The sequence below is a fragment of the Myripristis murdjan genome, chromosome 20 (assembly GCF_902150065.1).
Source record: "Myripristis murdjan chromosome 20, fMyrMur1.1, whole genome shotgun sequence".
NCBI classification, from domain to species: Eukaryota; Metazoa; Chordata; class Actinopteri; order Holocentriformes; family Holocentridae; genus Myripristis; species Myripristis murdjan.
The window spans coordinates 17,702,996-17,812,995 of NC_043999.1; the positions used below are offsets into that span (position 1 = coordinate 17,702,996).

The window sequence follows — 110,000 nt, forward strand, 5'->3', positions numbered from 1 at the left end:
TCAGCCTATTATGACCTGGAGATGGCTCTTCAGTGTTTTTAAAGACGAATGCAAATTAAAAAGCATTAGGCTACATTCATTTGCGGTCTTTGGCATATAGGCCACTTTTGGTCTGAGGGCCACTTAAGTCTGCCTTATTTCTTCAAATGACCTTGAAATCAAAGAAAGAGCAAGTTTTAATGATTTAGAGGGCTCTTAAAGACTCGAAAGGAAAAGCAACACAGGCCCTCATTAAAATTTGCATTTAAACATTAAAAAAGCTTTTTGTTACAAATGTATCTGCCAGGATGCAGACTTGCCAAGCGGATACACACAGAGGACCCCAAGATTGTACAGCATCCAAGCGAATTTGATGTCAATGCAGCTCCTCATCCCGTCGTCAATGATTGTATAAATTACAAGGCATGCTTATTTGGATGCGCCATAATTTCCTTTGTGCAGACTCAGGCCTGTGCTGATAAACGACAAGCTGTGGACCGTTGCGATTTGGTGCAGGGCCTGTGAATGACCTGGGGAATGCATTGTGTCACTTTGTATTTAGCTTCTATTTCCTCACCGCCTGTTCTTCTGCTCCACATGGTATGATTCCAGTGTGTGTATGCGTGCGCGCACGTGGATATGTGTAAGTCTGGGTGTGTTTGTAGGTGTGTGTGTCTGTGTATGTATTTGAACAAAGAGTGAGACATATCCCATCACCCCCTAAAATTCCTTCATTCCCTCCTCCAGTGCTCCCTTATTTCCCCAACGACTCTGCACGCCTTGTAAAAACCTTAGCCTGGCTGCTCGCTGCTCTTTAAAATGTAAAGCAATATTACAAAGCCTGACATGTTGATCTCCGTTACTATGGTATTGTTTCAGGGGTCCAGTGAACGAGAAGAAAGCTGTCATTGTCCAAAGCTGAGTGAAGCTGTGCCAAAATGTTCATTTGACAAGCTGCTTTCACACACGGAAAAACTCTTGAAGGAACTGATGAGAGAATCCGAATGCTATTCTAATTTTAATGCTATTCTAATGTTTGTTACAGGTGTTAATGTATTACAAATGCCAAAAAAAGCCAAATGCTGCACAGTTTTTGGCATGTGGATCCAGCCCCTCCATGCGCAAATTCACCTCTCGTGTGTTTAGTTATTTACAGCCCTGACAACAAAAAGCCTTGAACTGTTCAGCAAACTACACAGCACCCTTTGTGTCACAGGAAAAACAGGAAATCAGGCTTTTGTCCGCTCGAGATGGCATCAAAAAACACCTTGTTTCATCTGTCTTAAGCAATCCCATCCTGATGCCTTCACACGTCCCCATGTGGGGCTGTGCCGTTCCTCAGAACAGATTGGGAAACAGCGCAAACGATCTGCCGGGGAAGTCCCAGCGGGCTGCCAAAACATGCTCGTTTGCCGACGTACCTCTGTTGCACAGAGCCCATGTTTGATTTCTCTCAGGTCTCCCCTCCTTTTCTTTCTCTCTTGCTCTCACCTCACTTCTATCACTTGCTCATTTCAGTCTCTACATCACCTACTTTCTTTCTCTCTCTCTCTGTCTGACACTCAGTCTCTGTCGGCCTGTTGGTTTGTCTGTCTGTATTCCTCTTCCTTCTCTCGGCCTCCCTCTCTCTCCCTCTCTCTCTCTCTCACACACACAAACACACACACCTCCTCTTTCATTTTAAAATACGTGTTAGTTGGCAGTGTGTCTTGTAGAAATGCCAGGAGTGATTGTATCCTTCACCCACAATGCAATAATAAGAGAGATGTACTTTTACCCCCTCCATTTTCTACACCTTCCTTCCTTCCTTCTTTCCTTCCTTGCTTCCTTCCTTCCATCCTCCCTCTTATCCTTCAGAAATAAGTATTGAAGCAGTGAGCACTAAAAGCGGGAAGGCCAAAGGAAAGATAGGCAGAAAAGAAGACAAGATTGGCTTTTTCATATTCTAGTTTGTTTGCGGCCTTGGTTGACATCTGGGTAAATTCAGACAGAACACTGTTAATGTTTGTTTTCTGTCTAAAAGGATACACCACAGCAAGAATGGTGTCTTTTGTTGCCTATTGGAATGGCCTCTTCCACAGTCTGCCAACTATACAAACAATGTTTATCTCCTCATTCTCTCAGATGTGCATTGAATTTGCTCTGGGGAGGTTAAAAAAAAAAAGACAAACTTTTACAGGATCAGTTGTTGGGTGCGTTGTATAGTCATATTACACCTGTTAGCAGAAAAACAACAGGTTCTGTTTTAGTGCATACCCCTAAATACAGCCAGCAATAAATAATAAGATTTCATGTTGAGTATTTGTGCACGAGGGACGTCGGTTTCCTGATTTCTCAGGTGTAAGGCTTTGGTGGATGAATCACAGGTGTAGAAGATATTGTGTGGTGGATGGAGCCCAGGTGCCGGAGTTATTTCCGGTCTATGCAGTTAATCACCAACCTGACGCTGAAATATGGCTTGCATTTTACCGGTTTTAAAATAGAGTTCCCTTGACTGCATATACTTAGGTAGGGAAATAATAATAAGGGCAAGATAAAGTCAAGAGACTGTAAGAATGTTTTATATGAATGTGGGCTGCAAAATGTGCTCTGTTTTTATCAGTGAATGTAGGCTGAAAGTGGAATACTGTCTGTAAGATAATAGAAACTAAAAAGGATCTGATGCTTTATGCCTGATAACAATAATTTGACAGTTTCGATCCCTATGCAGTAATCAGTGCTTTGATGTAAGGAGCTGATTAATAACTAAGTCTACCAATCACTGTTAAAGGATTTTATGTGGAATTGCAGCCTTCAGTTAGTGAGGAGATAACATCAGATGGGAGAAATAAAGGCCATACCAAAGCAGAGTCCTACTTTTCCCATAATATGGGATAACTTTTTTGGTGATGGAGGCCAAAAAAATTATTTAGCTACTATAAGGGGGTAGAAAAATGTGTGTATATGAACATGCACAGTAATGTACAGTATGAAACCAAAAGCATACATGAAATCATAGATTTTGTAATAATTATAAAGCAACAAACGGAATACCAGATACACAGAGAGAAGTATATATACATACATAAATACCTATATATATATATATATATATATATATATATATATATGTGTGTGTGTGTGTGTGTGTGTGTGTGTGTGTGTGTGTTAATGCATACCACCTACACCTTCCCTCCTCTCCCTACTTTCATTCAATTCTTTTATGGTCCCGCAAAAGCCAGAATGTGTCCATGGTTTACATCAGAAACAGACTGTCTAAATATCTGATTATAAGCTGTTTATCCTCGTTAAATGATGACAACATAGTAACGCCAATACGCAAGCGGCCTCAGATGTGATGTTGGTCAATATCTATTGACAGACGAATCATTGTTGTTGTTGTTCTTTCGTTTCGTCATTGGCCGGGTCCAATGCATGAGGGGCTAAACTGGGAGTGAATGTGATTGGATTTTCAGTCTCCGTCATTAAATTCCCATGCGGGGAATACTAATTCCAGTATTTAGTGCGGTGATGCCGGGGCTTGCTTTCATCTTAAACTGATTCCAGTCTAATTAGATTGGGCATGTGGGGGGTGGTGGATGTATCCGTCTGGACTAATCCCTGCCTCTCTGTCCCAAACATTGTATTATCCAGAGAAAATCCATTGGCTGCAGGCTATTCAAAGCCAGATCTGCCTCCACTGCAGCCTCTGTACTGTTTCAACTGGAAAGCTGTGGCTAGGAGGGTGCACTGTGCAGTGAGGGTGGAACCTAATGGTCATGAGTGATGTATGGGTTGCAGAAAATGCCATTTAGAATTTACAGTAAACCTTTTACGGTGTTTTCAGGGCAAGAGCGGCCTCCACCGCTGTCTCTTTAGCGGCGCTGTGTCTGAACTACTTTGAACTACTCTTCCTCAGACTGCACGGTGCAGTCGCTGGGTGGCCTCCCACATGAGGTCACATGGGAATGGCTCTTTTTGTGAGGCCTTGTGTTTACAGATGAGTCAGAACCACAACATTCACATGTGTACGCCCTAACACATGTGCACAAATACACAACACACAGATCACACTGATGCCCAGCTGGTGAATTGCAGGCAGACCGTAGATTAAGGGAGTCCTTCTCGGTGCTGAGAAGGCCAGAAAAATGAAATGCCTTCAGCCATTGTTCTCCACAAAGGTCAAACGCAATTCAATCCCGTAATATGGTGGGGGGGAACCCTACCTCAACAACCGCCTGCGCTTTAGGGGAGAACAACAGGAAAGGACCATTCAGCAGAATAGTTGCACCCTGCGAGCCGAGCACATTTGTCAAGGGTGAGGGGTGAAGTCAGAAGGGGGAGGAAAAAGCCTTTTTTGAGGCTTTTTACATGTCGCGCCAGTTCCATGTGTGTTGAGCAAAACAATAAAGGCTGCAGCCAATTCTGCTAGAGTGAAAAGATCCTCATCTTCCCCTTTCTTTTTGCCGCCCTTGTGAAATTTCATTAGGTGGGTTTAACGACTTGTGAATGTCGGCTTTCTCCGTGACCCTGACACTGGTGGCGGACACATCTCACTGGCAGGGTATGATGTATTGTGTGGCGGTGTTTCCTGATGTGCAATTTTTAATTTGACAGCCCTGAGTGACCCCAGATCTAAAGGTTACCCCTCTGTGTCACACAGGAAACCATTTTGCCTTCAGTGGAAATGTAATGTAGTTGAAGGCAGTGCTTACAAAAGATAATTTTCTGGTAAGTGTGGCTGGTTTTGCTCTTAGTGTATGCAAAGCAGGAGTTGCATGTAGATTTATATTTCTTTGGTGAAAAAAAAAATTATGATTGCAGCACACTGGTTTGACCAATCACAATGAAAAAGCTCTCTCATTTCTGATTGCTGTATCTATCTTATTAACTATTCAATTGCATCACTAGGTGAGTTGACAGATTTGCATATGTTACATCCCACCACTTTGTCTTTTCATCTTCTCTTTTCCTGAAAAGAATTCCTCTGAATGCATTTCTGTAATCACAGTCTACAATGGAGGGACAGATGTGTGAAAAAGAATGAAGGAGAAATGTTGTGGGATTCAACCTAATCTCACAAATATAGTACTGACCCCTGATACTTACCTCTGCCATGAGTTTCAACTGTTTTATGTTGTAGCTCTACCTTTGAATGTCCCTCAATTTTGATTTCTTGTGTGTGGACACTTCCCCTCTAATGGGGACCCCACCCCCACCCCACCCCAACACACACACACACACACACACACACACACACACACACACACACACACACACACACACACACACACACACACACACACACACACAACACCTGATCAGATCCAGATTAGCAGACACTTCCAAACATAATCCCCTGCATCTGCTTAAAGTCAGATTACCACAAATAGCATAAAAACAAGGGAAATAACCATTATATGATTTTTAGTCCCTTAATGCCTAGTAAGCACTGGAAGGATGCAGGTAACAAATATACATTTAATTATTTTTGTATTTATTTTGATACACGCTGCACAGATGAATCTAAAGGTAAATGGAAAAAGTCAACCTTTTATTCAAAGTCAGAAGTGGAAGCTTCCAAATAAAAATCTAGTGCAGTGTATTGTTAATTTTAGTGATAGAGATCAAATAGGAGTAGTCACTGACAGCACGCACTCTGTAAAACATACGTATGTATTGTCTGAATTTCCGTGATTGTTGTTAAGATATTTAAATAAGATAAGATATTTAAATGTCTAACCAAACAGAAAGAGCCTATAGGTGAATGCTCTGCCACTGAGAAGTCTTGAGACTTTATGTGTTGAGTATAGCATTAAAAATGCCTGATGATCATGTGTGATTTTACTGATGGGTGCTGATCAGGAACTGAATGCAAACAGAGTGATGGTTGTATGTGAGACAACATAATGAAACCTCATACCCACGCTCAATATGAAGTGCAACAATGAAGGGAAATAAAGGATATTTGATGAAAGCAAACTGGTTTGCAGATACAGTTTTTAATGTATCACAACAATGAGCAACAAACATACTTGATGAACTATTTCCAGAAGTTGTTCAAATACCATCTACAATAAACGTCATTTCAACTATGACAACAGGTCTGTGACAAAATAAAAAAAAGGTTTCAAAACCATGTTATTACCGTGATACGGTACAGTTGAGACCTCAAACAGTACAGTAACAAAAACTAATGCGACTACTCTCTATATATAAAACATCAATAACATTTTTGGTTTAGTTTATTTAAAGTTTTAGCCATAGGGGCTTCTTCTTATTAAAACCTCAGGGTGCATTTCCTATGTAACCCAGATGTTGAAGAGTACATATTGTGTAGGATATGATTGCGCCGTGAAAATCCCTTTGACATCCAGAAGAACAATTCCAATTTCAACCTTTTGAAGGCTGTCCCCATAAACATGACACAATCCATCCATTTTTTTTAAAAAGTTCTTTTTTTTTTTCTTTTTGGCTGCTGTGCAGTTGCAATATCTATGTACAGTTATATTGTTGGACCATCCTTTTTGTTGGTTTGTTAGCTTTTACCAGTCCTTGGTGTGGGAAGCGTCCTGTCTGATGCTAGCATCTTAGCACGTGATGCTAGCTGACAGTTCAGTCTTTCAATGCTGAGCCACAGAGTGGGGAAAGGCAAAAAGCCAGAGTTGTGAAAGCCTTTGGAATCAGGACAGTCGCTCATGTTTGTACAATGGCAGAATTGCACCTTGGGAGGCCAGGATGTCTCTTATGAAACACAATCGAAAAGTGTCTTCAGGATAAAAGTAAATGTTAAAATACTAAAAATCCAAATAAGGACATTTAAAAAGCTCACGCAGAGAATTAAAAACTGACATTTTGCTTTAAAACTTTGAACAGAAAAGAAAAAAGAAAACAACTGTACAATAATAAAACATAAGAGGAAATGTTACTTGATTTCATCGTTTGAAACAATAACTAAGCATGATTTGATTTAACCTGTCAAACAGTTGCATTACATGCTACTTGCTCATCTCAGAATAGGAAATACCAAAAGCAATACATTTTTGCATTTCTTCATATTAATAAATTTGTACCATGCACAGCCAACTACGAATATGTACAACAGCTTAGCTTTCTTTGTTCACAAGCCTTTTTCTTTCATACAAATAGCCTTCTGTTACTTTGGAATGAATCACATTGGTTTCAATTACCAAACTAGAAAGTGATTCGTAAAAAATTGAACACCCTTTGACAGCTTTCACATTCTTAGTTCCACAGCAAAATAACAAAATAAAATAACATAAAATAAAAATAGCAAAGCAAAGCAATTCATGGATCAGTATTTTGTCTGGTAGAAAGTTGAGAGAATTTATGGCAAGCAAAATAACATTACACAGTAGCAGCAAAACGTTGTAAGGTAATACTTTGCAATGTTGAAATCACTAAATGTGGAAAAATTAAAATGTTTACTTTTAATGATAGATCAACAGAAGTGCCCAGAGAGTTGATGGGAGGACGTCAACCTATGCACTAAATGGCAGTGTATAGGTGTAACACTGTTATCAGTCCTACAAGCACATGAAAATGTTTCAATATACAAAACAAATGCTGTTGTCCCCCTTTTAAAGCAGCATATTTGCAAACCTATAGCAAATATTCATACCTTTTTTTTTTTTTTTTTTTTAACATTGTGACCAACTTGTACCTTAACAGTTTCAAGTATACAGTACTACTTTCATGGATGCACCAATTGTTAAATAGGTCTCTAGATTGTTAGGCATCAATCCTGTAACAAATATGGACCAATATGCTGCTGCAATAGACACAAATAATAATTAAAACATAACACATACATACATACATACATACATAAACAGAAAAATTCTATTAAATTAACAAATGGCCTACTCAAATAATAATAAAAAGACAAATAAAAACAAAATAAGTGCACTATAGTCCAGACACAAGCAGGTACCGTAACAGTACAGCAATTCACAAATGAAAAATGTTATATTCACATAATCCTCAAGAGTCTATCAAAACTAGAGTTATTACCTCTTCAGAAAAGGGTGTGAGCAGAGGTAAAAGTGAGAAGGTAAGAGTTGGCACAGATTAGTATATTCTACAAGAAAAAAGGGGTGGGAAATAGATACAGCTTGTTGTAATACAAACTGGCAAACACAGGGGCATCATACACATTTATTTCACCATTCTAAATTCCCTCAGTGGCAAAACCATACTGTCTTTGTAGGGCAAAACTAAAAGGATATGCACATCGTCCATTGTAACAGTAATATTGTCTCTTGGTACTCTATACACATCAAGGAAATGCGTCCGATAAAGCTTGACATGTTTTGGTTATAAGCCAAGTGTACCCAGGCTTGTTGCTGCTTTAACAAATGAGAAATGTTATGTTCTGACCTGAGAATTTAAAGCTACTGAATTACACCTATCTAAACTAAGAGAGATTCTCTTTGAGGGTTCTGGATCGTCATCCCATACAGTACATGCTAGCATTTGGAAAACAATCCAGCTGAGGTGCAATTTGCTATCGTGAGAGTTTTTGGCTTGAAACAAGCCCCCCCAAGGGAGCCTGTGGGATTTTTTTCCTACTCCATGTTTTTGTATACAATATAAGCTCAGTCAAGCATCTGCAACAGTTCTGTCCATAACAAAAATCAATCAATATCTTGCCAGCATATCAATATGGGAAAAACAATCCTGAGTCAATCATTTGGTACTGTAATTTTTTGGGTTAAGAGAAACTTTGGAACTGCAGTTTAAAAAGTCTTATTTTTTCTTTAAGCAAGGGATCCTTTTTTCACTCCTACACACTGAACATATCCATTCTGATACTACTGAAGCTCGCGTCTAGGCCAGAGGCCGGCTTAGCCTTGACTTCCAACGCGTTATCTAAGTCATCCAGCTTCTGGCTTAGCTCATTGTCAGACTCATCTGAACAACTCTCGGTGGGTAGTGAGGTTGGAACCCCTGAGGTGCTGCAGGAAGTTGAGGTAACCGTTGAAGGTGAGGAGAGGGGGGGAGGAGGAGAGGCAGACGGGGAGGAGGAGGAAGCAGCTTTCCGGGCTGTGGTGGCCTGGAACAGGACATTTGGCCAGGACTTCATGGACAAGCGAGAGAGATGAGGAAAGGTGTTATTAGAAGAAGCTGCAGACTGCGAGGTAGATGTGGTGTTAGGAGTAGGGGAGCAGACAGAGTGAGGTAATAATCTAGTATGCTCTTTGGCATTTCTCATTGCTTGTTTGATTGTTTTCTCTTTGTGCAAGCTCGACTGAAGGTGTTGGCCAAGTGCTTCATTCCCGTTAACAACCACATTGCAGGCGACACAAGTGTATTTGCTCACTGCCTTTCGAAGCACTGTCTCTTGCGGGTCAGTAAAAGCATGTCCGAAGTAACAGAAGGACTTCTGGTGACGCACCACTGAATCTTCGTCAGCAAAAATCATCTGGCACTTCCTGCATATAAACTCATGCTTAACGGACGGTACAATAAAAGCATCTGGAAAATCCATGGTACTTTTGGTATCTGTTTTCGGTTCTTCTTTTGTGCTTTCTGTTGAAGAGCCTTTGTTGGTGTCATCCTTAGCTTCGATAGCTTCTTTTGGTTTGAAGGAGTTGTTGTTGGTGGTGCTCTGCACGCTCTGGGGTGTCTTCACAGGGGTTGGTTTCTGCTGCTGCTGTTGTTGTTTCTGTTGTTGCTCAAGCTGTTTCTGCTGCTGCTGTTGTTGCTTCTGCAGTGAATCCTGGAGGGACTGCTGGTACTGCTGATACTGCTGCAGGAGAGCAGAGGGGGAAAGACCAGCGGCCATGGCAGCCTGTGGGACTGCTGCTGGACCATAAGGAAACAGGTTCTCCATTCCACACAGAGGTGGGAAGTAGCCCCCTGTTTGGACCCCTCTCGGCAGTTGGGGAGAGAAGCAGTTGGGAAACCCAGGAAGGAAATAGGGCAGGAACTGGCCCCCCAAGAAGGAGCTGGGGTCACTGGCAGCGAGAGCATTCTGAAGTGCCTGCAGCTGGGTGGCATCCAGTGGAGTATCACTTCCTGGTTTCCCTGGAGCTGAACATGGTTTCTCCCTCTTCTTGGCCATGCTGGGGGTCTCAGCGCGTGAGCTGCTCTCATTTTCTCGTTCTTTGACCTTCATCTGAGTTGGCTTGTCCCCTGGTTTCTTGCTGCTGTCTCTCTCTGAATCTTTACCTTGCTGCTCTGTATGATTAACTGCTGCCAAAGGTACGGAGGGAACAGGAGGAGGAGGAGGAGGAGGTGGAGGAGGAGGAGGAGGAGGAGTCTGCAGAAGAGTCTTGGTTGGGGTAGTGCTGAGAGACATGGCAGGAGAGGGGGTGGCTGGTGTAGGGAACCCAAGCATGCCAGCACCGGGAGACGCTAAAGCTGAAATACAGTGGTATATAAATATGGAAATATTCAATATTTAAATATTCAACTCCAAATCACTATGGAAATTTGGAAATGACAAGATGAAGATGTTTCATTTGTCACTGGGTGACTTTATCTGTGTTGTTTAGGTTTTGTTATGGATCAAAACTGTTACATGCGCTTTATGATAATTTCATTATGCCAATATGAGAATATTAATATACCAAACCTACAATTAGGGGGAGAACAAACAACACAAACAAAACCAATGATATAGATACATATGTTTTTGAAAAAAATCTCTGAATTATAAATTAGCAGTCCAACTTTGATGAATTGAGATTATGCATGCACTTAAACTGTCAGCAAACAATCCCACCATTTTTTACTTTAATTATTTTTAAAAAATAGGACTTTTCTCACAAACACCATTGTGATATAGAATAAACAGTAGTAGAGCAGAATAAAATAGTCTTTGTTGTGTGCATCTTAAAGCTCAGTTCATAAAGCTACTACTCTATTTTTTTTCACTGTTCGTCATACTAACTCACCAGGTGTGTTGGGTGGAAAAACAGGAAGTGATGATGGCCCGTTAACCCCAGGAAGCAGGACTGGCGGAAGGCCAGATATCCCTGGGTAGCCTGAGGGCAGGCTGAGGCCATGAAGTGCATTATTGTTGTCCACTGCAGTCTGTTGCTGCTGGCCAGTCAGGCTGAGTCCTTCACCAGCTTTCTTCATGCGGTCGAGCTCTTGCTGTGCCATCAACTGACGGACAGTGGTTGGTGCTAGGTAGTCCTTTTCTCTGTCCACCTGGTTTCCCAGGGTTTCTTGCACTTTGGTGATGTGCTGTTTGGAGAAGATGTGGTCTCGGACGGACATTCGGGCAGTGTACTTTACACCACACAAAGTACACTCAGGCCTAGGTCCCTCCGGTGAGCCTTGACTAATCATAAATGGCTTTCCAATGTTTATTTTGAATTTCTTTTCTTTAGCACGGGCATTCTGGAACCACACCTGGACCACACGTTTGGGGAGTCCAATTTCATTGCCCAGCATCTCACACTCTTGCATTGTTGGGGTGCGGTAGTCACTGAAACAGGCTTTGAGAACTTTGAGTTGCAGGTTACTCATCTGGGTCCTGAAACGTTTGTGGCCTGGCCTATCCCCAGAACTGCTGCCTTTCCCCGACTTGTTGAAGGGGTTTCCCCCTCCAAAGGGACTGGGGGAACTAGGATCAGCGAGGCTTGATGATTCACTCCTGTCATTGTTATCATCTAGTTCATCATCTCTGGAGCTGAAGTAGGAGTCACAGTCCCTTCCAGAGAAACTGAGGGCAGGGCTTACCATGCTGAACTGGAACCTGTCATCGCCCCCATCAGAATTTGGTGCTGGAGTACTCTTGCTTTCACTCAACTTGTCTCCTCCATTAGCGGTGAGGCTCTCAACCTCATTGTTGTTTCCCTCATCTCCAGTTGTAGCATCACTTATGGCCGTATTGATCGATGATGTCTCATCGAAGTCCATCTTGCTGAGATCATAAGAGGAGGCCTCTGCAGAATTCATATTAGGCCCCTCTGTTTCATCACAGTTTTCTGCTTTTAAGGATGAAGGGCTCAAGAAGTTTTTTAGCGGGGCCTCAGATGGTTTGACTGGAGTTGAGGATGCAGTAGGCACCTCATACTCATTCGGCTCAGTCTTAGTAGGCAGCTGAGGGTACTCAAAGAAACTGTATTTATTTGGGCTTTCACCTCTTTCATTGTCTTGATTCATCATTGGGCTTGGCGGCAAGCTGAAGCCTGCTTGTTTAGCCTCATGCCAGTGTCTAGACCGAATGTGGCTATCGAGAGCTGATTTCGCCTTGAATAGTGCTCTGCAAAAGGGACATTTCTTGTGGGACTGGGATGGTCCTATAGCTCTGAACTGCCCCTTTCTTTCTCTTGCACGCGTGTTCTGGAACCACACTTGTACAACTCGCTTTTTCAGGCCAACCTCTCGTGCAATATGGTCCAGCATTTTTCGTGTTGGGTTAGAGTCAAGTAGGTATTTGTCATAGAGGATCTCCAGTTGTTCTGGTGTGATGGTGGTTCTTAAGCGTTTATCTCTGTGTTGCTCTTCACCACTGTTTCCACCATCTTTATCATTTGCACTTTCCTCCTTGTCATCTAGTTTTCTCTTCATTGCCCCAGAGCCTGGGGCAGAGGCAAGACCAGAGCTGCTCTGAGAGGGCATTTGAGAGAGGCCTCCAGATAGCAGCTGGCTAGCCATGAGGGGGTTGTTGGGGTCAAATATCATATAGGGCATATCGAGGGGCCTTTCCAGGAACTGTGAGTGAAGGAACTGGTTTTGGGCAGCCAGGAAATGCATGTGCTGGTGCTCCTGCCACAACTCCACAGTGGGGAAGGCAATCTTACACTGGTCACACTGGTACTGAAGCATCTGGTGGGGAAGGCTGTTTGTGAGTGAGGAAAGAGCCAGTGAAAGGGGGCTTGAGGGCACTGCAGCTGATTGTGGCTGAGAATGGGGTCTTGACATCTGGGGCTGGGGAGCTTTCTGAGGTGGTGGCTGTGGTGTAGAAGCCTTAGATGGTCTGGGGTCTGGCAGTGACTTGATCACTGGTGAGGGGGCAGTCTCAGGCTGCTTCGGTTTTGTATCAGGGGGTATCTCGGGCTTAGGGGACGTTTTCCCCATGCTGGGACGAGGAGAGGGCATCAGAGGGGAGCTTGAGCCAGAGTTGTTGGCAGTTCCTTGCAGTTGTTTAGGTACCTCTGAGATTGCTTGGGTAGTCTTAATTGGACCATGCTCTATAGACTCTATATACTCCTCAGAGTTGTCCTCATTCCCTTCCTCATCCTCATCCTTGTAACACTGCTTCTTCTGGTGAGTGATAAGGTCGAAGATACGTGGGAACACAATGTTGCACTTTTTACACTGGTACTGCATGTTGCTGGTTCTGATGTAACGCTCGTTGGTCAGCTCTTTTTTCTCATTGTCTTTAGAGTCTGCCTGGTTCTCATAGCTCTTGCGAGCTTTCTGTCGGGCATTTTGGAACCACACCACAATAACCCGAGTTGGGAGGTTGAGCACAGTGGAGAGCTGCTCAATCTCATCATCCTTTGGGTAGGCATTGGTGTCGAAGAAATCTTGAAGAACCCTCAGCTGGTAATCAGTGAATCGGGTCCTGGATGACCTCTTGTTCGTGGCTGAATCACTTCTGTAGTATTCCAATGTGTTAATCTGGGGCTCCACTCGAATGTCATCCAATGTAGTGATGGGAGGAATATTGAAATTGTAGGGGGAGTCTTTGCTTCGCTGCCTCTCTTTAAAGAGGGTGTTACGGAACCAGTGCTTGATAACTTTCTGGGGTAGACCAGACTTCTCTGACATCTCTTGAATTTGTTCTTCATTTGGAGAGTTGTTGATGTCGAAGTGGGCCCGCAGGATCTTCAGTTGGTCATCAGTGATACGGGTGCGTGGTCGCTTGAACTGAGACTGGCGAAGGAAATTTGGATCAAGCCCCAGTTGCTGTTGGCAGAGTTGTGTGAGGTCTGTGGACAAAGAGTCCATTGTGGGCAGCTGGAGGGCCAGCTGAGGGGGCAGGCCTGGATGCTGGACAGACTGCATCATTAGAGGTGGGAAGAGGGGCAGATCCAGGGGTACAGGGAGTTGCACTTGTGGAGGTGCAGGAGGGCCTGAAGGGGGTGGGGGAGGGGGCGGTGGCTGAGGTGGTGGTGCCTGGTGTGGAGGCTGGTGGGGGGCTTGGTGGGAAACAGGAACAGGTGAAGGGGCTGGAGTTTGAGGCTTTGTCATGGATGTAGAAGGAGGCTGAGGAGCTGTGACTGGGGCAGGGGCAGGAGGTGGAGGAGGTGGAGGTGGTGGCGGTGGAGGTGGTGGGGGTGTCTCAGGTGAGGCAGGATTTATAGGATAGAGTTTGTCATAGGCCTCTCTGTACTGCTGGGCAAACTTTTCAAGCTCAACATAAGGGAAGAACTGGCTGTGCACATGCTCCTGGTGGCTTTTGAGAATAAGCATATTGGAGAAGAGCTTTCCGCACATCCCACATTCAAGCTTATCAGTGTTCATCTCTACTTGTTCAATCCCATCTTTGTTCTTCTTTTGGTTTTTTTGTCTGTTTTCATTGTACTGGATGACTAGCTCAAATCCAAAGTTCTCTAGTAGAGCTTTGGCTGCATTGCCCCTGGCTCCTGACACAATACGTGGAGGAGGGATCAGTGGCTCTGGGAACTTTGACTTTTTAGGATCTTTGTTGTCTTTTCCTCCATCACTTAATCCATCGCCACCATTCTCCATCTTTGTTCTGTTTTCTTGTTTCTCCAGGTGGTCCTCTGCCTCTCTGGACATGTGGATCTCTGAGACAGACACAGTGCTAGACTCTATTTTGGGTTTGTGGCTCTGCAGTTGCTGGTTTTTCTGTTGCTGAAGCTGTGACTGTGTCTGAGAGGCTTGCTGCTGTTGTTGCTGTTGCTGCTGTTGCTGTTGCTGCTGAGCCTGTTGCTGGGCCTGAGCCTGCTGCAGTTGGTGCTGCTGTTGCATCTGCTGCTTCAGATCCTCCAGAAATGAGCCAGTAAGACCAGGCATCCCAAAAGCTGCTGCTGAGTGTAGGGCCAGTTCTGGGCTAAGGTTGAACTCTGCTCCAGGGATGTAGAAAGGAAAGAGGAACTGGGGCTGTTGGAATTGCAGCAATGCCTCTGGGGTCATGGGAAAATGGGGGAAGAAAGCTGGGTTGAGAAACTGAGGCTGAAAGAAGGCAGCCTGCTGTTGGAGCTCATGCTGAAGCTGTAACTGCAGCTGGGCTGGGGACTGTGCTGGCTGGTGGCTGCTTGTCTGTGCTGAAACATGGTCAGTAGTCGTGCTTTGTTTAGTGTTGTTGCTGCTATTAGCTTCTTTGGCTTCCACAGTGTTTTCTTTGTTAGCAGAGGGTGTTCCACTTCTAGCAGTGTCTGAGTTGTTGCTGTTTCCTTGTGTGCATGGGGCTGGGCTTTTTGCTGGCACTGGACCACTGGTCCCGGTGATGCTGCTACTGCTGCTCATTTCAGTTTTTGCTGTTCTGGCTTTGGTCTGGTGGAGCACGGACCTCATGTGAATCTCAAGTGTTGAGCTTTGGCTGTAGGCAACGTTGCAAATATTGCATTTGAATGGTTTGTTGTCAATGCTGTTGCCTGTCTCTTGGGGAACTGGGCTTGAGGCCTCTTGGAGGACCTTCTTCAACTTGTGCAGGTGGGACACTGAGTTATAGTGGACTAGTAGGATGTTCTTTTGTGTGAAGGACTCCTTGCATACTGTGCATTTGTAAGGCCGGGAGGGATCCAAAAATTTCTCCATGGTGAAATTGGGCCCTTTTCTGAAGGGTAGGGTTCGTTTTGGTTCTGCTCCCATGTCATCCAGCAGAGAGCTACTGTCACTTCCTGTAGGGCTGGGCTTCTCCTCCTGGTCCAGCTCATCATCTTTGTCCAAGTCATGTTCGAAGGCTTGAGCTTCCTCCAAAGCCCTAACCTCACTCTCAGTGATATCACCATTCAGTGGCAGACTGCCTATCAGTTGCTGCACTTCCGCCTCACTAAGTTCAGGGTGTCCATTTTCCAAGTGTTTCCTAAGGGCCAGGAATGTCCTGAAGCTGCGCTGGCAAAGGCTGCACATAGTGGCTGCTCTGATGGCATGATACTGGGAATGTATCTGAAGCTTCTGCATGGTCTTGAAGGCCAGGCTGCAGTGATTGCAGCGGTATTTGTAGACATGCCGATCAGAGACTGAGAGCTGCTGTTGTTGCTGCTGGAGCCTTTGGAGCTCACTTAGATGGTCCTGTAGGGCATCAGGGGACTTGCTATCATGTCCAAGCCCACTGGCCCTCTTCCAGTCTGGGGCCTCTGAGGCCTCCTTAGGGGGCTTGAGCTCCTCACCCTGGAGGTCCATCTCATTCTTGTCTTGAATGTTGAGATCATCCTTGGATATGGTTCCTGATAGAAGATAATATAAATAAACATCTTTCTGTTATGCCAGCATAATTCATAAGTATAAGTATAGGTATAGAGGAAAAAACATTTGTGTCCTTGAAATCAAATTCTCTTTGTGTTTAATGTAATTTTGAACATAATTCACATGCTTGATGGAATGGAATGGACTATATTTTTTATAGAACTTTTCTAGTCTACTGAAGACTTTAAGTGTTTTACAGTGTATACTTCACATTCACCCATTCATACATTATTGGCAGAGGCTGCCACACAAGGTGCCAAACTCCCCATCAGGAGCAGTTAGGGGTTCAGTGTCTTGTCAGTGACAATTCAACATGCTCTTTAGAGGAGCCGGGGATCAAACCAAGAACATTTAGTCAAACACTGTACCTCCTGAGCCATGCTGCCTGCTATCAAGTCTAGTAGGGTAATTAACTTCTGTAGCTTATAAAAATCACTCTGAAGGTACTTTTAGTATAAAGCATCACAATTCTGGAGCACTTTAAACTGGTAGAGTAAAAGGAGTTTTTAAGATGATCTAATAGATGGGGCTTTCTAATTATGAGAGTGCTGTTTACCATTGGTTCAAACATACACTGCAAAAATGGCTTCTAAAAATAAAAAGAGCTTTTTTTTTTTTTTTTTTACTGAAAAGGAGGTCCACAACAAATGTATTGTTTAAGCTAAAATCTTCATTACAAAATGAAGGGTTTCAAATGTTTGTTATTATATAACTAAAAAAAAAAATGCTGCTGGTAACACATTAGGTAATATATGAAACTATAAGTTGACTTCTAACTTCAGTACTAACCTAATTATGGAATATCATGATATCATGGGCTTTTACTTTTTTTTGGAACAAAACATCAAATTTTACTAATTTGTTTTGACTTAAAATTAATTGTAAAGGTCATGTTTCAATATCAGTAACAACTGCTGATCATGTAAACTTTAGAATCAACATCTGCAGTGAGGAATACAAAAACAGAATACAAATAAGTAAGTGTGTTTCTATGGAAATTACATCAAAGTTTGTCATGTAACCTTTTAGCTGGACAATAGAGAAATTGGAAGAATTGTAAATGATGCAATTATTGTGCTTACCTTGAGATTTTCCAGACCCATCAGCAAGAGAGGAAGAGGAATCCATTAAAGATAGGGCTTTGTCTTGTCCAGGTGTGGGATGCATTACATCATTTTGCGTCACTGTGTCAGGTCCGACAACCTATCAAGGACAATAAAAATTCTTAATTATCATATCTTTTTAAAATTTATAACATGATGTTGGAGGACACCACCCCTAATGTTTAAAACATATTGAGGAAGTGTATGTTTCAACTCGCCTTTCGCCTATAAAAGCAAGCTCATTTTGAAGAGCGGAATTTGCTTCTCTCAGAGGACGACAACTGTCAAGTTTATGACGGTATCTCGAGGGAGCGGGATAAATGCATGGGAAATGTTTTATGGCACTGCTCAGTGTCAGCCCTTGCCCTAAGCTAGACAGGAGACCAGCAGGAGGACTGGACAGTCTTGACAAAATGACTTCCATTTTTCATTTCAACATTCACTTCTCCAAATGACTAATAAAAAAGAGAAAAGAAAAGGAATATTTTCTATAGTGCCTGAAAAAATGTACCTAAAGTAGCACAAACTATCTGTAAGTAAGTAACGCAGATTTAGAGAAGATAGTGATACTGTAAGATGGAAAAATAACCCATCATTGCCGCTCAACTTTTCTTTTCTAAAAAAAAATACTATTACAAATATTCCTTTAAAATAATTAAAATGCATGGATATTTGTGCACCCAAACACACACATTAATTTCTATCAGACACTTGCACTTACAGTCAGAATTAGTTTTTCAACGCAGTCGGGAGCCACACTGTGTAGGTGGGTGAGATGCAGTTGCAGGTGAATCTTGTTGCTCAGAACATCCTGACACAGTGGGCAACGGATTACAGGCTGCATGGAATGCTGGGACATCACATGGAGCTGCATACGGTTGGCATCTTTACTACTGTAGTTGCAGTACGGACACTGCTGGACCTGAAAAGTCAAGATCATGTGATAAATGGTTGAGAGAAAAGAACCAAGAGGGTGAATACATTTTTCATGCAAGGTTGTCCTATACTGTGGATATCACTCTTTCACTACTGAGCCATTAGCGTAGCTGGTGTGCACCATCCGTTTGATTTCAGAACAATGTCATAAAACACTTTAGTGCAAACAAACAAGGCATGGATTTTTGGTACATGAGAAGCATATGCCTCTTATAGTTAGGGATAAAAAGTAACAACCTATCTGCAATAAGGAACAGAGTTTTTCCAGTGCTTTTTCCATAGCACACACTCTCTGCTGCCCACTAACCTCATCCCTCCTCAATCACCTCCCTCCCCACCTTTACACACAAAATGTAGATCAACCCTGTTTCATGTAATTCACTTAAGTCCCTCAACTCATGCAATTTTATTAGCAGAAAACATGATTGGCCGGAATTTCTAATCAGGAGATTACAGATGACAAAGGTGTGTACTCTCCCAGGCTACGCCTTGCCCTCATTACAGGGAGTACTCTGAACATAGCCGCCTCCCCACCACCTGTCTTAATAGAATCCATTTCTGAAATGACTAAGTCCTCCCTCCTTGCAGGGCCCAGAACCAGACGAGCTAATACTTCATAATCTAATTTAAAAACACATATAATTTAAAGAGATGCAAAAAGGGGGGCAGAGACAGGGAGGGAGGCCTAAGGCTAGTGCAGGTATTCCACTTAAGAACACAAAGACTAGCCTGCCGTGCCTGATGCTAAAGAGCTCTGTCAGGGAGGGAAAGGAGGGCTACTTTAACCCTTTGGTAGAAAGCTGGCGCCAGCAAATGCTAAATGCTTAGCTTAGCATTTCTGCTTCTTGTTGTTGATAAACCCCTTCCCATTAGCTCATCCCACGGTGCTAGTGAGGGTTAGGTTTCATTAGTGCTGATGAATGAAAAAAACTGTGTTGTTAACCATTAGTGTTGTGTACCTTGACTTAAGAATCTAAAAACTTAATTCCGGTATATGTGCGGAATTTGTATTTTCACATATCCATCCTTGATGTGTGCCCCCACAGCACCCTACAGATGCATGCCTCTATTTTGAAAGGTCTGAATAGATAGAAAGTTCCAACATCACCCACAATGCAGCAAGCACAGAGATTCATAATGCAGTGCCTTGTGCTAACACATTTTGGCAGCGATGGTGGGAAGCATGGATGGAAAACCAGTCAACCTCATGTTTTGAACTAACAGCTCGCCTTTTAAAGCAGCAAACTTCTAATTATTGATCAGTTGCTATATCTGTAGCGCAACTGGCAGCTCTCCTTGTGCGAGCATGAGCCTTTACCTGCTCGTTGGTGGAGGTCTTCCCCTCAGCTGATTTGGGCCGCTTGGGCGGGCTGTCAATCTGTCGATCTGACAGGAGGGAGCGCTTGACCATAGCATTATGTCCTGTCACCTCTTTCTCTTTGGCCATCGCATTCAGTCCTTGAAGATAGGGGGAGAGAGAGAGAGACAGAGAGAGAGAGAGAGAGAGAGAGAGAGAGAGAGAGAGAGGGAGGGAGGGAGGGAGAAAGAGAGGATAAAGCGATTTTAATCTGTTGCTCTAGGAAATCATCATTCAGATTTACATTTAGTTTGCATGTGTGTATTTTTTTTAATCTAAAATAGATACCTATATTGGTAATGTATCTCATTCTAAGTCCTCCTATTAACCATCAGAAAACATTGACCGGTAGCTCAACATTAAATAAATCATCAGACCTGATAGATGTAATTTTAGGCTCCACTGACAAAATAGCAGCACCTTTACATCCAGCCAATATCTTATATGAAATGGTGAATTTCTGACCATTATTTTGTTTCTGAAATTTGAAAGCACAAGAGCAGAGCTCTGACCCATTGTTACAACATCCCATAATTCATACATATTGCATGAGGAACAAGAATATTCATGTTAAAATATAAAAATGACATTAATGCATTGATTGAACCTTGCAACATTTCCATACTGTGTTAGATGAAAAGAGTGGCTCATCTCTCCCAGACTCATCTTATACATACAAAAGACTCTGTAACCTGTAAACAAATCTAGCAAATTAATATTCAGTGAGATTTAGGTGATGATTTGAGAAATTATTCGACACCAAGACAACATAGGCATGGATACAAGCATGGTCTGTGTTATTCACATTCATATACACTGAGTTGTTTCTGCCCTGAGGACATGTGAAATGGAGAAAACTCAGGCAGTCTCATTATCACAGCAAGACATACATTAAATGTTATGGTAATATTATACACTTCATTAGTTCATATACATTTCCCCAGCCGCCTAAACAACTTCTCTGTCTGTACAGGATGCTAAATTTCCGTGGCTTGGTCACGGCTGGTGGTACAGTAGCAGCGCCATTTGTGTATGTGTGTGTGTCCATTTGTGTGTGTGTGTGCATGAGTGTGTGTGACGTTAACAGCAGGGCTCAATGCGGAGAGATCAGCCTCTGGTTGTATTTAGTAAATGCTGCAGCCGCTGATAAATCTTTCATTAGCCTCATCCTAAGATACAGGCCGTGCAGGCCCGGCTATGCTCTGCCACTGCAATTTACCCACTCGGCACAACACAAAGACACAGCAACAGCAGCTCTCCCTCCCTCCCTTTCTCTCTCTCTCTCTCTCTCTCTCTCTGTCTCTCTCTTTCTCTCCCTCTCTCCCTCAGCCATCGCCCCCGTCTTGCTCCCCCTCCCTCATCTGGTCACTCAAGGCAATATGTGAGCCTCACTCTTGCGAATCAACGCTTCACGCTAGATGCACAAATGGAAAAAAAGGGAAATCAAAGCACTGATACATAGAGAGGGGGGTGAAAAAAAAAAACATTTTGTATTTCATATTATTCTGTGGCTCGTGTTTGTACTGGGCGCATATCAATTCCTCCGGCCCGTTCATGCATTTTAATTCTGTTGCATTAAGTAGGCGTTCCACTTATTTTATTTGTAATCCCCTATATCTGCAGCCTGAAATATTGGCCTGTCAAGGAAAGTGACAGAGAGAGGGAGGGAAGAAAGGAAGAAAGAAAGAGAGGGGAGAAAAAAACACAAGGGCACAATGTGAATTTCCAAGAACATCCGAGAATTGCTCTGCAGCTCAGAATAGCGAGGTAATCTCGTCTCCCACTGCCTGTGATGGCCCCTGCAGGGCTTGTGTGTGTGCATGTGCAAGTGTGTGTGTGCATGCGTGCGTGTGCACGTGTGTGTGTGTGTGTGTGTGTGTGTTTGTGTGCGTGTGCTGTGTGTGCTATGTATTTCATGATAGGCCTCTGACACACCATTGGTAGATTGGCCCGGCCTGGAAGTGCCCATCATATCACCTGACCTTTCCAAAGCCTCCGCCCCGCCTCCCGTATTTATTATAACCATTTCTAATTTCAACTTTCAATTTTTGCCTCCGTCTTCCAGTCAATTTGCAACTAAATTACATCCCTGCAAAAGGAGACGAGGCGATTGTCGGATAAGAGGCTGCAAACACATTTACAATGCAGCGAGGAAAGAACCCACACATCACCATTGATTACTGTCATATTGAATGTAAATGTATGTTTGTGCAGTGTGTATTTATGCGTGTGTGCATCTGTGTATATGTGCGGAACATGAAGATCTGTCCTTCTGGTTTAGATTTGTCTTCGACCTGGTGCTTTGATCAACACTTATGACACTCAAGCAGAGAAAAACAGCCGGGTAACCTTGAATGTGGAGAGAGCTGTTCTCTCTGTGGCCACTTAGGTGCTTTAAATGACGAGCCCTGTAAGTGAATAATCAAGTTGTTTCAAGGCATAGAATTGCATTCAAAAATGCAGACAGTCCTCCAAGGATATCATCAGCCATGACACAAATATATCCAACGGCCACCACTAGCCAAACACCATGTATAAATTTATGAGCGAAAACCGAAATATTCATCTGCCGATAGTTTTCACCAACTTCATACGCCTTCCTTCAATATTGCAGGAATAGCTGGAGAAAAAAAAAAGAGAGGAAAAAATGATAGAGAGCAGGACTGAGAAGAAGACAGACGCAAGAGACTCCCCTCTCATTCTCCTTTGTCTCTGAGTCTGCGCCTCACACTTAATGACTCTGTCCTTTTTTTTCCCTTCTCCTCCCTGTTCTTTCCCCTCCCCTCCCACCTTCCCTCCGTCCCTCCATCCTTCTGTGGGCTCCACCAGCTGCAGCCCAGTGAAGCAGAGGGGCAGAATAAACCTGACACCCCCACCCCCCCTCCGCCAATGACAAATGTCTGCATGCAGCAGGACCTTGCTTGATTAGATAAATCAAAAGGTGATTTATGACACTCAACCCCTTTTGCATTGCAGGGGGAGAGAGCGGCACACTCACCACCCATCTTTATTTGCAACTGTCAATGGTGTTTAGGGAGCCGCGTATGCACACACTTACACACATGCGAGTGCGCACTCAAATAGAGAGAGGTACGAGATGGCAGAGAAAGGTGGGGAGGAAGAGACAGAAGACGGAGAGTGAGAGGGAAGGGGACAGAGCAGCCCGAAGCTTTCCAAACACCTCAGGATATTTTTGCCCCGAATTGTTCCTCAAAAAGGCAGGAAGACCGACAATACCATCACGGCTAATGGTTTTCCCGTGGACCTATTTTAGAATCTGCCCTTTCGTGTCTGAAAGGGTAAGACATTTTGTGCAAACTGAACCAAGCAAATGAGATTTTCACACAAACAAGCACATCATTGAATCCCTCTATCTCTCCAACTATGACTTTATATTGAATAAACCACATCATCAGGATCGAATCTTTGAGCAAGCTCTCGAAACAAAGCAATCAAATCCCACCTATCGCAATCATTTTTAATTTTTTTTCCTCTTACAAGCCACAAAACAATTTGATTCCATTCCTGACATTTCATTTCAAGAAAATAAAAAAGCCCACAAATATAGAGGAGAGAGTGTGGGGGGGGGGGAACTGTCAATTAAAAAGGAGCAGGCTGGGTGGCGGCAGCTTGGATTTAGTATTCAATTTAGCCGTCCTGAGCCCTGGCAGACTGGCTAAGGTTACGGAGCAGTAAATCTAGAAGGGGAGCTGGCCAGAGCGGGCCGGGGAGGGCCGGCCAGCATGATTTACTGGCCTAATGCTCTGAGGTTACGCATTAGGCTGACCCCTGGTCACCTGATAACATTACAGCAACACACTCTGAACCCCAAACTCCCACGGAACCACTCAGCAGGCCCCAAACTGGCCTGAGGGAGGAAGGGAGTGAGTGAGTGAGTGAGTGAGTGAGGGAGAGAGAGAGAGAAAGAGAGAGAGGGAGAGAGACAGACAGACTCAGAGAATGGCTGTTAGGGCTGTCTGCTAGTTTTGTGTTTTCTTTTTCATCCCCAGCCTTCCTTTCTCTCCCATCTTGTGCCTGCGTTCTAATGAGAGCTAAATATGAGCACGGCCTTGTCACATTTGACAAATCGTCTGAGATGTTCAACAAGCCGTCATTACACAGAAAACATGCACACATGCACAAAAGAATTGCTGCGGGCTTGTAATTAAATATGCTAATATCTTTAATATATTTTAATCTCATCTTGGAGAGACAGAAATCGAGCGGAGCCCTCATCTCAAATTGGGCAAATTTGTGAGATGTATGCAAAGAAAGAAAGAAAAAAAGAGATTAAAATTACTCTGAATGTGAACAAGCTAATATGGAATATTTAACATCTGATCTTGTTTGCATGAGATTTCCATTTTGTTTCCCCCTTATCTGCACAATTCAAAATTGTACACGAAATTAATACATAACATTTGGCTGTAGGAACAATGAGTAATTTCCTTGCTAATTTGAAGCAGGTAGAGATCTGTAATTTCCTAAGGCAGCCTGACAGGCTCATTTCTATGCCGGGGCCTTTGTTTAGTTGGTTATTTATAAGAAGTGGGCCCCTGAGCCATGGTGGCAACATGCGCCATCTACACACACGGCACAAAGCTATCTGGAAGTAATCCACATCGGGGACATTTGCATGGAAAATGTAACATGGATTATAATTAATCTAAAGTGACATGGGATTAAAAAAGACAATGTAAATGAAGCAAGGGGAAAAGCTCTCTGTGTTTCTCTGCCCCTCCCTCCCTCTCTCTCCCTCTCTCTCTCCCTCTCTCTCTATCTATCTGCGCCTCTTTGTTTAAAGGATCTTGGTCTTAGAGATGAAGTGCGCAAACACACTGCTCACTTGGTCGCAGTGTAATCCCTTCCCCGTAGATCTCCATGCGAACACACACACACACACACACACACACGCGTGCGCACACACAAAAAAGGAGAGAGATCTGCACATTTGCAGCTTGCCAGAGATTTGGGGCTGGGGAAGAGATGCTAAATCTCACTACTTTAAGTTGGAAAAAGGGCAAAAACAAGGGCCCGTGTCTGATGCTAACCCTAGCATAACAGCTCGGTGACACACCAGGCTCCATTCCTGGCATTTGCACTTCTTGAAAACTCTTGTGAATCCAAACTTGCAAATTAAAAACCCCCCAAAAACCACTAAGCAACAAAACATCAACAGCATCACATTTGGGCTTTCCTGGCTAAACTCACGACTGACCGGCAGGCGATTCCTTGAGCAAATTGCCCACAAGAAAGAAAAAGGAAAAAAATGAATACATTTCCACCTTATTTAAATGGATTTCTGACATCTGATAAACTACACGCGGGAACACACACGCACAAGAGCGCCAAAAGAGGTTTGGGGTAGGAGGGAGGGCAAGACCTGGACTCTTCTCGGAGTTACTATTTTGCATGTGTGCGGCGGTGTTAAATGACGCTGGCGGTAATATGCGGCGGTAAATGCATGGATGGTGGTTCCCCGCCAGTCCGTCAGACAGGGCTGTCAGAGAGATAGAGCTGAAAGATAGATGACTAGCTAAACTAATAGGCCCCAGCCTCACTCAGCTCTCCTTCTGCCTCATTGAGCCTCACATTATGGAGCTAGGTATGGCATGCTAGGAAGGGGAGGTGGGGAGGGAGCCAGAGATGGATAGAGGGTGGGAGTAGGGAGGTGTATGGGGGTGGGGGGGGCAGAGAGAGCGGGACAGGAGAGAGAGGCGGGTGAGGGAGGGAGAGGAAGAGAGATATTAGTAGAGGGAGTGAGAGAGAGAATCCCATGCAATGAGAGTAAAAGAGAAAAAGAGAGAGAGAGAGAGAGAGGCCCCATGCAATATTCATCTCCAGCCATGGATTTCCATCTCATACATAAAAAGACCATATGAATTCTTATTTGGGTAAATCAAATCTAACAAAGCCAGGGCTATCCCGACCACAGTCTAGCTGCAGGGGCATTATGTGTTCCCTACCTCGCCCAAAATAGCAAAAACACCATGCTGCTGCCTTGTACAGATTGTTGCCCCTCCCTGCTTACACATCGCCATTCTTACAAACGAATGCAGATTTGGGGCGAATAAATAGTTTCTTCTTCCTCCCACCCCTTTCGATCTTGTGCTCTTTTTCTATCCGCGGTAATTCCTTGTGATAGGGTCAGAGATTGGCCAACAATTAAAGGATGGATTGAGCTGGAAAAAAAAAAAAAAAAAAAAAAAAACAGGAGAGAGAGAGAGAAAAATGAAAGGAGGGTGCAGGAGGGAAAAAAAAAAAACTAATTTAAGGGTTGCAGGGATGCGGTGCAATATTAGAAAAACATATACACAGCCCCCACCACCCACCACCCACCCCCCCCATCTAATCCTGCGCTTATGAAAAATTAATATGTCATCGGAGAGGGCACAAGAACGAGAAAAGATTAATGCAAGGCGCTTATAAATTACAAGCACGCAAACTGATTTGATTAAAAAATAATCTGGGGCCTGGACATTGCCTGGTAATATCCACAACCCTCAACTTATCCCTCTCTCTTTCTTTGCCTTTTTTCTCCTCCTTCTTTCTCACTCTCTCTCTCCCTCTCTTTCTGTCAGATGGAAACGATTAAAGCAGGTCACATGGAGGCTAGTCAGCAGCATTCACATGTTACACACACATGCTAGGACCTTATCTGAGAGAGCGAGAGAATGAGATGAGGCAGAGTTAGTGTATGCTTCATGGGTGTTTTGTGTATTTGTGTGTGTATGTGTGCGGGAGTGTGTATTTGCGTGTGTGTGTGTGTGGACTCACTGTCAGTCCTCTTGGCGTCGGCCAGGTCTCGGTCACTGAGGTTGAGTCCCGGCCTGGAGGAAGAGCGAGGAGGGCCCTCACTGTCCTCGCCAGTCTCTTCTGGAAAACGCACAGAGAAAACAACTACGTTACCCATAATGCCCTGCCAAAGCACAGTACTGCTGTGTGCTGTGCCAGTACTGAGACAGTGGTCTAGCATGCTTTGAAAAACAGTGCTGTACTTCAGCTTTTATTGTGGGATGTAATATCAAATTTAGTACAGTCATATTGAAAAAAAAAAAAAAAATCCTTCGTGCAAATGCAAATCCTTGTAAAATCATATTCATTTACACACATCAGGTTTGCCCTATATTTTACTCAAAAACACGCTTCAAGTGACTTAATCACAAACTATCTGGAGTAGCCACAGTATTTGGATTCTGCCTGTTGAAGGAAGGGAAGCTGTGCAATGAAAAAAATGTCCTGTAGGGAAACATATTTGCACTTTCGGTTCTCCCATTTCAAACCTCCTATATTGATATTAATATACAGTTGAATTAGAGCTGCACTGGTCAACACTGAGTGAGGGACAAGGATGGAAAAATACCCACATAATCAAAATGGCCACACAAAATGCCAAATATCCATATAAAGTGAAAACATATAAAAAGTGAAAACAGGAAAAAAACACCATCTGACTTACAGGCGCATATACAAGCATTGTATGTGTTTATTATTTCAGAAGTGTGTATTTATATGTGAATGTACTTGTGTACAGAAAAATAGGTTGTGGTAATTCTGTGAAGAAATACAGCCATGCACTGTGCACACATGCACACATGCACACATGCACATAGATACATACAGACATATAAACATGCACACAGGAAACACACGCGCACACACACACACACACACACACATACACACGTACAGCTCTGTACTATTAGCAGATTAGCCTGCCCATCTCTGAGAGTTCAGCCCCTTGTTTGATAATTCTGTGTATCTGCAGTGTTCTGCCAGTGGATTAAAGTGTGTGTGTGTGTGTGTGTGTTACTTGCTGAGTGTGTGATCGTGAGTATGTGCAGTTTGTGTGTGTGTGTGTGTGTGTGTGTGTGTGTGTGTGCGTGCGTGTGTGTGTGTGTGTGTGTGTCGCCTACACGAGCTAACACTAATCCTAGCCGAGCCCCAGCGCTCCCTTTCATCCAGCCATCATTTGTCTCCGGCTGGGCTGATGTCACTTTGTAATGAATTTTGAGCAGTCTGAGAGAGGCCAGATAACCAGGCATGTGCATGCACACACACACACACACACACACACACACACACACACACAAACATACACACACACACACACACACATAAATATATACACACACTACCCTCCTCCATCTCAGGGTGTGCACACACAAATGCAAAATCAAACAGAAATACTTGCACACAAGCATCAAATCAGACGCAAGCAGTATCATATTCACTCACTCACACACACACACACACACACACACACACATATACACATGCACACACAAAGAGAGCAAAACCGTTAAAAATTTCATGTCTTTTAAAAGGAGGTGGGGAGGGGGGGTATCTCACCACAAACCCTTCCTCTGCCAGAGAATTAAATTTGTGTGTGTGTGTGTGTGTGTGTGTGTGTGCATGCGCGTGCGTGCATGCATTTGTGTGTGTGTAAAAGAGCTGTGCTCATCAATCCTGCGCTGCTTTAATAACCATATTTTACAACACACACACATGCACACACTCAGTCATATTCATAGGAATCAGGCAAAGGGTGCATTGAGGTCAGCCTGCATTTGCATACAATCACTTTGGCCATTGTGTGACAAGCATAAGGGGGTCTGCAAACCCCCCATGGAAACATGATATGATTAACCCTTTGTACACATTCACATACAGCCGAAGACACACACACACACGCACAAAGACACAGACGGACACACACACACAGAGCACTGGCGCCGTCACTTTAAGCACCAACACATTAAGTGGACATTATATACAGCATGAAATTTTCATGGCAGATGCCGGCAAGTGATTGAAGAGCAAAATTGTGGTTGTGTGTGTGTATGTGTGTGTGTTTGTAGTCTAGAACAATGTTAGTTTTTTTTTTTTTTTTTTTTGGCATCAGCACACGCTTGTGCAGTGCTGTATGTATTTTGTGCATGTGCATACAGTCCATTTCAAGGTGTGTGTGTTTGTGTGCATGCTTGCGGGGGTTGCGGGGGGTTGTAGGTGTGTATGTGTGTATGTGTGTGTGTGTGTGTGTGTGTGTGAGAGAGAGAGATTGGGACTGCACTCTGCTCCTGATGTTTTATTAATACGTTGGTGACAACGGGGATGAAATATCTCCTGTCAGCCGAGGGAGCCCGGGCTGCAGAAATTGCAATTTTCACTGCTAGTGCTGCAGCGTCCATCTTTGTATTTTAATTCACCCCACCTTCGTATAGAAAGAAAGAGGGAGGACACTGTGTGTGTGTGTGTGTGTGTGTGTGTAAATGTAGTTTGCACAGTGGGTGTGAAGGGCCTTCATCACTGGTTTATCTTTTCTCTACCTCTGCCAAAGAAAAGCAAATGGCACAAATTGAAGAGTGTGTTTTACAGAAAGAGTGGGAGAAAGAGGGAGGGGGAAGGAGGAGGAGGTCAAACAGAAGGGGAGAAAAAAAAGCTTTCGAACATCTTACACACACCACAAGGTCATGACAATATCGCAGGGAAAAGAAAAAAAAACAAAACAAAAAAGCCGAAAAAAAAACCCCTCCTCTTTTCATCGACTTGTCATTGTCTGCCTGCATCCCTCCACTGCACTTCACCTGCTGTGAGAGCCACGCAGGAAAGGTGGGGAAATTATCAACTGCACCATACTGAACAAGTGTCAACATTTATGTTGGCCAACGGAATAAACATTTAAATCAACAGTTACATTTTCAGAAAAGCGAAATCGAAATCAACATTTTTTTTTTTTTTCATATAACTCATTCCGTCCCTCCTATAACGTACAGCAGCTTAAATAGTAAATTTGTATGGGTGCTTTAATCAGCTGTAAAAGGTAGGGTGAATTATTTAGTTCATATCTAAATTTAGCCAAAGTGGTTCAGCCGTCCAATACATCTTATATCATAAATTAGAGTAAATAAAAGGTGGGTAAATTCTTGCGTACAGTCATGATCATCATAAGGCAAAACAGCAAAACATAAACAAAAACAAACAAACAAAAAACACTAATATAAACAAAATCCCTTGCACAACTTTGAAAATAATCAGGACCTGCTCTTTTTCCCCTCAACATACAGTATTTCGAATGAATCAAATTAGTTTGATAGTTCTTAATATGATACATACCAGAAAGTTATGTCAGAAAGTTTAATGGCAGCCAATTTATTTGGGTTTCCCCACAAGTATGTTCCCTCTAAAGACATATGAGGATATATTAGTGAAGAAATGAGTGTGTGCAGATCAGTGACAGTGAGGATGTGTGTGTGTGTGAGTGCCTGTCCATTTCACCCACATGCGCTCGTGATCACAGTGTCCCCTCTCTCTCACACACACACACACACACACACACGACACAACCAAACCCTCCACTCACAGCACAGCATCACGCACCGTCCTAACTGACCTCTAGGGGGCACTCTACCTGTAGCTAGATAAAACACAATGGAGAAGTGAGAGACAATGAACAGAGAGAAGGAGCTGGGGGAGGGTGGTGGGGGGGGGGAGAGAACGAGGGTGAAGAGAGGGTGAAGAAAGAGAGAAAGAGAAGGGAGAGGAGGGGTGATCATCTGGGTCTCATCAGAGTGTTTCTTTTTTTTCACTCCTTTCCCCTTCTGGTCGGTTAGATCTGTGGTGTGTGTGTGTGTGTGTGTGTGTGTGTGTGTGTGTGTGTGTCGGAGCATGCATGTGTGTGTGTGTGTGTGCGTGCGTGCACAAGCGGGGAATGTGTTTCCACATCGAGGACATTCCCAGACGAGCTCTCTCAATACATCAGCACAGTGTCTGCCCTCTGATTGACCCTGACAGTTACACACCACACATGTGTGTGTGTGCGCGAGTGTGCGCGAGTGTGTGCGAGCGTGCGCGTTTGCCTGTGTGTGCGTGTGCGCCATTGATCAAGTGAGCGAGACAGTGATTGCATGTGTTTGCTTGTGAGTTGTCATGTGCAAGTGTGTGTGTGTGTGTGTGTTGAGAGTGTGTGTGTGTGTGAGAGAGAGACAGAGGGTTCTGCGGCAGGGACTCTTAACCATCAACTTAATCGCTACCAGAGGACGCACAGAGCACAGCTTTCACAGTCACCTTCCACTGCCTCTGTGCACGCAGGAACGCACGCACACACACACACACAGGCACACACACACACACACACAGAGAGAGGGAGTGGGTCAGGCTGTGCAGGGTGTGTGATTTTGGCAGCCTGGTGGGACTCTCTTTGATGTGGGTCGGTCGGAACATTAAAGCCGGCCGGTGAGCTCCAGCTAACCACAGACCCTGGGTCCGATTACCCTGCAACCAACACCAGCCTATATTTAACCATTAGAGGGGAAGAATAATTAAGTGACTCTTGATCAGCAGATATGACCCAATCAATCAATCTGGTTTTAGCATTAACTATTAATTTGGTGAAACACAGGCTGATTGGTCCGGTAAATATATTCTCAGCACATCCCCAAACACCATGTTATTTGGTCAATATGATCGTCCCAGAGGATTCTATCTGAATTATTTTCAATCAGTGTAATAAGTATTGAATTGAATCAGTCATCTTAGAATAATTCATGTTTTATAATTCCTTGTGTTTAACAGGAAAAAAAAGGTGGAGGGAGAGAAAGAAATATGGAAAGAGATGTTTGGAAAGAAGAAGAAAAAACAGGAGGAGCAGACATATGGGAGATGGAGGCAGTGGAGGATGTATTGAAAGTGTCAGTTTAGTGTGTGTGTGTGTGTGTGTCCTCTAGCTGTATAATGACCTGCTCTGAGACCACTCTCTCCCCTCCCCCCCCCCTGAGGGCCCATAACCGCCATGCCGGGTCATTATGTGCCCGTTGGAGGACTCAGTCGCGCGGCACCCAGCCGCACAGCAATGCCACGCCGGGAAACTGGACACGCGAGGCTCCAAAATGGCTGAATTCATTAGCCGGGGCTGAGCTGCCTCTAATTTGCTTCCTTAGGGCCAGGATGGTGCTCATTAAAGGGGTGAAGGAGTAGAAAAAAAAAAGTATTTTCTTACATTATTGTTCATCTTAAATCACACCACATCTATGAAAGCCGAGCGTCGAGTGAAATGGTAATTGCTGCCAAAGAAAATCTCTAATACTGAAGTAATACTCGGCTATAAGTACCGAGACACTAGAACTATACAGCTCTGAGGACACTGTATTCACTCTGTTGATTCACACTACTGTTACTATTATACTTGTAGGAGAAATAATGGTGGGGAATAAATGTGGTGTGTGTCTGTTGGATCTGTAGCAGTAACGCAGCCTTAATGTTTAGTGTAACACCAATGACTGCCATGTCTCTCCCAGTTAGCCATGATGTTGATGTTGATTTCTTCTTGCAACTCTGGTCAAGTCCCCTGTGAGAGAGTGTGTGTGCGCGTGTGTGTGTGTGTGTGTGTGTGTGTGTGCGCGTGTGTGAGCAACAGGGGTCTCTGTGATGTCACATTCCTGCGCCGCGTGGCTCTAGTTTGGCCTCTAGGTTTTAAAGGGGAAAGCTTTGAAACATTACACCATCACACACCGACAGACGCACACACACACACACACACACACACACACTCCCACGCATGCACTCGGCTCACACATACACACACAGTCAAGGGCCAGTGGTAATACTGCCAGAGTAATAACCTTACAGACTTACTGATCTTGCTCCCCCCCAGTCCACCCACCCCACCCCCCCGTCCCGTTCTCTCACCCTCAAATCTTTATTTACCCTTCTCTCTCTCTTTATCCACCCCCTCCTCTCTCCCCTTGTTCTGCCTGTACCTTTCCCCCCGAATTTCAGCGCGTTTAACAAGCATTTAGATCTTAACCAGATGTTGTTAATGTAGCATGTCTAAAATACTAAACATCAACCCAGCGGAGAGGGGCTACAGCTCCTGCACAGGGCCTGGGAATAACTGACACACACACACACACGTGCATGCACACACACACACACACACACACACATGCACGAGCACCAATACCACGCGCACACCGTCATGCACACACATACTTCACGTTACCACACAAAAAGTGTATTTCATGCACACAGGCGCCCATGCTAACATGTAAGCGTGCACACACACGTTTCCGTCCACACGATCATCGACGTGGAAAAACCCGCCCACCCCCCCCCCCCCCCACCCCTTTATTACTTAAAACACACGAGAGCCTATTACACAAGCAGAACTATGTGTTGTTTCAGTTTGACTCTGAGAGCCAGACAATAGGATTGTCACATTTAATACGCTCCTGGTGTGAATGTCAATAAGTCGAACTGACAGAAAAAGCTAAAAAAAAAAAAAATGACTTTTGTGTAAAAAAAAAAAGCAAAAGCAAAAAAGAAAAGAAAAACGCTTGTATCAGCAGCTTCAAATTTGCTTTGTTGTTGTCAATTATGACTTCCTGAGACACTTCATTGTATTTTCTCTCGCTCAAATCGCCCGCTCCGCTGTCTTGCAGGCGACTAACAAAACACCTATTACTCTTCTTCCGAAAAAAATAAAAAAATAAAAAATTGATATGAATAAACATAGCCGAGATTAAAGCCTCGCGTGTCTTGCTTGCTGCGCAGACAGAAACTGTTGTTTCGTGTTTAGAGGGGTTTCATTTCCAGTGCTGGGAGCACAGGGTGGGGTGTGTGTGTGTGTGTTTATGTGTGTGTACGTGTGCGTGTGTTAGGGGGGGATGTTAATGATTCTTTAATAGCAAATACAAAAGGTTTTCACGAGACAAAAAAAGGGCTTCAAAAGGTTCTGTGGACGAAAAAAAAGGGGGAAAAAACTGCCGCAACACCTGGTCTTATACAATAGGCGAGCACACCTACTGTACACCTCCACACGTGTGTACACACACACACACACACACACACACACACACCTGCATCTTACACAACAGCCATATTGCATTTCGGCGGTTTGAATCACCTTAGGCTGAGTAAGTGAATTGAGGAGGCGGCACGGCAAGCTTACTAGGGGATTTAGGAATAATTTAAAAAGAAGATTCCTCTCCTCTGTTTCACCCTCCCCGCTTCCCCTGCTTCCCCCCATCTCTGTGTCCCTCTCTGTTTTTCCTGGTCTTTTATGATTCTCTGTCCAATATTTATCTAGCCCCTGATTATAAACATCTGGCCGACGGGGCAGTGCACACAGCGGCAGCCGCAAAACACACACACACTCACAGAGAGAGAGAGAGAGAGAGAGGGAGAAAGAGAGACTCACACGCGCACATACGGTGGAAATATCACACACGCTCACCAACGTGACCCTGTCAGGTCCAGACCAGAGGAAGGAGGGATGACAGAGAGAGAGACAGACAGACAGAGAGAAGGAGGGAGAGAGAGAAGGAGGAAGAGAGAGAAGGAGGAAGAGAAAGAGAGAGAGAGAGAGAGAGAGTCGGACCAGATGGAGACACAGAGAGAGAGAGAGAGAGGACTAGGAGCTGAGGTTAATGGCCTTCCCATCTCTGTGATAAGAATTCATTCTGTTCTATTACCAGCACTTATCTACAGAGGCTGCTGTCTTTCCCCCTCTCTCTTTCTCCCTCACACACACACACACACACACACACACACACACACGCAGCGAGGGTCCGAGATCGATAGATGAACCTAATGAAGAAAGCAGCTGTTTCTCGGCATACCTGCTCAACTCTATCAGCCCAACAAGATCTCCCCGCCACATCCATCTGTCTATCTGCCCATCCATTTATCTATCCACCTATCTATCTACCTATCCATCTGTCCATCTCTTCTTCTATCTCTCCACCCAGCGATCCATCCATATATCCACTCTATCTGTTTCGCCATACATGCATTTAGCCCTCTATCTGCCCATCCGTCACTACACTGGTAAACAAAGATACCAGTGAGATGGATATAGTTTCCAATCAACCTGACTGGTCCTTGTCATGTTATCATGCTTTATTTATTTTCCGGGAACTAATACAAGGCCTGAAAATAGAGAATCTAATAAAATGGCTGCTGTGGTTTAAGAGAATGGCTCTCTCTCTCTCTCTCTCCCTCTCTTTCTCTCTCTCTCTGTGTATGTGTGTGTGTGTATGTGTGTGTGTCCATCTATGCTTAAAATAGGCCTGTGACGGGCAGTGGCCAAGTGGATAATGCTTGAACAGATCTTTATCCTATTGGGCTACTGTCCCGTTTTTAGCTGCATAAAAACCATCTGCTTTTTCAGAGCCACCAAAAAACGAGACTGTAATCCTGGATGGGAATCAAAGAAAAGCTTAAAGTAGATAGAGGGGATAGCAAAAAAAAAAAAAAAAAAAAAAAAAAAAAAAATGCTGTTACAAAATGGTAAAACATCCTGTTGTCTGTCTGTGCGCAGTGTTTAGTTATTTCATTAATAGACTAATGTGGCAGGGCACACGCCAGGGCAGTTTTTCCGTTAGCATCTGCCCTCCTTCGTGCGAACACACACGGATGGAGAAAATATTTTACTAGAAACTGAACAATATCTAGTCATAAAAAAAAATACACACGTTGTATTTAATAACACATAATTGCCACTGCTGAAAAAAATGTAGTGTTGTATGTAATGCTTCACTTTCTGAATGCAAAAGCCAATATCAGCATCACATATGCATCAGCCTATTTGATTTTTTTTTTTTTTTTTTTTTTTTTTTTATTGATACCTGGAAGAAAACATGCCGTGTAGAAATGAACACAACTAGAGATATATCTGTTTTTGCAAACAAACTTCACAGTGTTGGCCGGTATTTCGCCACCTTACAATGCATCTCCCATACAGAAATATGACTCCGATTTTTTATTTTATTTTATTTACTTTTTCAAAATTCCAGCTTTCCATTCATTCCATTCAACTCCTTCTCGTTTCTTATGGGACCGTTGCTCTAGTCTGACTGCATTCCTGATTGATGATGATTTTGGCCGTGCACAGCCGCCATTAGCACATAACAACTTCACATACTAACAAGGAGCCCATGCGACATCTCCTCTCCTTCGAAACTTGAATGTGTGCATCGCCCTGGTCTTATTATTTGCCGAGGTTAGGCGGGAAGGCAGCGGTATTCAACAGGAGATGAATACAGTAATGGATGAATACGTGAAATATCTCCAAGCCCAAAATATTCATTAGGGTTGCTCAGAATCATCTCCGAAATGACCAAATGGAAGCTGAAGGCCCCTCGGCACGTAGAATCATGCGCAAGACACACACGGGCACACGCAGCACACATGGACAGACCTGAGGCGACTGCCCCGGAGATGGTATTTGCAGACGGTTACAAATAAGGAGTGTTGGCTTTCCTCCGACTTTCTCAAAAACATGCAAAAAATGTCCATTTCATTACTGGCTAAACAATGTCATATGGGCCCCCACTGGCCCTAATAGAAGCAGACAAAGACAGAGCAGCACACATATGCTTCGAATAAATCACATTACTGAGAGAGGGAGAGGGAGAGAGAGAGAGAGAGAAAGAGTGAGAGACAGAAAGAAAGAGAGAGAGAGAGAGAGGGAGAGAAACCGCCAGACACTCAGAGGATTGACAATATTCCCTTTTTCTCGCTACCTCCTCCTCCCCCCCTCCCTCCTTTCCTTCCTTCACTTTCTTATCCCTCCTCTTCCCTCTCCCTCTCTCTCCCCTTTCACTCTCTCTCCCCCAGCGGGATCTGTTTTAGATTTGAGCCAGTGGTAGAGCCATATCTCTACCTTATCTCTGCTAGCCGTCAGAAAACAGAAAGCTCCATGTTTCCATGCATTACACTCCCTGCCCCTGACACGCCACTTGAAAATCTCACTTGCCGCCCTCAAAATGGCTGAACGGAACAGAAAAAAAAGCAAATAAATAATTCAATCAAATGAAATGAGGGTAACCACACTGAATTGATATCCTTTTGTGTGTGTGTGTGTGTGTGTGTGTTTGCGCGGGTTTCCGATACAGTGTCATATCAAAGGAAATGTCAGCCGTGAAATTTAGGGAAATACATGTCGGCGTCGTGACAGTAAATGTCACCCCCCGAAAAACGCTTAAATTTAGATCACCCTTTGAGAGCCACACAGTGCCATTAAGCGGCGGCTTGGAGGAGCCATCACATTTTTTTTGAGTGGCGGTGACATTATTTTTTTTTTTATTTAATTTTTTTTTTCTTAGCCTTCGACCACCTCTGAGCCTGGACGCCCATCGTGATGTCCCGTTGTGTTTTTGGCTCCAATTATGCCAAAAGCGCTTCTCCGGTGATAAAAAAAAAAAAGGAGGTATTGATTCTCTTTAAACAAAGTTGTAACAAACAAAAAAAAAAAAAAAAAAAAGAGGTGGGAGAAAAACGTGGACAGGGCAGGGAATATGTTAACAGTTTGAAGAGAAAGGGGGGGGGATCAATATTCAAATGACTCCTGCCATTGATTTATAATTAAGTCTTAATTGCGGCTCGGCTTGGACTTTTAAAGCGCCCGGTGACAATGGCCGGGGAAGAAGATAGGGAGAACATTATTGATACACTTTAACAGTGGTGGTCGCCCAGACATTGATTCGGGACGCTTTGCGGTGCCGCCGGAGCGCTCGGCGTATCAAAACACACGTGCATTGGAGGAAACACATATGCACGCCTGCACACACACACACACAAATACCCACCTAAGTGAACTAACACAGCACAATTAACCTTCATCCGGGAAAAAGTGGGAGCCGCCTTATCTTCAGACTTCACCGTGCACGTGTGTTGTAATTGCCGCGCCGCTGATTGACTTCAGATGCGGCTGCTGGAGGTATTATTCTGGACAAAATAAGAGCGAAAAGTGTGTGTGTGTACATGTGTGTGTACTCAAGCGTCCGTGCAGGTGTCTATATCTGTGATCCAGGTGTGCACGCTTTGTTTGCTGTGTGCTTCTGTTCGTGTGAGGATGCTCGTGTGTATGTGCCTCTGAGTGTGTGTGTGTGTGTGAGTCTATGTCCCCGTGGGCCTAATCAGGTATCAGACACCTTTTGTTTTGGGAGCTCATTGATGGATGAAATCTTTATCTGTGCTATTGATCAGGAGGGCGCGGGTCCTAAACTGTCTGTCTAGCTGCCTGCCTGCTCCGGCTCTAACAAGATTGCCAGGGCCGAGTATATCAGTTAACATTTAATCAATGGCAGCTTAAGACACTGGGGCTAAGGGAAAGAAGCCCACCGCTTCAGCCCCCTGCCCCAAACCATTACCCGGGATTGTGTGTGTGTGTGTGTGCATGGCTGGGTATGTGGGTTCCAGATGATTACAAGGGATTGGATCTGGTTGATCACATGTCTTCAGGGGGCTGCGGTGTGTGCGAGTGTGTATGCGTGCATGTGTGTGTGTGTGTGTGAGTGTGAGTATTTACAGGCATGCGAGCGCCGGCTTGTCAATACATGTTAATACGTCAAAAACGCCAGAGGGGGTGGTGTGTGTGCTAGGCTGCTCGAAAAGAAAATGGAAAGCTGAACGAGAAGTGGCTGATGTGTTCGAAAATCACCGCTCAGAACAACTGAAGACATCAAACCCGGCGCGGCCCGCCTGCGTGAGAATACACACACACACACACACACACACACACACTGCAGTGGAGAAGATATGACATATCAGGCAATGCATGATTTTTTTTTTTTTTTCTGCCTTGCTTGCAAAAAGCCCCCAAACCCCCCTCCACCCCCCCCCATCCCCCTACCACCACCCATGGTAAAAGGCAAAAAAGAAGAGTCAGCAAAAAAAAAAAAGGGGGGAAATATGATCAGTTAGACTTTTTTGCCTTTTATTTTACCATCAGCTCATCTTAAATGAAAGTCCATCAGATCACAGAGGCAGCGCCATCTTCCCCCATCTCCAATTTTTGCTTTCATTTTCTTATTCTCTCTATCACTCGACCTCATCATCATCAAATCTTATTTTAGGAGAATTAAAGATGGAAGGTATGTGTGTGACAGCGGCGCGTTCTTCAGCATGTGTGTCTGCATACAGGAGGAGTGTGTGTGTGTGTGTGTGTGTGTGTGCCTGTGTGTGTTTGTGGGTGGTGCAGTGGTCGCTCTGACGGGGGAAGCCCCTCTCACGTCCCTGCCTTTCGTCCAAAGCCTAGGAGATTCCCACCACCAAAAATCAATGTGTGTGAGTGCATATGAGCGTCTCTCTCTCTCTCTCTCTCTCTCTCTCTCTCTCTCTGTGTATGTGTGTGTGTGTGTGGGTGTGTGTGTCAAGGTTTTGTAAGACAAATCTCTCCAGCGTGCGCCGCTTTAGTGCTATTGAACTGGGCTTCGATCACACGGTCACTGTGAATAATGCAAGGGAGGCTACTGCTCACTTACAGCTCAGGATGTGTGTGTGTGTGTGCGCATGTGTGTGTGTGTATGTGCATATGCGTGCATGTGTGTGCGTGTCAGGATGGCCCTTTTTTCCTTCTTGCAAATGCAGTGGGGCAGTTCTTCGACGTTTCTCCACTTGCCCCTCTTAATCTCGTGTCAGATACAGGAACTCCCACATTGATACCGGCTCTTTGAGTGTGTATGTGTGTGTGTGTGTGTGTATGTGTGTGTGTGTGTGTGCATACGCTGGAGGCTTCTACAGTAGATGGGAGAAACTAAACTCGAGCAGACAGCTCAGGCTTGCACTTTGACACACCCTGACTCATTACATACAGCCGGCACACAGTGGAATATTGTCATTAAAAAAGACAATTAGATACGAAGTCAAGGGAACATCGCTTACACACACACACACACACACACACACACACACACACACACACACACACACAATCCTGCACATGCACAATGAGGGAAATATCGGTGAACACACTCTCGTCTTCATATCCCCAGGTGTATGAAGCGGGGGATGTTAATACTCATGATGCTGTGGAGTAATTAAAATGATTACAAATGATGAGTGTGTGTGTGTGTGTGTGTGTGTGTGTTCTGTGTGTCTGTTAATTAAGCTGAATGATTTGATATGACACATACCGCAATGCTCTAATGGTGTCCTATACTTGATATGGCTGGAGGGGACGATAGTTGATGACGCTATAGGGAGAGACAGGGTGACGCACACACTCTCACACACACACACACACACACACACACACACACACACACACAAAAACAGATAGAGCCGCTCATCGGCCCCGCTTAAGAGGGGCATCTCTCTTTTCGACATAATTATCTGTGTCATCACTTATGAGGCAATTAAACAAACATCAGTTCCTATTTCCTCTCTGTTCATCTGTCTCCTCGCCTGATTCCGCCTCCTCGTCCTCTCCTCCTCTCCTCTCATTTCACCTCCTCTCTTCTGGCCATCTTCCCTTCTCCTCCTCCTCCCTCCTTCCTCCTCCTCCCCTCCTGTGTGACTCCAGACAAGGTTTCAATTTCAGCATGCTGATTGTCTCATTGCCGACTCTATGCATGTCTAACACTTACTGGCACTCTGGGGACCGGCAATACACACCATAGAATGCCTATTACACTCCCACACATTCCCCAGGAATGTGTGTGTGTGTGTGTGTGTGTGTATGTGCTTGCATGTGTGTGTGTGTGTGTGTGTTTGTGTGCAAGGGGTGATGAGGGTGTAAAATGCCTATTACGCTGAGAGTCTGGTCTCTCTTACACTGGAGAGAATTCTCTGGCGCCTAAAGAGCAGAAAATTGCAACGCTCCTCTTCCTCACTCCCTATTAACCTGCTTTTGAAACAAAGGACCAGGCAAGGTGTGTGTGTGTGTGTGTTTGTGTGTGTGTGTGTGTGTGTGCATCCTCGCCCATTAGCCTTGTGCTCCATCATAGGTAAAAGCACCTTGTGAGCCAGACCAAGCACAAACACCAGGGCCTTTTCAACACACCTTTCCTTCTGTCTTTTTTTTTTTTTTTTTTTTTTTTTTACAGTCATGTATTTGCATACTGTATTTTTTTTTTTCAAAACATGGGTTCCTCTGCTTCTGCCTTTTCATTCACCAAAATACTGTAATGTATATATTCTTGTACATGCAAATGTTAATGAACTTGTCTTTTTCCTTCCTCCCTTCCTCCCTTCCGTCCTTCCTTCCTTCCATCCCTCACAAAAAAAGCCAAAGAGAGATGGGATCCTATGAAGAGCTGCGTGTTGACTAAAGCAGCGGAAATATTTGTCTAATTCGCACAAAGACATCCACATCAAAGTACAAATCAAGACCCGGGCTCATTCAATGGATTTTTATCAGTCTATCCGTCCTTTTTTCTCGCTCTGTCACATTCCTTTTCTCGTCTTCCCGCTCCCCCTCTCCGTCTCTCTCCATTTTCAGAGCGTTATTAGGACATGATAAAAGCGAGAGGGATGTCATGACACGGGACCCCCTGTTAGCATTAGGAGGTGGGAGAGGAAAATGAACGAGAGAACGAGGAGGGGAAAAAGGGGAGAGAAAAAAGATGAAAGAGATTTGTCTGGAAATGATTGCTCACAAGGCATTGATTCTCTGCTTTAATCTCACACAGTGTGCTCAAATTTCCTATTAGGGAGACGAAGAAAAGAGGGTGAGAGAGAGAGGGAGAAGGAGGGATAGAGAGAGAGAGAGAGAGAGAGAGAGAGAGAGAGAGGGATGTGGGTCTTATTCACATAGGTGGAGAAGTACTTAGAAAACTTGACATGTCTCTCAGTGCAAGGGAAAAATGTTGCCTGTATTGTGGACATGAAAAGAAGCATTTTCATCCGTGCGTGATCTTTTTTTTTTTTTTTTTTTTTTTTTTTTAACATGTGTTGCGGTGTTGCCTTGTTTTTAGTCCATTAGCCTGCTGTAAGTAAGAACGGGAGATGAATAGTGAACGCTATTCAACAGCTAGAGGGTCACATAGACACTATATGCGCCACACACACCTGCACACACACACACACACACACACACACACACACACACACACCCACAACAGGCCACTGACAGCTGCTATAGCTGCAAAGCTTCCTCCGGTTAGCGACGATTAGCCTTGGCTATAGGTAATCAATACCTGCTATCAATTCCATACCTCCCACTGATGGATGAGGTAAGGGGAAAGCAGAGGAGGGTAAGAATAAGAGAGAGAGAGAGAGGGAGAGAGAGAGAAGGGGGGGAAATTGCTGCTGGTGAAAAGGAGATTCAAGGATTTTCAACTATAGGAGGAATGGCAGAAATTCTACCTGACAATGCTACCTCGTAACATAATGTTCCTGCTCTTGTTTCTGTGTGTGTGTGTGTGTGTGTGTGTGTGTGTGTGTGCATGGAGGCCACTAGCCTGCCTTAAATGTCCATCTGTGAATTGTATCACCGCGGTCTCAGATTAGCGGCTGCTTGGGCCCAGCGAGCGTATTGCTTGGTTACCGTGGCCACGGCTCCTCACAGCCCTCCTCCCATCACAGGATTGTTTGTCTTAATGCTGTGTGACACGGCCCATTGTTTTGTCCATCTGTGGTTAAGAGTCAATGGACAGAGGGTGTATGAGGGGATCGGGGAGAGAAAAGAATGGAGGTGAGGGCGAGAGAGAGAGAGAGAGAGAGAGAAAAGAGGAGCAGGGGTGAAAAGGAGAGAGAGAAAAGGATGAAGGCGAGGAGAAAAAAGCGAGATGGGGACGAGAGAGAGAGCTAGTCGCCGGGTGAAAAAAAAAAAAAAAAAAAAACAGAGAGAGAGAAAGGTCAGCGAGAGGGAGAGAATGAGGGAAAGCGAGGGCTCACTCTGTGATTTTAATGTGGCGCTCGGACTTTACATTCACCACTTCCTTTTTCCAGGACCTCGCGTATTTGCGGAGACTTTCAGTTCCATATGGAGCGGAGCCTCGAGCTCTTTGTGATAGCACGGGCCCGCGCGACGCCGCCCCCGGCCTGTGACGCCAGCGCCCCTCTTCAAAGCTTTAAGTCATATTTAGTATGCGTCCTCAGAGCCCCACGGCTTTGTATTGTAAATAAGGCTAATGTGGCATTGGTCAGGTATGCTAATTCAGATAATCAGCGCAATTTCTGCAAATTATAACTGTCAGCGTGGTGGGCACAGAACCTCGGCGGAAAACATGAGGGAACGATTTAGCCCGGGTAATACCCCTCCACCAAAGAGCTGCTCAACTCAAAGAAAAACAATCGGCCCGAGCCCATACCGCCCCGACACACCATTTCAAAAATAGTTTATGGTGAACGAGGCCTTTTTTTTTTTTCTGAGGCACAAGTCAGACTGCTGCACTTTTTTTTTTTCTATGTGCACACACAGACCACAAAGTAATTATAATTTGCTTGGATGGAATTATTCAAAAAATGACCACATCTTTTACTCCCTCAGCCATCCAGAATATGGTTTTGGGAAATTTGGGGTAAATTGCTACTTGCCGAAAATATAATAATATACATATATGAATGTGTCTTATTTTGATTTGACAAATGATTTAAAATGGAGAGTATTGTCTCCATCTAAGTACACGGCAATAAAAAACTATATACTTCATCAAAATCCTCTTGGGCATGATCACGTCACTCTCATCAGCGAGGAGCTGCACTGAACTCACGCTGGAAACACAGGATAATATTCCAACTTTTTTTATTAGGCGGGGAATGGATAACACTTAAGTCTGTGGACGGTGAAGAACTTCCTGTTTCATATTAAACAGGAGGCGACAAATGATTGGCTGACAGCAGTTAATCAGCTGCGTCCAAACAAATCAATGTGCAGGGCGACCGGTCACCTTAACATGTAAAATCCAATCGCATCACGGCGGTGGCATGTGTTATAACACAGCATAAAGACTCTGATGAGCAGGTCAGTCCGTCTCGCCGCCTTAAAAATAAAGAAGAAAGCAGCCAACGCTGCGCGAGGCGGCAGCGAGTAAGATTTGGGTGTGTATCGCATCGTCTCTCTCAGTCCTCTGGCTGTCCATGAGCGTTTATGTAATGGCCACAAATTACTGAGACAAACCCTGGAAATAGACTTCTGTCTGAAGAGAGACCTTCCTGAAAAAAGAAGAAGAAGAAGAAGAAGAAGACGAAGAAGTGAACCGCTGAAGTGGCTAAACCACCCCACCACCCACAGGAAAAAAAAAAAAAAGAAGAAGAGAGAGAGAAAGAAAGCCAAGCAGGCAGGGAGGAGGAACAACCTAATACCTCTAAAGATGCCTCAGTGTCATCACATCGAAATGCTTCGGGTGAAAGAAAAAAAAAAAAAAAGCCCACAGTGAAAACTCAGTGATTACTTTGCTTTTTGCTGCGTTCGACTGGGATCAGGCATCGCAGTCTGTTGGTCGGCTCCCCTAAATTTGGAAACGAGGAATGTTGGTACACTTGGAATCGAGCGAGATGGCACACACTCACAGTCGGCCCATGATCCATCACTCCCTTCCTCCCCCTCCCTCTCACTCTCTCTCTTACACACACACACACACACACACACACACACACACACACACAAACGAGGACATAGAGGGATAGTAAGTGTCCATTAAGCTCAGTTTTTAGCCTACAGCTGCTATGTAAATGGTTAGCACTGCCACACTAATTTGACTGGGACCAGAAATCTCCTGGAGCCTTATCACTCAGAGAAAACAAAAGGGCCTGGACATAGACACAGGGACACACACACACACACACACACACACACACACACATACATGCACGATAAAAGTGTTGTTGGTCTCTGTAAGTCAGAAGAGGTCTTTTGTTTAAAAGGGGGACTCAGACAAAGAGGGTCCTCTCCCTCCCTCTTTAATGCATGATGGGTGGGGGGGGTGGGCGAGGGCAGACGATAGGAGGAGGATGGAGATGCGGGGGTGGCGGGGTGGTGGTGGTGGAGGGATGGATGACAAGCCGGGCTCTCAGAAATAATTACCTCCATAAGATCCCATCTCCCTCCTTTTTTGTGAGGGACAGAAGAATAAAAAAAAAAAAAAAAATCATATGACAGAAAGTAAAGTATGCAGAAAAGGCCCTGGTGTTTCTGCTTGGTCTGGCTTATGAGGAGCTTTACACATGATGGAGCACAGGGTTAATGGGCGAGGATACATGCACATACACACACACACACACACCACCTCGCTATGTTCTTCACTGCTAAACAAATGGTTGAGACAGAGACAGTAATGGAGAGAGAGAGAGAGAGAGAGAGAGAGAGAGAGGGAGAGAGGCCAGCACAACAACTGTTACTGTCTCCCAACATCCAGCTCATCAAACTGTTTGTTAAGTTATAAAAGCTATGATGGAATACCCATGACTCACAATCTGTCATATTTTTTATTCTACTTGAATTTTTTATAAACAGTTCTATTCACGGCATAACTTTGTTACGCCGAGGAGAAGGGCATGAAAAAAAAAAAGAAAAAAAAAAAGAAAAATCTAATTTGGCTAACAACCCTTGGACGACCCTCAAAGCAAAATGGCCTCCGAGTCGTCCATGTTGAGGGGCAATTCATTTACGCTCGCTCTTCTGATGCAAACTGGCATTCTTTATAAACTCAATTTGCTTTAACACTTTTAATTGTACACAGAGAGGGACGATTTATCTCAGCAATGCGGCCACAATGGACATCTTGTCTTTGAAGGCTTTTCAAGGGACATCGTCTAAAAGCACGCTGGGAAAAAAAAAAAAAAAAAAAAAAAAAAAAAAGTCGGAGCAGTCGGTCAACTTTATGGACGCAGTCGGCGAGAGGTAGTGCCCTCACACACGCGCGCACACACACACACACACACACTTACTTCACAACGCTGTTTACCTAGTGTAAATGATGAGACAACTGGGTCCAGGTTTGGGGAATTACAGACCCAGAAGGAAAACAAAGAGTGAAAGGTTCTCAAATAAATACACACTTGCACACACACACATACACACAAACCGAACAAGTGCATGCACTGACACACACTCCCACACGCACACACACACACACACACAGTGCAGCTGAGTAGAAGCGTTGGTTTTACACGCTTGTCTTTTGTTCAAAACACCTATACCCTTGTGGTACGTCTCTGCAATACTGTATCCTTAATTAGGCCATAAAATCAGCATCAAAATTGTTTAATGAAAGCCATTCACATGTACATAAAGTCCAGAGCATTAGAACTCTTATTCCCAAATGGGCCTATAATTATCTGGCTCAGTGCCAGGTCCCGGGCTTTAAGAGAAAGATACCGGTCAGCACTTAAATTAATCTTTTTCATACCAGTCTCTAATGAACAGAAAGTGCTCGAGTCAGGAGTTGTAGCCCCAGAAAACTAACACACACACACACATACCCCCACAAGCACACACACACACACACACACACACACAAACAGAGGGCCCTTAAACTGAACGCTGGCTGAAAATGTTGCCTACTATAGAGCCTTTTTTTTCCATTGGCGAAAACATTCACATCATCTATCACCAGGAACCTAAAGCAGCCATAATATCACCTTCTTTCCACATAACACCGCCGAGGATGGCTATACATACTCCTGTGTAATCGAAAACAAAAATGTATAGCTGGAGTGTCACGACCATCGGATATTACCCACGGACACTTCGAGGGAGAAAAACACCTTGTTCCATTCAAAGTGGTCGGTATACTAATGGCCTCAACCCCTCACATATTTCACTGGTAATCAGGCTGATTGGTGGGTGTACACTCCAAACAGGCCTACCACGAGAAAGAGTTTGTAATTCTCTGTATTTCTATATATAACCTTCACAAGACTGCCGCCCTTATTTATTACATTGACTTTCGCCGTTTGATCTCTCACTGACACACTCTCATTCGGCGCTCGGTCTCCACCTGCCAAACGCGCATGCTGTACAAGGAAATGCCTTTGAAACATTTACTATGTACCTTGTGAAAGAATACTGTTGTTCACTAAAAAATTATATAGAGTGGGCAAAAGGAGGGCATCCAAAAAAGTGGCTTAGCATTTTTCGGCCGCTGCCAGCGTCCGCTTAAGCCGTGCGCTAGCTTCCTCATGGAAATTCACTGTGTGGCATCAAAGCCAAAGGTATAAAAACCGGAGCCCGAGCAACAAATATGGTGTGTTTTAAGAGTGGAACATTTGAAATAGGTGCAGCGGGTGAATATTGCTTTTGACAGGTTTAAAACCTGGGTTGCGCTCACTGGTCTGAGATGTAAAAAGAACAGGGGAAAAAAAAAAAAAAAAGAGGCTTGAAACCGGGCTTGTGTTCTAGATGAAAAAGTCGGACAGGAGTGGAGAGGGCAGGAGATGGGAGAAGCAGCACAAAAAAGGAGAGAAAAGGAGAGAGAGAGAGGAGAGAGGGAGAGGGGGCTGTGCTAAAATGCACGGTAATGATTTATCTAAGCATGCTTTTCTGCTGTACCCCAAACCTCACCGAAACTTTGATCCGTATGTAATTAAAACCAAATGAACACCGGCAACAGTCTCCATTTCAGGATTGGGAGCTCTTCTCCTGTACGTGTGTGTGTGTGTGTGTGTGTGTGTGTGTGTGTATGTGTTGGGATTCACATATGTTTCTCAGTGCTGGGCCCCCATCTGGTTTGGGAGTACATGTATAAACAGGACACTTTGGGGAGCGCAGATTAATGTTGAAACACACACACACACGTACACTTACACACCCCTCCATACACACACATGGATGTATGGACTAATGCGATGCTGGAATGCTATTCAAAACGTGTCAGCCCCCCCCACCCCCCACCCCCCTCCCTCTCACCACGCTCCCACCCCACTACCCGCTCCTTCAGGTCAAGCAAAGCAAAAACAAGTTAAGCGCTCATTTTCTCCCGGCAGCATTAACATAGGGATGACTAAATAATGGACCCTGACTCTCTGTCTTCTGGTTTAAATTACAGTGCAGCCCCCTCCCCTTACACCCTGCAACCCCTCACCAACCATCCAACCCCCACTCAAAGAAAAACGATTAATCTTTTTTTTTTTTTTTTTTTTTTTTTGTCTCTCTGAATGTTTTACAGTTCTGTTACACTTATTAGCTGCTGGCAGGACGGAGACTCTTAAATGAAAGCCAAATTGCTTTGGTCATGAGAAAGGAAATGAAAGCTCACTCCAGGGAGAGTCCGCATAGCCGTAGCGTACGTGTGAGTGTGTGTGTGTGTGTGTGTATGCATGTGTGTGTGTGTGTGCGTATGTGTGTAAAACGTATGTGTGTGTCCATAACCTATGTGTGTACAGGCCTTTTCACTGTGAGATCCTCCCAAGGTAGAGTTTCATAAGTCGACTCTTTGCCTGCCTGGGATGTCCCTGTGCACAGGACAGTGTGTGTGCATGTGTGTGTGTGTGTGTGTGTAAAAGTGTGTGTGTGTGTGTGTGTTTTGCAGATATAAGCGCAGCAGCCTAATAGGAACAGTATGCTCATTTTGGAGAGATTAGGAGGAATGGACGGGTCTGTGTCGGGAGACGTGATCTGGATATGAAGGACGAGGGAGCGATGGGGGAGAGAGAGAGAGAGAGAGAGAGAGAGAGAGAAGAGAGAGAGTTGACGGCATAAAGATGGAAGGGTGCAAGAACAAATGAGAAAAAGAAATGGGAGGAGTGTAGGGATCGAAGAAACAGGGCCCTGACTTCAAATGAATAAAACTGACCAGATTTGAAATCATAACTTCAGTGGTGAAATGAAATCCAAAATTCAAAACGGGAAAAAAACAAAAACTAAACGGAGATAAAAAAAAAAAAAAACTGAGTCAGGATGTGTGTGTGTGTGTGTGTGTGTGTGTGGATACCAGAAAAAAAGATACCAACAGAGAGAGGGTAAAAAAGCGCAAAAACGGAGCACAATCCAAAAATAGACTCAACACAAAAACGAAAGCCGAGACAAAACAGCTTCAGCAAACTTGACGATGGCGGATAAAAAAAAAAAAAAAAAAAAAAAAAGAGCCCAAACCTTGGCTGGAGGGACACTCCCTGACGTGGAAGAGCTCGTGCAGACTCAGTCCGTCCTCGTCTCCTCCCAGGCCTTGCTGGTGCAGCTGGAGTTTCCTCAGCCCTTCGTTCTGCTGGTGGCGAGCTGAGCGGGCGTGCTGCACCAGGTTGAGGCGGGCCTTGGTGGAGTAGTCGCACAGCACGCAGTAGTAGACGCACGACTCTGGACTGTAGGCGCTGTCCTGCTTCTGCAAGTGCTGTGGAAAGGAGAGGAGAGGACTTTAGCTTTTTGCTTTGTCGATGCAAGTTTGAGGATACTACTAGGCCTACTAATAATAATGATAACAAGCAAAGAAACAAGTCAAATTTCTGTTTATTCAGCTGCAAAGTGACATCGGCATCCTAAACAGGCACCTAGGTGACACAGATATAGGGAATGTAAGCCCTCTCTTTTCTGAACTGTCTCTGTCAATGCACAAGGTGGCCATGTTTCTCAGCGGAAGTCCTAAGAAAGGCGGTCCCAACGCTGCCTCCTACTGGCTGGCTGTGGAACGGCCTGAAACTCCACCCGCTTCAAACAAATGTGCGCGACGCAAAAAATGGCGAGGGTCCGCCGGCGTAAGGACTGTTTGGTTTCAATGGATCAAAAATAAATAAATAAATAAATAAAAATAAAAAAAAGTCTACATAGAGTCTACACGGTTCTCATCGTAAGACTGACTCACTGATAAAGTGCTCCTTTAACGGGGCCGAGGTGCTTTTTTATGTACTCGGTGTTTGTTTTAGAGAGATGAATTTCTTTACGTTGTTATTTTGTTTTATTTTTAGTCATTGCACTTTCACCAGGTTAATCTCAGTGAATCCCAGTGCAAGTGAGGGGATGTGCCTGCACACGATTACTGACACTGACATGCTTGATGACCATCTAAGGAAATCTGGGAGGTCTTTTCTGACTCAGCCTGCTTCGGGCTTTCACTTTGCCTTCACTCTTGTTAGAAAAACCCAACATGGCAGCATCCAGACGTCTCATTTCTCGGTTTTCAAACTGGTCAGCAGAAAAGTCGGCGGATGACGTCACTGTCACTTTGCCCCGTGTTTTCTGTCTTCCTGACTTTCTCCACGACACCGTCTAATGAAGCAAAAATGTCTCCAGCTCGCCATGTTTTATGCCGTTTTGTCTCACTGCAACGTCCTTCACTGTCTAGAAAGCCGTCTTACGGCAGACAGGAGGGTGGGGAGGCCTTGAACATTTCACTGCTATAAAAATCTATTGTACATGAAAACATACCAATTATGACAAAGAAAAAACCCAACTATAACAAACTATTCTCACTGTTTCCTACAAGATGACTAATTGGGTCATTGTGGCTTAAGCCAGCATGATATCCACAAAGTTGTGTGTGTGTCAAACTGTGATCAGAGAGAAAAACAGAAAATCAATAGTGACCATCAAATCCTACAAAGAGACATTTTTTTTTCAAGAAATGAAACACTGAAACACAGCATACACATAACAGATGTGCCTCATAACAGATGTACCACTGTTTATGTGTGTGTATGTATGTGTGTGTGTATATACACAAAATCATATTTGTATGATAGTTGTCACTGTCATTATTTTACCAACATCCATGACTATTGCTTTAAGTGACACAAAGGTAAGAACACACAAAAAGTCAGGAGCTTGGAATGGTGTTTTTGTCTTTAACGTGCACATTGTCCAGCGCTCCTCATTGTTGGGAGCTGCAGGGGTTTCTCATTCAACGTGTGCTGTCAGTTGCAAGCCCTTAATTTCCAGTTGCCTCTTTAATGGCATTGCAGCCATGCAAAGCTACCCCCTACCTCTTGCCCTGCCCCCAGTGTGTGCGTGCGTGCGCACAAACACACACACACACGTACGCACACACCGCCCCCATCCCACCTTACCCTGCTCCCATACACCCAGTCAAGCCAAGCATATCAAGTGTGCCTCTGTTGTTGCTGCCGGGCTAATGAACAATGCACAAAAACAAAAGACCAGGCCAAGCTTTTATTATCTGATCCTCCATGGAGGAAGGGGAGGGAGGGGGAGAGAGAAATGGAGAGAAAAAGAGAGCATGAGAGAGAGAGGGAGGGAGAGAGAGAGAGAGAGAGAGAGAGAGAGAGAGAGCAAGCTGGCGATGGATAGTTTCAGCTTTGTCAAGATTTGTTTGTACAACCATCTGAGAAACAGGTGTGGTGTTTTATGTGTGTGTGTGTGTGTGTGTGTGTGTAATATACATAATGTGTGTGTAAGTGCTATCACTATACTGTCTCAAATAGGAAAAGCTGTGTTTCATTTCAAGAGGACATGAGCGAGGTGATCATTTCAGCCAGGGCGCAGTTGCATTGTGCATTATGAAGCAAGAAGAGGATGGAGAAGTGTGTGTTTGTTAAGTGTGTGTGTGTGTGTGTCTCTGTGTGTGTGGCAGAGGATGGGGCGGGGGGGTGAGAGGAGGGTGCAGCTAGCTGCAGGTGTGTGAGACCAAAGATCCCCGAGCTCTAACCCAGCCGTCCCCCTCCCTCTCCCTCCTTTGACAAACAGGGATTAGCAACATAGCTACAGCCGCTAACACATCTTTTCTTTCTGTCTCTCCCTCTTTCTTTCTTTTGTAGGAAACCTTACGAGGTTTTTCTCACGAGACGGTGGGACGTCCCCTCGCAGTCAGAGGCCCTTTCAGAGGTCTTAAGTTTTAATTAAGTCGGAGTTGTCAGAAGAAAGCTCCCCTAGTCCAGAGCTCAGGGCCATTAATTACAGCTATCTTTGTTTCTCTGTGAAAGGAGGCCTCTCTCGTTCCTTCTCTCTCTCTCTCTCTCTCTCTGCTTCCTTTTTTCCTCCCCCTTGCAGAAGAACTGCTGGGATAGAGACCCTCCCCTTGGAACCCACACACACGTGCGCTCACGGAAGCACACACACACACAACATTTCAGCACGCGTACACATGCGTTCACTAAAACGTGCTGATAACTCCTGAGTTCAAGCCCGTCTCAGACCTGTTCTTACAAAAAAAGATCTTTTTTTTATTATTATTATTTTTAAAATTCCTTCAAACCATTAGCCTTTGAAATATTTCCAATCATCTTGCTCTTGCCCTTCAAAATGGCCTTTGACAAGATAGTTCATTTGCATCCATGCCGTTACACAGCCCGCTATACTTACAGCAACGAGGCAAGGATGCCTTTCACCGCCGTGTGCTACTTGTTCTTGTTCAATTCATCCTCATCTGAATTCCACTTCAATATACTTTTATTTCACGACTATTCTGCCCGAGATGAGCACTACTTCCAACTGAATGGAAATGGAAAGCAGCCCTAGAATTGAATGAAAAAAAAAACAACAACAACGACGACGACGACAACAAACACCTTGTAATTAAACAACGCTTTCTCTCCATTCACAACCTTCGAAATTACATGAGCAATTGCCGCGGTGGAGGGGCTCACTGGAAACGCGACAAAGAATTTGTTTTCAAGGCGAACGTCTTCATTTTCAAAGTCTGTCGTAGAGGGTGCCATTGAAATCGTCCACAATAGTTCCCAGCCGAACGGCCAATGAGGGGATGTTGCCGGGTAAAAAAAAAAAAAAAATCACGGCGCAAAAAAACCGAACCAGTGAAAACGCTTCACACCCTTCAATGTCCCTTTTTTTTTTTTTTTTTTTTTTTCGTGAAGATACTAGGCTTCGGTGAAGAGAAGCTGGATGATGTCCTTGGGGTTGAGCTGAGCTGCCAGATAGGTTTAGGCCTAATATTAATTCTCTCCCCATCAGCACATTCCACAAGGTTTGTTTAAGACCCAAACTAGAGGGCTGTCTGTCGCTCTCTGGCTCTCTGCAGGCCTGAAATGCAGGCGGTCTGCTGATCACAGGCCAGAACATCCATGATTTATGAACTTTTAAAGGAGCACTTTGACTCCTGCCAGGCGTGGGCTGTGTAATGCATATTCAAACACACAAACACACTGTTCCCGCTCCTGGGTTTGCGCCTGTGTGTGTGAGTGGGTGAGATGTGTGTGTGTGTAATTTATGCCTGAGTTGGAGTGTCTGCAGTATGTGAGCGCTGGACGTACACGCATCATATGTGTGACTGTGTGTGCATGTGTGTGTGTGTGTGTGTGTGTGTGCAAAAAGGCCCATCCCTGTCAATATGGCACCTCTCCAGAGTGCCTGGTGGTTAATTGTTGGGGATTAGTGTTTGGCAAACAACCAAACAAGCTAGCGCTCCCTGTGGGCCAATCAAAATCAGCTAAACAGCTCTCCCTGGGTGGACCTCAACATGGCACAGCCAGCTCTCAGTGGTGGAGGAGGTAGTCTGTACACCCACTTATCTACACACACACACACACACACAGAGACATGCACACACACCCACACACATCTACATCAACACACACATAGGGAAAATGCAAATTACGACACACGGGACATCCTGTTTACCTGTCAGTAACACAACATTGTCAGGTCTGTCAGTGACACACACACACACGCATACACATGCACACACACACACACACGCTGGGATTTGTGTGAGGAAAGGGGAGGAGAGTCAGTTTGACAGGTAAGGGAAGCTCCCTTGTGTAGTAGTTTGCTGCTGCTGCTGCTGCTGTGTGTGTGTGCGTGCGTGCGTGTGTGTGTGTGTGTGTGTGTGTGTGTGTGTGTGTGTGGATGAGTATGACAGAGGACTGCATTCATTATGCAGAGATGAGATGTTTACAAAACACCTTTCACACACACACACACACACTCACACACACACACACACACACACACACCTCCCCCACTTGCTGGGTTTGTTGGGAGGATAGTAGCGCTGCTGTCTCATATTCATTTGTTCTTCTTCTGTGGTGACAAAGCTGCCTCATTAACTGAATTCTTAATAAGGCGAGGCAAAAGACAGCTCCTCACAACTTCTTTTATCTCGTGCTGCATTTACATGTACGTGAGTGCGAGTGTGTGTGTGTGTGTGTGTGTGTGTGTGTGTGTGCGCATAATTTCAAGCCTACATGCTTTTTTTCTCCTACTGTATCAGTGTGTGTGTTTGGTGTGTTTATGTGCTGGTAATTTCAACCATACATGCTTTTTTTTTTTAAATCCTTTTACTTTCTGAGTGCGTGGTGTGTTTGTGTGTCTGTCTATAATTTCAATCGCACTTTTTATTTTTTTATATATTATCATGATTATTATTATTATTTTGTCTTTCCGTGAGTGTGAGCGTTTGGTGTGTACAATGGTAACATGACAAAAAATATTTCGACACTCCAGCAAAGCAGGGGGACTGTGTTTTCCTCCTGAAACCAAATGACAAATTAGGGCATTGAGCACAAACATGACTCTTTCCTGTCATTAAGTGGAGAACGAGGCTGCTAATGAACACATACTGAAAATAAGAGCCCTCTGCCACCGCAGCTATGTCTTAATAACCAGTGTGTGTGTGTGTGTGTGTGTGTGCGTTTGTACCTAGAGTATGAGCACATACATTCCATGTGCCTGTCTTGCGCCCTGTGTGTGTGTGTGCGTGCGTGCATGCAGCGCACATCGTGGAACTGAAAACCCCTTTATCTCCTTTCATCGGTATTTTTCTTTTCTATTTTTTTTTTTTTGATGGGGGTGCAGAGTCGGAGGGGTTGGAGTGGAGGTGGGGGGGGGGCGATGTGGGCTTGTCGGGTATATCTTCTTTTTGAAACGCCACCAGCTTCCGGTGCTATCCCATGGGCCCCCGGGGGCCATCGGAGACAAAAACAGTCCCGCTTGGCCCGGCAAACAACAAAAGTGTGTTTTGTTCCTTGAAAGTATTTTAAACACATACCAGCGCTGCCTGGAAGGCTGCCAAGTGTAGAATTCCATCAGTGCTACCACCTCCCTAACACATGTTACTGCTAACCGCCGCTCAGCCCCCAAGACATAGATGTAACGCTAGATCACCGCCAATGGATCCGCTGGCAGACTCCACCGCGGGGAGGGGAGGAGAAAAAAAAAAAAAAAAAAAAAAAAAAGATGCTGAGGGCCCAGGTAAGTGCCACCTCGCCGCCACAGATAAAGGAGAGCAGGAAATACGGCTTATGGAGACACATGCGGAGCTGCACACACGCACAAAACAAATATGCAAACACAAAAACTGCTGAGTGCACATTGCATGCAGGAGGAGAAAAAAAAAAAAAAAAAAAAAGCCCAAATCTTGCTTCTCTCTTACACACTCTTACAAGGCTACCGCGTGTGATCTAAAGATGCTGGAGACACACACACACACACCACGCTAAATAAATAAATAAACATATAAATATATAACTCCTCTCACCCTGACCCTCTCCCCCGCTGGTCGTCTTGCCTTTCTTTTCCACCTAAGCTCCCGCTCTCACAAATGTAAAGAAAAATATTTCCTGGTGCTAAATTGCCTCTCCTGTTTCTCTCGTTTCAGCCTGCTGGCAGTCACATGTGATTACAGCTCTGGGGCCTGCGCATGAGGTGGAGGGCCTGTGGGTGAGCTTAGCTTAGGTCACCCAATAATAATAAGCATCCATCGCATAATGGCCGCCAAGCCAAATAAATGAATTATCACAATGAGTCTTTCATACGAAGTTTCTGCTGCTCCTCTCCTCCTGCCTGTCTCTGTCTCTCTCTCTGTTTCTCTCTCTCTCCCTCCTACCTTCTCTCTTCTCACTCTTCCCTTTCTTCTTTATTCCTTTTTGGCGATATGCATTTGTCAGCAGAAAAAAAAAAAGAAAAGAAAAGAAAGGAAAGGAAAGCAAAGCAGCGGCGATGGAAGCTTTGTGAGAGCTCGGAAAACAGCGCAGTTCTGGAGTTCAGTAAATACTCTTTCCTTCCATTCTTCCTGACTCACAGAGACAGATACACACACACACACACACACACACACACACTTTTAGGGGTGACGTAAGCATGTCTGACGCAAAGGGCAAAGGTCACGCTGAAGTTCACAGCTTCCGGACCTCACTGGCCCCTCTCTGAAAAATATCACCTCTCTCTCTCTCTGTGTATCTCTCACTCTCACTCTGCCCCTCTCTCTCTTTCACACACACACACACATACAAACACAGTCACACAGACAGGAGTTATGCATACCACAGCAAAGAAACAAGGAAAAAACAAGCCCAGTGAGGTTTTACAACACGATCCATTTCCTCTGGTCCTCGTCACGTCAACACGGAGGAAACACCTTTTTTCGCCTCACTAAATATAGTCGGCAGGTATTTTTCATTTTATCGTATTTTGTTTTATTGTATGCACCCTTTGGCATACGAGGAGACCGAGGCACCAGAACACAAGCTTCCTCACTCATGGGTGCATGTGTGTATGTGCGCTTGGTGTCTTGAAAGCCAGCCCCCCCCATGGAAATGGATCAGTATTTACATTAGCATTAGATTTAGACAGCACGGCTCAGCCACTTACTCCCTATTAGCCACACTGACCCCGGCCCATTAGGGCTTAAAAGCCCCCGCTTGTCTCCATCGCCGCCAGGTGAGACTGACCAGACCCCCCCATTTCCCTACACCATCCCGCCACTCAGATTATGTTTTTCCATTGATTCGCAATGGGACAGAGATAAAAAAAAAAAAAAAAAAAAAAATGCTGAGATTGAGATAATCAAAATGCTAACGTGCTTGTGGGATTATCCTTCTTCCATGCTGTGCAATGGAAAGGGTATCACTGAAATGTTAATATGCTTTTTTTTTTTTTTTTTTTTTTTTTTCCCATGATGCTTTTGGGAAACTAAGGCGAGATCCACTTGACAGGATGTGCGAGAGAGAAGAGATCGAAAATCTGGGGCTTCAGCTCATTGGCTGCTCCCATCAAAGAGGTTTGTACTACACGGGTGTTGTTATATTTAACTAAAACTGAAAGCGAAGAGAAAGAAAATAGTTTTGGTGCTGAGAGGAGTGGTGATTTTTGCCAAGTTTTTTTTTTTCTTTTTTTCTCTTTTTGCCTTGTTCAAAATGGAGCCTTAGTGAAAAAAATATCTATCAGAGAGCGTAAGACAAAAAAGAAGCAGACGTTCAGTGAAAGAAAAGCTAATGGAGGCCGATTGAGAGACAGAGAGCCAAAGAGACTGAGAAACGAAGACAGAGAGAACAAAAGAACAAGAGAAGGAAGGAGAGGGAGAGAGAGAGAGAGAGAGAGACAGAGAGAAAGAATGATAGCAAAGAATCTAGACGAGCGTAGTCAGGCTCAAATCACTAATTACACATTCCTGGGCCTGTGAAGGGGAGTATTGTTTTCCAGTTAGCCCCTACCCTGTCGCATGGTTTCACTTAGCACAAAACAAAAGGTACAAGGAACAAAACACAAGCCTAATACCAGGCCTGCTAATGACAGAGAAATGGGAGAAATTATCCCTGGGGTGGATCCTCGTGAGAAAATGGCTGGTGATTACTGGACAAAGGGAGTTCATTTTGAAACTGTCACAAAATGGCAGACCGTCTGCTCCTTGCTTTCAAGGGCTGCCTTCATCAAACGGGTGCACTTTTTTTGGAATACATCACCACGGACACGAGATTCTTCTGGACTTCTCAAACTGCAAATCCTGTCTAGATCACATCCGATGACACTGTTCATTTTCAGATTCTCCAAAGATGTGTCTGCCATTTGCATACAATCAATAGAAAAATATCTAAGTTTCAGTCCCTATCCCTGGGAGACAGCGTGCCAGTGTGGCCAGTTATGTGTGTATATGTGTGTGTGTGTGGGTGTGTGTGTGTGTGTGTGTGAGCCCGCTTTGGAGAGCTACCTCTGCCAGGGGAGAGCACAATGAAAGCACCTCTTCAGAGGCGCCGTTTTGCATATTGCCACAGGAAATCAAACGGCGTGCAGTTGACCTACAAGATGGCACACTTGATCCCTCTCTACTTTCGTCTTTTTTTTTTCTTTTTCTTTTTTTTTTTTTTGGTCCTTCCTCTTCCCCTCTGCGTTACCCCGCTTTATCAAAACACAAACAATTAAAAGAAGGAAATTTGCACAGCCAAGCACACACTTACACACACACACACACACACAAACCAACACACACCAGATAACATACAATTCCTGACACGTCACTCGCACAGAACCAGACATCCAGTCGACAAGCTGGGACAGTCTGTCAACCCCTGTAAAGCCGTAATGATGAGTTCCAAGCTGCTCCGGCAACACACAGGACCCTACCATTTTCCATGTGAGCCAGGGGTGGGGAGGGGTGTGTGTGTGTGTGTGTGTTGGGGGGGTAAGCTGATAGTGGTGGCAGCGTTAGGCAGTGTCCCCTGGCTGGTAGTGTTTGCCCAGGCCCCGGCCATCTAAAGGAAGGATATTGTTTTCCCCTGAAAAAGCCTCAGCCGTGGTCCGCATACCAGCGTCCACTCAACATACCAATGGGCTCTTTGAAGATTACTCAAATGTTTGCCTTTGTTCCCCCACCTCCCCTTCCACCACCCCCTCGCCCCCACCCGTAGTCCTAACCTACACTCTTGCCTTGAACGCAGGAGGAAGAGAGGAGAAAGGACGGGGTGAGAAAAAAAAAAAGAAACCCAGACTTATATCTCCAGAAAGCAGCGGGGAAGCAATCCCACCCTCAGCTGCACTCCAATCCAAAATGGCAGCCTCCATAGGGGACGGGCGACGGGGAATAATAGCGCCGCCGCCACCAGCATAGTAAATCTAAACATAAACAAAGGAGGAGGGTGGCGCATTAATGCATCGCGGCCCGGGACGACATATATATATATATATATATATATGCATCTCCATCTGCTCCCGAGGTGAAACATGCTTTTACAGCCTCAGCCGGGACCACAATTAGACGCCGAGATGATAATTCCAAAGGGTTAATTTAACTAAATGTGCTGGAAACTCAGGGAACCAACCCCTGCCCATGTTAATCCCAAACAAGTAAGTGGGCTTTCTATCAGGTCTATTTCAAAGCATTAGGGATTACCTCGCAGAGACTAAGCTGCTTGAACTCACAGGAGGTCAGCGGTATTGTGCTCCTGCGAGGCTGAAAGGCCAGCGGCAGAGGCGGAGAGAGACAGCGGGACAGGTCAGTTTCCTCTTCCTCCGGCGCTCGCGCAGCATCCTTCAATCCTCCTCTCTCTCTCTCTCTCTCTCTCTCTCTTTCACCATCCCCTTTTCTGTCTCTTTTCATCCCCATATCTCTCTCTCACCATATAATCGAATATTTCCCACTACTTATCTATTCACTGAGCACCTAATGGTTAAAATCAATTACAGCTGGAATGCTGAAATGCTGAATACTGGGCCACATGCTGATAATGACAGAGTGAGAGCAAGGGAGAGAGAGACAGAGAGAGAGAGAGAGAGAGCAACCTGGGACCGTTCCAGAGGAGGCACAATTACCTCCAATCGATTGATTATTGATTTGGAAGGGCGTTGAGGAGTATTTCAGTTCAACTTTGTCCATATCAATAGAGCTTCATGAGAGTGAGGGGATAAAAAAAAAAGTGCCTGTGCTATCTAAATACCATCCTGAAGCTGACATAACATTTCAGATTTTTTTTTTTTTTTTTTGGTCCAAGAGCAACGCGCGCCCGCTAAGAACATTCTCCCCAATGGAAACATATGCCATAAACAGATTAACATTTTTATGACAACTCTCATACAAATGAGGCGCACATTTCAGTGTCAGGTGATTCTGAAGCTGAGGCTAATGAACTTACACGAAAATAGCGCTGTGATCTTACCGCCATGTGATCTCTCGCTCTGATCAAATCAAGGCATCAAAAGCAGAGGCAACGCGCCCGAAGACATCATATTTGAGATCACGCGCCCTCTTTGACTATTATTGTTATTATCTTTTTTTCTTCTTTTTTTTTTTTTTTTTTTTTTTTTACACACCCTTGTTATCTTTGTCCCAACAGGATGATCAGGACCCATGAGAAAAGAGGGAAGAGGGAGGGGTAGAGAATGGGGAGGAGGAGGAGGAGGAGGAAGAGGAGGAGTATGTGTGTGTGTGTGTGTATGGGGGGGGTCAGGAGTGAAGGAGGAGGATGAGGGAGGTGTGTATTTGGGTGGGTGAGGTGGGGGCGTGGTGAGGGGGCTCAGATGAGATGAGGGGAAATAAAAGAAAAAGACAAACTCCTGCTAGCTCCTTTGTTCCTGCATCCCGGCGACGTTCCCTTCCTTCTGGTGGTCTGGGAGACACTGACCCACCTCCCACCACCCCCCTGCTGCACACACACACACTCACACACGCACACACACAAACACACACACACACCCATCTCTTCCTTGCAATCTTTCCCATACCTGTCAGCCCCGATCTGCTTCACAGTCCCCTGCACACAGACAAACGGCTTGGCCCTGACCCGGCCCGGCCCAAAATGACACACACAGTGAAGACCGGGATGATGAAGAGGATCACATCTGGCTATTAATATGAGAGGAGAACTGGCCCTGTCTCTCACAGACACACACACACACACACACACCTTGCTAAATCACCCAGTCGCCAGTCCCTAACTAATTCACCGGAGAGTGGAGAAGCAGAGAGGGAGGGAGGGATGGGGGCGGTGGCTGGGGTAATTAAACAGTACATACGGAGTGTCAGTAAAGAGTCGGGCCAAAGCCAGACTGATACACACATACACACCCATACGCACAAACACATACACACAAAGTACACACTAATGCCGTGCTGACCATCTGGTTAAGGCGCTGCAAGGAGAGCACGGGAAACTCTTATTAATATCTATGAGGATTATTAGGAAGAAGGGGGGGAGGGAAGTCTGTCCATCCATTCAAGCCTCTCTCTGTCACACACACAAAGCGACAACACACACACACACACACACACACACACACACCTGCTTTTATGCTTTAATTACCCCCCCCCCTCCTCCACCCGCACTCCACCACCCCCAGACCTCTGAAAGATTTCCATTGTAATCCCCACGCAGGTGAAAGAGGAGACGATTTGAATAATCTACTAACCGGCGTCTCTTCGCCTCGCCGACAGAGAGACAGAAAGGGGGAGAGGTGGAGGGGGCGGCGGGTGGGGGTGGGGGGTGGGGGGGGGTTGCAGCAACTAAAAGAACAACTTGTAGAAAAGGAGAAAAAAAAACATATATGAGACAGACAGATAGAGAGAGAGAGAGAGAGAAAAAGAAACCTTTCTCTGGCTAAACACAACGAATTCAAGTAACACAATCAGGTCTGAGGGACTTGAATGCTCGGCGGTGGGCTGGGTTTTTCCGTCTCCGTGACAGAATGTGAAAATCTATGTGTTGGAGTCAAGTGTCTAGTGTGAAGCATCTGTGAACATTCCTTTTTGAAGAAAATAGCAACTCTTTGAGTTAGCCGGCGCGGCGCAAGACAAGGACGCCGCGATAGAGAACCTGCCTCTGCAACAAGCAAGACACAGGCCTGAGTGTAAAGCTCGGTAATATAGACTATGACTGTGTGTGTGTGTGTGTGTGTGTGTGTGTGTGTGTGTGTGTGTGTGTGTGCGCGCGCGCTCCTATGCATGTGAGTGCGTCTTTATCTGTATATAACCTTACCTTTTGTATGCATTTATACGACTATGTACGCGTGTCATAAATGGTGCCGCGCATTTGAAATGGATCCAGTCTCTTTTCTATTCCACGGGCCTGCACAATGGCTTTTTATGCAAATCTGAGGGAGTCAATCTCCTGTCCATTTCCCCATCACACAGGTCCAAATGACAGTCCAATAATTAGGGCTGCATATATATAGGGCCATTTGATTTTCAAATGAGAGCGGGCAGGGTTGACCCTAGCTAATAGCCAAGGCACAGCGGTAGACTTAATATCACAGACGCATAACCACAGCCATCTCCATCTGAGAGAGATGGAGGGGAATAAAAAGTGAGGGAGGGAGAAAGGGTGGGGAGATCGGGGGGGAAAGGCCTTTTGGTTGTGGAGAGTGATAGTTAAAAAAAAAAAAAAAAAAAAACAGGGAAGAAAAATATAAGGGCGAGGAGAAAAATGAGAAAAGGGGGAGCCCATTCTTTGGATGCATCTGAGATTCCATGTCGCTTTTCCTCTTCTCTTTCTCCTTCCCTCCTTCCCTCCCTCCCTCCTCCCGTCATCCCCTTGTTTAATTCCTCTCTCCCCTCAATTCCCGGCCATGGTGTTGCCAAGAGGATCATGGGTAATGAGATGGCCTATCTGCTGCTCCCCAGGGGAGAAACAGAAAGAGAGAGAGAGAGAGAGAGTCAGAGAGAAAACAAAGAGGGACAGACAGAGGGAGTGAGCGCGTGGGGGACAGAGTGATAAAGAGAGAGAGAGAGACACGGAGCAAAGTTGAGCATCGCGCCGCACACTCCTTTCTGCTCGATCACCATCACTTCCAGCCGCTTCCTCTTCTTCCCTCACAAATAACTCCATCTCGATGTCTCCGTCTCCCTTCTCCTCCCTCTCTCCCGCCATCTCTACCATAAAATATGAGGATTTTATGAGTCTACAGATTCCAAGTTCAAAGGAGAGCGTGAGGGAAGGGAAGGAAGGGGGAAAATTAATGAAAAGATAAACAGAGATATGGAAATGTGCGCTGGACCCCGGACGTCCATTTGAATTATGGTGGAAAGCTGGACAGACAGACAAAGAGGGAGAGAGACAGAGAGAGAGAGAGAGAGAGAGAGAGGCAGAAGGGGGTGGGGTGACTGAGGATAGGTTAAGATTTATTCGGACAGCCATCTGAGAAACAGGTGCCGTGGCTTATGAGTGTGTGTCTGTGTGTGCGTGTGTGTGTGTGTGTGTGTGGTCCTTGACGATGCCACATTGACCATGAACATTCTCAACTCCTAATGAACCAGGGGCGAGCGCAGCCCAGATCTCAACCTCAAAGCTCTATGGGAACACGCACACAAACACACACCACACACACACGCCGCCTCGCTACAAAGCAAACCCCCCCTCCTCCCACACACACACACACACACACACACCCCACTGCTGACTAGCGCTGCAACACTTCTGAATGGCACTGACAGATTTACTCCTGTCTACATGTGCGTTAAGACCAATGTTTGTTATTGAAAATCATAACTAAGCCATACATCATCATATTCAACTCTAACCCAAACATGAAGCGGGCCAGCTCCGGACACGCCATGCTACAACACCGTTTAAACACAGAGCCTACCTCACAGGCAGCTAGCACACACACACACACACACACTGTGCAAAAAAACACCTTCCATTTTGCCAGTGTCTTAGTGTCAAAAAGCCCAGATTCTCCAAAGATGAGAAAATAAAGTATAATTAATATCAAATGCATTTTTTTATTAGATATGTTCAACGACTGATTTACTCATTTACCACCAGGACATGTGTTGAGTAAGAGTGTGTATCTCAGGCATCACTCACAGTGAATTATATACAGTATTTAACAATGTTATGGCTGAGCGATATATTGATATTATATTGATATTATGATATGAGACTAAATATCATCTGGGATTTTGAAGATTCCACTACTGTAACATGGCATGAGTGGTTTTAAAGGCTGCATTACAGTAAAGGGAGGCAACTTGCTTGTCCAACATATTCACATTATTATTGATTGTGTGTATTGTGTGCATTTTGTGACAATATGTTATGAAAGCACCAACATATTGCGATATGTGATTTTGTCCGCATCTCCTTTAAGGGAGCAACGGAGATTTGCGGTAGCCGGCTGTGACAAAACCACTGAAGAGGGATTCTGTTACACGTTGCAGTAATTTCAATACATTCAAGACCAAATTCTGTACCGAGGGAAATGATGTAAAAAAAAAAAAAAGAAAAAGAAAAAAGAGAGAATATGAAAAACATCTTGCGCTATTCTATTCTCATGAAAAAGAAACCAACCAATCAGACTTCCTAGAGAGCTCTCTCAGCCAATCAGCACTGAGGCGGTGACCTCGGCTATTTCCATATAAGGCCTATTAACTTCCTGCACCACCTGCTGCGCCCCGGACACCGGATGACTCGATGTCCATGTGCTGCTAATGTCATTTCCCCCTTGCTGTTTCAAAGTCTGGAAAAAAAAAAAAAAAAAAATACGCCTTCAAATTCTCAATCCCCCTCAGAAGTACTCCATTGCTGCTACAAAGCAGCCATAAAATCTCCTGAATATGCTTTTTGTTTGTATCTTCAAATGGTTTCCCATGCCATAAAGATATTCTGTGTTTCCAAAAAACCAGATGGTAAAGTCGTCAACACTCGGATCTTTTATGTGCCCGGCCAAGCTACCTCCATCCCCATGTGCTTTTCACCTCCGCCAATACATAAAAGGAGAGGTGTTTTTCTGGTCAAATAAAGAAATGATTTTTTTTTTCCTCTGCTTTCCTGACTTCTCTAGTCTAGCTCTACCTCTCTCTGCTCTCTCTCTCTGCTTTACTACCACATGTCCAAGGGTAAAATAGTGGGATTTCTGCCAGAGGCATTAAAAGCGTCATCTGTGGAACAGATTTGTTGAGGTCTGTGGGGTGGGCGGGTGGGTAGATGAGGTACAGGGGTGGATGGGTGCACAGTGGGGGCACTGGGATGACCCTCGCTTGCCTTGGCCAAGTCGCCCATTCTCCTGTTTTCTCCGGGGAGAGATATGGGCAGCGGTGTTTGTATGTGCCTAAAAGGATACTCCCCCTGCACTTTTTAACTTTCCTTGGCAACAAAATGAGAAAGAATTAGATTAGGAATATATTCAGGCAGGCTTCTATGTTTCATTTTCTTCCTGGTGATTGTGCTTGTTGGGCTTGTACCTTTTCACTTTAATCACAAGCAATATAAATAGCCGTCTTTGTATGATTAAGTGGCCGCCAAGGTTCACCATAACTATCTGGCTATTGCCTCATGCTAAATCAACTTTGAAACAGCTGCCAAAAGTGGCTCAACTCTCTGAAATGCATGCGCACATTCATGCACAAACACAGACTTTCTTGCTCTGTATCCCTCTCCCTTCTCTCTCTCTCTCTTGCACACACACACACATGCATGGGCACACCTACAGCAATGTTCCCTAGGAGATCCATATTACTCTAAACAAGCTGATCCTATAGGTTAATACCTCACATAATATACGCCATATACAGAGAGCAATGATGTGAAAGCATTAGAGCACTGTTGCAAACTGGGAGAACAACGCCAGATTCCTATGTATGTGGTTGAATATGAAAGCATATGCCTCTTGTGAGTTAGTAGCTGGTAGATTAGCACTAGACATATGTAGCGTTCTGTACCAGCATTAAAAGGACAAAATGCTTGCAAACAGTAATTGAGGGGGGCATCTGTGATATTCTAATGTAATCAGGGGATGATCAGTGAGGACTAACACCTCGTTCAGCCTATGACAGGCTGAATCTGTACATCCTGTTTACTGTAAATCAACTAAGAGTTTTAACCGTAGGAATGCCAACGTGTTTAATCCACTCAACACTCGGTAACTGTCACAGGGTCTATTGAGCCTCCGCCTGCTTCACCTCCTGACCTGCATAATACACAATCCTCCTCTCCACCTTCACCGCCCATCCCGTCTGAATGGTCTTTGAGCTCGTGTTGTTCCAGTCCTGTCCACTAGGTTTCCTGCCAGAGCACACCTGTTCCCTGCCTGCAGTCGGGCCAGCTCTGCACCAGCCGCTCCTCATCATCAATCAATCAGTCCTCAGCAGCAGAGACACCACTCATTTATTCATTGTGTTGCATCTATGGTGTTTCATGTTCAAAATAAAAGTCTTACCCTGGGATTTAGAGTTTTAACTGTTACCTTGCTGTTTTTGAAACACACTAACGCACCTACAAAATTGAGAACACACACACACAAACACCTTACAACCGCTAAATGTTGCGTCCAGCAGTAAAGAAATCCTCATTAATGTAATGCACTTGATCCTGTACTGTAGGTTAAAGCCTCTGAAATGTAGTAGCATCCGATTAAGCTGATGTAGATGTCTGATTAACTAAATCACTTTTAATATATAGCAGAGAAACAAGCTCAGGCCGGCATGACCAAGAAAGATGCCAAATATCGGCCATTTTGGAAGTTCTGCATGGAAACCTTTTATTGCTCCAAGTGTGAACAGGATTAATTAGTTAAATGCCTCCTGTTCAATTTTGGCTTTCTAACGGGCAAACTGGATGGTTACCCTGTCATGACCTGGGTAATCTCCAATGTTTCGTTGGCCAAGCCCAGGCCAGCTTACTGTGTGTGTAAATATGGCACTGTGGGACAGCGGTGTGTTTCCATTCGTGCATAAATGTGAGTGATAATAAGTGTATGAAGATATATACTGTATGTCTGGAAACATCAGTTATGATTTTCTTTTTTATAGTGTTTACTTTCACACAAAATTGTGCTTCAGTGTGTCATTCCTATAACAGTTAATTGAAATTATCACTAATAAAGATACTAATGAAGATAAATAAAGATACTAACAAGTTAAAAATATAAACATACTGATCCCCAAGATTATGCTAATAATTTAAGGAGATTTATTTTCAGTGTTACTCCTTATAGCACCCAATTATGTACTGATTTCCTGAAAATGTAATCAAATCAAAAATGCAATAAAAAAATGATACAATAACTAATATTGTGATAAAATGACGTGACTGATATTGTAATAACATTTTTACCGATCATGTAATACCTTTTTACATTATTGGGAATATGTTACATTTTTAAGTGGGACATTTTAACACCGATGCAGAAAACCTTTTTCTTAATTTCAAATTTGATTTGAAATCACTGCTGACTCAGATGAAAAAAAAAGTCTGTTTTGTCTTCATCACTAGCTTTTATAATGTTAGTCATCGTCTGCAGCTTCTGATGGTGTCCAGTCTAAGATCCACTCTTGCACAGCGACCAATCAGCATGTGTATGTGCTCGTTCATTTCCCATTGATAAGGATTGTAGTTATAATTTTGCCTGATAAAATTCAAGTTCTACATAAAGCCTAGAGTTTCCAAACATCAGTGCCAAATGTTTGTGTTGTTAGAACATGACATTAACAGTTTTATACATTTTGTGTACTTCCACACTTTACATTTGCGTGAACAGTAGTATACTTTATATATTATTACATTATCCATAAAAGTCATTACATAATCGGTGTGAAAAAAGACCCACCTGAACAGTATAAATTATTGGTAAAAATGTTATTATAATATCAGTCAGAATACTTTATTACATTATTGGCCAGGTTTTTACATCATTGGGTTTTATTTCATATTTGATTACATTACATGCAAATCTTTATCACATTATCGGGTGCTACACTTCTCTTATGTGTATTTGTTACACATACACTGAAAAAAATGTCAGTGACATCTTCCTGGTAGGCGCCATAGCTCCAGCCCAAATGTGTGTCCCACATATTTATACATTCAGTGCATGTCAAACTGCTGAATTTGCACATCCAGACCTGTGTGTGTAGTTTCTGCTCCACATTGTATCTTGCATTTTTGTACTGTGCAGTTAAGTCACTGGCAAATATGTATCTACACCAAAGAAAACAAATTCTTTTTGAATTATTTTTGAAGATGATCCAAAAAGAAAATGTGCCCATATCCCTATGAAGTCATTCTGGGCACTCTAACAGTGACCTTTCCCGTCTTTCTCATTCCATTCTCATGGGAACTTAACATCCGTGTGACACTGCAGTTCAAGGGGGTGAGGCAAAATCTTTGCTGTCAAAGTATAAACATATGTAGTATTCCCTTAGTGGTATTTTTTTTAGGATTAGTATTATATTCATGTGCCGTAGCAGAGCGGTGCCATATACATTATACAAAATAATGTCAGTGTTCTGCAAAAACATCTATGTCTGTCCTATTTGGACTATTTTTTGCTGTAATTTACAGTGGAAATTCCCTCCCTGACATGTAGATCATGTTTCATATCCCAGAGACAGAGCCAAATTATTAATAATGCAGGGTAAAAATGGTAGAATACACAACCATCACTGGGTGGAGAGGGGTTTGGGGGATACAGGGGTCCTCAAATGAAAAATGTGGCTTCAGAGAAGTGGTTTCGGCAGGACACTCACAACACGGAGGAACAGCTGTCTTACCTTGTAGAGGCGGATGGCAGCCTCGTGCCTCTGGTTGGTGGCATGTAGCCTCAGTTTATCTACGCTGTTGCTGTAGTAGTCGCAGGCGTTGCACTTGAGGTGCACGGGGTTGCCAATGGCGACACACTTTAACCTCCACTGGTTGGCCTTGCCCCCCTCCTTGATGTGGGCCACCAGCTGGTGCTTCTGCATGTGCTTGTCGGTCTTGCAGTGCAGCTGGAAGTTAGCCTTGAGCTGCGTGTTGTAGCTGCAGAGCTTGCACTGGTAGACGTCACCGACCACGCAGCGCCACTCCTCCTCGGGCAGGGCGCGCTCGGCGTTGACGTGAGCGCTGAGAGCCTCCAGACTGTCCGTGGAGTAGCAGTTGCACACGGCGCACTGGTACAGGCGCAGTGACGGGTCATTGATGGGTGGGGACAAGGATGAGAGGGTGGAGGAGTCCGACGTAGACATGCCCCCCATCCCGCCTGAGGAAAGCAGGGATAGGTCGTCTGCCATCAGTTGACCGCTGGCTAGACGCAACTCCGCTGATAAGTCATTATTCACTATGGACAGACAGAGTGAGAAAACAGGTTAGAGAGAGAGGAAGGTGTGGGAAAGGTTGGGGGGAGGAGTGCACACATGGAGGCATAGAAGGATAACTTGTTTGAGAGAGAGAGGGCAGGCAGTTGGCACAGCAGGAGAAACGGCACATAAAAACAAAGAATAAAGAAAGACAAAGCACTGGCGGAAATAAAAGACTGGCAAGCATAGGAAGGGATAAAGGATAGAGAGAAAGAGAAAAGGCTCTTTTTATTAAATGAAATTAAGTGCGGAGAGAGAAGCGAGTCCTCTATGTAGGCCTCTCTCACACAAAAGGATTTGATAAAATAAAGCCTCACAGAGGACTAGGGCTCCTTACAAAGCCTTGCCTATAAAAAACCCTAATAGGATTGAATCAGGATCAATTACAATCATCCTTTTCAACTTGCTAACTCGCTCATCAGGTAACTTTAATTACTACTCTCAGCAATTGTGGGATGGCGGGTTTAGGGCTACAGGCTTCATTCTTACATACACACACAGATTTGAAAAGCTGATCAATGCATTAGACACATTTTCCCTTTTTCTGCCCATCCACCCTTGGACAAAAACACATCTACCATTCATGTAATTGTAATTAACTCTTTCATTTGATCCTGTCCTGGCATATGAACGTATGTAAAAAAAAAAAAAAAAAAAAAAAAAAAGCTCAATATATCTCAGATAATGTCAACGTCGTATCTGTCTGGTGCATGGAGGATTTAACAATTATACATCGTCTGCCTCTCTTTTCTTTACAGTTCAAGTATAAATCCGCCAATTAGTGGAGGACTAATGAGGACCCGATTCATGTGTATGCGTGTGCATGTGTGTGCATGAGCTGAAATTATGACTAAAAACATGTTTTCAAATGCGGATGCACAATAACTGCAATTAATAAATGCGTGCATGCATGCGTCTGTATGCATGTACATGTGTGTGACTGTGTGGGTTTGAACACACCAACCAGCAGCTCACTCGGTCTGAACTTATGCACAACTGCGCTCACTATGGGGAGTTGTGTGTTATCAGTGTAATTCACTGAGAGTACATCTGCTGGCTGGGCTGTGACCTCCACACTAGAGGAGGGAGTGGGTTTGTAACACTGCAGGGTCATTGTTAAATCTCTCTCACTCCTACGGGAATCCGCTTCCTGCTGTGTGTGTGTGTATGTGTGTGTGTGTGTCTGTGTGTGTGTGTGTGCATATGTGTGTGTATATGCGTGGTTTTGTGTGTGTGTGTATATGTGTGTGTGTGTGTGTGTGTGTGCATTCTCTCCAGGGTGAGGGAAGGTGGGGTGATGTGTGTACGGGGGGGATTAAGCTGACTTAAGAAAATTACAAATGAAAGATTAAGAATAATTCTCATGTGGCGTCTCATAATCATTTTTTAATCAGTGAGAGGGGTCAGAGAAAGGAGACAATGACAGAGGGACAATATGAGAGCGGAGATAAGCGAGAAAGAGAGAAAAGAGGCAGGGCGAGGCAGGGGGGCAAGGTAAAAGGAGTGGAACAGAAAAAGAAGGGGGGGGGGGGGTATGGAGGGAAAAAAATGGAAAGCAAGAAAGGACAGACAAAAAGATAAAAACAATACTCCAATGGTATCAGGTGATAGATGAGATACAACAGATAAAACTGACCAAGTGAAAGATGAGCTAAAGAAAACCTGAAAAATAATCTTGAGGACAACAAAAATATGAGAAAGGGCTTGACACTTCTTCGCACCACATGGCGCTGTTTGAAAATGTTGTTTGTTTTTTTGCCTTTTTACTTTACAAAAATGCTGAATAAAAATAGCCTAAATTAACCACTTAACACCCCTCTCCAAAAAAAAAAGAAATAAAGAAAATCATTCACCTAATCCAGATCCAAGGGCAGCCGCCGTTCCAGGGTCTAGTTGGAATGGGTTAATCATCATCTGGGCATCTGGGCCGCTGGCTCCGGCTGGGCTCTCCAGTTTTACACCGGCCAGGCCCATGTTCTGGGCCAGGTAGTACTGGTAGAGCTCTGCCTCAGCTGGGGCCAGGCCCAGATGGAGACTGTGTTGGATCTGCTTCATGTTCTGCTGCAGCAGCATCATGTTGTGCATGTGTTTCTCACTGGTCATGTGGATTCGCAGGTTCCGTGCCACATTGGTCTCATAGTCACACACCTGTTGGCAGGAATTAAGGGAAATTAAACCAAAATGTAATGCTATTCTATGGCGTTTAATGTTACCATCATGAAGGTATTTTATTTTGGTTCAAATCAATTGATGTTTATTATATTTTTCAGTCACAAAACACTTCACACTGGCATTTACAACAATAAAAAGCTAGACCAAGAATACCGTTTGATGCAAGGATGGCAACATTGTGCATGCTGATAAATCTATGTTAGTTTTCCAACCTATGTTTTGAAATCGTGCTAGAATGAGTGAGAAATTCTGTTTTATTCTGACCAGAGGTCAGATGATGCGACCAAGAAAAATAATAGACACAGTGACGCAGAGGGAAATAATTGGCCCATTGTGGTGGCAGTGCAACAAGCAAATTGGTATGTTGCTACTGAAGGGCTACAATGATGCTCTGTTTGTTTCATTACCTCACAACGCCAAGTGGGCTTCTGTTTGGGCTTGGACGGCGAGGGTGCACCACAGCCTCCTCCAAGACTGGCACTGGGCACAGGGTTGGCATGGTTGTGGTTGTGGTTATACTGGGCTTCACTGCCACCATTCTGGAGTGTCTGTACATTGTTCAAATGCTTGTCCGACTGCATGTGGATGCTCAGGTTGCCCTTGGTGGTGGTTGAGTAGTTACATACCTAGAAAACAGAATGCAGAAGGCATTGATTTACTGATTTATACATTATTTGTAGTTGACATTTTTTATTGTATTATTCTGATATAATTAGACAACAAGTAATTTAAAATATATATACATTTTTAAGTAATCTGATGGAACTGAATTTATCTTAAAACCAGGATAGGCAAGTTTGAAGAGAAAAAAGGAGGCCAAAACACACTTGAAATCCTCTTCATTCCCTCTCCTACCCACCAAGTCAGTGGCACATGACTGAACATTGGAGTGAAACACTGCTCTACAGTTTGCCTCAATATGTCAGATGTCACAGCCCCAAAATGTACTTTGAAAGCAAACAGCAGAGCAATAGCCTTACCAGAATTGCCAAAGTTCTGACATATCTTATCCAATCATGCTCACCTAACATGGGGATTACTTTTGCTGTATTCAGAGAAAATGTCAACATTGAACAAGTTCCCTTGGGCAGCTTTAAAAGGTATGTTAAAGATGAAAAATAGATGTGCGAATGGCAAACAATTGAAAGAGACTGGCATTTTTAATCTTCTCAAAAAGTACTAAAAATGGAGAAAACAGGCATCGAAACAGGAAAAGGTTACTAGAGGAAAAACAGTAAGAATAGGTATGAAGATAGAAAATAAAGATGGACAGACCTCACAACGGAAGGGCTTGTATCCACAGGTATAGCTCTCGCCCCTGGCTAAACGTGGGTGAGGCTGGCCTGTGCGGCAGTACACACATGATCCACCAGACTCTGGGTGTTTCTCCTTCATGTGGGCATCCAGTGTCTGCTGATACTTGTAGTGCCAGTTGCACTTGGGACACTTCAGAGTCTTACAGGAATTCCGCGAATGCATCATGGTCATATGCCCTCCCAAGGACCGCGAGGATCCCAAGACTGTGTCACATTTGGGGCACTCAACCCCACTGCCTGGGGACCCTTCACCTGGACCTGGGGTACCAGGTGTCCCTGGGGTTCCAGGTGTACCTGGGTTTCCCGTGTGTTGGTGCAGAGGCCCAGGGCTTTCATCGTCTCTGCGTAACATCATCAGGTCAATGGGGTGGGAGGAAGGCGAGGACCCATCCCGGCCTAACAGGGCTTCACTGGTTGAGTCGCTGCTGCTCTCCTGCTCTCTGGCTGCTGCAAGGGCAGTGGACAGGCGGCCCTTCTCCATCTCCAGGTCCTCACACACAGGCAAGGAGGAAGAGGAGGTGGAAGCAGGGCCTTTGCTGTCTCTGTTGTACTTCAGCACACTGTTGGACAGGGGGGAAATGCTTTGGTTTAAGAGAGGGAAATCTTTGCTACTGGTGCTGTCGGCCCGCTGGCCTGTCATCGTCATGGTCATAGTCATGGCCTGCTCCTCCTCCTCATCTGCCTCCATTTCTACTCCTCCTGCACTTGAGTAAGCGTCCTCATCCTGCTCCGGACTCTCGCCTCCCACTGCACCGGGTTCCCGCTTGATGGGCGGGTACTGGCTCAGGTCCGGCCCGTTGGGTTGCAAAGTGCATGTGTCCCTAACGCGGCCCTTGCAATCACTATCAGAGTCCCGGCCCTCCAGGTTGCCACCAGTGGCAGCAGCAGCAGAACTCCCACCAGGGGTTATGTGGGCACCAGCCCCTCCCCCGAGGTTTGGGTTGGTCTCAGCCTTTGGCATGGGTTGGGTTCTGGGGGTTTGGTCACTGGAGGAGCTGCTGGCACTGCCCTTCAGGAAGGCAAAGCCTGCGTGGAGGGAATCAGCATTCTCCCCACTACTGTGGAAAGCATTCCACAAACCGCGGAGCCCCGCGTCTGGCCCTAGGAAGTTGGCAGGCGTGGGAAAGTGGGGTAGCACAGAGTTGGGGGGTTTTTTTGGTTCCAGAAAGCTTATAAGAGGTTCTTTGTCCTTGCCGATGCCCTGGATGATGGCGGAGACATGCTTGTTGCTCAGAAGCTTCTGCTCCTGGTCGTTCAGGGTCATTCGATGGTCATGGACGGCATGCGTCACGAAGGAGCGGCTGTAGCCAAAAGACAGCTTGCACAGGAAACACATCAGCACAGGCTTCCGCCGCCCATCGGCCACGCAACCCTCAAACTTGGACAAGTCCACATTGTTGGGGACATCTTTGGACACACAGGAGTTTTTGGCTGCGCCATCCGCCGTCAGATAGTCTTTGTCAGTCTTGTGGCGGAGGTCGTAGACACGGAAACTGTGCAACACGGGACCGGCGCCCGCCAGCCCTCCAGCTGAGGTATTTGGGAAGGAGGGGTGGTCAGCCGCCAGGGATTTGCTCCCCAGGGATGAGGCGATGTGGAAGGTGTTGATGATCTGGGGGTAGAAGGACATGGGTGCAGCGGGCTGCTCCAACCGCTCCCCCCCAGGGCTCAGACCACTCTGGCCACTGCTGGCCTGGGCATTGGGGAAGGTTTGGGGGGACAGCAGGCCCCTGAATTGGAGAGCTGAAGAGAGCCCCCCCTGGCTGCCACGCTGCTCTTTGGAGTCCTCCAGGATGAAGGCAGAGCCGTCGGGCTGGTAGACGATCTCGCCACACAGGTTCTCCACATCACTCTCCTCTTCCATCTCCATCTCACTGTTCATCTCCCCCACTTCCACAGCACCCCTGTCATGCTCCATTTCACCTTCACTCTCCTCCCCTACCACCCCTTCGACCTCCTCCCCCTCCTCCTCATGACCTCCTGCGGTAGGCAGGCGGGCATTGGGGCAGTGGTGCTCCATGTATTTCTGTAAACTGGAGAAGGAGCTAGAACATTCGTTGCAGGGGATCTCCTTGGCCGGTGCCACAGGAGATGTGGCGGGGGCAGAACAGTCCGAACCCAAAGCCGCTCCTCCTCCTACTCCTGGTAAAGTCCCGGTAACACTCCCGTTGTTCCCGGTAGTAAAGCTTTCTCTCCGGCTCTGTTCAGTCACAGGGCCGGTGGTTGCACTAACAGTGGTGGGGGTAGCAGTGGACCTCAGCGGGCTCACAGCGGGCTCTCCGAGGCCATTCTCCGGCTCTCCAATGACGGAGACGACAGGCGACGATCGGTTGTTGTTGTTGGCGTTGTTGCTGTTGCTGTTGGCGATACTGGTCTCCATGGCGACGACGGAGTTGTCCTCGGCAGCAGCGTCCAGCTTCTGGCCACCATGTTCCTGCTGCCGTGACGACACCATAGGGGGAGAGTCACAAGTTGCCATGACGACCACTACATAGGGATCTCATCTCATCCAGCCTAACAGGGACCTGAGTGAAAAAACAGGACAAAAGAGATTTAGTAAATCAGGGATAGTTAATACTGAAGCTCCAGACTAAATCAAACTTACTTTCACCCTACATTAAACTCTCATCATTTTAAAGTTGTTTTTTTTTTTAAACAAATAAAACATTTCTGTGCTGTAACTTTAATGCAATCAAGCAACAGCAGACTATATCTACCTTCTTGTGTCTGTTTGCAATTGCCTACCACTGAGAGATAAGAAGAGTGTGAAGCAGCTAGCACCATGACAACTTTTGAAAAGAGAAGAAATCCAATATTAAGTGTTAGGAAAGCTCCCACTTGGATCTTTGTCTTAGACTTGACAAGCTCAAACTGTTTGCCACCCCCACAAAAAAAGTCATCCTGAACAAAAGTTTCTCTAAGACTCTCACTGACCCCAGGGACCAGAACTTGGAAAGAGGAGTAAGGAGGTTTAAATGAATGAGGCTGCTTCCATGGTAGCCAGAATTAGGAAAGTTAGGAATACCCCAATTGTTTGGTAAATAGGTTTTTTGATCGGCTTAGCACTGTGCAAGAGTAGCAGTTTCACTTCTGTGATGTTCTTGTATTCACTCATTTCACCACAGTTTAATAAAATGTTTAAAGACTGTTTATGGGCAGTACCTACTAGCTTTACATCACTTAAACAGCATGGCCATGCACAAAATACTGAACACACAGAGGTAATACGACTACCAATCGCCAAGTCTATCAAACAGTTGATTCACTAAAACCCTGGTGTCTTTCTTTAAGAGGAAAAACGGACAGGAGTCTTTATTCTGTGGATAAATCTGCCTCCTGTTCTTCCAAGTCAGGAGTTTCTAATTAAGCAGCACCAACTGGCCTAATGTACTGAAGGTGTGACTTAGGATCTTTATGAGGACAAGGAAAGTAAGCCACCATACATCGCCAAGCCACTGTGTGTGTGTGTCTTTACATGGCCTCATGGGAAGGTATAACATCACTAGGTTCTAGATACTGTGAAGGAGACAGGGTGCAGACTCAGGGATAAAGCATTCAGAACAATGCATAAATTTCAAATGTCTTTTACTGCAGCAGCAATTAGAAACAAACAGGAACAAATGAGGGAGGGAGGGAGGGAGAGAGAGAGAGAGAGAGAAAGAAAGAGAGAGCAGGCTTCCATGAGGAATGATGTTTGGAATACCAGTGAGATGTTATCAATCCTGGGCTGCTGCCCATCTCTCAACCCCTCACTACTTCAATCTCTTGGCTTCTCACTACATGGCACAACTGCAAAGGCCCTTGCGGACACAGGCGCGCGCAAACACACACACAACACATAAAAATCCTCCTAAGCCCACAAACACACACGGCACCCTGCAATCGCTAGCCCTAACCCAGTGTGCAATCAAAGTGGCATTACTTCCTGTCACCTTAAGATAATGAGAGGGAAAGAGAGAGACAAAAGGGTAAGAGAGGAAAAACAAGAAACAGGAGAAAGCGAGGAAGAAAAATTGAGACTTCATGGCTACGCGTTCCCCCTTAGAGGGATTTTTTTTTTTTTCTTAGCTAAATTCAGCAAAACGAGGTCAAGGTTGTGGACGAAACTGTCTTTTCGCTTGATACAGTACCAGCGCCTTTCAGATGCTCGCGTGTAAATGAGCTGGCATTAGGAGAAAGCTTTAAAGAGCCATGTTAACCTTTAACCCTGTCCACCTGCTGCTTAATTCTCCCTCTCTTTCTCTCCCCCATGACAAAGCTACAAAGCAATTAGAGGATTAATCTGCAACAATCCAGGGCTAAACAAAGCCAGTGGGAGGGACAATAAAAGCGTGAGGAATGAAATCAAACGTGTGTGTGAGTATGCTTGTGTGTGTGTGTGTGTGTGTGTGTGTGTGTCTTTGTGCACGCGCTATAATCAAGTCTAATCTGACATATCCAGAGATGATTCCATGGGGACTAGTGATAGATTAAAAGAGAGAAATTATGTTCTCTCTCTCTCTCTCTCTCTTTCTCTCCCTCTCTATCTGTCTCTCTATACATGAGATTAAAGAGGGAAAAAAAAACAAACCACAAGGAGAGGAAAATGAATTTTAGAGATTATCAGTAAAACGTAGATGTGGCAAAAAAAAAAAGTGAGAGGCAGACGTGTGAACTGGACATGATGAAAATGTCTCGAAAATATTAATATTGCTCCGGCCCACCTGAGTATTAAATCTGTGCTATTTATGCCACGGGATGAAATGCGGTACAATGACCACCAAAGAAATCATGCGCAAGCCTGTTAAATAATGCACTTGTGTGAGCAGCACCTTCATGACGCTACCTGAACTGCCCTAATGCATTAAGAGCCGCCCAACAGGCAAATCAAACACTGCAATTTATATGTGACCTGCACAGATCCTGAAAACAACTCTTTTGGTTTTCATACACACGTAAACTCACACATACCTGTCTGCATGTTAAGTTGAAAGTAAATTAGCACCAATTAGCTTTACAATCTAAAAAAAAAAAGGTCCAGCTGAGAATAGATACTATGTCATAACACTGCACGATGTTAACACATGCATACACACACACAGTAGCCCACACACTGCCTGCCTTTATTTTGACTTAGAAGGCACAATCCCTCTTATTATAAGTTTTAAAAAGTCTTCTATTCCTGAGTTTATTTGCACATTCGAACATTACTGGTATGGACAGAAAGATAGCTGTGTCACCTGTGTGTGTGTGTGTGTGTGTGACTTCTTTCACTGTTTCATAACACTTTACCTGACTCACAGCAAGAAAACAAAATATAACTGGCGGTGTGGAGAAAATATAACACACACACACACGGCTTTTCTGTGTGTACTCAAGTCACGACTCATTCAGCTTTCTGCCCATAAATTATCCATCACACTCACCTATCACCAAAACATGTCTGCGCTACCTATTCCTGCAGCCAACCATATACATTTTTCAGTTTTATTCGCCAGAGTCCCTCTTACCGAGGCTTGTGTAAAATTTGATTGAGGGTAAAGCTGTTCAGAAGCAGGAGGTTTGAGAGCTAATGCGACACATGCGACAGGATTTACTACTTGTCACTGGTGTCATTTCACTGCTTATTTCATTGGGGAGCAACCCCCTTTGAATTGTAGCTCGGACATAAAACACTGCGGTTTATGAATTATGCATCTCCTAACACTTTAAGTACGGAATTATGTCTTACGGATAAGCCAATGTGTTAAGCACTTGGCACTGACATATCACCCCTGATGCTAACAGGCTAGCAGCCGTTTACATATTACTTATATGCACTGCGAGCCAATGATAACGTCACGAGGTCCTTCACTGGGCAAAATTTTGCTTGCTTGTCTTGGAATTTTATATTTTCTAATTCTGTCAGTATAACCATAAAGAACGCACTGATAAACAGTGTAAAGGCGATTCTATCTGCTTGGCGACTGTTTGTTCAGGTAACATGCAGCTATGCCAAGCGCCTCAATCCATTATCAAACTGAGCTGCAGCTAAGGGCCGGTGCTGGTTATTGTTGTTTTTTTTGTTTTTTTGTTTTTTTTGTTTTTTTCCAAGCATCACATCGAATTTCTCCCACTGTCGGTTTAAAGCTGAACTATAGCAAAACAAAAGAACAACATAATTGACCATCTCCACAGGTTGCTTGTCCAGTGCTGGTAAGGATAAATCAAACTTACTTTGTATTCCTTAATGTGCATCATTGCACAAAATTGGCATATGCATTACATAAGACTGGCCTATGTATGAGTAAATGTGTTTGAATACTGCGGACCGGCCGGGGGGAAGTCATTTTTCTCTCAAAAAAGTCAAGAAGCACATTTGAGGAGGTTCGTGCCAACAGGTGATCCGAACGCTGCAGTCTAAAATAGCTGCCTTGCAAGAGATGCTGCCGGGTGAGTGTCCACATCCATGCTGTCACTCCGCCGCTGCAAGTCAAAAGTAAAGTCGGACACATCTCCTGCTCTCAGAATACCTCTCTGGATGATCTTTTTTAAAATGCTAAAGCCCTGGCCCTTAACTTAGCCCATCTTCTCTCATGAAAAAGCAATGTGGTTCAATGTGGCCTGGTTAAGCGTCTGAAGTAATCCTAATCCATTTAGCATGCATTAGTTTAGCATTGAGGCTAAAACAGGATGTCAGTGATAGCTGGACACACGAGTCATGAGACGTCTGGCCTTGCCATCAGTTAAATTCCCCGTTTTACCCCCAAAACAAAACACAACACAAAATTATTATTTTGGTTGAGGACACCAAAACTTTTGGACGTGCGGATCTGAGGTTTGGTGAGGCACACACTCCAAAAGCTAATCAAAAGTTATTTTACATGTAAATACGCAAACGCGGAAGTTATTTGATTTCCCTCTCTGCTCTATTCCCCGGGCTTCACACCTTTCACAACAGTAGTGCCCTCTCTCTTTTTTTAAGGCAGATCATGTTACTGCTGTGCTCAGTAACCTTCTCTCCCTTCCCTACTGGCTTCCTTCGCTCTGCTTACCAACCGGACTCCTTTCCTTTCATTTTAAGAGAGGGAGAGAGAGAGGGAGAGGGAAAGAAAGAAAGAGAGAGAGAGAGAGAGAGAGAGAGAGAGAGAGAGAGAGAGAGAGAGAGAGAGAGAGACTAACAATGAAGCCCAGGTTTTTCCACTCTGCAGAAACGGTTCCCTTCTTTTCACAGAAGAACAAAAGAGATGGCCTCAGCCACTCCTACCTCTGTTTTTTAATTAAGCATGTCCCTTGCTTTCACACACACACACACACACACAGACACACAGACACACACACACATATACATACACACACACCAAGGTGATTAAAGTGGCGGATCAGATCCAGCAAATAATAGGCCAGGAATGCCTGCTTTGGACACTGCTAGTTCTGATGGGAGAGAGCAGCTAAGAGACTCCTTGGCCTATTGTTTCTCTCTCTCTCCCTCCCTCCCTCCCTCCCTCTCTCTCTCTCTCTCCCTTTCTTTTTCTATCTCTCTCTCTCTCTCACTCTCACTCTCACTCTCTCTCTATCCCTCCATCTGCTTTTCAGTAGCTCCCTGAGAGAGAGGCAAGCTAAAGCAGGGGATTTCTCCACACAGTTTTCCCAGCCCCTCTTTCTTTCTTTCTTTCTTTCTTTCATTCGTTCTTTCTCCCGCTGTGGCTGAGGTTATTCTTAAAACACTTCAGTTTTAGATGGAAGTTGGACGCCATTATTGCCTAGAGGAAGTCAGGAAGGGGACAATGTCATTGTCAGAGCCAAAGCCGGGGTTGTGGCACAACAAACACACAGCCTGAATGTGCAGAGACATGATCAGTTTGATTTACCATACAAAGCACTAAGCCACATTGAGATTTCCTGCTATACAAATGACAGCAGTGTTCATTATTAAAGGCTACCTCATACAGAACCATGCAGATGTATGATCTTGTTGTTGTTATGAACGTATTAGGACCACGTTTATACCCAAGTCGATGTCGGTGTATGTCCTCTGTACACTGTGTTACCTGAGGCACTGGGCGCCTGTGCTTTCCTAGTGATGTCATCGCCTCCCCCCGCTTTTGTCCTCCTGTCTAGCTATCAAGCATTAGCCAGAGTTGCAGCCAGTTAAAGGCCAAACCTGTAATTGCATTGTCGCCAAACTACTGGCTCTGTTTACATGAAGATCTACTGGGTTCAAGCTCTTCCCTGCTATCATCCAACCACTGCAAGGACAGACAGCGCTGCTAATATTAATATTTGTAACATATGCAAACACTGGAATAAAACAAATCTGTGTTTTAGGGCAAAATCACCTAAGTCTAAAACCTTTATTTTTCATCTGCATGTCAAAATATTCCATGACATATGTGAATATGCCTAGTATTTGGCCAGTGAAATTCAGGTTGTGTCTTTGAAGTGACTCGGGAAAGCTCGCAAAGTCAAATGACGAAGTCAGAAGACAGCGTGAGACTATGGGTTTCTGTCCATTCCCCGAGGTCTCCAAGAAGGTCATCTCTCTCTCGGCATGTGGCCCCTCAGCCTAACACCAAATCTTCTATCAAAATGTCACTGAGCGTTAGCCAAAGACAAAGGCGAAGGGCGCGGTGAAAGCCTCGGCATCCATCTCCCACTGTCAGTGCCATGAATAGGCCTCCTCAGGTCTAATTAGACCTGTTTATTTGTTGCCATGCAGAAACGGAGGGATGAAAAAACAGAGGAGATGAAGGAGGGGGGGGAATTATCTCCTTCTTCACAATGCAAAAGGAGCTTTGGCTGCCATCAAAGAGCTTGGATGCATGCGTGCGCGCGCACACATATACACACACATGCACGCAATCACAGAAGAGGGCTTAATGCTCTCTGTTTAAAAGAAAGAACAGAGGGACCAAACTGCAAAAGGATGAGGGGGTGAGGGGTTTTTTGCGTGACCGAGTGTTTTTGTCTCCTTCACTTTTTAACCTCACAAAGGGTTTTCATGCAGCCCTTGTTTGTTGCCTAGAGGTGTAATATTAGACACTAGATGCAGTGGCTCTCCCCAACGCCCCCCACACCCTTTTCTGTCTGCCTGTCCTCTCCCCTACCGTCTCCCTTGTGAGCAAAGGCTTTCATTACCAGAAGACACCTTATCATTATTGCAAGGCGCGGCCCAGACACCTAAAGCAAGCACCACTCCATTTAGCACAGGAATCTTGTTCGACAAATTACCTTCTCCGCAAAAATGCCTTTTAGCAAATCAAAATCAAAATTATGCCTACACTAGCAATGATCTCGGATTGGAGAAGGGGGAAAAAAAAAATAATGGGGACAGAAATTTAGAAGGGGAGGGGGAGCGAGAATAAAGAGGAGAAATGGAGAGGACGGAAGTGGTGGAGGTTTTTCTTTTTCTTTTCCTAGAACAGGTATGCGAGTTCCATCCCCGAGGTTGATGACAAGTAAATTGGTCTCATTGGTTGCTCCGGTAACATTACACCCAACTGCCCCCAGGACCGTACCTGATATTTCATTGTTAGAGAAAAATACCTAGGCAACATGGGGGATATCAAGCGACAAGTGAGACGGGAGCGTCATAGGACACAAAAATAGTCAAGTATGCAAATTCAAACCTCTTGACCAGGTGTTTGACACAAAGTCATGCACAACAGGAAAGCTAATATACCCGTGGTTTGCTTGAAACTTTGCAAGAAGTCAACTACAAAGGGGCCATTTGTTTTCTCTCGGAGAAGGATGGGTCCTAAAATCTGATCGAGGATCAGATTACACAAGCCCCTATCCTAACTTTAACCATTAAGAGGTGAAAACATCTCTCATGCCCTCCAGTCACTATTTAGGGGAAACTGTCCCCTAAGACTATAGGACTTTCTGCTGAGGTGAAACATGAACTCTTTCCACCCAATTTAAACTTAATTTCTTTTTTTTTTTTTAATCTACTAAGAACCTTTGAAAGGAAAAGAAAAACCTGGATGTGTGTTCTAGTTCAGTGTCAGCCTTTATCCGCTTATTGAGAATCTTCATATTGACAAAAGGTTAAAAGCTTTAAGACAATTTTGACAGGATTTAAGTTTTTTTTTTTTTTTTTTTTTTACAAATGGACTATGGGCGTACACAGTCCAGTCTAAATATATGCAGTCTCTCCCCTTTGAAGAGGCAATGTTTCAAACTAAACTCAAACTGAAACATGAAAATAAACAGTCAGACACTGCTGGGTCGCAGCCACCGCTTACTGCCCCTGCTAAAGATTTTTCCAGCATCAAAGGCAAAGCCAATCTACATGGCTAATGCCTTCACTTTTTTTTCCTCCACTTCCTCGGACTCAAAGCAGCAAAGACCGAGGGGAGTGAAAAAAAAAAAAAAAAAAAAAAAAAGTGGGGATTTTTCTTTTGCTGGCAATCTGGAAACACTCTCCAGTTAATTAGGGTTGATTGGAAATGAACCGCACAAACAAAGGGCAGCCTATGCCCCGACTATTATGACCGAGCACGCACGCACGCACACGCGCGCGGGGCGCTCCAGCCACCTTAAGAAGCTCCTGCCGGTCGAAGCTCCGCTCTCGAGACGCTCCCTGCCTAGTGTCCCCCTCCCCACCACCACCACCACCACCATCCCTCCCCCCTCCTCCTCCTCCTCCTCCTCCACCTCCTCCTCCTCCTCCTCAGATTAAGGGAGTGCACCGCCAAAGAATGTGTGACGACCTCCACTGCCACGGAGCAAAACTTCCAGCCCCTGACGCCACAAAAGGCAAGAAGGTAATTAAGTTTGAAAGAATAGAAGCACTGCCACAAACAATGCGCCAGTGTCCACGGGGAGGGGTGGGGTTGAGGGAGGGAGGGGGGGGGTGGATGTGTGTGTGTGAGTGTGTGTGTGTGCGCAAGTGGTGGTGGGGGGGGGGGTTAGATGGAGGGAGCGAGGCAGAAAACCCATTAACATTCACTGGCCGGGTGAGAGCGAGGAAGGAGGGCAAAGGGGAACTGCGGATGGCATTTTCTCTCTCTCTCTCTCTCTCTCTCTGTCTGTCTTTTTCTCACGCGGCACAACTGTCTGCTGTTCGTTCGTTTTATCTCTCTCTCTCTCTCTTCCTTCTTCTTTTGTCTTTTCTTTCAAATGCCCTCACATCTGGTTTGCCCCCCCTCCACACACACACACGCTTTTCCCCTATTACCCCCCATACCACCACTACACCCCGACAGCTCTCTTCTGTGCCTCTTCTTCTCTCGCTGGTTTATACAGCGATGTGTTGAGATCCGCCCACCCCCCCAAAAACACACACACTCTCTCTCACACACACCCGGTATCCTTCAGTGTGTTCCAACTCCAGCCCTTGATTATCTGTTTTGCAAGGCTAAGTGCTACACTTTGCATACGCTCAAGCTTGAGGACGAGACTAACGAACAGTGACACACACACATCCCTCTTCTTTACCACCTGAGAGTGCAACGGACTAACTAGATTACCACCCACACATGCACGGTCGCACAAACTACCACACACACACACACACACACACACACACACACACACACACACACACACACACACACACACACAGAGCATAATCATGCGCACACACAGACTTGCCATGTACAAACACAAAACATACACAGGGAGCTTTCATCTTTTTGCCACAACTCCAGCAAAGCAGTTTAACTCAATTAGCAAAGAATGTAATGTTATTTACAGACTCCCAAGCAACTCATAACACACACACACACACACACACACACACACACACACACACACACACACACACACACAGACACACACACAGCATAAGCAAACTGTCCCTCTCCCACGTGGTTGAAGCTAAGAAAGAAGTATTCATTGCTCATGCATGCGTGTGTGTGTGTGTGTGTGTGTGTGTGTGTGTGTGTGTGTGTGTGTGTGTGTGTGTGTGTGTGCATGTGCGTTCGGACAGTGGAAAAGATCATGAGACGCATTTACGTCAGTTGAGTGAATCAGACAAACCACCGCTAATTTCAATAAGGGGCTCCTTTGAAGGAAGGAAGAAAGCGCGAGAGATAAAGAAGCAGAAAGTAAGAGAGAGGCAGAGAGACAGAGATAGTGATAGGTAAGATAGCAAAAGATGATTAAGCAAAGGCAAATGACCTTGTAAGCGTGTGTGTGTGTGTGTGTGTGTGTGTGTGTGTGCGCATGTGTGCCTATGTCCACACACGCGCATGCGCCTGCACATGTAGTATTCATATCTCTTTCTATGCAGTTGAGGAAAGCAAGTCACTAACTAATTGTGGCTTTGCAGCGCTATGTGTTTAGTAATCTGCCTCTCTTTGTCTCTGAATCTCACCAGAGAGACATGGATTAGTGCTAAAATGATGACTGCTTAATCCTTGATTTGCCTGTGCTAAATAAATATTAATCTAGCCTGCTCATCATGCTCTTGTAAGGTACAACATACACAATATGAAAGGGCTTAGCCGTTACATAAATCACAGCCTTGGCTTTTGGATGAGGCAAAAGCATCAGGCCACACACACACACACACACACACACATACACACACACACACACACACACATACACACACACCTCCTCACTGCAATAAAATAGCAAGTTGAAGAGGGGGGTGGCAGGGTGGGATTATTTGCCAAGTGAAATTAATAATCCTGCTAAATACAAAGCCTGAAAAAATCTGGTCTCTGAAATGCATGTTTTCTCTTGGGGTGTGTACATGCACACAATTATATACCAGCGCAGGAGGAAAAAAAAAAAACAAAAAAAAAAAAACATAACAAATATCACTCGTGTTGTTTCAAACCCATCTAGCTCCCACTCCCACTCTCTCACCAGGGTTGTTTGGCAGTAAATACTGCTAGGTACATGTAAAATGAAAGCTACCATTGCTGCACATATTCTCACACACACACACACTCGACACACACCCTTAAACTGACAAGGCCGTGCAGTGCAGCGCAGAAGAGGTTAAGCAAACACTGTCCACGTCAGTCAAGAATAGCACACACTCACGGACAGACACAGAGAGCAGTCTCTGACGCAGATATTTCACATCCACCTGGCAAATATAAACGACTGGTTATGCTGTATCTACCATGAGCCTCGCATTTACTGCTGATTTTCTACAAGTGCAATGGTTGTGAAATAACTTGTATGTGCAGCTTATGTTAATATGCAAAAATAGCACACACTACGACAGCACATGAATACACCCCTAATCAAAGGCACAGCAATCTGAAACTCAATACATTAAGTATTTTTCCAACACTAAAATCAGTTTTGCAACAGCTGCAAAGGGACGGAGATAACAGGGCGGTAAGTCCTCCTGATATTTTGAAACCCTTGAGCACTAGAAAATAATGTTGTGTCCAAATTGCTGGCAACTCAAGCTACTTGTTGCCAGAAGTCCATTCCTTTTCTAGGAAAGGATAAAAAATGTTTGACAGCCACTTCGACTGGTTGCCCTATTTGGACAAATATGTCCATCGGCATCCAATCGCTTGCTCGCCGTGTAATATGTCCCGCCTATTCCCGCAGCACCATTGGTGGTGCAGCTAGCAATCACTTAGCACAAATAAGCCAGCAGCGTGGTTGGTAGCCGTCTGAACTGCTGGATATTGCTCTATTATAGTCTTAACTAAGCAGGCAGGGACACCTGGTCTCTTCCCTGTGTCAAAATCACCTAATTTATGTCTGCCTAAGCTGTACTTAGTCCTGCAGCTCATCGTCACCAACAATGTGCCTATGCTGTACTTGTCCCACCTTTTATTGATGTCTGTATGAACGGTGATTTCTGTCAAATGCATAAAGGCAACAAGCAGACTTTTGTGTTTTATTACACAAGGAAGAGAAGAGAGGAGAAGAGAAGAGAAGAGAAGAGAAGAGAAGAGAAGAGAAGAGAAGAGAAGAGAAGAGGATCAGCTTTTAAAGTTAAACAGTTAAGACACAGAGACACCTTGCTAATTGCAGAGCCATTTCTCGGACATGGCGTCCAAGCCTTCCTGTTCTTTTGCAGGGGCAACAATAAAGTTTAAAGTTCAAACCCCCACTGGTTTCTAAAGACAGTACTCGACGGGACCCTAGCCCTGTTATTATCTTCATAAACATAATCATAGGGCAGGTAGTCCTGACTGACGCCACAAGCTATGCGCCCCTCACTAAAACATCTCCCGAGCACTTCTCTGACACGCCACAAAAAGACCATTAATGTATTAAGCATTTCAATAGGAAAAATGTGCCGGCCTTGCATTAGCAAATGCACACACATGCACACACACAGACACACACAGAGACACACACATGCAGACCCACTTGTGCACAGAGATGGATGCACACATACAGGCATGTGTGGAAAAATACACCAAACACACAAATGTGCACATACCTTATGGCTTTCCAAGAGCTCAAATAGTCGTGACAGGTCTAATTTCTGGACCCAGGGAATTACTAATTAACTTAAGCTTTTGGCTCTCTATTTAATTAGAGAGGTCTCCAAATGAACTTTAGACCAAAGCCATTTGCTTTTTAAACAAACCCCCTTTTTCTGACAGCTGTTGCGAGTTTGCCCTCTTCTCACAAAAACCACAAGGAAAGCACAGTTGTTATTTATGCCATCATGGGCTCTTTTCTGGTTACCGTGGGAGGGGAAGAAAGAGAATGGGGGGAGGAGAGCAAAGAAGAAATGAGTGCCCGAGTTGAAAAGTGTACGTTTTAATTGGATTTCACTACAAACAAACAACTGTCAGGCGTAATTAGCGTGGTTTTAGATTAGCACCGCAATATTCCTTTATCAAATAAACACCATGTCACGCAAATCCAGGGCTGGCCCGCTGAGAGGGAACCAAAATGAAATGGACCCATTACCTTCCTGTTCGCTGTAGGAAATCACCACTATTAGACATAAGTGACACAATAACATATTGAAAGCTAACATGGATTTTGGAAGAGAAATGCATTACTAAAAAATGGGTTAATGGGATATAGTAGCTTCTTACTGTGGCTGCTGTTCAATTACCGACATGAAATGAAGAATGGTGGTGGTGGTGTGTGTGTGGTGTGTGTGTGGTGTGTGTGTATGTGTTTGTGTGTGTGTTGCATTGCCCTTAATGTGACAGCCAGGGGACCTTGGAGGTCAATGACAAGGCAGCTGAGGAACAGAGTCAGCAATCTCTCTCTCTCTCTCCCTCTCTCCCTCTCTCTCTCTCTCTGTCTAACACACACACACACAAACTTTATGCTCAGTGCAAAGTAAAAGGCAACCATAAACACATCTTATTTTTTTTTTTTCCTTTTATATTATTGATCAAATAAAACAAGCTGAAAAGCACAACCAGTCACTCTGTGTGCACCGGCCTCTCAATAAAACCTCAGCCTTTTCTCTTAAATATTCCAAACAGCATTTGAGCTCTGAATGCCTCCAACCAGCCAAAAAAAGAGCACGAGACAATCCATCACCACATCATGACACTTGTTTAGGTATTGTTTTAAAGGAAAAAGTCCGTTCTCCGGCCATACTTTTTCTTTTTTCCCCCCTCAACAATTCCTCCCGGGCCTTCCTATATCTGCTCATCTAGCCTCGGATGAAACGCAGCAAAACTCCCCTCTTTATTTAGTCTAGGGGCAGGGAGCTGATACATCAGTGAAACCGCTGACAAAACTGGCCCTGTTAATACCTACAATTTCATACACAGGAACATTCCTCCGCCTGCTCTGCTCTTCCTCTTTACTGTCAGAAAAAAGGGCCCTCTCGCTCTTATTATTTTTTCTTTTTTTTTCTTTTTTTTTAAGCAAATAATTAAAGATTATTCCATGGCTGGTGCCAGGTCAGAAAAAAAAGAAGGCCAGGGTATGAGAGGGATAGCAATGGCTGTAGTCTCCTCGAGGGAGTTGCGGAGACACTTGCTTGCAGTTCCAGTATTAGATCAGACTGAGGCCTGTACTGGAAAAGGAAAGATCCCCATTCTCTATTTTAATCCTTTTCTTGTATCCCGGACCCAAACCAGGACTGAGCAACATACTTAGCATGGCTGTATGCATGTTTGTGCGCATTTATATGTCTATCAAGTGCACGCTTTACTCCTGCACAGCCTTACACTTCTCTTATGCCAGTCTGTCTTGTAGGAGCAGAAATGGTCTTATTCTCATTCACCACTCAAAAGTGGATATTTTTGAAAATGCACTTAAACTCTCACAGGGTTTGACATGCTCCGGCGTCATGGATATTACCAAATTCATGGGCAAATAATAAAAACAATAATATTACACAATAATACTCAAGTTACAAGGTCTTCATGCAACAAAAGCAGAAAAAAAAATCATCCTGGTAAATCGTCTCATCTCTCATTACACTGTTTGTTTAAGCCCAGCAGTCATGCATAATTAATTAGCCACTTATTCCCCGACTACTAGGCCTGCCGATGGCCTTGATATCCAAAAGCTATTGCCACGAGGAATACCACACGCCAATCATGTCACATATGAGATATACATGCATACACAGGCGCATGCAGAGGCAGATGCACACATAACAACATCCAGTGAATAACATACTTGCGCCAAACGGAGGCGAGCGAGCACAGGCATCGATAGGAGGTCGAAAACATTATGTCTCATATTTATCTTGTCTGTTATCATTCCATTTTCTCTTTTCTTCATCGCCTTTTTTCTATCTCTCGCATTTCTCTGGATATCTCTCGCTCTCTTCCTCGCTTTCTCATTTTTCCTTGAGGTCTTTTAAATGGGTATAATTCTTTTGATTGGGCTCTCTGGCTCTTCAATCCCTGCCTTTGTCTTCAGCCACTGACGGAGAGAACGAATCATTTGTCATGAGGCATCTTGTGGTGTTTTAGTGTGTTTCAGCTCTTTTCCTCGAACGGGGAAAAACCTGGACCTTGTTTGTATGACATGACCAGTAGCTGTACAGTATTGTATTTATTTATTTACTGAGTTTGCGTGCCAGGTTTCTAAAAAGACACGGTTATGAAAATACTTTGGAGAGCAATCGATAAAATGTGGCATGGCAACCTTTTGTACTGTGCTCCATTCTGTTTACAAGTCCAGCACAGACAAACCTTTCCTCCTTGCAGTATGGAGACTAGAAAAACAAGAGCCTGCTGAATGCTTTTGTTGAACATGTAAGATGAGGACTTTAAGGCATTCACATGGTCCTGAAGGGCTGAGCAAGTGTCCTTTGCTGTGACTGTACAGGCAAACACACATTAACAAACACTGTCACAGTGTGAAAGGAAACCGCATGTCCAATTCCACTGACAAAAAAAAAAAAAAAAGTACATATGTTACAAAAAAAAAACTGTAGCGTGAGTTTGGAATCAATCGATGAAGAGGGAGTCTCTCTTTGCATTCAAGTTGCCCAATCACTGTTGGGTTTGCTATTAACTCCCCTCGCTACCTTACTTCCCTGCCTGTCAATAGAAAGAAAAAAAAAAACACACACACAAGTACAGAACAGCTGGATTTATGTGTGAGATGCAATGGGGAAAAGAGACAGATGGAAAAAAAAAGGGAAAGAAAGAAACAGAGAGAACGCATTCGAGAGAGAAAGCCAAGGAGTCAGACAATGTAAGAGAAAGAGAGAGGTTCGTTTATTTCACCAGCCCGTCTTATTTGACCTAAACCTGAGAATCTCAGCCACCCCCGGAGCCCACAGGACCTCAGATCAAACACAAGGAGCCCTCAAACACACGGCCCCAATTGTTCTTTCCCCACCCTATGGAACCCCCCCCCCTCCTCCTCCTCACACCCTCCTCTTCCACTTTCAAATGAAAAGAATAAACATATTATTCCAAATGAAATACCCAGACCCATGTTTTTTCCATGGCTAATATCCTGTGCGAGATGGCTGATGCAAAATAGGCAGGAGAGCCTGAGAACGGGACAGAGCACAGAGGGAAGAGAAAAATCCCCCTCTTTCTATTTTCCCTAAAGAGGCTGACGAAGGCCTGGCGAGAGAGAGAGAGCGAGAGAGAGAGACGGAGAGAGAGAGAGACATGAGATACAGAGAGAGAGAGAGAGAGAGAGAGAGGGTAACGCAATCCTGACTGGCGCGGGACCAACAGCAACAAAAACATTTAGATAACCGCGCTCAATAATGAACGATTTCAATGAGGACAAAAATTACATTTCCTACAGATAACATGCCCCCTTCCCATAACAGAGCCGGCACAGCTTCAAAACCCACGTCACGCCTGACAATGGTGCACCGGAGTACTGTGCTAGGGGAGGGTTGTAGTAACTTTATTAGTATCCTTTTACCCCGCCAGAGACAGTGCTTTACTGCTTGTAAGGAGATAGAGCTGGCAGAGAGAAATATAGATCCTCTATGACAACTCGACTAGCTTCACTGGAAAAGCAGCAAATCACTCTTCAAGCCTGAGCTGTAACACTACCGACCGGCGGCGCGGCTCCAATGATTACCGATCCACAATAACGCGCGCTACAAGGGCCACTCAAAGTGACACTCACACGCAGACATAACCAAGCGATCGCTGCCCGCAACGCACTTGATCCTCGCAGGTGGCGCGGGTCACGGCGAGAGCGCCCGTTCCCCACCTTTCCCAGCCACTCAGCGCGCACTCGCTCTCCCTTTCATGTCCGAGTCTGTCAAGTCGCTCAAGAACGGGAAAGGGCAAAAAGAAAGAGGAGATATATAGCGTGGAAGGGACGCAGAGTAAGACAGACAGACACACAGAGAGAGAGAGAGAGAGAGAGAGAGAGAGGGAGAGAGAGAGAGTCTTTGTCCTCCTCCACTCAGCTCCAGCACGTTTCCTCCTCGGCCTGGCTTTCGATTAGCATATGAAAGGCGAGGGAAGGCGTGCAAAAGGTCACAGAAAGAGGATCCTGTCCAATGAGAGACAACAAAAACAGGCCACACCAGTCTTTGTGGCCCTCCGTGTTCTCTGCCACCCCACCCCGCACCCGTCCCTCGACCCTGGATCATTTCCATACACCAGATGCAATAGCAACGATGACGGTTGATCATAAATTACCCGCAATGTCGAGCTGGGTCATATGGAAGTCATGGTGGCAATTTGAAGCTGCGTCGCCACCCTTCTCCCCCCCTCCACCCTTCTTTCCTACTACTAGCACACACACACACACACACACGTACACACACATCCACATTCGCATGAAACACACCTGTCTGGCGATTCCACTATGATCTATCCTGCAAAAATCCTCACCAAACATCTCAATAGAGGAAAATGTAAGAACAGTGTAGTTTGGTTTGATCCACAAAAGCCGCTCCCTTCCTTCCATGTAAATGCTACCTGAGCCACATCCATCCACTCCATAATTGCACACTCCAGTGCTTTGGGAATGTTGTTTAGTATATATATGGAGGCTTAGGGAAGCCTAGAGTTTACCAGTCTCCGCGCAAGCTTTATTATCATACATATTGCCTCACGTGACAGCTGCTTCCATCTGCAGGCATCCCAACAAACAAGCCCCAAAAAAAAACACCGGCTCGGCTGTTCCGGGGGGTCCTCCCGGAAAACACAGTCCTGTGCCGGCAACACAGGCCGGAGACAGAGGGACCAGAGGGGAGAGAGGGAAGAGAGAGAGAGAGAGAGAGAGAGAGAGAGGGAGGGAGAAAGAGAGAGAGAAGAGGGGTAGAGCATTTCATCTCTCTTTCATCTCTGTCACCCAGTCAAGCGTTCAATGCCCCATTCAGCGCCTGCCTGGCATTATGCAAAATAATGCTAATCCCCTTTCCCGTGCTTTCACACTTGTATAAACCGCCGTTCCTGCCTCTGAAAAGCAATTATATCAGTTTACGTTCCTGTCAAAAAACAGGATTAGCACGCAAGTACTAGTAGCACCAACTAGGCCCAATCTCCATCCACCTTTGGCTAGTGGGAAGCACAGAACACCCACCCCAACAAGGGAAAAAGGCAAGTCGTGCCGCTTGGTGGGGTGTACCTTTAAAGACGTGTCGTAATTAGATAAACGGACGCTCGGAAAGGGAAGGGGCGCTGAAAGTTAGGAAGAGAGAAAGTCCCTGTCCCGGCGAGATGTACTCCACAATCTCAGGCTTGTACAATAATCAGAAACAAATTCAACGATGTCGCTACACACAACCACACCAGCCTTATAGACACAACCTCGCCTCACACTCGACAGTGTGTCACACATGTGCATCTATCACACACACACACACACACACACACACACACACACACAGACACAGACACATAGGCAGACAGACACACACGGTACACAGATGAACCGTTGTCATCCCCTCTGACACATTGCTGCCACATGCACACAAGCCGGTGCACACGCTCACACACACACACACACACACACACACACACACACACACACACACTGTCTGTCTGTCTGTCTCTCTCTCTCTCATTCTTTCTCTCTCTCTCTCTCTCTTTCTCTCTCTCACACACACACACATACACACACTCCCACAGGCCAGACAAGACCGGACGGCAGTATTTTTGAATATGCAAATGCTGCTACAAGCGGAGTGTGTGTGTAAACAGGAGTCATTGTGAGCTGGTGTAAGCCGGCCAGTCGGGCCCTGTCGCTCTTCCTTTTTTTTTTTTTTTTTTTTTTTTTTGGGATGGGGGGGGTGCACACCCTCCCTGACTGACGATAGATCAGGGGACATTAGTCAGCACAATTAACCAGGTCGTCATGGAAACTAATGAAATTTGGCCAAGCGGCCAGCCGGAGACGTAAATGAGCTAGCTGGTTATGCACTAGCACGGGGGGCTGGCTGCTGGCTGGCTGCCTCACACACACCCATTATTCTCTTTTCTGCCGTGGTGGTACAATGGAGTCGCTTGTGTCTCGGCCGATACCCACCGGCGGTACAAGCTCACCGCCTGACAATTTGCATATGTTAATATAATTAAGTGCTAATTACACTAAAACTCGCATATTCACAAGCACCCTCCCCGGGAGCTACAGAGGGGCTTGATCCCGTTCCAAGTCTTTAACCCGCCTCTGCCTCTCGCTCAGTGTGTGTGTAAGAGTGTGTGTAAGTGTGTGTGTTAGCAGTAGCGCCCCAGGGCTGACACAGAAAGCCCCCACCTCTTTGAGACATAATGCTGCTCTGCTGCTGCGGACTTCTTAGCTTCTCCCCCTACAGGCCTCCCTGGGCCACGAGACCCTGGCACTGCTAGTGTAGGCCATCACCCCTCACACACACACATCACACACACACACACACCAAACAAAATCACACCTTATTCTCCTTTAAACACCCAACTTTGCCGTACACCATTACATCCACCAAGCTCATCAAAATCTTTATGCACAGAACTGTTACATAATAGCTCTTTACTATTACCTGCCGTTTTAAAAATACTTTGAAAAACAGAAGAAGAAGAAGAAGAAGGGGTAAAGAGGGAAGAGGAATGGGGAGAACAAGCCTGCGTTAAAAAACGGGACCTGACCCATCAAAGGCAGTCAGATATGACTGGTGCAAAACACTGACTGTGTGTATCTACGTTTTCATCTACAATGGGAAACCTGAGACGTGAAGAATTTATTTTTTTTTTACTTTGTTAATTCAGTAGCCTTTCATTCCTGTATGGGGAATGCTGTATATGTTTAATACTGAAGCGACTCAAAGCTAGTAACCAAAATGATAGTAGTCATTTGAGCCATAGAAAGGAGGCGGAAAAATCTACATGATTCTCCTGTGAGTGTGTGTGTGCGTGTGTGTGTGTGTGTGTAGGCCAGCCGTTTTGATAATGGAGGACAGGCGGTTGTGCTTTTCACATCGTAATGGCCGTGAATCAGGGAGGAAGCCAAGCGGTCGTGCTACAATTAGAGCTCTTTTGTGCCTCTTCCTCTCTCTCTTTCTCCCTCTCCATTTCTTGCTTTCACTCGCTGACGCTCTCCCTATCAAGGGTATGTTAAAACAGTCTGCTCTGCTCTGCTGCAAAGGCTGAATGAGGGGGGGAAAAAATCCCTTCCACGTATAGTATGAAATTCACACTGTGCTGCTAGACACACGCGCACGCACACACGCACCAGATGGTACAGGAAGGAGGATTAAATAAACACACATCCACACACACACACACACAGACACACACCTCTATTGGCAGACAGACGCCTCTCTGTGCACTGTCCCTTAATGAATGTCTATAGGGAGTCAAAGGGTCCAAGCTCATTTGGTTGACTCTCAATGAGATGCAGCATTATGACTATGGTAATACGCTCCTCCCTTCCCCAATAATCATACACAGGTCATTGTGTCGGGAGTGATTCATTTCTATCGCACACATACGCCAGATGTTATTACACAGGGGAGGAAATCTCGCCGCTGGATGCTGATGGGCTTCTATGCAAAAAAAAAAGGCAAAAAGAGAAAGAGAAGGAGCAGGAGGAGGAAAAATATATATTGTTATAGTGGTCTGGTGTGTAGTAAGCTACGCTGCTCGCTCAACCGTGACGCTTGGTAATGCAGGTTTGGATGTAGCCCTCTGTGTGTGTCTGTATGTGCGTGTGAGTGTGTGTGTGTGTCGTTTCAAGGGGGGGAGCTCCCCTTCACTAATACCCACTACTCGGATTACCACAGCGTCTTAAGTATTCAACCGGACTCATATTTTCCCTTTCTGCCTTTTTAGCCAAATTGGCTGTCTTTACACTGTAAAGCAGCGATATAGCCCTCCTTACTAAGGGCCTATGGGGATCCACGAAGAAGAACATTAAAATGCAGCGATAGCCTTGTTGCAAAGCTCCTCTCTATTTCTTTCTCTCTCATTCTGTCTCTCTCTCTCTCTCTCTCTCTCTCCCTCTCTCTTTCTGCAGCAAAGGCTTCTAAATCATCCAGCCTCCTCTATTAGACGGGAGACTTATTGAGGTAGAAACCATAAAAAATGAAGAAGGGAAATTTAATCCCTGAAATATTGATTTGCACATTAATATCAGATAGGCAGAGGGCAATCTAGCCGGGTGGAAATGACACATTGTCGACCCCTAGGAGAGGCCCGAGCCAATCTTCTAGCTGCATGTGTCTTGGGCCCAGGAGTTATAGGACAGACTCAGCCCCTGTCTCCCTCTCTCTCCCTCTGCCTCTACTGTCCTCTCCTCCTCCCAATACCCTCTCATCCCTCGCTCCCGCTCTCCCTCCCTCCATCCGCACCCTTAATGAAGGCTGCAATGCTGAAAATGCATTAGCTTTTAATAATCAAGAAGCATTTTCAAGCCAACAGCTATTGTCCTCCCAGGGCTGTCTGCCCATCTCTCACACTATATGTGTTTTTTTTTTTTTTTTTCATCCTTCCCCTCTAGTGCTAAGGGTAAAATGAACATTGTGTGCAGCTTAAATAGCATGCAGAGATACACACACACACATACACACACACACACCAGCCTTTGATAGTGCTAAGACACCCTGCTCAGAAAAACAAAAACAAGAGGCCTGGGCTTTTGCAAACACACAACTCAAAAAATTCTCTCATTTGCAAGTAAAGAAAAATAAGACAGAATTTCAGCTTCCATGGCGTGAGACAATACCGTCATTAACTGATGAAATTCACTGCAATTAGATCGTGTCATCTTCTCTCATAATTTCATTTTTTTCTAGGCTTTTTTTTTTTTTTTACGAGTAGGCCTAGGCCATATTTTTTGTATTGAAATGTAGGATTTTATGGAGACGTAAATAAATCGCCCTGAATGGTCTAACACACATCTGCCAACAGAGCCATCTCGCCCAAAAAACCGTCACTGTTTTAAGTTTATCAGTTCATAAAATTTATCAGCTTTAATTTACAATTCCATCGAAGGGGAAAAACACAAGAATGTCAATCTTCAATCTGATCCCTGAATTTAAATATGAGATAACGTTGGTCTTCACTCAAAATAAGAATAATAATAATAATGATAATAATAATAATAACAATAATAAAAACAACGACAACAACAACAATAATAATAATAATGGATTCGTAAATTAGTCTTAATAATACATTAATAAATGTCCTCATCCGAGAATCCATTGAAAATCCCGTATTTCCATTAAAAAATACATCATGTAGACTGTAAACTGCACGCATACGATAATCCCAAAAATCTACAAGAATAACAAAATTGCAAAAACATTTTTTGAAAGTGTCTATTTTCAAGAATATATACATGCTAAAACCCATATAAAATGCCAGAAAGGATGTGTATAAAAAGAGAAAGAGAGTCCTGTGAAAGGTCGCCTATCTTATATTGGCGCATCGCTCATTTGGAGCGCACAGAGTCTCCCCACGCACACACACTCTCACACTCACACACTCACTTACACCGTTACATACCCGGGTTGGAGACTGACTGGCCCCTTGGCCCTGCTGGGTCTTTTTTTTTCTCCTGTGCAATCGATGTCGCCCCTGTCACTGTCGCGTCCCAATCCGAGCCAAGTCTATCTACCTACCTCAAAAACCAGCCATCAGGGCGCAAAAATACCTGAGAAGCACTCTCTCTTCGCTCCCTCTCCTCTAAATTAATACAAAACACCACCAATCGACAACTTACAGAAGCTGCTGCAGCCCGCATCGCTGGGAATAAAGGCAAGGACAATTTATTATATGTGGAGAGAAATTATGAGCCCACCGACGCGGATGGGGATCGAGGGGGGAAATGGATCATATAGGCTATGGACGGAAAGAAGGCAAAATTTAAAATATGTGAATGTCAATTGCTGTGTGAATGACTTCTGGGAACATTCTCATCTTGCAAACTGTGATGTTAAAGAAAAATAGGGGATCCGAGAGTTGGCTGGCTCTAGGGGGACTCGCCGTGCTGTCAGTATCCCAACGATCGGTCTCCCTACTGGGCGACGCAGCCACCCACGCCTCGGTACGGGGAGACTACTTTTTAAACGCAGCAGGTAAAGACATATGGGCTACAATCGGCAAATGCACTTTGCTTGTGTAATACTCCCATAACAAAGAGGTTACTTCTATATTATAGTGATAAACACCTATAGTGACGAAGGGGAATCGTGTCGGGAGGCTGATCGTGTCACTTCGGCTGTGAATGCCTGGGAGGTGCACATAACCCGATTTCTTAAAAGGGGGCTTTGAGCATTGCGGTGCAACCGAATTTTTTGTTGAAATTAAATATCGGACGGTTGAGGAGTGGAACCTGGGCTCCGGAATACTAGGAAAACCTAAAACCGGACTCCTCGGCCAGAAACAAGCGCAAAACGGACATGTCCGAAGGATCGGACTCCTGGAAACGCAACACCATATCCGCACTGCAAAGCCACATAAGGGGGAGAAACACTCGTCTTGTTTCTTTTATCTAATGTGCAGTATTCAGTGTGTCTGTCCACCTCACGACCCCGACACAAACCGTGTAAACTTTGAAAAAGGCAAGTTTGGACGGGGTATCCTACTGTAATAGCACGGACACATGCGTAAAGCCGCCTCCGACTCTTGTCAGTCGCTGGTTTTACTGAAGCCAAAGCGCCGGAGTTGCACAAACACCACAATATACGCCTTTATTCTGGGCTAAAAAAACATCCAGCACCTGTTATCCAAACAATCCCGATGTCAGGGATCCGCCAGCGAGAAAGATAATCGATACCCGACCCCTAAATTTAACACACACACCCCAAACTACTCAATAAAAGTTAAAGGGAGAGGTGGAAAGGAAAAAACTTACTTTCTTCCCCCTTCAAAGCCGTCACCTCCGCTTCTCTCTTTGCTCTTGGGTTTATAAAACAAAGTCACATCCAGCGGCTTGCGTAATTGGACAACACAAAGGTAGAAAAAACAGAGAAAATAATAATAATCCTCCAACTTTATAATGGAAAAAGGGGATGAAAATCAAAAATGTCAAGCGTTTAGAGAGCTATCCCTTATTTTGGATCCGGTGGCGGTGAAACGACGTGTCGACGGGCTGCCTCGCAGTTTCTCTTGTGGAAGGGGGTCGGGAAACGGAGGAAAGGAAATGAAAATCCGATATGTCTTTATTCTGCTAATTATTATCGTTTTAGCCCTGTTTAAAAAAATGGCTGATTAAGTTGAGTGCGCATGTCTTTGTGTGTCTATTTCCCGATATGCACTCTGGGAATGGGTAGAGAGACAGAGAGAGAGAGAGGGCGAATGAGAGAGAGAGAGAGAGGGAGGGAGGGAGCAAAGGAGAGAGAGAGAGAGGGGAGAGGGAGAGGGAGGGAGAAAGAGAGAGGAGAGAAGTGTAATTAGTGAGTTGATCAACAGTCTCCACATTGCAAATGACGCGCACACGGAGCCCTGGCGGCCGCATAGGTCTATGCGCGTAGAAAAACCTTTTGTATGGTTTCTCTCTTAGGGCCAAATCATGTGTAGAACAATGGACAACCACTTCCTGCTCACCAAATAGACTTTGAATTACTTAGAATTACTTGGAAATCATCTTTAAAAAGATAAATGTTGCTGAACCGAAGCCCAGAAACGTCCAACATAGTCACGTTTTTTTCCTTCTTATTTTTTTACAAATGAGATTTGCACATTTTGTTTTTCTGAAGTGCCTATTTGTTTATTATTGCAGCTTGTTTTTATTGATTATGAAACTAGGTGATTTACCCTTAATTTTGTATGCGTATGTCAGAGATGGAGAAGAGTGTTTTGGATTTCAGTTGAATCGTAAAATATAAGAATATCCCCAGGTGTTCTCATAGGCTTAGCACAATTTTATGAAAATAAATAAAAGTAAAAAACACTGTTTATCGAAAATGTATTGCCGAAATAATAAAGATAAAAATGCCACAGAAAAGGGAAGAATACTTTCAAAATCAGACCCTGATGCGGGGCACAAGATGGGCCTCTGGACACCTTTATTACACTCAGGTTCAATAGGTAACATCATTTATGTACAAAACCACACCAGTTAGCGATAAACGCATCCATATAGATGTCAGTAATTTACTCTACGTGGAGATGTGCAGTTTGGGGCTTTTTATATTATACCCTCTATTAATGCACTCTTTTTCGTTAGGTGAGAAGATGACATCTGGTTTGTTGAATACACAGCGTGCATGTGGCATAAAGATTCAAGGTTAAAAAATCAAAGCCACGATGCATTATAACCCACCACATGTTGGAAACTCATCATTGCCCTTTCGGGACCGCTGAGGCCCCGTGTGGGTTCAATAGAGCCAAACTGCAAAATCCAATACAGGGTCACACAAAAGTACCCCTCTCTATTCAAAGCTCCATTCACTGGCGTTTACATTTAGTATCCTTACAATGTGCATTGGTCTGTTGGCCCTATATCCTTTCAATGCAACCCGTTTACTGTGTGTTTTCCCCCGGTCTCTTAATAGTCGCTTTTGGGCAAGAGGGAGACTTTACCCAGTGTCAATCGGGGAGAAAATCAAGAGATCTTGTTCTCCTTCATGGAAAAAATCGAAGCTGGGGGTGAATCGAACTGCATGAGCCGGGGCTTGGGATGTGATGATAAGGCTGCTGCTGCTGGCAAGTGAACTACTAGGTCTGCTCTGCAGCCACATTGACTGGACTGTACCCATACCAACTGGATCCTTAAGGAGCCAAGAGATGCGAGCCCGACCCGACCCGAGGCTGTTTATTCTGGGTTTAGAGAGGTCTTTGACAAAGGGGGTGGGTGGGTCGAGCTGAGGTACAGAGGCGTCACTTTTCACCCGGATCCAAGGCTCCTACTGCTGCTGCCGCTGCTGCTGCCGCCGCTGCTGCTGCAGCCTCCCTGTCCTCCAGGGGGGTTTCCCAGCTTGCCAGCCCCGGGAGGCGTCGCTCACAGTCGGCTTGGAGAAGCGAGTCTCCCGCTGGACCAGCGGACGCGCAAAAAAGTCCACCGGGGCCGTGTGTCCAGCTTTCCAAAGCGCTACGGAGTGGACTAATTTTCCGTTAATGGCTTCATACTTTGAATCGGAGGACTTTTGTTAGGCATTACCCACCATGATTTTTTCTTTTTATACGACTATCTCCCTTTTTGTTAAAGGATATTTTTCTGTCTTTACTTTCTAGTGAGTAAATTTATGCGCGTTGTTGTCGATTACAGGGGAGTTGCATTGTCTTTTATTGGTTTTCGTTGAGAAAAAGGAGAAAGTATAAAGCGGATTTAAAGAACAGATATAGGCTACCGCTTATCTTAACCTCCTGCGTTTTGTAAATCCCCCCGGTCTCCACCCTCCCTCTCTCCAAGCAGACGATGCTCTTTCTCCGGAGGACAGCTTGACAATAGATCGCGTTAACTAATATTCCTCCCATTTCCATATCAGCAGCATCCCCAATTAATTATAGATTTTTATCAGTAAACTCTGGTCTGTTGTGCGTGCATGCGTGCATGTGTGTGTAAGCTTGTGTCTGTGCGTGCTGTACACGCGCGTGCGTTTGTGTGTTTGTGTGTGCTAAAGCAAATAAATGAAATTTGTGAGTGTGCTCACCTCCAAAAAAAAAAGGGAAAAAAAGAGAAAAAGAAACTTGCACCAGCCTGAAACGAATTAGACTGTTATAATTAAAGCGTCCGTAATTATCAAAACTTTAAGTATTAAGTGTGTCTTGTTTTCAAATGCATCCATATTGGCATATGTATGGGTGCACTGCACGCTCATAGTTATCTTATGCCACTTCTCTCTTGATCAATAACTTTGAGGTGTCCAGAGATATTACCGTAGACTTGATACAGTGCCAGATGCCATGGGATGGGACTATAATTGCTATTCCCTCATATAATCTATAAGTCAATTTTAAAAATATCCCTGGATTTGTTCTCCCTTTGACTTTTTGCAATAATTTAATAATTTCTGCTGTATTGTCCTGATATTTACAACAATCAATTACCTGCTCAAGGTTTGTTGGATGTGCATACAGACTTCCACCTTGGTGCATGAATCAGACTTTGCCCTACGCGTCGGCGCCCTCGTGGGGTTGCACGGCTGACCCCTCTGCCTCCACAGCATATACACAGAAACACGCAAAAAACCCACAGCCCTGACCCGCAACCTGCCACAATGACCCACTGGCCAACTCTCCTCCAGCAAGCACACGCACAAACCCACGGACCATAAGCTTTATATAGGCCTACATATATGAAATAAGAAGTTGTGTACAACTCTTTGAAAGAAAGACATCAATAACAGATTTTGCGACTCTCTCAGATCAATCAGCTCCAAATAAAATGCGCGTAAAAGCATATGTATACATATATATTTTTTAAATGCATGTACAGTATTTTATTCTACTTAAAAATTGCATTTTGACCACAATAAAACAAAAGTCAGACAAAGAGAAATCGTCTAAATTTGAAGTCACTGGTAAGTTGTCACCTGTGAAAAATCTAGCCATTGAAATGCAAATCATTTAATTACAAATAAATCAACGAGGCAAAATTATTTGTATGATTTCAGTGCAAATAATACCCGAGAAAAGAAGAGCAGGATAATGTTTCTTAAATTTGTTTGCTGACAAAACACCCCACAGAGAAATCTCAAAATCCAACCTTTAGCAATAAAAAAACAGCAAAACACAGAAAAACAGTGAAATAAAATGAAGTTTTTGCCCGTGTATGCACCACATAAACTCTCTAGACGTTTTCATACTTAGCTCTAAACCTATCCAACTACGGTCCATAAATATGCAATCGTTTTAAAAACTTCAAAATTACCTCCTCTTACCTCCCCAAAAAGCATAAAGCATATTAAGCCAGTGCAACAGAAGGTACATAAAAATGTAGACTCTCTGTACCTTTGGTATAAAGCATTCCGTTTTTCTTCTTTTCTCTCTTTCTCTTGCTCAGTAGCGATCCGATAATAGCATATGGAAAGTGTTTTCAAAATGCCCAGATTTGGCACATTGTCATTGAAAAGAGAGGAGCGCAGTGATGCGGCGCTACAACAGGGGAAATGAGTTGCGGATTGGACGCAGCCCGCCTCGGTGCGGACTTATCCCACTTTAATTTAATATTCCGCAATCACACACACTAGTGATGGCATATAATTCAAGGAGAAATTCAGAGGGAAGGAAATGCTTTTGTGTTTTTTTTTTTCCACCACTATATTTGATTAAGGGGAGAGACAGCACAATATTGTGTCTTTTTCACCCTGTCCCCTTTTCTTTCCCTTTCCCTCCCGAACCACTTTTGATTTTTTTTGCACAGGAAACAATAGAAATTTATTTGTTTGTATTTAGATCATTTATTTAAAAACAACAACTCCGACTTCTCTGCGCACCGGTGTCACACTGGAATCCTCTCTAACATAAAATCGAGACCCATAAACGCTTGTTTGTAAAACACTGAACCCAAAATCAATGTATTGGGACATTTCAATCGATTATATAAACGAAAATCCATACGCAACATGAGACCGGTATCAGCCCACTCTTCCGCTCCCCTTTAAAGGGAGAGAGAGGGAAAAAGCAGGGGAGAGAAAAAAGGGAGAGCTTCTAGAGCATGGTCTAAAAACAAAGACTATCAATGTAGCTATTGCTTCAGTCACTTAGATCAGAGCTGCTCAGACATTTTCATGTCAGCCACCTTCAGATGGACACACCTTATGCCAAGGGCCCCCATTTGACAAGATTTTGTCCCTGGGACGCCAAATATGAGAATATGTGCTTTGCTGTTGATTTAGCATTGAATGGTATTTATGTGGGGAGGTAATAGCGATGAGAGTGAAACTTATGATCAGAATACTATAGGCTTTCTAATTGGAATAATTTCAGGTGGATTCAATCACAGTAAAATGAAACTATTCCTCATTTTGGAGCCCCTTCAAGGACCTCCGGGGGTCCCGGGACCCCACTTTGAGAACCACTGACTTAGATGTCAAAGTACTTCCAGATGCACCATGATAGTGCAAGTCCTGATGACAACAATTAGACACACAGAAAAAACGCCCTAATCAAATGGGGCCACACGGGATTACGTTGCATTTCAAGGGTCAAGGGGAGCCAGTTCACCCCCCCACCTCCACCCCCATCCCTACCCCAAAATATCACATTTCAGCATCACATAACCTACCCAAGCAATAATCAAGCACTTCAGGCACTATAATCAGGTATGCAAATTCCCAGGGAGAGGCATGGATGTGATAGCTGGTGCGCATCGTCATATGAGCTATTGCATAAACTGTGTATTAATATGCAACATGATGGGTGGGGTGGGGATGCAGAAACAGGGGAGGGTGGTGGCGAAGGGGGGGTAAAATAAGGAGGTGCCAATCATGTAAAATTTACATGGGACCACAGCTGCTGGGGCTCTCGGGAGCAGGGGGGCAGTGGGTGGGGTGCATGGGGGGCGGGAGGGAGGGGATGGAGGAAGGGGCGGAGGTGTGTGTGTGTGTGTGTGTTTTCGGAGGGGGGGTGGTTGGGGTCCGTGCACGCCGCCGGTGCCACTCTGTTTATTTGATAAGAGCAATCGATGGCCCCTGACTGTAAAAGTCTTCACCCAGACGCAGGCGGGGCAGCAACCGCCGCGACATTTCTGCAGAAGAAGATGGACATGGGTTTTGGCGAGGAAGAGGAAGGTGAAGGGACGGGAGAAGGAGAGTCAGAAGGAGAAGGTATAGTAGAAGAAGAACAAGAAGAAGGGGGGGGGGGGGGTGACTTGGTAGACGTTTTTGCCCACATTTTGGGTCGATCAGGAGAGGAAATCAACACTATTACTGTACACGCGTGTACACACGCACGCACGCACACACACACACACACACACACACACACACACACACACACACACACACACACACACTACTGTTTCCATTCAGTCTCACCTCGCCCTACTGCCCTCCTCCCACTTGGCCCTTTGGTCCTCCGATCTTTTTCATTGTTGATCCCTCTTTAATAGACACGCGTTCACTGAGTGTCCTCCATATAAATCTATCTATGGACAGGGGGAGGAAAAAAAAAACCAGCCAAAAAGTAGCCTCTTCTGATGCCCCAGCACCCATCACAAACCCCCCCACCCCATTCTGAACGTCGATTTTTATTGATTAACACTCAGATCCAAGCGCATGTATTTACAGAATTAAGAAAGTAGGGGTGGGGGGGCTTTGAAAGACAATGTGTACCTGTAAAGCTGCTGCGGATGGGAACAATAACACCTGTGCGCTCCTGGGTCCTCAACCCGTTTTAATGATGAAATAAAATAATAATAATATTTTATGCTCCCTGTTTACTTTGAAAGCTGTGGCGACAGCAGCCTAACTGATGATTAAAATGACTTTAATAGATAGGCCTGCGCATCAATACCTGCAATTTGCATATTTGCATATTGTAAAACTGCTTTAGTATTAAACGAATAAGTGACAGTAAAAAACGTGGTCTTTGGACAAAAACAGCAATTTAATAATAATAATAATAATAATAATAATAATAATAATAATACAAAAATACTACTATTACTGCAGCTACCACTACCACTACTACTACTAATAATAATGATAGTAATACCTGTCGTAATAATAATCAGTTGGTCAATTAGGCTAATTATCTTAATAATTATGAATAATAATAAAATTGTAATTATAATAATAATGATGTTTATCCTTTTTTCAAACACAAGTGTAGATTATTAGAAAGGTAAGACAAATTATAGGATGGAAATTGAATTTGAAATCTAACAGAAGTCTTGCTATTTTAATGGCCTTATGAGAGAAAGACAGCTATATGTTGTCACATGGCTTATTAAAGTGCTTTCTCCATGACAACCCAGGGGCTTGAACATGTCAATTTAGTGGTCCGAGAGGTCCTTTTAGATGTCCAGAAGCCCCCTCTCCTTCTCTCTAGGGGACGCCCCCCACACCCCCATCCATCCATCCATGCCCCCCCATTCTGACACTCAATGGGCCGTCCCAGCACGGCAAATAACCCGGTTACTATTGGTCAGTACCGAGAAGTCAGTTCCATGGCAACAGATTGACATCTCGACATCCAGAGGGGAAAAAGAGCCAGGAGCATCTCCCCGCCAGGGCTCAGCTTGTTACTCAAAAAAGTAATGCATTACTTCTGAATGGTTCTTTTTTTTTCTTTTTTCTTTTTTTTTTTTCCAAAACACCGAATGCATACGAACCGCAATACTCCCTTTAATAACTCGCAACATTTTATATATTATTTTTCACCTTTGAAAACTGGCGATTGCATGCTCTTAAAAAGAAAAAAAGAAAAAAAAAAAATCCGGAGTGTGTCGTTTCCCCTCCGGTGAACGATCAGGGCCATCAAACAGCGCTGATGAAGTCCAGTGTTCTTCCCAGTGTTGTGTTGGATGAGCAGAAATCCACCAGGTGTAAACTTTTCTGCCAGGTCTCACCAGAGAGGAGGATGACTATATATTGAACAAATTAAAAAGCAGATAATTTTGGATTAATGAACGACTTAAGTAATGACCCAATTATTGTCATTAACTGATTGGTAAGGTTATTTAGGTTAAAGTAATTTCCTCTTATCGCTGAAAATAGCACTGTAACGCGTTACTGAGCAACCACCGGGCACACTGTCAGTCTATCAGGGCAGTCAGGACAACCGGGGGCGCAATGACCACTGCGCAAATGAGCAAGGATTAGCGGAGGTGCCTCAGACAAATTGATAACGCTTGGGCAGAGAGAGAGAGAGAGAGAGAGAGAGAGAGAGAGGCATTACTGCATTACTTTTAGAAGGTGTGCAGTGACCCTGAAGGATGCTTGTTGTCTTCATCGCTGCATTAGAAGGGTTGAAATGGAGGCCCTCCAACCCCCTCTCCCATTGACCATCATTCATCTGGATGACCCAGGTTCAAACTGCAAACATCCACCCTTCTGAAGTGTCCTTCAGCAAGACACCGAACCCTCCCAGCTCCAGGGTGACCACTGTATCTGATCCTGACCTCTGACCTCACTGTGGAGGGCGCCACAGAGAAGAAAGTCTACCTATAAGAGCACAGAGCACGTATCAAATTATTATTGAATACTATCACAACAAATATGAGATGATGGCTGCTACCATGCTTGTGAAGCGTCGCACTCTCTTAATGACTGACAGATTGAATCTTTTCTTATCATAAACTCATCAACAGCCCCCTCAATCAACTGCCCGTAGAGTTTTGCAAAAATAATAATAACAATGATAATAATAATAATTTGTACATGACTAAAGTATTTAAAAGTATCAGTATTCGTATCAGCATTCAATAAGGCAAGCTTAGGCTGCAGTGGAAGTGCAGCTTTACAAGACTTCCTCTCCATATATGTAAATTCCATATGTGAAAATTTGATATCTTAAAAACCAGGCATTGAAAAACAGCAAGAATACGTTAGTATCATTATGAGTTTTTAAGGCCTTGAACAGCCATGTTCAGCTTTTGATTATACTGATTTCAATTTATCAAGGAATGCTAACAAAATATAGAAAGTGAGTGTGAAGAATTAGTTATTAGATAGATAGATAGATAGATAGATAGATAGATAGATAGATAGATAGTAACAAAATGCCAATATTAGTCTTTATGGAATAAACCACAAACTTGAAGTAATTGACAATCAAACAAGCAAACTGCAGCACAGTGGTGCACGCACTCCCTCAACAAACACGCACGCGCGCGCACACACACACACACAGATACACACAGACACACACACACACACACACAAACACAAACTCTCTCTCTGTTATGTTTTCAATTTGGGTTGAAATGTAGACATTTTCCCTTGGTTGCATAACTGCCATCCGTATCGCCCCTCCCTTCAATTAAATGCTATTTCTCCCAAACAAAATGTCAGAATCATTCCGCACAGGGTAGTTCAACAGTGATTTGTTCTGAAGGCTATGTGTCTTTCTCCGAGATGGTGTGTGTGTATGTATGTGTGTGTGTGTGTGTGTGTGTGCATGCTTGTGTGTGTGTGTGTGTGTATGTGTGTGTCCTGACCTCAATTCTGACTGTGTTCACAAAGGGACAGAAAAAAGGTGCCTAAAAATACATTTAATTCACAATCAGCCCAGCTGAGCTGAGAATGACAAATCCTTTTAGAACGCCCCACAGTGAGATGTGAGATTATGAAACATAAACACACACACACACACACACACACACACACACACACACACACTCACACACACACATGCATGAACACACAAAGAGAGAAGGTAAAACATAACCAGCTGCGAAAGTTGAAAAAATGAATTCTACCACGAAATGATGTGCTTCAAAATACGCATTGTAAACAGGAACATGGAGACCTGACCAGCTGAGACATTTCAACACTGTCAAAATGCATAAAAAATGCAAACAATATTTCATTAGCCCTTATAATATTCTCTGCAGTTTATCGCAATAAAAAGATAGCACATTGTTGTGCATATTTCAGGTGAAACAAAACATCAGTTCTGATGAATAAATGCAAAATCCCAGAATATTATTTTTTGCATTCACTATTATCTGTACATTGCAGGTGTAATAGTGGAAAGAAAATCACTGAGACAAATTTGTTTGGAAAAGAAAAGATAAAAATATGAATGATTTTTTTTATCCACTTGAACATATTTTTAAAGCACCTTAGTAAAAAAAAAAAAACAAATGTATGGACTGCGACGGTTTATCTCTCCTGTTTAATACAGCAGCACGCTGACACTCTCCCAAGTCCACAGGCGCAGAGAGATTCCAAGATGGCCGCGCACCTGTCATGGAGGTGGATCGTCCTGATTATGTATGGAGATCACCCCGAGGCCCGTGTAAGCCACACAGACCATGCATGCGCACCTCGGGTTGCTGGTTCAACGCCAGTCAAAAAGCCCTGTCGTTTTCAAACGCCGCAGAACTGAAAAAAGGATAAAAACCCCGGCACTTTCTCCCTTTTTCTCTCCTTCTCTCACGCCACCTTTCTCTTTCTCTCCCTTTGCCCTCTCTCTCTCCGTGTCTCTCTTTCTCTCTCTGTCTCTCTCTCCCTCGCGCCCTCTCTCACATCAGAAGCGCTGAAATGCACCCCAGGGCCAAATCGCACAGAACAACCCCTCTGAGCCAGAGAAAAAAGCTGGAATCCGTTTGCCCTGATATTTCACCAGCACCAGCCAGGAGCGAGGGGAGAGGGAAAGACAGAGAGAGAGAGAGGGAGAGAGAGAGAGAGAGAGAGGGAGAGAGAGAGGGGGAAAGAGACTGGGGCAGAGAGAGAGAGAGGGATAGATGGGAAAACGGCAGGCTAGGGCTGTATTTATTGGGGGTGTGTGTGCCGTGCTGTAGGCTGTGGGATGGTCGGGGAGAGCGCAAGGTGTTGCTGCTAGGTGTGTTTGGGTTTAAGGAGAGGAAAAGAGCATGCATAGATAGGATGGTGGAGGAGAGAAAAAAAGAGGAGAGAGATGGAAGGATTGGTCATGCGCAAGGTAAGAGAGAGGCTTTGTTTGATTGCGTGTGTGTGTGTGTGTGTGTGTGTGTGTGTGTGTGTGTGTAGGGATGAGGGGTGGAGGGTTGGGGGGCGAAGTGGGGATGAGGGGTTGGGAAGGAGGGAGGGAGGGGGCTGAAGCTGTCGTCTGTGGGGTTATTATTATTGCAGGCAATCTTTGTGTGTGTGTGTGTGTGTGTGTGTGTGTGTGTGTGTTTGTGTTTGTGTGTGTATGTGTGTCCAAGAGAGAGAGAGAGAGAGAGATGAGGGGATATGAGGTTGAGCTGTGGGAGTCATTATTTTTTCTTGATGCATGTATGTCATGAGGCTTGAAAAAAAAAAAAAAAAAAAAGGTTAACAGGAAATCATGTACTTGCTGACATCACTGATTATGTCAAGGCTGATTTGCATACTTAATGAGAATATGTTAGCACACACTGGAACACACTGATTTGTGTTTTGGCCACTTATTGATCTATTGATTTGAGTCTGACAAGCAAGCACAAATACAGGATGTGTCATCTTGTGGCTGTCAGTATGTATACCTGTTAAGGCGGGGTGCACTGTCACACACACACACACACACACACACACACTCACACACAAATTCATACACAAGTAAACAAACACACAATGAGTTATGGTGCAAAAAAAAAAAAAAATCTCCATGTTAACAAGTCACTCAGTCTTGTATTCAGTGTTAAAGTCTTCTTGTGAAAACGATGAGATAATCCCACTTCTTTCCAATCCAGTTTCACTTGTTTAAGGATTTTTTTTTCCTTCTATGAATTATGAATATGTTAAAACAAGGCAGAATCAGGCAGATTAACCCACTAGTATCGAGAAAATGACACTTGACTCAAGAAAATTCTGCAAAACAAGCTGTTTAGCATTGGAAACAGATGGGATTATTTCATCCCACTGGCATTTTTTTTTTTTTTTTTTTTACATTGATTTAAGAAATGTTAAGTTTTGAGGATGAAATTACTTGTCATTGTGGCCATTTTTTTTTTTTTTTTTTTGCAGCGGAGGCCTTGCTGACTATCTTGGTTTTTCATTTTTCATCACCAACACTAAGAAGAACAAAGATTAGGAAATAGAAAAAAAAAAAAAAAAAAAGTGTGGGGACGACTGATGACAAAAGCAAAAGCAAGCTCTGTGGTTTGAATAAGAGACAGGGAGAGGTTAGATGAGAGGAGTCGGAGAGAGGAGAGGGGCATTTTTTTTTTTTTTTTTTTTTTTTTTTGCCATTTCGCCCAGTTTAATAGGAGGACAGTTAATGGGCCTTTTTTATCGGGCGCAGGCATCAATCAAGAGGTGTCAGGCGGCCGCTGAATCTGGGCTGTGGTCCTCTTCACAGATGACTGATTAGCAAGCCAAAATCACCAGATCCATCTTCCGACGGTCACTTTTATTACAGTCATTTTTAAAGTGACAGCAACCTGCCTCGTCTCACAACACTGGCCACCGCATATATATTCTCATCTTCTCTCCTCTCTCTCCCCCCCCCCCCCCCCCCCCCCCCCCCCACCTCTGTATCTGTCTTCCTCTTTTGCTCTGTCGGTGGGTATTTGGTCAGTCGCTCTCCTGTTTCATCCCCCCATCCCATCCCATCCCACCTCACCCCCCCCTTCTTTTGGCTACGTCACTTTTTTCCCGGACTTTCTCCCTTTCTGTGGCTCCCTCTTTTTCTTTCTGTCTTCCCGGTGTCGGTGTTACACTTCTCCCCTCACTCAGTTGGGCTGGATGAGGGGATGCAGGGTCAGGGAGGTGTGGAGAGAGAGAGAGAGAGAGAGGGAGAGAAAATAAGACACCGCCACCACCACCACCACCACCCCCCCATTTCCCTCCTCTTCTTCTTCCCCCATTGTCTGAAGGGTGCGTTCTGAATCCCTATACCGTGCGCTCTCCAGAGATGGCGAGAAATTCGTTTCGCACCGTCCCCCCCCCCCCCCCCGCCCTGTCTTACACTGGAGGAGGAATTCGCCCATTCCCGCGCACAAGATGAATGTAAATGAAACAGTTTCGGTGTGGACGGCGCCCGGCCGCAGCTGCATTTACATGGCGGCCGCGCTCTGCAGATGGCATTTTTAAGGAACAGACAAGGTGACATTAAAGTTGCAGGCCAGGGAGCGAGGAATGTGTTTTTTCTTTCTTTTTTTTCTTTTTTCTTTTTCTTTTTTCTTTTTTTGAGGGCTGAATGTAATAATACGTTGCTGGGAAAAAGGGTGTCAGGAG

At 44.6% G+C, this 110,000-nt stretch overlaps 1 protein-coding gene across 1 annotated transcript; it reads right to left on the reverse strand.

The window, feature by feature from the left end:
- Positions 1 to 5,941: 5,941 nt before the first annotated feature.
- Positions 5,942 to 97,512, reverse strand: zfhx4 (zinc finger homeobox 4). The gene is made up of 12 exons (XM_030079481.1): positions 97,124 to 97,512; positions 71,493 to 74,058; positions 70,625 to 70,843; positions 69,899 to 70,193; positions 67,482 to 68,026; positions 48,476 to 48,710; positions 26,494 to 26,592; positions 19,678 to 19,817; positions 18,145 to 18,345; positions 17,403 to 17,523; positions 10,881 to 16,301; positions 5,942 to 10,344 (listed from the first exon to the last, which is right to left on the reverse strand). Exons 2-12 carry the CDS (start codon positions 74,010 to 74,012, stop codon positions 8,765 to 8,767), a joined length of 11,376 nt encoding a protein of 3,791 aa, XP_029935341.1. The 5' UTR covers positions 74,013 to 74,058; positions 97,124 to 97,512; the 3' UTR covers positions 5,942 to 8,764.
- Between the last annotated feature and the right edge of the window lie 12,488 nt (positions 97,513 to 110,000).

Bases quoted from the DNA above. Each gene is read 5' to 3' on its own strand.
- zfhx4 (XM_030079481.1), bottom strand. From the start codon at position 74,012: ATGGCAACTTGTGACTCTCCCCCTATGGTGTCGTCACGGCAGCAGGAA. The intron at 48,711-67,481 runs GTAAGACAGCTG...TCCTTTCCACAG, and splicing joins CTGCCATCCGCCTCTACAAG to CACTTGCAGAAGCAGGACAG. The intron at 16,302-17,402 runs GTAAGCACAATA...ATCTTCTATCAG, and splicing joins TGGGTCTGGAAAATCTCAAG to GAACCATATCCAAGGATGAT.